Below are 125,452 nucleotides of genomic sequence, written 5' to 3' on the forward strand. Positions count from 1 at the left end.
ACTTTAGAGACTCTAGAGGGACTGCGGCCACTAATTCCCCTGTGCACGTCTATTTTCACCGCTCCCTTAAGATCCCTGTGCACAAATGAACAAACATGAACTTTAAGCTCTCTGGGTGCCCTAGATTAGCAACGTCCTGAGTCATCACCCCATATCAAAGTCCTAAACCCTAGTTTATTCTACTGATTTTCACGTTAACGGGTTTTTTGGTTTGGTTTGGGGTTTGTTTCTGTTTTGTTTTGGAGTTTTTGTCTTTGTTTTTCTATCGTTTTGATAGTCGGTAATGGAGATTCTCTGGCGCGGTGGGGGGGGGGGGGGGGGAGTTCCTCTTTGACCCAGCACAGAGCCCAGTCTCCACCACCTGCCGTCTTTTTCTTTTCCGTTTCTCCTTGCGCTGCACCTGGCGCGGGCAGAGAACGGAATGCATTAGCTCGGGGAGAGGCGGGGTGTTCCGTTCTTGTGCTCACATCTGCGCTGCCTGCCAGTCGCCCCTCTGGCGTCCAGGCGGCTCAAAGTGCTGCCTTGCCCACCCCAGCCCCGGCGCCGGCCTTCACCTGCAATCGGAAACGCTGCACCGCCTTGTCCATGGTCTCCAGGCCCGCTCGCTGCCTCCGCCGCGCCCTGGCCGCCGCGTTCCGGGCCGTCCGGCGCCCGGTCCATCGCAGGACCACCGCCGCCGACACCAAGCAGCAGGCTAGGGCGACTCCGGAGACCCCAGACAGCGCGGTCCACACTTGGCTAGGCACCATGATCTCCCGCACCGACTGCTTTCGCCGAGAGGAATCAGCACGCGCAACCCAACAGCTCCGCTGCAAAACCCGGCCTGGATCGCGGGCGAGTCCTCCAGAGGGAGGGGCAGGCGGCGCCGCGGGTCCGCGGGGAGCGCGCGGTTGCCGGGCAGCGAGGAAAGCTGGCAGCTCCAACGGTCAAGGTCAAGCCTGGCCGCCTGCTGGCCTCGTTCCTGGCATCCCGGCGTTTTGAGGCGGGCAGAGCATCTGAGCTCCGCGTGGGCGCCCTCGGAAGCACCAGGGCGGATCAGACCCTTGGGTGTGTCTCCGCCCCGCGCACCCCACAGCTCCAACTCCCTTCCAGAAAACCAAGCCAGGGCCCCAAGAACAGGCCCACCTGGGCAGACGCGGTGTGGCAGAACTTATTAACCTCTCCAACATTTCAGCAGCATCTTTCCCGGGAAGCCTAGCGTCGTCGGTGCTATGCAGAGCTAGATGTCCATTTCACCTGGGCTCAGGGCTGTCTGTCTGGGTGCAACCTTGAATCTTTACGCTGGGGTCCCTATATATGTCTTGTCTTTTTCCTCATCCACTTTACACAGATGGTCCCCACTAGGTCATGCTCTCCCAGGCCAAGACCCCCTGGGATTTCACACCCAGGAAACAACAGCAACTTCATCTGAACTAGAGTCCTCTCCAGGGACCTCGTGCCCATCAGTGGAGGGGAGGGCATACATTTGGGCCACGCACACCCTGATTCTGGCTAGATTTGCTCTCACAGAATTTTATGTGATTCAGCTCATTTATCCCCCTAAAAGTCCTATGAGAAAGGCATTCCTGTTTTCACTTTATTAGTGAGAGATGACTTGAAAACAAGAGTTGTTCAACGACCTTTTTGAGTCACACTCTTGGCTGAGTGAAGATCAGACTCTAGTCTTATTAACCATTAGGCCGTACTGCCACTGCTGCCTCTGAAAGCGAGACACTGTGAGGTAGAAGAGTATCCCAGAACTCTGAATGGAAACTCTGAGTCCTGGGTGTCTTTACCTCTGAATCTGAGAGGGGTGGTAATTATGGGTTCCACAGGGGACTGTTAGGAGCCTGTGAGGTTTCCTCATTAAAGTCCTATCCTCTGTCACAAGCTAAGCCTCAATCTTTTCCTTGTTTGTTTGTTTAAACGGGGCTAGATACACCTGTCTCTTCCTCTCCCCTGACTGCTGGGATTAAAGTTGTGAGCAACCAGACTGGCCTTTGTTTCTTTTCATTACACAGGGAAACTCAATTACTACATTTTGTGTCTTGTCTGCAGAGTAATTTAGCTGGGTATGCTGCTGCATGTCTGCAATCCTCCCCAGCAATACAGACTGAGAGGCTGGTCATTTCTGAGGCCTAGGGTCCAAGTCTGTTGGCCAAGTTTGTTGCCTTAGGGACTCCATTTACAAAGCATTCCTTTGTCTTTGCTGTAATGATGGCTTCTCTAAGCAGTAAATTCCCTGGGGACTTATTAAATTGGATTTACTTTACAAAAGTGGGGGGGGGGTTGCTATGTAAGAATGGATTTGGAGGCCTAAACAGCAAGCTCTGGGCTGATTAAGTCTCTTGTAAAAGGATCTGGTGGGTGGCCTGTGAGAGATGATCCCCTCCTGATACACTTCGCTTTCTCAGATTCTGTGATTCATTTAGTCTTCCACTGACCCCTGCTACTAAATGACAGTCCACTGCTGTGAGTCAGGAAACTGAAATAAATACCAGACCTGTTAGCGGCCTTGGAAAGCAGGACGCGGCAGCACAGCCTTGTAACCTCAGCACTTAGAAGGCTAAAGGGCTTCAAACTCAAGTTCAGCCTGAGCCTAAATATAGCACAGCGCTGTCTCCAAAAACCCAAAACAAAACAAAACAAAAACCACCCCATTAAAAGAGTCCTGGATTCTGGGGTTTTGGATTGGAAAGCTAAAAATTTGGCATACAGAACTCTAGGGTTAGACTGCCTCGTTATCCTTCCTTGTATGATTTTCTGAGCCTCAAGTTTCTTAATTGTAAAAATGAAGATAGTGCCTCTCAACACTCTAGAACTTATGTAAGAAATTAGGGGGTGTAACAGAGCCAGTATATTCTAGCATGTTAGCCACCATTGACATTGTTGCTATTACTAGAAAAATAGAGTCCAGGGCTACAAAGATGGCTCAATAGTTAAGAGCACTTGGCTGCTCCAGAGGTCCTGAGTTCAATTCCCAGCAACCACACTGTGGTTCACAACCATCTGTAATGGGATCTGATGCCCTCTTCTGGTGTGCATGAAGACACTCATATATATAAAATAACGTGAACAAATCTTTAAAAAAGAAAAACAGAATCCTACAGAGGGATTGTCTGGCTCAAACTTAAAAGCCAGACTGCCAGGACCCAGTTCTACAGCTTTCCATGACTAAACCACAGTAACCTCTTCTGCTTCACTGTGAAGAGATGATAATCACAGAGTTTTACGAACACTGAACAAGTTAGTTCCAGGAAGGAGATTGCAAGAGTATTTTGCTAGTAATAAGGGTCTGATAAATGCTATCTCTTTCTTTTACACTTGACTGTGACGCAATGGAGTGTTTGGGAGAAGGCAATGTGGAGGTTTGCCCCATGCAAGCTGGAACACGAAGCCCGAAACGGAAGAGCAGGTTCATGTGAGGCTTGCTGGGGAGGGGGTTCCAAGGCTCTCTGCCTTGGAAGGGAGCTGCGAGGACAGGCAATAGCACACCATCGTGGGAGCCAGAACAGCATGTCCCTGGGGTCCCTCCATTTCTTCGAGGGACAGGTGACCTTCATAGCACACAGTGGATCCTGGCGGCTTCTCTAAAGACAGGATCAGAGTCCTTCCGTAGTTTGCTAGTGAGCCAAGTCATTGTGTGTCTTAGACCTCAGCTGAGGACACAGGTAACAATACCTTCCTAAACACCCCTGGAGGTGGGGAGAGGCAAGTCTGTCCAGGAATTGAGAGTCCCAGAGAGATGACAAGTGTGCATATTCTGCATGGCTTTGAAATCTCTGTGTTCTGGGAGTTGGGAAGCTTTTTTTTTTCTTTTGTCTTTGTTTTGTTTTCTGGGTTTTTGTTGTTGTTGTTTTTGATAGGGCTTATCTATGTAGCCCTGGCTGTCCTGGAACTCACTCTGTAGACCAGGCTGTCCTGGAACTCAGAGATCCACCTGCCTCTGCCTCCCAAGCTGCCGGGATTAAAGGCGTGTGCCACCGCTGATTGGCACAGTTGTAGAAGCTCTTAATTTCTCTTTTCCCTTTCATTTCCGTGAGCCTTTTCAGGGGCTACAGAGGGAAAACACATACACACATACATACACATACAGAGAGAGAGAGAGAGAGAGAGAGAGAGATGACACAGTAGGTCTTGCTGCAAGGAATAGCTGTGGGTTTGTGTGTGTATATAATTTTTTAACGTATTATATAGAGAAATAAATCATTTCCCTTTTCCCTTTTTTCCCTTCTAACCCTTCCATGTATCCTTTTCTCTTTCAAATTCATGACCTTTTTAATATTTCTAAATACGTAACCTTCTTAGTCTATATAAGGTTACTAACCTGTATGTTTCCAGGGCTAACCATTTGGTATTGGATAACCAATTGGTGTGCTGTTCACTGGGAAAGACTGTTTCTCCTACTGTGCACCATTTTAATTGCCTATAGTTCCTTCTCTAGAATTGAGGCACTCTCCTTAGCATATGTATTGATGTCTTCCTTGTGGCTTAAATGTGTACAACTCCAAAATTGGTATATTAAAAGCCTAATTAACAAGATATTAGATGGTGGAGCTTTTCAGGAAAGTGCTAAAGTCATGAAGACTTTGTCCTCATGAATATTTATTTACACACACACACACACACACACACACACACACACATATATATATATATATATATTTTTTTTTTTTTTTTTTGAGACAGGGTTTCTCTGTGTAGCCTTGGCTGTCCTGGACTTGCTTTGTAGGTCAGGCTGGCCTCGAACTCGAAGCAATCGCCCACCTCTGCCTCCCTGAATGCTGGGACTAAAAGTGTGCGCCACCACGCCCAGCTGAATATATTTTAATTTATTTTAATATATTTTAAAGACTTGTTTTTCTTTATGTGTTTCTGTGTGGGTAAAATGCCCTGTGTGTGTGGAGGGGTGGATGCCGGTAGAGGCCAGCAGAGACTGAAAGATCCCTTGGAGCTGGAGGTCCAGGAGGCTGTGAACCACCCTCTGTGGGTACTGAGAATCAAAGTCAGGTTCCTGTAAGGGCAGTATGCTCTCTTAACTTCTGAGCCATCTTTCCAGCCCCAAATATACTAATAACCTTATCAAAAGAAATGCTAGGCTAAAAAGAACGAGATAATAAAGAGGTGCTAGGGTTAGGATATAACTCTAATAGAGTGCCCACCTCGCACACATAAAGAAAGGAAGCTGCTGTCTTCACTCTTGCACTCTTCAGTTGCTGCTCCTGCCATTCGAGGAGGCAGCAACAAAACGCTGCCTACAGAACAGAACCATTCCCTACTGAGTGCTAAATCTAATGCCATCTTGATCTAGCTTCCCACGTTCTAAGAACTGTAAGACTAAGTTTTTCCTTCTTTGTAAACTGCTCAGCTTTAGGCATTTTGTCAGAGTAGCCCTGGAACTTCTGGCCCCACACGCAGAAGCACTGTCATCATGGGTTGCTCCCAATTCCAACCTTTACACTGTCCGACCTTTACACTCAGTTGTCTGGGGCCTCTTACTACTCTTCTTAGTTTGGAGTTTGATTTTTGTGCTGTAGTGATTGTGAAAATGACCCCAATAAAGCTGGGAGTGGTGGCTGTAATCCCAGCACTTGGGAGGGGAAGGCAGGAGGCTCGGAAGTGCAAAATCATCCTAGCCCAGGCTGGTCTTGAACTAGTGATCCCCTGTCCATGCCTCCTAAGTGGTAAGAGTACACTGGCACTGCCATAGAACAAGCCCAATCTAGTCTCGAACCAGAGAGTGCGAGAGTTCAGCAGAGTCTACAAAGAGCCCAGGTGTACCTGCTCAGGTCCTTACCTGGACAAACCAGCCGATCGGAATGACAGACACATGGGTGAATCTCACCAGGCCTGAATGAGCTAGCAGAACCACCAGCTAACCCACAGACACTGACAATAAGCCAACAATTTTGTCTGCTACAAAAACACTAGCTTAACTGGACAAGGTGATCCACACCTGTACTCCCAACCATGCTGGCGAGGCTGAAACTAGAGGATCATGAATTCAAGGGCACCGTGAGCTACATACCAAGCTTAAGGCCAGCTACACAAAGAGACTCTGTCAAGGAAGGAAGAGGGGGTGGGGAGGCAGGCTACTATATCCCATTGCTACCACCCCATTACTCAGATGAGCCTCTGAGGAGCACAGACAACCAGCGACTTACAGCTGCACACCCTGTGGGAAGCCTCAGTCCTCCTGTCTCCATGTCTGCCACAGGCACACGTGACTTTAAAACTGTTCTTAAAAGCTCCTGGCCATGAGAAGCTAGCAGCCATGCCTCACCTTAATCTGATTTCCTCTTCCTGTTTTTAAGATGCCCTACCTTTGCACGTACAAGAAATGGTTTTTATTTTTTGTTGTTGGGTTTTTTTTTTTTTTGTTTTGTTTTTGTTGTTGTTCTTTGTTTTATTTTTGTTTTTTTGAGAGAGGGTCTCACTCTGAATTAGAACTCTTTTGATGTGTAGCCCAGGTTGGCCTCAGACTTGCAATCCTACTGCCTTTTTGCCTCCCAAGTGGTTGAACTGTGGGTGAGGCACCAAGCCCAGCTAACATAAAATGTTACATCTGAGGCCAGATGGTGACAGACCCCTTTAATCCCAGCACTGGGAAGGCAGAAGCAGGTGGATTAGCTTGGTCTACACCAAGAGTTCCAGGACAGCCAGGGCTACATAGAAAGACCCAGTCTCAAACAAGCGAAGGCAGCATTTTTTCCTTTCTGTAATTTAACTGAGATTGAGAGATCAGTTTCTTGACCCAATTTGATACTGGTTTTCCTCAACTGTAAAAGTGAGCTACTTTGCCATTAGAACTAAATGAGCTAATGTTTAAAGTCCTTATCATTAAATTATACAAAATACTGAGTGAAAAATGAGTCACAGCAATGGCAGTGAACTGGAGAAACAGTTTGATTTTGAAGTGTCATGATTTTTACTGCACTCTAACGACATCAGTGTGTCTCATCAGTGTGTCAGTTCACATGCCTTTCCATCATCTCTTCGAGCCAAGATGGACTGGGAGATATCTTGTGGGTGGCAAACCGGTTTTTGAAACCCAGATATGCAAAAAAGCACGTCTTCATTCTTGAGAAGTCCTGATGAAATATTATCACACATTTTACTCTGTGTATAACAGAACATATTCATGGCAGGTGATACGGAAATCAGTGTTGAATGAGGAACTCATGTGGGAAAAGAGTCTTCACAAATGGGGCCTGGCATAGTTACTTGTGCCTGTAATCCTAGCACTCAGCTGAAACAGGGAAGAGGGTCTAGGAGGAAGGGAGGGACAGAGAGAAAGAATGCAATACACATGCGGTGTCTGAATGAGAATGGCCCCCGCAGGCTCATACATTTAAATGCTTGGTTCCCAAGTAGGGGAAAGTGTTTTGCCAGGTTCACGGGACCCTCAGAGACCACCAGGAGACGACTCCATGCAATTGCAAGAGAGCTTTATTACGAGAGCGATCGAACTCAGGACCCAAGTCTCACTGGTGCAGCAGTAGAGAAGTGGGACCCAGAGCTCTGAGTGAACAGGATTTTTAAAGGGAAAGTCTGTGAGCTGGGGGTTTCCATGGCAGCAAGCAGGGGGGCACAAGCCTTGGCGTTACAGAATTGGGTGAAGTTTAGCAGGGCGGGGTGACCTTTTCTGAGGCACATAATCACAATGGCTAAGGCATATACTCACAATGGCTATTTTTCTAAACCATATCTGAAACATTGGGGAGAATTTTCCCACCCGATTCTCAACCGATTCCCATTGATTATTGCCAGGGAGTTTGTCTCTATTTTCTATGAAGCATTTATTCTGTTATATTTCCTGGAGGCTGTTGCTAGGAGAGTCAACTTTGTTTTCTGCCAGGTGTACATTCTGTGATATTTCCTGGTACCTGAATTCAGTTCCCAGTCAAGATCTTTATTTCAAAATGGAGTTATATTCAGGCTATCTTAAGCTCTTCAAAAGGTTTAGGAAGAGTTAGAGATTTCTGGCCTTGCCGGAGGAGGTGTATCACTGGGAGTAGGCTTTGAGATTTCAAGCCTCTCGTCACTCCCAGTTAGGTCGCTTTGCCTTGTGTTTGTGAATCAAGTGGTGAACTCTCCGCACCTGCTCTAGCCATGCCGTTGTTCCCTGTCATAGGCCCTAACCTGTCAGCCCAATGACACTCTTTGCTTATAAGATAACTTGGTCATGGTGGTTTATTACGGCAATAGAAAAGTAACAATATACCAGCAAAAGAAAATTTAAAAATATTTTCTTTTATTAAAGATACAAAAGCTCAGCCAGGTGTGGTGGCACACACCTGTGATCCCAGCACAGGCATCGTGGGCAGCATGGGCCAGCAGAGGCTGCCGGATCGATGTGCATTCCAGGGCAACCTGGTCTACAAAGCGAGTCCAGGATAGCCAAGCTACACGGAGAAACCACGGCTCAGGAAAAAAAAAAAAATACAGAAAGCCAATTTCTTTGATGTTTGGGGTTTGTTTTGTTTTTACATATATTTGTGTGTGTCAGGGAGTGCCTGCCACATGCATGTGGAGATCAGACAACTCTAGAATTATCTCCTTCCAGAAAAGCCGTGGCAGCAAATATCATTACCTAATGAGCCATCTCACCAGCCCCTTTTGAGAAGTCTTTAAGAAAAACAGACACTGGGAACAATGAATTTCAGTAAAACCTTTTTTTTTTTTTTTTTTTTTTTTTTTAATTGGTTGAGTGGGATTTCAAAGGCAGCCTTGGTTTCCTAAGTATTTGGATTCTCATATCTTTGTTAGCTTTCTCAAGCAGCTAAAGCCCTCATGAGTTCCAGATATTGGGAGATGAAAACATCTTCAATTTAAACCTTGACTTTTTTTTTTTAAAGATTTATTTATTTATTATGTATACACAAGATCTCATTATGAACCAGATCTCCTTATAGGTGGCTGTGAGCTACCATGTGGTTGCTGGGGATCGAACTCAGGACCTTTGGAAGAACAGCCAGTGCTCTTAACCTCTGAGCCATCTCTCCAGCCCATAAATCTTGACTTTTTGATGTATAAATCAATGTATAATTTGGGTTTAAGTTTAAAGAAGCATGCCCTTTCATTTTACTTTGAAAGTAAATTTTTTAAAAAAGGAAGGGAGAACGGGAGGAGGGAGGAAAAGAAGCGAGGAAAGAAAGTGCTCTTCAAGACATCTTCCAAAGGCTGACTAGAGTTTGTCCAGTCACTGAGGCTCTCTCTGAGAGCTCTGGCCCTGCTCTTCACAGGTTCCAGTGCTGGCTGCTACTGAAGTTCAGTGTGATTCAGTGTCCCAAGAAGCTTCTTTCCACTCCAGGAAGCTCTTGCCCTTGGCTTTGTAGCCCTGGGCCCTGCCCCTCCTTTCGGGTTTGGAGGCATATCCCCAGTGAGTCACTGGTTAGTACACCATTGGTCTGCTTGTTCTGCAGCCTTGGGCCTGTCTAGATCTTGCTGCAGTAAGTGCTTGGGATGCCTATCACAACACAGACATCTAAGGTGACTTGCTCCAGAAGATGTCCTCAGATCCAGTCCTAAGAGTTGAATCAGCATCTATCTCTGTGTCTGACGGTTCTAACAGGCCGAGATGAGGCGTGAACCTGAAAATCTTCAGCCTAAGTCCCTCCACTACTCTAGATTCTACTGCCCCCCCTGGCCTCTATTTCACAACACTTCTGATTTCTCCCCCTCTAACCAAAAGCCACAACCTACAATACATACTGCCTGACAAACTCACTCTTTCTTCAAGACCCAAGCGACACCACCAGCCCTGGAGGAGCTGGGGTAGACCAAACTTAACCACTTGGTGAGACCTTTTCTGAAAAGCAAATACAAAAAATAAAGGACACAAAAGCCAAGGTGGAAGGCTCCTGGATCCAGACGGAGACATGTACACTTACTGTACCCATTAAAATGGCAAAAACAATTTTTTGAGAAAAAAGAGTTGTTGGTAAACCAGAAACGTTTAGATAGAAGGCAATATCAAACTGAAATTAAAAAAAAAAAAAAAAACACAGGAAAAGAAAATGAGCATAAGACATCAGAAGGAACCAGGGATGCTGTGGAGAAGCCCTAAGCAAGAAAGAGTCAAACTGGCTTTTCCCTGGGCCTCTGAATTGATCTGCTTGGCCTCAAACTAACTCCAGCAATATTTTCTAATCTTCTGGCTTCTTTTCGTTCTCTGGCTCATTCAGTCTTCACCTGAGTCTTCTCTCTGCATCTCTCTATTACTGTCCCGGTAAAACTGTCTCCTCTCTCTTTGCATTGGCCCTTAAGTAGCTTCCCTTTCCTCTCTCTTCTTGTGAGAGTTGAGTGTATCTTATTCTGTCAAGTCTTTCTCTGATTTGTCACTTTTTCTGCCACTCAATTAAACATCACTTTCAAATATAGGTTCTTCCTTCTGCAAACTAACTTCATCTTCATTGTTTAGGATTAAAGGTGTGTACTACCATGCCTGGACCTAAGCTTTTTTTTTTACTTGAAACTTGCTCTATGCCAGGCTGGCCTCAAATCTGCTTGCATCTGTCTCCTGGATTAAAGGTGTGTTTTTATTCCAACTGGATCACACAGACCTAGAAGGTCTTTGGATGTGATCTCTTACCAGAGCAGCCATTTTTTAATTAAAATTCCTCTACAGCCATCCTTTTCTACATAGTAAGTTCCTGAATAGGGCTACATAGAAGAGACCCTATCACAAAAACAAACAAACAAAATAATCAAATAAATTATTTGAAGTTATAACAATGACCGTCAATAGCAATTAAAATAAAAATTTAAGTGAGAACTGTATCATTATAAATGATTCCTTTATAATGCACTAGGTTTATGTCCAGTCTTGGCTAAAGTTTCTTCTCCTCCTGGAGGATTTCTCATAATTTCCTGGTCTTCATTGGGAGCAGTCCTTTCTCCTTCCAAAGCTCCTGGTACCTACCTGCTGGGCTGCACTGATTATCTAACTCTCCTGGGATCTATGCCTTATGTCATCATATTATCCTTAGCAATATGTACACAGCTGGGCATTGTCCAATGGACTGTGAGAATGAACTGTGCAATTATACTATAGCCTGTACAGTATCAATGACTCCTTAATTCATATCCCAGTGGCTTCTTAAGCTAAGACTTACTCACAGCTAAGACTGGTTCACAGCTTTAGAGATTTCAGACTATGGTTGCCTGGCTTCCTCTAACCAAGCCCACCTGATAGCCCATTTATCCACAAACTCATCAATACATTGATATATTGATGAAGTTGGAACCCACGATCAATAGGGCCACCAGCTGGGGATCAAACCTTTACCACATGAGCCTTTTGGTGTGGGGCATTACCTATCCAAACCTTACCAGAGAGTGTACTAAGTTGGTGGCTTCTGGCCTTTTTTAACGTGTCTCATGATAAACTACCGGTGCTTGCTTGAATCATGTGAGAGACTTAAAAATCAGTGGGTATTGTTTTAAAATCAGTGGGTATTGTTTTAAAATCAGTGGGTATTGTTTTAGCCTTAATGCCCAGAGGGGAAGAACTAGCCTTACTGCATTCTTTCCCACCCACTAATTATACAGTTGCTAAGAAACCAGCCCATATGACCAGGCCAGAACTGTTTGTAGTCTTGGCACCTAAAGTGGACCAATCATTTCAAAAGTCAATTTCCCTTACCCAATCATGTAATGCCAAAGCATGTAAGTCCCTGCTTGCGTTTCCCCCCCCCCAAAAAAAAACCTCTGTATCCCTAGACCTTGGGGATGCATTCCTCTCCTGTTTCCAGAGGACGTTTGCATCTTGTGTTCGAACTCGTATACAAATAAAAAACCTCATGTATGTACATTCTATTTATTCCTGGTCTTTTGGGGTTCGTGAACTGGGCATAACACATGGAATTGGTATTTTCTTTAAAATTAGACTTATATGTATGAAAGTTTTTCTTGCATGTATGTGTATGTGTGTGTATGTGTATATATATATATACATATATATATGTATATATATATATACATGTTACATATATATATATATGTAACATGTATGTGCCTGGTGCCCCAAAAGATGAGAAGAGGGTGTTGGAACTCTTGGAACTGGAGTTAACAGATTGTAAACCACCATGTGAGTGCTGGAAAACACACGTGGGTTCTCAGCAGGAGCAGTTAATGTTCTTAAAAACTGAGCCATCAGTCCCTGATTCTCAATTTTTAATTGTGCTTCCAAATTACAAAAAAAAAAAAAAAAAAAGACTTTAAAATGTGCATATCCAGAGTCAGTGATAGGTTTTAGTCACTGGTTCAAGACTTTAACATTTCACCAAACCTGCAGACCTGTGAGTTCAATCAAACAGTGCTGAGGACCCACACTGGTAAGTTGTCCTCTGAGCTACACAAACTGAGGTTGCTCTCTTAATGAACAGAAACTGTTCTGAAGCCTAGCGCTGTGGCACACAGCTGTAATCCCAACACTCTGGGAGGCAGAGACAGAGGGATGGATCTCTCTGAGTTTGAGGCCAGCCTGGTCTACAAAGCAAGTCCTGGACAGCTAAAGCTACACAGCCAGCCAAACTATTTCTCGGAAAAAAAACAAAAAACAACAAAAAGAAACTGCTCAGTAGTTTTACTTTCTATGTAAGTTTGGGCTCACTTTGTACACAGTTATTTTTATATAACTGGGTTTGTTTGTTATTACTCTGTTCTTAGCCCTCTAAAAACTAATCTGGTTTCCTTCCCGCTTCCATCCTACAGATTCTTGCACTTTCTAGCTTCCCCTAAGAGCCAGCTCCTTCCCCTGGACCTCTTCAGTGGCTTAATCCCTACTTCCTCTTCTAACTCCTCCTCCCCAGGCTGGCAGGAAGTCAAGTTCTATTATCTTCCCTGCTCATCAATGGCTAGCAGTGTTTACACAACAGGAGACAATTGAGTAGCAGTGTTTACACAACAGGAGATTGTCAGAACAAGAATTGCAACCAAATATGGGGGGGGGGGAGGGATGTACAGAAATCAGCATTTAAATTACACAATAACCTTATGCCTACAGCACACACATATACGAACACTTATTAATGTAATAAAAACCTTTTAAACTACCTATGTTTCTAAAGCTGGGCATCATGATGCACACCATTAATCTCAGCACTCAAGAGGCAGAGGCAAGCAGATCTCTTGACTTTGAAGCTAGCCTAGTCTACAGAGTTAGTTCCAGGGCAACCAGGGGTACACAGAGAAACTCTGTTTGGGGGCAGACGGAAGACGAGGGAAGAAAGAAAAAGAAAAAATCGGCATTAATCAATGTGGAGCCAAGGTAGTAATTTTTAAAAATTATAAGTGTAGTTCATTCATAGTTGAAAACAAACTCGTGAGAGAGCACGTGGTCTCGATCAGCTGAAAACAGACAAGTGAGACAACGTGATGTTTTGCTGGAAGCTGTCCCATGAAAGGGGAGTGGCTTTTGCCAGCTGCTAAAAACAGCGTTTTGTGGACGCGGATAAACAAGCCCACGAACAGGGGAGAACCCTTTTGCATTGCAGCTCTTGTAAGGTGCACATCCGTTTGCGGCTCTTCGTTTTTCTACACTTGACTTCTCGGAGAGAAATGCTCCACAGCAGAGAAGTTCTTGTGGCACTCCAGCTGAGTCCGCCCAATAGCGCCAATTCGGACTTTTTGTTGTTTCTGCTGGATCTTGCCACCGCTACTGATTTGGGTTGTTGTTTGGTGTTTGCTATTGGACTAGACTGCCGTTATCCTCTGACAAGGCAGAGCGGAAACCCCACAAGGAACGTCTAAAAAGGTCCACACATCCTTTTCCTAATAACCTTCTTTCAGTGGGTCGGAAGGAAAAATAGAAGCATTTAGAAACCCCAAATAAAATAGGTTTTTTTTTTCTTTTGAAAAATCGAAGCCTACATACCTGTATGGGTGGTTATGGGTGTTTTGCTTTCATGCCTGTTTACATGTGTGCCTGGTGCCTAGGAAAACCAGAAGAGGGTACCAGATCCCCTGGAACTGGAGTTACTCAAGTTGGGAGCCATCATCTGGGTGCTGGGAATGGAATCTTGGTCCTCTGGAAGGATAATCATGGAGTCATCTTCTCTACCCCAGTAGCAGTATTTTTAACAATCACCTGAGGTGATTCTGTTCTCCACAGTTTGAAGAACACTGGGTTCTGTGTCTTCTATCAATATTTCCCCATCAGTTTGTTTTCAGTAAAAAAAAAAAAAAAGTGGCTTAAATTAGCTGAAGTGGAAAAGACCAGTATGAGGGCGAGCTATAGAGTTCAGTCAGGGTACTGGCAGGTTTTCAGCCATCTGCTTGGGTTTGCCTTTCTTCGTCAGCTTCACCTTCAGCCATCTCGACACACCCATAAGGCAGTGCTGCTTCATCTAAGCCAGGTAGAAACACCATTTCCATGGAACTGTGGACCCAGAAATAAACCCAAGCAGCTAAAGTCACTGATTATTTACATATTTTAATTTTGAGACAGGGTCTAGCTGTGTAGTCCTACCTGTCCTGAAGCTTGCTCTGTAGACCAGGCTGGCCTCTCATTCAGAGATCTGCCTTCACCTGCCTCCTGAGTGTTGGGATTAAAGGTTTGCACCACCACTGCCTGGCTAAAAATAAACTTTAAATAAAACATGCATTAGCCATATGATTCTCCAACTCTAATTCTAAATATTACTCAAAAAAAAAAAACAAACAAAAAAAAAAAAACAACCCTTGAACTCTAAAGTCATGGGTATAAATGTTCTCAGCAGTGTAACTGATGATACGCAAAACTGGAAGCAATGGAAACAACCCTCAACCGGTAAATGAACGAAGTGTGGTTTGCCTGTGGGATACAAGTCAGTATCAGAAGGAAAGAAAACATCAATACAGAAAAATAAATCTGAGACACCAGAGTACACAGAAGACAAACACAAATGTTACATGCTGTATGATTCCACTTATGTGTGCAGACATCTCCCAAGGTCAGGTTAAATGACTTAACACCTAAGACTTTAATAACAAGACAGCAAAGGCACAGGCAAACACCCACCACTCGAGAGGCAACCTATCCACAAGTTCCCCACACAGACCACACTCCAAGTGTTTTACTGTTCTCTGATGTTTTGATGCTTTTGGTATTTTTGAGAAAGTCTCAATATATATATATAGGCCTGGCTGGCCTTGAATCGTTCATGATCAAGATCCTGCCTGTCTCCCAAGATTGCAGGCTGCACGCACCACCACCCTGGCTGTCTGTCTGTTTTATTCTGCCCACTGGTGACTAAACCTTATTATACATGCCAGGTAAGTGTTCTACCACCAAGCCACATCCTTAGCCATGTATGTATATAGTATTATGCATATATTTATGTATTACGTATGTATTTATTTATTGGTTTTTCAAGACAGGGTTTCTCTGGAGCCCTGGCTGTGCTAGAACTCTGTAGACCAAGCTGACCTTGGACTGGAGATCTGCCTGCCTCTGCCTCCCAAGTGCTGGGATTAAAGGCATGCTCCACCACCACCTATCTCTAGCCCTGTAATTTTGGTTTGGTTTAAGTTTTTGGTTCTTTGACACAAGGTTTCCCCAGGCAGGACTGAAATTTACTGAGCTGCTAAGGATGACTCTGAACTCCTGATATTCCTGACTCTACCCACAAAGTACTAGGATTACAGGCATGCACCACACATCAACAAGGATTTTTTGCTGCGACTGAATCCTGGCTTTGGGAAAGTTCAAATCGGAAGTTCCCAGGAGGGTTTGATGATACCCTATGTAATTAAGCCAAAAGCAGGTCACCAGTTAGACAAGTTGTAAAGCCACAGTAAAGATCCTGGGGTCACCAGATGATGTTTAGACTTTAAATGCTAATGCCCTTATCTTGTGACATACTAAAAATCCAGTGGTTCCCCAAACCACTGGATAACTTTCATCTACTTATAAATCAACTCCACATTCCAACCAGTGATAGAAGGCAGACCAGCTACTATCTGAGACTTGAAACAAAAGAAGTGATTGAGAGCAGAGACCAGAAGGTAACTTTTTTTTTTGGGGGGGGGGGTTGAGAGGGGAAGCAGGGTTTCTCTGTGTTGTCCTGGACTTGCTTTGTATACCAGGCTGGTCTCAAACTCAGAGATCCGCCTGCCTCTGCCTCCCTGAGTGCTAGGCTTACAGGCGTGCACCACTGTGCCTGGCCAGAAGGTAACTTTTAAGGATAGAATTATTTTCAATATCTCTTTGAAAGATCCCCGGAGGGTATCTTCCGTCTGAGACACCCCCTCCCAAGGAACAACGAGGCCATTCGGATGCAAACAGCAAGAGGCTTTTATTTTGATACATGGGTACCCGGGGCAGCAGAGTCATTTGGAGGACTTTGCGCGCCCCCTGGGTGGAAAGCTGGGGTTTTTATAGGGTTTTAGAGCAGAAGCGCTGGTACAGAAGCAAGAGGCATGGTTACAGGGGGCTGATTGGTACGTTTACATGAGACCACGGTTTGCGTCAAAGTTTGGCAGAGACACCAAGATTTCAGGAACTGGGTGGTCAAAATGGTCATGATGACCCCTTGACGTGGCCCGCCACCTGTTGTTTTTCTTAGGACCCTTATCTTAACTGGAACAGTCTCACAGATATCCATGAGGGTGATTAACACAAACTGTTTTTATAGCTCAACTGGGGCAGCCTGACCGCAGATATCCCAAGTGGGTGACACAGCTGGGTTTCTTAGTAATTTTTCAGTTTTCCATTTAGCCTTCAGAGTTTTACAAAACAGTGGTGTCCCACAAAATGGCGTTAGCTATGTTTAACTTAGGGTGAGGCAGGGGTCTTTCATCTTGATGGCTGTATTATTAAATATAGAATTCACTAAACAGCACATTGATGGATTACAAGGTAATATGAGGAAGATTATATATAATATATTCCATTGTGTGAATATCCAGTTTGTTCATTTTTTTTTGCTCAGTGACAAGTAGACTGTGTCCAGGCTTTGCTTGTGAGCAGGACTGCCATGAACATCCTTCACAGGTACACTGGCATGCCTGTCTGAGTTTCTCTTGAATTAATCCTTAGCACTGTAGTAACTGAGTTAGAGGACAGTGTATGTTCAGTTACAGGAGACAAACTGTTTTCCAAAGTAGTTGTGATAGTTGGTCTGAGGTGTCCATAAGACTGAATTAAGGCCTCAGACTGGTGAAACACATCAGTACATCTATAGGGATGTTTCCAGAGAGGACTGGCACGTGGGAAGGCGACTAGTGAGAAAAAGATCCACCCTGACCTTGAGTGGGCCCTCAAAAAAGCAAACTGCCCAGATGGTGAAGGCATGTGTGGAGAAGGCAACACTCCAGCCAGCAAGTCTCTTCCTGCTCCGAGTGATACTGCCTACCACCATGGCTGCCCACTGACCTCAGACTGCTCAGCTCTTCAACACTGATTCAACAGCAGCAACCTTCCAGGAAGCTTCCAGACTTCAGCGTTGGACTGAAATGCCTCAGGCATCCTTGGGAACCTAGTTCTCTCTCACCTCTTTGTGCAGATGGCCATTCTTTGGTGGGCTACCCAGCCTCTTTCCAATCCAACACATGCCACACATACACGTATGTGTATGTGTGCACACCTTGTGAATAACTTGAATAGTTTTGGCTCTTCCCACTTTCTTTATCCCTCCTTTATTGCCATTCTTTTTGTCTTTCATGCCTTCCCTACTAATCCTTATTTGGGTATTAGAAGTATCCATTGAAGGGCTGGAGAGATGGCTCAGCAGTTACAAACACTTGCTCCTCTTCCAGAGGTCCTGAGTTCAATTCCCAGCAAAACCACATGGTGGTTCACAATCATCTGTAATGGAATCTGATTCCCTCTTCTGGTGTGCATGAAAACAGAGCACTCTCATATACATGAATTAAATAAATATATAAAAAAGAAGTAGACATTGAGAAGGATATTAGCAGAGGTTAGGACATCTCCTTTCTCGAGATTTGTATTATAAGTAAGGGCCCTGGAAGACCTTCCAGATTTTAAATCAAGAGAAGCTAGTAAGATAGAACTCCAGGGAAGATGCTCTGAGAGGGACCCTCACCAGCCTCTATTCATGGCACGTAATCACTGCCTGCTGTTTACTCTATACTTTGTATTGCTAAAGCTGAGAGATCTTTGGTGTCTGGGTTTCGCCGTATAGCCTCTTTCTTGGCTATCCACCTGGTGGATATATGTAACCTGCATGCAGTTACATATATAAGCAATGCTGACACTACAAGATGCCTTCTTTTCACAAACGTTATAAAACAACTAGCATGCAAGTCAGCACATTATATAATGTCACCCCAAAACACTACGTATGAGGTAAAGCTCTGCTACACTGTAAGAATTTTGACAGATTTAGAGCTGGGCCACAGACTAGAAATAAAAACATTTAAAATATCAGGAAATTCCTAAGTGCTTGGAAAGTGAAAGGAGGCAGGCTGCCATTCTGAAGATGAGGAAATCCAATTATTTCCCAGTCCCGACCATATCTCTAACAGCTCCATGGCTGTCACACAGGAATTCACAGAACACCTGCTGTTACGTGAAGAAATAAAGGAAGAAACATACAAAAACACTATGTACCAGAAGCAGCTTTTGCAGTCACACCTGAAGGAAAGCCAGAAGCATTCAGCTTAGAAAAGCTTTCTCAACGTAAGAGGATTACCAACAGTTTTAGTTACGTATTCCTTAAATTAGATCCTGTGCCATATGGAGACACTTGGGAGGCTGGTGGGCCTGTGGGCTCATAAACTGGAACTCCGCAGTGTGGGAGGGCTGGAGGCCTGGGCTGGGCACTCTGGAGAGAGTGCTTGGCAGTGTCAGCTGACACACAGAACCATAATGGAACTCAGACTGGTGTGATGTGTCCAACTACAGGCCCTCCCTCAAAGCACTTCAACAACTTTATTGGCTAAATGTTTCTTCCCAACTTTACAGCTTGGACTATGAGATTATTCACTGATAGTGTCTAAATCTCTAATGAAATAGAAGCCTTGGTAGAGCTACAAGACAGAAGTGAGAGTATGAGTTAGAAACCGGCTGACATACAAAGTGAATAAAGTATAATTAATAAAAATAAAAGAAACCGGCTGACAATCCACAGTTGGGCAGCAGTCCCGTTTATAACCCTCTTTACAAAAACGAGCAGGATGGAGACATGCCTTAGGATGCATCTCTTCTGCTGGTCTCAGTTTCACTTCCTCCGACCGCCACTGTCTTCCTACTTCGGGGACAGGCCAACACTATGGCAGCCTTTGCATTTTGCAGAAGTACATAGGCCCAAAATTGGCCATAAGGTTTGGTATTACCAGCTCCCCAACCAGGCAGGATGGGAAGAAAAAGAATGTGTCCGTGAAAAGCTTTCGGAAGTGAGACAGGTCTTCCACTTGAACATTGATGCTGTACTGATTAGCCAGAAGCTCAATGGCACCTTGCACCACATACTCATTCTGTAAGTGTGACAGTGAGCAAGTGGAATAGACAACATGACCTCCCGGTTTGGTGGCAAGGAGTCCAGCCCTGAAACCAAGAAGAAGAAGAAGCGATGACTAATAAACCTCTCAGAAGTGAGAGAGCAACCTGGGGCTGAAAACACGAGCAGGGCAGTCCACCACCCGACGGAGTAGCAGAAGACAAGCTTTCCTCGAGGGGACCTTGTCTTTTCGGTTCTTGCTTTTCTTTTTACTTTGTGAGACATGACCCTGTTACATAGCACAGAGTAGTCTCCAAGCTGTCATCCTCCTACTTCAGCCTTTCAAGTACTAGGATTGAGGCCATGCCACCACACCCAGCTCTAGAAAGCCTCCTTACAGGAACCCTTTGATGGGCCTGGAGAGACTGCTCAGCAGTTAGGAACATACGCTGCTCTCAGTGGAGAGCCCAAGTTCAGTAGCCAGCACCCATGTCAAAATTTCCTGTAACTCCAAGTCCAGTGGGATTCAAGATCTTTGACACCTACACTCCATATGCACATACCTACACAAAGACATACATGCATACACATAATTAAAAATAATAAAAAATAAACCTTAAAAAAAAATAACAATCCTTTGAAGCCTGATTCTGGTTATGAACTAAACCCCGATGTTGGCTGTCAACTGAATTCTCTCCTCAGTCATAGAGACCCCTGGCGCTTAAGCTCCCTCCCCTTTGTCTCCTCTTTTTTTCCTTCCTTTCTCTTTCTCTTCTACCTTTTTCTATTTATTTCTTACCCCCACCCTCCACCTCCCGAGGTTTCACTGAGTAGCCTTGGCTGACTTGGAACTCATAATCTAGACCACACTGGCCTCAAACTCAGAGATCCTTCTGCATTTGCTTCCCAAGTTCTGGGATTAAAGGCATGTACCATGCCTGGCTTCATTCTATCTAGCTATTCTATCTATTCCTTCTTTCTATTGATCTGTCTATCTATCTGGTCATTTAGTTAATTTCAAGTCAGGATTTCTCTGTGTAGCCTTGGCTGTCCTGAACTTGCTTGCATACCAGGCTGACCTCAAACTCACAGCGACCACTTGCCTCTGCCTCCCTGAGTGCTGGGATTAAAGGTGTGAACCACCATGCCTGGCTTCTCTTTAAAATAAATAAATAAATAAATAAATAAATAAATAAATAAATAAATAAATAAATAAATAAATAAATAGATGTAGCAGTTCCTTTCCTTTAAAAAAAAAAAAAAAAGCTAACTACTTATTTTATGTGTATGTGTGTGCCTGACTATATGGCTATGTACCACATTCGTGTAAGAGCCCATGGAGGTCAGAAGAGGCATCAGATCCCCTGTATGGAGTTACAGATGGTCATGAGCAGCCGTGTAAGTTCTGGGAACCAATCCTGGGTCCTCTGCAAGAGCAAACAGTGCTCTTAACTGCGGAGCCTTCTCTCCAGCCACTTTCTCTCTTTCTCTCAGATAGGGTCTCACTATGCTACCCACGTTAGCACCGAGGAAGACGCGACTCCTAGACTCAAGCTATCCTACCTCAACTTCCCAAAAAGATAGACCATACCTGACAGACTCTGCCTTTCAAAAGTGTGAAAGTCACTGGCATTAAGGGTAAAATGGTGAGGCAGTACAGCTATTATTCTAGAAAGGACCATCTCATGAAGCCTGTCACCTCCACACAAATCTCCAGCCAAGACTCTTCTGCGTGATGGCCTTGGCATGCTTCCAGGGCCCAGGCAAGACCTCAGGTGACTGGACTCTAAAGTCTGAGATCCGTAACCATGCCACTCACGCGAGAAGCTGCACCTGCAGCGTGGGCAACATCTGCCGCTCCTTCTTCCTTGACCGCTGAAAGATGTTGTTCTCTTCCTCATGAAGGGCGTGGCGGTCTGTGGTGCATGGCACGTCCACCAACACCTGCCCAGAGTGTTAAGAGAGAAAGCATTAGAGCTCCTTCTAACTTAAGTCAGTTTAGGCCTCCTCCAAGTTTGAAGGTAACCTAGGCTACAGTTTTCCAGGCCAGCCAGGGGTACAGAGTAAAATCCCGTGTCAAAAATTAAAATTAGGGGTCTGGAGAGATGGCTCAGAGGTTAAGAGCATTGGCTGCCCTTCCAAAGGTCCTGAGTTCAATTCCCAGCAACCACATGGTGGCTCACAATCATCTATAATGAGATCTGGTGCCCTCTTCTGGCTTGCAGGTGTACATACAGGCAGAACACTGTATACATAATAAATAAATCAATCTTTTTAAAAATTTAAAATTAAATTAAATTAAATCTATGCATGGTAGTACACACTTAGCATTCCAGCACTTGAGAGATGGAGGCAGGAGAATCAGGACCCACAGCCAGCCTCAGCTTACACAGTGAGTCTGGGGCTAGCCTAGGTTTCATGAGACCCTGTTTTAAAACAAAAGCCGCATGTAAGTAATTGTAATTACACAGCTAATAGCAACCTAGAAAAAAAAATCTTAGTACTTTAAGGCTCTGTCCTTGGCTATTTACTGAAAACATCCAATTTATATCTGATACTGAGTTCACATCCCATCAGATGGTTCACCTGTAACTTCCAGTTCTAGAAGGATTGTAGTTATGGCCTCTCTCTCTCTCTCTCTCTCTCTCTCTCTCTCTCTCACACACACACACACACACACACACACATACACACACACTGTAGCAAAGGCTGGCCTTGAACTAATTTTCCTGCCTCAGCTTCCCAAGGGATTACAATTATGCACTGTCATACCTGGTTTCCAGTATTTTAAAGTGAGAAACACAAAACCACTCAGTTTATTAGCAGTCTTTTCTATACTAGGCACTTGAGACAGACAACAAATATTTTAAATATCCCTATATGCATGTTTGAAAAAGGTAAAATCATCTTTGGAAAGATATTTTTGGCAAAGTAGAAACATAGAGTTGAAAGGGTTAGACTAACTTTGTAACCTGTATGTCTTCTAAAGCCTATAGTTTTGAGTTTTAGGTTCAGGTTAAGCTAAAGCCTCTTAGTACCCTATCTATGAGGACAGATAGAAAAAAAGGCAAGCAAGCAATGACCTTCACTCAGCAAAAAGAAAAACTCCTGTCTTTGAGGTAGCATTTCTTAGCAACAAACCCAGACTTCTTCTGAGTAGCTTTTGACCTGCAGCCAAAAGTCCGCAGCCCCTAATCTTCAAGGATGAGCTAACCACCCCCACCTTAAATTGCAGCTGCATCCACACTTGACAGGACTGGCCAAGCTTGAGCACCTAAGACTAACCAATTATCTTACTTTATAGCTTCCTCATCCAATCCTAAATTGCCAAGACTGCAACTTCAAATCTCCCACAATTTTTCTTTTAAAAACCTAAAGGCCTTTGTCTCCTGGTGCCACTCTTTGCTGACCGGCAGGGGTGACCCCATTGCGCAATGGTTAATAAACCTCTTGCTTTTGCAAGGAGTCGTGGTCTGGGGGAGTTTCTGGGAAGGGCATGATCTTGAACTCGAGCTGTGAGACCCCAGTGTAAGTAAGTGTAAGGTCAAACACAGGTCAAAGTGTAAGTAACCCCCAAAAACCTTCCGGCTAGCAGGTCACGAAGCCGGCACTCCAGTCCAAGGAGACTGATCCCAAAATGCCAGGTCTCACCCATATGCCATGCAGTCTACAGATTTTCTTTTTTAAAATTTTGGTTTTTCAAGACAAAGTTTCTCTGTGTAGCCCTGGCTGTCCTGGAATTCATTCAGTAGACCAGGCTGGCCTCAAACTCAGAGATCCGCCTCCTTTTGCCTCCTGAGTGCTGGGATTGAAAGCTGTGCATACCACTACTGCCCGGCTATATTCTTTGTCCATTTTATATATTTGTACAATAGATAGTGGTCATAAAGCATGTTAAACAAGTGACTTTATAGTATGTAGTGAGAATCTTGTAATTTTGGTTTCTTTAAAAAACACAGAAATGGGCTGGAGAGATAATTCAGAGGTTAAGAGCACTGGCTGCTCTTCCAGAGGTCCTGAGTTCAAATCCCAGAAACCACATGGTATCTCAAAACCATCTATAATGAAATCTGGTGCACACTTCTGACATGCAGACATACATGTAATCAGAACACTGTATACATAACAAATAAATAAATCTTTTTAAAAAAACACAGAAATATTATGGAAACGTGTTCATTTTGCCAGCTGTAGACAGTTTCTGTGAGTGTGCGACCTTTGGAATTCTGGAAACTTTTCAGAAGATATATAAATGCTAGAGCCCCAATGGGTGGGTTGCTGGCTGGTGGGTGGCTGCTGTTGTTTGTTAAGCAGTCGTGCACAAAGAAATGAGAGTTAGATATTCTAAAGATCAAACTTGCCCCAAGAAACTCAATGTCCCTAATCAGCAGGAAGTATTCTAAGGATAAAGTCAACCCCTTTCTCTTCTATCCTTTCTCTCTGATCCAGTGTTAGGGGGTTGAAAATGGAAGAAAGGATATGGAAAATGTTAGAATTAAAAGGAACCCACAAAGTAGCAAAAATGCATGGTTACAAGAGTATGCTAATTGAAAGAAAATAACTATGGGCTGGTGAGATGGTTCACTGGTTAAGAGTCCTCCTGGCTTTTTTAGAGGACCCAGGCTCAGTTCCCAGAATCCACATACATGTACACAACTGCCCGTAATTCCAGTCCAAAGAATCTGACTCCCTCTCTTCTGACCCCTGAGGGCACCAGGCACGCATGTGGTACACACATATATGAAGGTTAAACAACCATACACATAAAAATTAAATAAATAAATCTAAAAGGTTTTTTTAAAGGAAATAAATAACTTTAAAATATTAAGAGTTTCAGCCAGGCAATAGTGGCGCACACTGTTAATCATAGCGCTCAGGGAGGCAGAGGCAGGTGGATCTTTGTGAGTTTGAAGACAGCCTGGTCTGCAAAGTGAGTCCAGGACAGCTAAAAACCCTGTCTTGAAAACTTAAAAAAAAAAAAAAGGTTTTCTTAAACTCTGTCAAAATCTCAACTGATAGAAACCATTAACCAGAAGTTTTACTTTAAAAGCATAAAACTAAAAAGGAAAGAACCTGAGGATATATTGATTAATTAAAAAGCTATAAAGCTATAGAGGTCAGAATGAATTGAACATACTGCCATTTCTATTAAGAAACTAACAAACTTATATTTTCATATACAAATTACATAAAGGCTATAAAAATCCTAATCTGCAGGAAGAGGAAGTAGATGGCTGTGTACAGGTCTAAAAAGAAAGCTTTACTTTTCACGATACCTGATACTCCTGAATTTTGCACTATGTCTTATATTAATATTCAGAAATAAATAAAACATTCTCATTCATACTCATCTTCGTGAAGACTTCCAAGCAACCCAGTGACTTCAGAAATAAATATGCCTAATAACTTTTTCCGCACTCAGTTAGGTTCAAATTATTTTTGCTGCCAACTATTTCTAATGAAAATAGTAACAAATCATCTAAGCTGAACTGAGAACTCTGCAAATAGCTCTTTCTCCAAATCACTCATGGAGAACTGTCTAGGTCCCAAACAGCCCCCACACATTCAAAAAACAGGGCTGTATCCCACCCCTGGAACCATTGATCAGAGCACAGAGGCAGAAATCACTCACCCTGTCATAGGTGTCCCCCTCCAGTTCTCCCCACTTCCTGCCATCCCATGAGGTGACTCGAACTTGATTCCCTTTCCTGATATCTTGAGGCACATAACTGTGAAGGACCTTCTGTAGTCTGCCTGTTCGGGAAGTGGAGAGATCGTTGGCAGCTAGATTGCCTGTGGAAATAAAGAGACTTCTGAGGCTGTGACTCGACAGTATATCACACCAACAAAAGGTGTTGATAGAAATGAAACCAATTCTCAGGTAGAACTAATAAACACAGACCCCAGAGACAGGGATATTTATTACATATGTGGTTCCAAATCAGTCACTCTGGAGCGGAGGCCACAGGACAAATATCTACCGAAAGGAAAAGTAACTTGACAAAGCAGATCAAGAAAGAGTATTTCTAAAGAAATATGGTCTCTCCCACTAACGGTCCCTTTATTCTGTGACAGGGTCCCTTTATTCTGTAGCCTAGACTGGCCGTGAATCTGTGATCATCCTGCCTCAATGCTAGGTTTACAGGCATACACTAGCCATGCTGATTTATAGCTGTTTGCTTTTGACAGAGGATAATGTTATTGTGCCTATACTGTCCTCAAACTTCTCAAGCAATTCAGTTTCAGCCACCTGAGAAGCTGGAAACACACGTGTGTGTCACTGTGCCTAGCTACCCAATCTCTTTGAAACATCTGCGTCTAAGTTAGGTTTCTGTTGGTGGGATAAATACCATGCAAAGGCAACTTGAGGAGAAAGGGTTTATTTCAGCTTACAGTTTCTGGTCCCTCATGGAGGGAAGTCAGAGCAGGAAGTCAAGGCCGAAAGCTGGAGGCAGAAACTGAAGCAGAGACCATGTAGGCTCTGCTTACCTGCCTGCTCCGTTTGTTTGCTTCAATACCCCTGGACCACCTTGCCCAGGGTGAGGCTGGGCCCTCCCTTATCAACAGTTACTTTAGAACTGCTGAGACACCTCTCCAACCTACAAGCAATTTGGATGGAGACCTTTTCTCAACTGAGGTTCCTTTTCCCAGATAACTCTAGCTTGTTGAAAAACAAACCAAACAGGACAATATGTCTCTCTTGGTCTTCGGTAGATACTATAGGTTATTACCCAGAATTTACTGTTATCTTACTCCTTAATAACAGAACCCCAACTTTATCAACAGAGGACAATGTACACCGAGAGAACACCTCTCCTAGCTTTCTTTTACAACTAAGTATGACTAAGTCACTAGGTTTGGCTAGTGAATTATAGACACAAATATCACGTGGAGTCTCTGGGAAAGCATGTCTAAAAGACTAACAATCATTTCCTTCCACCTCAAATCATAATGGGCTGGCTGAAGTTCTAGCAGCTATCTTATACCATGATATTGATTCTAAGAATGATGCCCAAACTAAAGCAAGGTGCAAAAATAAAAACAGCTTAAGTTCTTGATGACTGTGGAGCCTCCGTACCCATCCCTTGACTTCCTGGATATTGGAGGCTTTTCAGATAAGCATCTCATGTATGAGGGACACATTTCTCCTTTAAGTTACTTAGTTTTCTTGTCTATAAAACCAAACCTAATACTTACCATCTTGCACTCTCTCTTTTATATTTAAGTGTATGTACATTTGTGCAAGTGTATGCCTGCGGAAGCCAGAAGAGGGTATCAGATCCCCAGAGCTGAAGCTACAGGCCATTGTGAACTGCCTGATGTGGGTTCGGGGAATCAAGAGTTCATATCTGCTGAACCACCTCTCTAACCCACACCCTCTCTCTGACAGACATGAATTTAAGAAATACCAGGTTGATGTTAGTTCTACAATATGTAAAATGTTCCTGAAAGATTGCTGTTCAGGCATGGTGGCACATGCCTGTAATGCCATCACCTGGAAGGCTGAGGGAGTACAATCAAGAGCCTGAAGACAGGACTAAAAAATTGGGATCCCATCATTAGATTAAAAAAAAAAAAAAAAAAAAATCAAGTGGGCTGGTGAGATGGCTCAGTGGTTAAAAACATTGGGTGCTCTTCCAGAGGTCCTAAATTCAATTCCCAGCAACTGCATGGTGTCTCACAACCACCTATAAAGGGATCTGATGCCCTCTTCTGGCATGTAGCTGTATTTGCAGACAGAGCACTCCTACATTTAAAAAAAATACATACATACATAACTATGTGTGCCAAGCAGTGATGGTGCATGCCTTTAATGCCTTGGGAGGCAGAGGCCAGCCTGATCTACAGAGCAAGTTCTCTCCTCTCCTCTGATGGATTCTCACAGCTTATCACAGTACCCACGAGTGGCTCTCTTGCTCTTAACTCACTTGTTAAACTTGTGCCAACATCTTTTTTCTTTTCTTTTTGAACTTCCAGAGCCCGGCTAAGCTCAGATATGAAAATCACATTCCCTTGTGGTAACTTCTACTTTAAGGCTTTAAGCAAATAACTCATGGGCCTACCAAGAGGCTAGAGGCTGACTCAAATTACAAGGCAGCTTTGGAGTAACAAGAACAGAAGGTTCACCCCCAAAAGAAAGGCCCAGGCACATGGCTGGAGAAGCCCGGCTAAGCTCACATATGAAAATCACATTCCCTTGTGGTAACTTCTACTTTAAGGCAAGGCTCATTCCTAAAGTGAGCACTTAGGAATGCCAGGGTTACCTATGATTCCGAGACACATGAAGAAGCCTCAGCCTGTTCCCAAGAAATTCATATATATATATATATATATATATATATATATATATATATATATATATTCTTTGAGACAGGGTTTCTCTGTGTAGCCCTGGATGTCCCGGAATTCACTCTGTGGACCAGGCTGGCCTTGAACTCAGAGACCTGCCTACCTCTGCCTCCTGAGTGCTGGGACTAAAGGCGTGTGCCACCACTCAGCACAGGATTCACAATCTTGAGGAAGAAAACACACATCCACTAAAGCTCTGGGGAAAGGTTAATAGCGTCAGGGTGCTGACAGGTGATGCTCAGGACTTAAGAGCACAGGAAGAGGAGTCATCCTGAGCAAGCCAGCAGCAGCGACGGAGAATACTTTCTGGAGGTAGCATGCTTGTGCTAAGGCTTGAAAGCTAAAAGGATTTAGATAACATGTCTGGGGGACTCAAAAGAGAGAATGTAACACGAGCAAAGATAGCAGGTGTGCTGGAAGCATAAAAAACTCAAGAGAGGCATATAAAGCTGAAAATAGGGGTTGTCAGTACAAAGAAATGAGACTTTACCTTAGAGACAAATTAGCAAATGCAAAAGGGTAAGAGGATCATGTGATGAATTTATCAGAGATTTAATCTGCCTGCAGAAGCGTTCATCAGTCATTTTTCTTGACCAACTGACAATAAACTTAGTAGATATTATTATCCTTCTGCCCCTGGGACCAAACTTACCAAGTTCAGTGTGCCCTGACTAGGTGAAGTGGGGACCCCCACCCGCCCAAGATACCATGCCATTGACTTACGGCAACAGCCTGTCTGAAGCAATGCCAGTGTTTTCCCCCCAGGAGCTGCACACAGGTCAAGCACAGTGTCTCCATGCTGCAGACCGAGAGCCAGGACAGGGAGCAAAGAGGCAGCATCCATCAGGTAGTAGTCCATGACACCCAGGCTGCCAAGTCTGGAAGAGAGAAGACCATCACACCTACCAGGAGCCCTTTACGGCCAGTGAGCTCCACTGAGTAAAATGATTTCTCAGACACTCCCTCATTTGCCTATACAGTAACCACAGTGCTCATTCCTTCATCCATCTATATAATATCCACAGTGATCTAAAAACAACTAAGATCAAGGGCTCATGTATCCCAGGCTCAGCTCAAGCTTGGTAGGAGGATGAGAATGACACTGAACTTCAAATCCTCCACCAATAAACTGTTTGTGCCACCACACCTGGCTTATGCAATGTGGATGAAACCCAGGGTTCTGTGCTTCCTTAGTAAGCATTCTACCAATTAAGCTACATCCCCCATCCCTCAGCGGTCCTCTTCCAAGTAAATCAGTTTACTCCATATTAGCCCCACTAGCCACCTTAGCGATTCCTTCACTGAGTCACACAAACACCTCAGGCCTTTCAATTGTGGTGCCTTCTGTTGTAACACTCTTCATTTAACTATCCCTAATGTGCATCCGTACTTCTAGAAGGCATTGCCTCAAGCTGGCCTCTACAAAGCCATTCCCGGAGTAGTCTAAACAATAGCCTTTTCTTTCTATCACTTTGTGCCTCCAGATGCGCTATCTTACCTCTTTATTTCTGGTTTTTCAAGACAAGGTTTCTCTATGTAGCCTCAGCTGTCTTGAAACTCACTTTGTAGACCAGGCTGGCCTCAAACTCACAGAGATCCTCCAGCCACTGCCTCCCAAGGGCTAGAATTAAAGGTATGTACCACCATACCCGGCTCAATAATTTTTTTTAAAGCAATTGTTCCTCTCTTTGTGTGTTTGTGTGTGTGTATGTTTCCTTTATTTTCCCATATTAGAATGTAGCTCTGAAAGCGCAAAGATTCTGCCTACTTTGTTCCCCATACTATTCCTAAAACCTTAAAGAGTACCTAGTACACAGCAGAAACTCAAGTTTATTGGGTTACACATTAATATACAGAGTACTTCATTGATTCAAAAAGAAGGGTCATCAATTGTTCGCATGTTCACATTGGAACTACCTGAATTGGGCCTGATGAAGAAATCAGACGCTTTCATTAGGCAAAAATAAATAAATAAATAAAGAACATTCTAGGCAGAAGAGAAAAGAATGAGTAAGGTACAAAAGCATAAAACTCAAAGCTTCTTTAAGAATTAATGAGAAGGGCTGGAGAGATGTCTCAGCTGCTCTTTCAGAGAATCCAGCTCAACTCCTACCAAACACATGGTGGCTCACAACCTTCTCCAGAGCTCAGAGGTTAAGAGCACTGGTTGTTCTTTCAATGTCCTGAGTTCAATTCCCAGCAACCACTTGGTGGCTCACAACCATCTATAGTGAGATCTGGTATCCTCTTCTGAAATGCAGACACACATACACTATAAAAATAATAAATCTTAAAAAAAATACATATTAACAAGAGGACCAAGAAATGTGAGAAAGGCACAGAACTGCAAACATACAAGCCCACACAGCTCATAAAAGCCTCATGGTGTCTCTTCCCTCTCTCCTCCTTAGGCTGTCTGGTTCACTGTTTTGGGAATCTGCTAAAAGCAAGAGTCCTTAAAAAAAAAAAAATATATATATATATATATATATATATACACAAAACGTCACCGATATTACCAGGCTACTCCTAAATTCATGAAGCTGAGCTGCTTTATGAACTGCTCCCTCAGCTCCTGAGAGCCAGGCCCCAGTTATTCTTTGCACCTCAAATACAAAAGAGGGCAGATACTGTTTCTACCAGGGTGCTGGCAAAGGAGATAGTGCATGCTTGGCACGAAGACAGCACCTTGTCTCTCTATAAACACACCAGAAACACCAACAATCCTGATCCGTATTACAGAGGGCAGGAGCTGGGCTCTTCATGCCCACCTATAGCAGGCACTCAGGATGACCCTCAAGGTTCCAGGTCCTACCTGGCAGGAGGGAAGCGGCTGACATCCCCTCTGGAAAAGGTGAAGCATCGAAGGTTTGGGCTGCAATCCAGGGACCGAGTTGGAGAGAGGCGGCTCTCAGGCTCCAGCTCCTGGTGAGAGATGGCTTCATTCACAAAGTCTTTGGCATTCAGCTCCTTCAGCTTAGCACTCACACTATCCCAAGCAGCAAAATTATTGACCAGTGCACCGTACTTCTGCTCTGAGAGAAGACCGACGCGGATTGATGGCCAAAGATCCCCAAATTGTACACTGTAAGTCATGTCAAAATTTTGCAGAGCAAGACGGCTGGCGGGGAAGTGTGGTTCTGTGGTAGCCTAAAGGAGAAAGAGCAAGCATATTAATCTTCGCAGTCTAGACTCTCTCTCTCATCGTCTGACTTAGAAGCACCACGACCCAGGCAAACTGAGGAGGAAGGGCTTTGTTTCAGCCTACACTTGCAGGTGACTTCCACCACTGAGAGAAGCCGAGGCAGGAATTCAAACAGGGCAGGAACCGTAGGAGCTGACACAGAACCCGTGGATGGGTGCTGCTTACTGTCTTGCAAGGCCTGCTTTTCTATAGAACCCAGGACCAACAGCCCAGATATGACACCACGTACAATGGGCTGGGTCCTCCTCCCATCAATCACTAATTAAGAAAATGCCTTACAGCTGGATCTTATGTGTTGCAGGATATTTGATCTCACTGTGAACCTTGTGAACTGTAAAACCCTGTTTATTGTTTGGTTTGGTTGAGTCCTAATATACACCTCTAATCCAAGAGCTCTCTGTATACTGGATCTAATAAAGCTAACCTAGGTCAAGAGGCAGAGTTAGGAACTAGCTGACAAAAATTAAAGAGTAGGAGGGATTTTGAGTTGAGGGGTATTTAAGACAGCGTGGAGAAGTAGAAAAGGGGCTATTAGCTCAAGCTCTGGCTTTAGTTTAGGCTTCAGCTTTTCAGCTCTTCAGCTCTTCAGCTCCACAGCTCCTCAGCTACCTGGCTTTTTGGGCTTTGAACTAGCAAGGCTTCGGCCTTGGGTTTTTTGGCCTTTTCCTTCTGGGCTGTCAGTTGAGCTAGTGAGCCTGGGTTTTTTCCATTCAGACCTGAGCTGAGAAGGAAGGTCAGCTGGATGCTTTCCCTGCCTCTCTGAGCTAGCTGGTTTTCACCCCAGCACCTGGCTCCTGAATCCATGTTGGTAAAATAGAACAGTTGGGATTTTCTTCACTGTTCCTAAAAACACTTAAAGAGGCATTTTCTCACTCGAGGTTCCCTCCTTTCACATAACTCCAGCTTGTGTGAGGTTGACATATCTACAAACACCTCAGAGCCCCAAGGCAAATTCAAATCCACTCAGTATTCTCTCCTATCTTTGCATCCTGCCTCTGCCTGCCAAAAGAGGAATTGGGAGAGAGTGAAGTGCTAGCCTTCATATCACTGGATTGGGAAGGGACACAGTCAATGCTAGGCACAGTGGTGAACACTTGTAATCCCAGCACTCAGCAGGCCATGGCAGGAGGATCTAGAGTTCAAAGCTAGCCTTGGGTTCAAAAGCAAATCTGAGATGGGTTACACATCAAGAGGCTCCTAGTGAGATGGCTAAATGGGGAAAGGTTTTGACATTAAGCCTGACTACTTGAGTTTGGTCTTTACAGGGTAGAAGAAAAGAACTGATTCCTCTAAGTTGTCTGACCTCGCCAGGTGTACCACAGCACATATGTGCACACATCCATACCCTTAACAATAAATAAATGTCATTTCAAAAAAGTCTCCTATAATCCTACCACCTAGGCGTTAGAAGGGTTATTCTTGGCTACCTAGAGCTCAAGACAAACTGGGATACATGAGACTCTATCTCAAACACACAGCCAAACACAAAACACAAAGAAGAGTCTCAAAAAATAAAAGAGGGAGGTTGAAGGCTTGTGCTGAAATGTACCACACTGTGTGCTCAATGTGTGACAGCGCTTGCCTAGCACAAGCAATGCCCTAGGTTTGATAGCACTGCAAAGGAGGAAGGGGACTTAAAGGATTCCAGGGAGAACTCCTGAAAAAACTGTGAAGGCCCCGGGGAAACTTGAGGCTTTTTTCAAGACAGGGTTTTGTGTTGCCCTGGCTGTGCTGGAACTCGCTTTACAGACCGGGCTGGCCTCTTACTCAGAGATCTGCCCACCTCTGCCTCCCTAGAGCTGGGATTAAAGGTGTGTGCCACCACACCCAGCACTTTTCTTCTTTATAATCCTGCTTTCAAAAACTTGTTAAGAGTGCTCTACAGCAGCAGTGTTCAATAGGATACAAAATATCAACACCACCACCTTTCACATCTGATGGAGCACCTAGAGTCACTTACCTAAGATGATGCTGTGACTAGGCAGCACAATGCACAGAACCACAGAGATTGGAGAAGATTTCCCAGACCCCAGGAAGGCAGAAAGAGACAGTTCACAAAATCACAAGGTAGGAATTAAAGCAGACATAGAATGACTGCTATGGGCTGGCAGTGAAGGACTGAGATTATTAAAGAACTGAAGACTTCAGAAGAGAATTCCACAAGTCAGTCCTGGCTGCAACAACTGAGATACTATTGTGGCAGTCTTGTTACTGCAACTTCTGCCCTAGTCTAGGTTTTTGTTTCGGTCAGAACTTGTGTTCTGGTCATTTTTTCTTCTTCTTGTGGGGACTCTTGCTCCGACCACGACGTTTCTTATGCTGGGGACTCTTGCTCCGGCTCTGATTTTTACCACCTTTAGGACTCTTGCTTTTCTTCCGACCTCTGTTATGGTGACCTTTCTCACTTTGGGCCTCCTTGATGCTCAGGGAGGTATTCTCACTGGGTTCCTGAGTAAGGCTTTGGGGAGGACTACCACTCCGGCTCCGGCTTCGGCTTTTGCTCCGGCTTCGGCTTTTGCTCAGGCTCCTGCTTTGGCTCCTCTGACTCAGGCTCTCACTCCGGCTTCCACTCCGGCTTCTGCTCCGGCTTCCACTCCAGCTCCCGCTCCGGCTCAGGCTCCGGCTCTGACTCCTACTCTGGTGGGTACCCCTCCTTTGGGGACTCTTGCTTTTACTACGAAGCAAACTCTTATTCTGACTTTTTTGTTGGGTACACTGGCTCTCGCTCCTACCACATTCACTAATAATAATGGCTGAACTACAGCTTGCAGTAATGCTACAGGTGGATGTCTTGGATGAGGGCAAAGAAAAGCCATAGGGAATCTGGGGAGGATCTTTGTGTGGGACTGGAGAAGCCACAGCATAGGTATGAAAACCACAGGGAATAGTATTGGGGCAAAGCCGAGCTCGATGGACAACAGGTAAACATCGGGGGTCAAAGGGTGTTCTCAGAGGGATAAAAGAATAGATGTGGGTGGAACAAGGAGGCACCGCAGGCTTGCTGGGGGTTGGTGGTGGACCCCTGGGGACAGAGTAAGTGCCACAGGGAGGCACCACGGGCGGGTTAGGACACTGAGGGAGAGCTGTAGAATGATTTAGGAGACTGGAGAGTGGGAATGAGTGGGTGGTGGGGGGAATCACGGAGTACATATGAGTATTGCAGGGGGACACTGGAGGAGGCCTGCGAGGACTACTCTTGGAATATCTAGTAGGCAAGAGAGAATTGCAAGGCAGGCAGTGGGGATAGCAAGCAGGGGCAACAGCTTTGAGGATCTGCAGGCCCACAGCAGTCTCTTGGGGAAGTTCTTTTGGGCAGGGACTTGAAGCAGTTGTGATGGATGGCTCCACAAGAGGACTAGAGAGGCCAAAGGACTGGGAGATAGGCTGGGGAGAGGTGTTGCTCTTCTGGGACTTAGGATGGTCAAAAGAAGGGTGGTGCAGTGTGTTGCCCAGGGAGCGACACCTGTAGGGAACACGTCGTGATTCTGTAGACTTGGGGGACTTCACTTGAGGCGGGACTGGGGTAGGGACAGGGAGTTCACTATAACCTCTGGGTGATGGAGGTGGAGCTAAAAACTGGCTGCCCAGGGGAGGTGGGAAATAGAGGGAAGGGTAAGGACACTGAGCAAGAGGTGGTTCTGTGGGGCAGGGAGGACCAGAAATTACAGCACCTGGGGTTACCAAGAGGTAAGAGCTGCTCTCAGCCTCCCACGACAGAAAGGACTTGTGGAGACTCTGAGGCTGGGGTGAGCCAAGAGAACCAGTACTCTCAGGCGGGAGGTTGATAACACAGTATGGACCCCTAGAAGCAGCTATCTGGGACTCTGGGCAAAGATGAGAATAATGAAAAGTACCCTGTTGGGGTGCGATCGGGGAGCTAGATATGCCTGCCTGAGAAGAAAGTGGAGGGCCACAACCATTTTCCCCACCAGATACACCAAGCTGTGGTTTAGGTTCACAAGAGTCTGGAGGCTTAGGGTGGCCATGATAAGGGTTGCCAGTGGGTTGGGAAAGAAGAGGATCATTGTAACTTCTCTCCGAGGACCAGTGGGAGATCATGGGACCAGTTCTGTGAGAAATGGATGTAGAGGTTGGCAATCTAGATTCCACAGGTCGGTAAGCAAGGGGAGGTGAAATTTTAAGGCCAGTTATCAGGGGCTTGTGGGTAAGAAGAGGTGAAATTACGGCGTAATTTCCCTGGGACACTGGCATAAGGGAACTGGCAAGCACAGGACAAGTCTTCAAGGATATATGAGTGAGTTGAGGGGAGGTTACTGGGCTGTTTCTGAGGGGCTGATGAATGAGAGGTGGGGAAGTCGCTGGACTACTATAACAAGGGTACGGAGTTGGAGTACATGGCCGCTGAGGTCTTGGGGAACCGATCAAGTTGCAATAATGGTCCCGCTGATGAGAAGCGGGTGACCCCTGAAGGCTGAATTGGTCAAAACTAGGGGATGAACTAACCGGCTCTTGGCTGTACAGCCTTCCTAGGAGTGGAGAAAAGGGTTCAAAAGAACATCTCCCCTGTGGAGATGGGGGGGAGGACAGTATGGGCTGAGGTGGTGGGGAGGGAATCCGTCGGGGTAAGCAAGGAGAGGGAACGGTGAGGCAAGAGAAAGGCTCTCTAGAGTAAGGAGGGTTGGTAAACCTTTTGCCTGCATTTGGAGAAAGGCCAGCAGTACAGGAAAGGTGGTCGTTCAACTCTTTCCTGGGTGCCAAAGGAACCTCGTGAGCGAAAACAGGGCTAGATTCTTTCCGGCAGGACGACGGAGACCCAGAAGGGAAGGGGCAGTTGTTAGGACCTTTTGCTAGGGGTGAGGGTGCAGGGGCTGAAAGCTCAAGGAAGAAAGGAGGGGAAGAGGTCATGGGACGGGAGGGGTGAGGGAAAGAGGGAGGAAAGAAAAGGAGAAAGAAGGGGTGGGAAGGGCAAGATAAAGTTAAGCAAGAACAAGGAACACGAGGCGACATGTGACAACACCGAATGAAGGGGCAAGTGATGACTTAACAAAGAGGGGCGGAGTCAGGAGGCTGCTTACGTAACAGGAAGAGGAGGCAGAGGTGTGACAACAGCTGGGAGAAGGTTACGGTCCCTGGAGTGGGCGTCCCGAATGCAGCTGTGAATGGCAGAGAACACAAGGGCTGGACTGTCTTCCTCGAATGCCTCCCGCCAGACCTTACCCATTTCTTCTTATACCGGTGTCGCCGCGGGACCGGCGTGAAGTCCGCGAGTTTCAGCAGCTTCCGAACACCCCTTAATACGGGCGCAGCCATGTCAGCGGGCAACGCCAAGTAGCTCCGGCCGGAACCGCAGCTGCGCTCGCGCGAGTTCCGGGTCGGACTGCGCGCTGCTTAGAGTAACAGCGGCAAAAGGGGAGGAGCTAGGCTTGCGGCTCTCCACGGTCCCCGGGCTCATAGCCCCGGCCCCTCCGGGAGAACCCGAAGCGGGGGCTGTGAATCGTAAGAGGCTCCCAGGACAGGCAGGAAAAGCCTTCTGGGCTCAGACTGCGTGGAGTAGAGCAGTCTAATTTCGCCAAGGTAGAGCGAAATTAGACTGTGTACAGAAGCAGAATTTCAGGGGAGCCGTGGAAGCTTCCGTTTCAAGATCTGTTCTTTATATGTTCCTTTTCAAAACTATGTACTTATTTTTTTTTTTTTTTTTTCCCCTTGAGGCTCCAAGTTTGACTCCACCATTGAGGATTCCAGGGAGAGAAAGGAGTGGTCAGTATTTTTAACAATGATCGTCTGGCCGGGCATAGTGGCATATGAAAATAAAGTACTGAACATAAAGTAAGTCTTACTTAAATGAGCATTTGAGTTTCAGAAATTTTAGCTAACCAAATGAGGCCACGATGGGTCATGTCTTTAATCCAGCACTCCTGAGTCTGAGGCGCGTGTATGTCTTTGAGTTAGTTGGTCTATGGTCTACGGAGAACCGTAGAGTTCAAGGCCATCCAGGACTATCTAGTGAGATCCCTCATACCGATAACACAACAACAACAACAACAACAAAAAACAACCTATAATGTTTAGAATGGTCTTTGCTATTATAGGAACATCAATTCCAACTTTACTGGGCAGAAGTCATTAACACCACCATAGATAAATATAATGATATTGCCGTCAGCTTGGTACAAGCTCATTTCATTCCTACGGATGCATAAACTATGGGCTGGAGAGATGATCTAGTGCCTAAGAGCACTTACTGCTCTAGCAAAGGTTCAGTTCTCAGGCTCACCACCATCTGTAATTTCAGTTCTAGGAAATGTGATGCCTCCTGACATCTGCAGGGACCAGATACTCACATGGCATACATACATACTACATACATGCAAGCGAAACACTCAGACACGTAAATCTTTTGAAAGAAAAAAACAAAAAGATGCAAAATAGCCTAGTCAATATAAAATAAACCAGAGGTGTATGCTGCCTCTACAATGAACAAATTGTTAATCTTCATTTGCTTATTTTTCCAAACATGTCTTACCTCAATAGACTGTTAGGAGTTATCATGTACTTCTTTTATAACAGGGTTTATTTATGTAACTCAGGCTGGCCTAAAACTTAATATGTAGTCAGGCTGGCTTCAACTCCCAACAATCCTCCTGCCTCAGCCTCCTGAATGCTCAAAGAGGGGGGATGTGGGCCTTGTAAAATGGCCCAGTGTGTAAAAAGCACCTCCAGGAACCACATGATAGAAGGAGAGAAGTAACTCCCCAAATTGTCCTCTGACCTCCACAGGAAAGCCATGGCATGCCCTCCCCCCACACCACCAATTTTTTTAAATTTAAAAACTAAATGGGAAAGCAAAAGAGGAAGGTTAAACTGAGTCAGCCATTCTCATGGTTTCAGCATCTTTTGGTTATAGTTTTACAGTGCTAGTGATATAATCTAAGACCTTGTAGTTTATTGCTGAGCTAGAGTCATTCCCTTCAGACTCTGAATTATTGAAAGCCCTCCAAAGTCTTGTCTACTAACGTGTGATGGGCTAGAGGCTGGGAAAATTTTGTCATTGTATTATTTGTTTATTCATTCACTCACTTGTTCATTTGGTTTTTTTACAAGACAGGGTTTCTCTGTGTAGCCCTGGCCATCCTGGAACTTACTTTGTAGACCAGGCTGACCTCAAATTCAGAGATTTGCCTGCCCTCTACCTCCTGAGGGCTGGGACTAAAGATGTGTGCCACCACTGCCCAGCTTTTGTTTTACTTTTCGTTTTGTTTTATGGAGACCCAGTAAAATGGCAGATGGCTCAGTAAACTGCTTACTATGCAATCATGACACCTGGGTTCAGATCCCAGCACCTCATCAAAAGTAGGTGGTTTGCAGTCCCAGGGCTGTGGAAGAGAGTCCTTGGGACTTGCTGGCAAGCCAGTCTAGCTAATATGCATGCTTTAGATTCAGTGGAAGATTTTATCTGGAAAAAAATAAGATAGAGAATAATTAAGACCTCTACTATGAACCTTTAGCCTCATGCACACCTATACACATACAGGAACACACACACAAAATAATTAATCCATAATACATTAAGTATCTATGAAAAAAATCAAAATTTCCAAAAGAAATATAAAGAGTAGTTTTTTGGTTTTGTTTTTGTTTTTTTACAAGTCTTTTGCTAATAGGGATGGAGAAGTACCTCATCAGTTAGGAGAGCTTACTGTTCCTGCAGAGGATCTGATTTCAGCCCCCAACACCCACATAGGGTGGTTGTAAGCTTTACTCTAGTTCCAGGTGAAGAGACATGCTCACCTGGCCTTGCCAGGCACTACACTCACATGCCCTAATACACACTTAAAAATAAAATAAACAAATTTATGCTAAATTACTTTGTGAGGACAGAGTATCACATTTGCTTCTTCATTCTGTTAAGGATTATCAATAACTAAATATTCTTTGATATTACACCCAAACTTGACAAATAACAGTTCCCTGAAAGATTAGCGACAGAGTTAGAAGATTCTGAATTCTAGAATACCCAGTTACATTCAAACTCACTGATTTAACCATCTCTTGTCTATACTGTGGGCTTCTCTGTCCTGGAGCTCACTTTATAGATCCTCCTGCCTCTGCCTTCCAAGCACTGGGATTAAAGCCATGTGACAACACCTTCCTTTATTTACTATGTATACAATATCCACATGTGTGCCCTCACAGCAGAAGGATGCACCAGATCTCATTATAGATGGTTGTGAGCCACCATGTGGTTGCTGGGAATTGAACTCAGGACTTCTGGGAGAGCAGCCAGTGCCCTTAACCTCTGAGCCGTCCCTCCAGCCCCAAGCAGTCGTTCTTAATCAAGTGATTTTGTCTATCCCTCTGGACATTTGGTAAAATCTGAAGACATTATGGATTGCTACAACTTCATGTGTTTCCAGTATCTAGGATACTGCTAGGAATTATCCAACTCAAAATATCAATGATACTGAGGTTGAGAAATAATATGGGTAGGCTGTAGAGATGTCTCAGCAATTAAGAATGCAAACTGAGGGGCTCAGAACTTAAGAGCACTGTCTGTTCTCCTGAAGGTCCTGAGTTTAATTCCCAGCAACCACATGGTGGCTCAAAACCACCTATAATGAGGCCTGGTGCCCTCTTCTGGCATGTATGCATACACACAGGCATTATTCTGTATACATAATAAATCTTAGAAAAAGAAAAAAAAAAAAAAAAAAAAAAGACTGCAAACTGAGCCAGACATGGTGGCTCAGGCCTTTAATCCCAGTACCCAGGGAGTCAGAGGCAGGCCAGAGTTCAAGGCCAGCCTGGTCTATAAAGGGAGTCCAGGACAGACAAGGATACACAGAGAAACCTGTGTCAAAAAAAACAAAACAAGAATTCAGACTGCTCTTTACAGAGGACTTTCGCTCACTCCCAGAACCCACATCAAACAGATCAAAAACCTCCTGTAAACCCCCGCTCTAGAGACTCTGATCAGTCCTTTGTGTGTGGTTTATATTCACACCTCTGCAGGCACCTGGATTGTGTACAGACCAAAGTACAAACTAACTGAAAATAATTGACAAAGAAATCATGTCCGCCATGGTGGTGCACACTTTTAATTCCAGCATGGTAGAGACAAAGGCAGAAGCAGGTGATCTCTGTGAGTTTGAGGCTAGCCTGGTCGACAGTTTTTTATGTGAATGCAAGCGCACACATGCCACATGTGTAGCAGACAGAAGGAAACTCTTCAGAGTGGGTTTCACCATGCCTGTGGGATCTGGGGACTGAGCTTGGGTCGTCAGGCCTCTACCCACTGAGCCGCGTTGCAAGCCCTACCTTTTGGTTTTATAAGGCAGGGTCTCATGTAGTTCATTCAGGCTGAACTTACGATCCTCCTTCACCTAACACGTGCTGGGGTTACAGACATGAGCTGTCTGGCTTTTTGAATCAGCGTTGAGTTCTTTGAAGAACTGGTGAGAACTGCCAGGTAGAGGTTACAGCACAGCAGAGACATCTGTGGGTTTCAGATGTGCTGTGATGACCTTTTCAGCTTCTGGATTGGTGGAAGCTAGTGGTCTATGAAGACCTCCCAAAAGGTTTTACATGTAGTCCCAAGAATGTTAGGTCAGGTACAGAAGTAGGCACTAAAGGTAGACCAAGGTCATCTGTCTCTAGATGGGCAACATTACAGCTCTTCACAATCACAATCCTAATCAGTCTATTAGCCTTGTAGAATCTTTAACATGGCCATGGTTTTGGTTTGATTTCTTGGAACTTTGAGTCACACCATAAAGTTCATCAAGAGCTCACAAGACTTGGTTACAACTCAAAATGTTTCCAGTCCTGTTAAGTGTAGGAACTGTTCGTTTGCAGCTATCCAGTAGTTTTTGCCTAGCTTCAGCATTTTCATTTGCAGTTTAGAATTTCACAAGACTCAAGCATCCTCTAAGTAAAACTCTGGATAGTTCCCTCTTTCATATAACACAATTATAATAGTTTAATAATACTAAAATCTAAGTGATAATATAGGGAAGTACACTATAAAGTTTCAGCTTTGCTGAACATTTGAAATTTTATTAAGATGTTGAAAAAGGATTTTTGAGACAGTGTCTCACTCTGTAGTCCTAGCTGGCCTGGAGCTTGCTAGGTAGACCAGGCTGTCCTCAAACTCACTGCATCTGCTTTCCAAGTGTTGGGGTTAAAGGCGTGCGCCTAGCAAAGGTCTGCCATAATGTTCATCTGTGCTTTCCACAGTCTCTCTAGTTTATCAGTCTCCTAATTTAAGTACAAGGCACTAATTTTCATTTACTTTCTTTCTAGGTTATTTTTCTTTCGTTGTGTGTGGTTGTTTTGTTTTAAGATAGTTTTTTCTATGAAGCCCTGGTTGTCCTGAAAACTAGCTCTGTGGACAAGGCTGACCTCAAACTTGCCTGCTTCTGCCTCCCAAATTCTGGGATTAAGGGTATGTGCCACCGCACCCGTTTCCTTTCTCTTTAATTTTCTTTTAAGCCGGGCCTGGTGACACACATCTGTAATCCCAGCACTCAGGGAGGCAGAAGTAGGTGGATCTCTGTGAGTTTGAGGCCAGCCTGGTCTACAAAGCAAGTCCATGATAGCTAAGGTTACAGAGAAACCCTTTCTCGTAAAAACAAAATTTTCTTTTAGGTAAGTTTATGTTGCCCAACTATTAAACTTCTTGGTTCAAGCTGGGCACAGTGGCTCACACCTATAATCTACCACTCAGGGAGTCAGAGGCAGGTGGATCTCTGTGAGTTTGAGGCCAGCCTGGTCTACAAAGTGAGTCCAGAACAGCCAAGGCTACACAGAGAAACCCTGTCTTGGAAACAAAAAATAAACAAAAAATCTCCTTGGTTCAAATGATCCTCATCCCTTAGTCTCCTAAATAGCTGAGATAACCCTAGTTAAGGAAGGAAGGCAGAATTACTAGTTGGAAGGTGAGTAAGGAATATGCCACCATACCCAATTTCACTCCTTCTTTTAAAAAATGTGTGAAAAAAAATGTGTTTGCGTGTCAGCAGGCAGGGGAGGGATTGGGGAGTAGGGGACTACATGCATATGCCACAGAAATGTAAAGGGGTCAGAGGACTACTTTTGGGAGTCAGTTTTCTTCTACCATGTGGGTTCCAGGACTCAGACTCCAGTTGTCAGGAACAGAGGCAAATCCTGTAACCTCCAATGCTCTCCTGCTGGCTTCCTTTTTAAAATGTTTTGTGTGAGCACTCATCTGCTCATGCAAGCGGTGGCTAGAAAGCCATGTCAAGTGTCCTCAGGCTTCTGAGGGTACCAGGTACACATGCAGCCTGCTTTATATACATTCACACAAAACACCCAGACACATAGATCTTTAGGCTGGGCATAGAGGAATATGCCTTTAATCCCAGCTCTTGAGAGGCAGAGACAGGTGGATCTCTGTGAGTTCGAGGCCAGCCTCATCTACACAGTGAGTTTGACAGCCAAAGCTATATGAGACCCTGCTTCAAAAATACAAAAACAAAACAAAAACTAAAAAATACATCTTTAAGCCAGAAGCATGACTTTGATCCTAGCACTCAGGAGGCCCTGAAAATCAGATCTCTTGTGAATTTGAACCTAGTGCAGTCTAGTCTACAAAGCAAGTTCCATACTAGCCAGAACTAGTTTCAAAGCATACAAGTAAAATTATTTTTTAATTGATTTTATGTGCCTTGGTGTTTTGTCTATATTGATGTGCATGTGGGCGTCTCAGATCCCTTGGAACTAGTTATCATTACAGACAGTTGTGAGCTGCCATGTGGATGCTGCAAATTAAACCATGGAAAAACAGCCAGTGATTTTTTTTTAATATATTTATTGATTTCATAAACGAGTGCACCAACATACAAGAAGAGGGCATCAGATCACATCATAGATGGTTCTGAGCTGCCATGTGGTTGCTGGGAATTGAACTCAGGACCTCTGGTAGAGCAGAGAGTACTTTTAACCACTGAGCCCTCTTTCCAACCCCAGCCAGTGATCTTAACCACTGAGCAATCTCTGCAGCCCCAAATAAAATAATTTTTATAAAAAAAAAAGTTGGCACACTAAAACAAACAAAAAAGACAAAAGATACTTTTGAGATGAGAAACTAGGTCTTAAGCAACTACTTTTACCTTTATGTATGATAATTTTATATATACAAAATATATAGACACATCCCATCACTAGGGATTATTTACTTGCTAGGTAAATAGGTGACAGGAGTTGGTTACATCCTATCATTTATATGTTTAAAAAAATTTTTTTTTTCTGGGAGTCCCTTACAGCCTAGGTTGGCTTTGAACTCCTGCTCCAGGGTCCCTATTGCTGAGATAACAGGTGTGCATAACCCATATCCCATACCCATAAAAAAGTTTCAAATTTAACATTCTGAGCTGGGCATGGTGGCAAATGCATATGATCCCAGGACTCTGGGAGGCAGAGGCAGGCTGATCTGTGAGTTCAAGGCCAACTTGGTCTACAGAGCAAGTCCAGGATAGCCAAAGCTACAAAGAGAAACCATGTCTCAAAAAACCATAAAAAACTAAAAAAAAACACTCCAAAGAAGGAACTAAGGAAACAGCACAGTGGTAGAGTTTATGCGTAGCATGCATGAGACCCTGGGTTCAATTCCTAGCACAACAAAAAAGGGGCAGGGGATCCCAAAAACTGAGTTTATATCCCCTGCTTGTAATCAGATACTCAGGAGGCTGAGGCAGGAAGATTAAAAAATAGAGAGCCAGCAAGTACAATTCAGCAAAATAAAAGGGTGAAATGTAGCCCAGGAGTAAGGCATAAGAGTGTGGGTTCAATTTTACTGGGGGAAAAAAAAGCATTTAAAGATACTTAAGTAACGAAATAATAAAGTAAGGGGTGGCAGAATAAGGACAGACAGCAAGTCTGAAGATCAGTTTATTAAGATGGAATCACTGCTAATTACATAGAAGAGAAGCACTTGCCAAAATCTCAAGAACGTACTATACACATTAGAAACAAATGGTTCAAAACCACAGGAACTGTTCCTGATTCCCAGTGACAAGGCTGAGGCGAATGAATCTGCACATTTACTTCAAGCTTTTGAAGAGTTTGTGGGCCACCTAGACAAGAAGAGAAAATTACATCATTACTTGGTTTTAAGGTCCTGGCTCACAGGTCCTTCATGGCCTGGAACAGTACTGTTCCTTTCTTGACACCCTCATTCTTAAGCACCCTTATCCATACTCGGGCCATAGTAACTCTCCTCAGGTATGTGACCCTGTCCTGTCTACAACTCTGAATTTTTTCATCATCTTTTGGAAGTTGCATATTATCTGCAAGCTTCCACTTTATCACCACACAAATCTGTTTTCAGAATTAGCTTGGCAGGAATATGCTAGCACCCTACTAGAAATCGAAAACTTTCGTATTTCTCCTGGATGTATATGTAGGAATGGAATTGCTGCTGTTAACTGTGGCCATATGCTAGATCCCTGCTTAACTCTATCCTCAAGAGAAAGGACCTCCCTGTTTAGACCAGGCTGGCTCCAGTGACCCTCTACCTCAGACTCATGAGTAGCTAGGACTACAGATGTGTACCACCACAGCTGGCTCTTTGCTTGCCCTTCTGAGGAACTGCCAAACTAGATAACACACTGGCTGTGTGCCACTTTTTAGTTCTATCAGCAGTGTGAAATTTCCACTTTTTCCCACATTTCTCTAACACATAACACTATCCTTCAGATACCCCCTCGTCATCACCACCACCCCACCTCAACCCCTGCTGGTGATCAAACCCAGGCCTCACTAGGCATGTACTCTACTATCTACATACAGAATATATTCTCAGTGAACTGACTACCGAATCAACTGTCCGTGTTTGTTTTTTGTTTTTGTTTTTGAGGCAGAATCTCATTCTATAGCCTAGACTGGACTAAAACTCGATATGTAGCTCAGGCTGGCCTCAAACTTGCAATAATCCTCATGCCTCAGCACTCTAAACTGTAAGTTCTAAGATTATTAAGTATGAGCCACCACACCTGGTTTACCTAATCTGGGTTTCTGTCTGTTTTGTTTTTCAAGACAGGGTTTCCCTGTGTAGGCTTGGCTGTCCTAGAACTCCCTCTGTAGTCCAGGCTGGCCTTGAGCTGAGAGATCCACCTGCCTCTGCCTCCCTAATACTGTGACTGCAGGCATTCCCCATCACTGGTCAGCCCTAACCAATTTTAATAGAATCAATCTTATCAAATTCTGCATGTGTGTAATATGTATAAGATAGTTATATGAAAGAGTGAAACAGACTTGTTTAAACAGAAAAAACTATACAAACAACTCATGTAAGACCTATTGAACACACACACACACACACACACACACACACACACACACACAAAACAGATCATTCAGAGTATAAAATCTGGGACTGGAGTGATGATAGGTCTGTAGGTAAGAGCACTAGCTGGTCTTGCAAAGGACCTGGGCTCAATTTCCAGTATACAAATGGCAAGTCAGAACCATCCACAAATCCAGTTACAGGGGATCTGATGCCCTCTTCTGACTTTCTTGGGAGCTAGGGACATATGTGGTACATATATATACAGGCAAACACCCATACACATAAAATTAATTTGAAAATATTTAAAAAAAATTTTTTTTTTTTTAAATACAAAATCCAGGGCTGGGGTATATCTCAGTAGATAGAGCATTTCCTAGCATGCAAGGCCTGTATTTTATCTCCAGTACTAAAAGAAAACAGAATGTATAAAATCCAGCTTCCCTACTATTTAACAGTACATATTAGGATGTCTTATTTTTCCATGTCAGTCTGTTCCAATTTGTACAGTGGAGACAGTGATAACTACTTTCAACATATGTGGTAAGGATTAAGAAAACCTATGTATATAAAATGCTTCTTTCAAAAACTGACATATAGGACCTATAGTCCTATGGTGGGGCTACTTGGAGCCCACAGACTGTTGGCCACTGTTTGGCTTTGCCCTTCCTGTCTTCAGGCCGACTCACACAGTGGTCCCGTGCGTGCAAGAAGTCAAAGAGCTCCTCTGTACAGTCCTCTTCTGTCTCTGACCGGGAAGACACGCGCTTATCGCAGAGCTCTAGCCGCTCCCGGGCCTTGACGCACTTCTCCAACTGCTCACACTGCTCTCTCATGGTTGTTAGGGGATCCTGACAAAGAAACATAAAAAGAATAAATCGAAGCTTCAGGAGACACCTACCAAATATATATGCTTTGGTCAGTATAATCACCAAATCAAGGAGGAGCTTCTGAGTTACCATGCAGGCCAGCAGGCAGAGCCAAACTCTAGCCATGGCAAAATAGGGGCATCTATTTAATTCTTTGAAGCTTAAGTAGTAGGGAAGTTTCAAATTTCTGCCTTCCAAGGTTGCAAGCATGCACTGAGAGCCTCAGCCCTGAAGAACAAGGTAGTAAACAGGAAGTAGATCTACCAGAGACATCACATTAACACAGCATTTAGGATTCAATTTCCCTTGCATAAGATTCAGTCCTTGCCCCCTACTTGCAAAGTCAGAAAAATGCAAACATGGAGAACTATCTAAGAAAAATTTCCTTCTAGAGTTCTTTATTAAACCACAAACAGCAGATGAGTGCCTTTAAGATATTGTCAGTTTCCTGGTATGACCAAAGAAGCTGCACATCTAGAAAAGACAAAGCTTTCTAAGGCTCACACTCCCAAACACTCCACCCAACAGGAGTTATTAAAGGTTTACCCCATCATTTTCCCCAAGTAGTCACAGATTCCTTAAACTGCCCTAGTTTCCTGAAGCTCAAGCTTCCGACTTCTAGTAAGGTACTTCTAAACTGGAGGCCCGCTCTTACCACTAATTCTTCCTCCTCTTCTTCCTACAAAAGGAAAAGAAAATTAATGTCAGCAGCAATTTCGCAACGTGCATTTCCCTAATCACACTTATACCATAATCACGGAGAAAAGACTGTATTAATCAAATTATTTTACGATGTTTTGTCATCCTAGCTTTGTTGTTAATCCTGCCTTCCCAGAACCAGCTAATTTTTAGAGATAAAATGCAGTTTGCCCAGGAACACACCTTTCATATACCAGCTGACTGAAAACCCACTATATGCCACTATGCCTAGCCTATAAATTCTTTCAAAGGTAGTTGTCTCCATGTACCTTACCATATCGTATTAAAACAAAACCCAGGAATATTTCAAGACAGACACCACCTCACTTTCATCAGTAAGATCTAAGTATATAGGACAGTCTACAGTTTATGAAGTACTTATAGCCTTTAGGATGTGATTAGTCAGCTCTTCAGGAAGTAATCCCAATTTAGAAGCAATAAGTAATTATTAAACATTTCCTGATAATAGACTCAAGCCATCCGATACTCAAATGAAACCTATAGAATTAAAAGTACTTTGACAGTTTAAGGACGTAGCTCAATGATAGAGTGCTTGTTTCCCCAATATCGCACAAGGCACTGGGTCCAATTCCCACACTGAAAGGGAAAACAAAATATGCACACCCATGCACACACACAACACACCAACCTTACAAAACAAAAATAACCTGCCTTGGCTTAACCAGGTGTGGGGGAATTCTCCTGTAATCCAGCACTTAAAAGGCAGTGGACCAGGAGCCCAAAATGAGTCCAGACTGGACTATATAAGACCCTGTCACAAAACAATAGCAATTAAAGTATCTGGTAAACACTGCTAAAAATAGCTAAACTTTGTCTTTACATCCCAAACAAAGTTTAGAAGAAAATCATATATATATTTAAAAAATATATATTTTTTTAAACTACATATTTTCACTATTTTTTTTTAACTACAGGTATGTATGTAGGTATAGAAGTGTGAATGCAGGTGCCTGTGGAGTTCAGAGACATCAGATCCCTTGGAACCAAAGTTACAGGCAACTAGCCAGGCATGGTGGCACATGTTTTTAATCCCAATACTCAAAAGGCAGAGGCAGCAGATCTCTGTGAGTTCAAGGCTAGTCTGGTCTACAAAGTGAGTCTAAGACAGCCAAGGCTACACAGATAAACCCTATCTCAAGAAGAAGAAGAAAATTGAAGACGAATGTTACAGGCAATTGTGAGACACCTGATTTAAGTACTGGGAACTAAACTCATATGCTCCACAAGAGCAGGACTGGATCTTAATCGCTGCACCATCTCTACACCACTTTTTTCTAGACTCTTAACTTGAATTTGGAATATGAAAATGGCCAAACCTAAATTCTTCTTTAGCCAATTCAGGGTTATAATCACTGCCCTTTGACTTGCAGATCAGTAGAACAAAAGTCTATACAAGTTCACCTAAGACCTCAAAAACACCAGCCCCCCATTATCTATTTCTGATTCCAGTGTGTAACAAAATTAGTCTCCTTTCTTTCCCCAATTGTAAAAATTACCTACAGGAGCATCAGCACAGGTCCTAAATCTGGTGGACTGGTACAGTGATCTGCCTGCCACATTTGGGGGAAGAGAGAGTAAAGACACACAGGGAAATAAAAATAGGAGGCCAACTATCATGTTTCCTGAATCCCAACACGAGACATACCCTAGAAGTGGAGGACGAGAGGTTCAACTGTAATCGCAGCTCTTCACTCGTGAAGATGTTACTTAGGATATAAATTCTAGTTTTTCATTAAGCAAAGTTTCTTAAAAGCCTTTAAAGAATTTATTAGAGGGCTGGAGAGATGGCTCACTGGCTAAGAGAACTTGCTGTTCTTGCAAAAGAACCAGGTTTGATTCCCAACACTTACATGTCATTTCAGAACCATTCCTAATTCCAATCCCAGGGGATGCAACCCCCTCTTCCGTCCTCCCTGAGCACCAGGCACTCAAACGGTAAACAGACATACATACAGGCAAAACAAAAGAAGCAAGGTACAGTGGCGCCCCTGTAATCCCAGCACTCAGGGAGGCGGAGGCAAGCAGGTCAGTAAGGACTACAAAGCAAGTCAAGAACAGCAAAGGATACACAGAGAAACCATGTCTTGGGAAAAAAAATCTTTCAAACCCCCCCCACCACACACACAAAAAGCTTTTGACATTAGAGCTCCATGGTAAAGAGCATGCTTGGAACACTTGAGGCCCTGGGTCCAAGGTCCAGCCTAAATTAAAAATAAAAAAAGCCCTAAAGCCATTAGGTAAAACTGCTTGCTGCCAATCTTGATAACCTCAGTTTGATCCCAGGAGCCCATGTAAAAGGATCTATAGACAGATAAATTCACGCACCACACCTATACAAGCACACAAAAGATGGCTCAGCAGGTAAGAGCACTTATCACTCCTCCAAAGAGCCCAGGTTCTTCTAGTACCTATATGGTTGTTCACAAACATTTACAACTCCAGTTCCAGAGGATTCAATGTCCACTTAAGGCCTCAGAGGGCACCAGGCATACAAGTGGTACACAGATATGCATTCAAACAAACAAACAAATATACGCTTAAAGTAAAAATAAAATTGAAAAACAAAAACACCTGAAATTAGCATTCTAAAAGCAAGATGATGGTATCATTCCCCAATTAGCAACGCTACAAACATTAATGTGTTAAAAATACTGTGTCAAACAAACTAAAATTGTGGTCTAATTGTGGAATGTTTCCACCAATGAGAAAAACCAAAGTCACATTGAATAAAAGATTTAATCTCCAATAATTACGGATCTTTCATAAAATTAATTCAAAATAATTTCTTTATTTTATTATGTAGTGACTGGTTTGTTGATTGTTTTTTTGAGACAGGATTTCTCTCTATAGTCCTGGCTGTCCTGGAGCTTGATATGAAGACCAAGATAGCCTTGAACTCACAGAGATCCTTCTGCCTCTGCCTCCAGAGTGTTGGGATTAAAGGCATGTGACTACCTCACCCAACATTCTTAATTTTAAAATTTATGTGCTGCTGTGGTGGTTTGTGCTACACTGCTGAACTTTCTAAGTCTGGCTCCAGCTCTTTCTGAAAATTGTTAAGACTAGAAAAAATTAAGGGATAAACAAATTTTCAAATAATTCCAAATCCATAAAGCCCCAGTGTCTTGTCATGAAGAAGATGAAGGACAAATGTATAGAAATGGAAGCAAAATGAGTCGCTGGTTAGAGTTCTGGCTTTAAAGACATGACTGAATTCCCAGCTGCATTGTCTTGCTAGTTGTGTGCCCTCAGACAAAATAATAAACCTCCTAGCTTGCTGCCTCGTCTATAAAAATGACCAAAATAATGTACCTCAAATTTACCTCATGGGAAAATCCTGCAAGTTACATGACTTACTGCATCTAAAGCACTAAGATCAGTAAGCAGCCAGCATTTGTTAGCACACTGGTACTCAACCTGGGAAAGAGCTCCCTCTTTCACCACAGAATTACACTACACATTCTTACACGGTCCCCAAAGACAGCCCAAAAGATAAAGAACCACTTTTGTTGGCGGTGCTGGGGAACGAACCCAGGTCTGGATGCTAGGCAAGCGTTTCATTCTAAAACTACACCTCAACTCCTGAAACCACTTTTTCACACAAAGCGGTATAGGGCTAGGGTCCCCAGAACCTAACCAGTGATTCCTGACCTAAGCGAAGTTAAAAACTAACGTTGGTCTTTTTGCTTCATACACTTGTCAAATCGGAACCTCAAGACATCCGACTGAAAACTGGCTTTTTGTTTCTTTACAGAAGTTTAATCGGTACAGCATTGTAATTCCAGTTACACCTTTACATTCGTGGGATGGGTAAAGCGGCCCTGCGAAAGAGTAGCCATTAATCTGTCCAAGGTCACGCATCGAATTCTGAAGAGGGGTAGCGGTAACCACCTCTCTCAACCCGGCAAACCCCAGTTGATAAACCCTGACTAGACAGAGCCCCGGAAGGTGCTCTGAGGAGCTTGTTCCCGGGCCTCAGGGCACCGAGAAGGGTAAGAACCAACCTCCTGGCCTTACCTCTTTGGGGTCTCCGGAGCCGGTAAGCATCTTTCGCTCGTCCTCTAGTCCCATGTCAGACGCTGTTCGGGATTCGGCACGAAGAGCAACAACGGTACCTACTCCACTTGAGGACCAAGAAGGACTTGTAAGGGTCACTCGGCGGATATCCGGCGACCTGGCCGGAAGTGCGGCATACTCATCGTAGTCCCGAACACATGCACAAATTGGCCCGTACCACTCGCTAGCTGCAGAAGGTAGGGGAAGCTGGAGTATATGCCTGAGGAGGATTTGCTAAGAAACGTCCTTTTGGCCACTCCCGGCCCAAATGCATTGACGTGCTGTGACTCTACAGAGATTCCTTCCTAAGATACCTGGAACGCCTGCGAGTTCCTTTGACATTCTTCTAGCGCGGTTCCTGTTCGTACCCATATTAGCTATGGAGCGCTCCTAAGAGCTGACCTCTTCAAGATGGCGGCCCGCGCGTGTCATTCTCGGGCTCGCGCACCTCCCCAAGATGGCGGCGCCCGAGGCCTGGCGCGCCCGGAGTTGCTGGTTCTGTGAGGTAGCGGCGGCAACGACCATGGAGGCCACGTCCCGGGAGGCGGCGCCAGCGAAGAGCTCGGCCTCGGGCCCCAGCGCTCCCCCCGCCCTGTTCGAGCTGTGCGGGCGGGCAGTGAGTGCCCATATGGGGGTTCTGGAGAGCGGGGTGTGGGGTAAGTGGCGGAGTGAGGGGCGACCTCCGGCAGCGAGCGGGGGCGGCCCAGCGGCTAGGGGGCGCGGGGGGCGAGGCCGAGAGGCCCGGGGCAAGGCCCAGCCCGGGGCACTGGAAGGCAGATTATTGAGTCGGAGCATGAAATCCGTGACTGACAGGGCTGGGCAGAGTGAAGACTGAGACCAGACGAGCCAGCGGACCCCAACCGCGGCTTGCCCGGGGGGCGCGGGGGTCGAGGCCAGAAGGCCCGCTGTGGGGCGAAGCTGCCCGGGCCCTAGCGACAGGGGCTGGAGTGGCAGGCCGGAGCGCAGGCTCGGAACTGACACCGGGCTGGGGCCGCCCTGGACTGGGGACTCTCGGATGTGGAGCCGACCGACGGTCAGGGATGGCCGGGCCGCCTCCGGGCCGGGGCCGCGATTGGCAGGCCCGACCTGAGGCAGGGAGGCCAGGCCCGGGGCCTCCGCTGTCTGCGGCGTACACCGCGGATAGCAAGACTCCCGAAGCCCAGCGGATGGGCGGGGTGGGACGGCCGAGCCGAGAGCGAGGGAATGGGGCTGGGGGAGAGGCCGAGAGGCTGGGGGCGCCGTGGCCTGTTTGACGGCCCAGGGGCTGAAGGGAGCGCACCGACGCCTCGCTGCTGATCCGCCCGCAGAGCAGGTAGCACCGGAGGCCCCTTGGATAGGCCAGGGCGGTGGACATGGGTGGAAAGTGAGTGGACCGGGCCGGCAGAGGTTCAGCAAGCAAGGACAGGCTCGAAAGACCCGCCGGCGGGGAGGGCCGAGGAGGCCTCAGGCGGGGCAAGGGCCAAGGCATCTCGGACCGAGGAGCCCGAATGGGATTAAGACGCGTCCTGGTGAAGAGGCCTTGGTCCATATGGGAGGGAACCGAGGCCTCAGGCCTGAGAGCGGTCGGTACCAAAGGGCTGGACCTGTCGAGGTCCGAACTGAGCTAAGGCCAGCGGCCTGGAGCGCCCCGACCAGATGGTCTCAGGGAGGCCCTGCTGTGGGAGGATACTGCGCGCTAGAGGCCTGGCAACTTATGAGGGGAAAGAATCCACGATGTGAAAAGTGGTAGAGAGTTAAAGAAAAAGTTAGGGCCCTCCGAGGCAGGCCTGGCTTCAACAGAGACAAGGGAGGCCATGGCCTGACAGAATGGTGGTGGTGGAATAGTCAGGCAGAAGTTGGATGAAATCACAGGTCAGGCCAAATGGAAGATGCAGGAGGAGAGGGTAACATTAGAGGAGGCTTCTGGCCTTGGAGTATACAATGGATGTTACACCAGAAGGTGCCATGATGGTGGTGACATTTTTGCCAAGAAGGAAGGCCCTGGTCAGTTAACATTTGAGGTTAACGGTTTTGCTAAACCATGAGGAGGTGGGTTTGAAGGGTTGCCACTCCAAAATAAGTTCCAAGGCTCTACAGAGTGGCCATTTAGGCCCTTTTGTGGTTGGAGTGGGCCACCACTGCTGAGAAGGCCCAATTGCCTTCCTATATGTGGGGGTAGGGGAGAAGAGAGAGTTAAGAAGTCCTTAGGCCCTGTGTGAGCAAAGGAGGTTCTGGAGGCCCAGTGCCAAGCTGAGAGGAAAAGGTCAGGCTGACCCCATCGTGAATGGGAGAAAGGCCTCAGTGGGGCTGAGTAGGGCCTCAGAGAAGTCCTGGGAGTGTGGAAGCCTGCATCAGCCTGGAGATTCCTAGATGCTTATCTTGGCTAGAAGGAGTTCAGTGGTATGGAGGCCCCACCTTGCAAAAAGGAAGCATCTTTAAAAAAAAAAAAAAAAAAGTATAAGCTAGAAGGAAGCAAAGAAAAATACATTAAAGTTTGTGGATAGAAGAGATATTCCTGTGAGTGTGAGAGGGGATGACTTAACAGAGAGCAGACTGGAAAGGGAAAAAGGGGAAGCTCTGAAGGCAAGGCTTTTCTGTCTCCTTATCACTACTTCATTGTTGTTGGTGGAGCCCAGCCTGGCTGAGAGGAGGTAGGGGAGCCTCTAGTGGGCTAGATGAAGTAAATAGCCATCCAGCAAGAACTTTTAGAGGGGCCACGGAAGAGGCCTGTCAAGCAGTGCTATTTTGAAGGGAAGTTCACAGAGTGAGCTAGAAAACAGTCAAGAAAGGCTGCTTGGAGGACTAGCATTGCTGAGAGGAGAGGGTAAGAGATGCAACACAACAGTGAGGAAAAAGCCAAACAAAACAAAAGGCCAGTGAGGTGGTTCAGCAGTTAGGATACTTGCTGTCAAGCCTGAGGACCTAAGGTCAATTTCTAGGACCCACATAAAAGAAATGGCGCCTGCAGGTTGTCCTCTGACCTCATATACCTGTTGTAGGACATTCTCAAAGTACAGTGAGAAAAGCTCAGTAGAATAAGCTGTGTAACCTTAAATACCAGGATGGGAGGTTTGAACTTTATCTTGAATGGAGAGCTTTTGAAAGATTTTGAGCAAAGCAGTGTCATCAGGAAGAACAAGATTCAGAGAGAATAAGAGACAAAGGTCAGAGAAAACAGTTCGTTCAGATGAGAGGCCTATGTTAGTATAATATAGCACGAGGAATTAATGCTCTCATTCAACAGGTACAGTGAATATCATTGAGTATTCACTGATAGATACAGAATGGCACACTAGATTCTCGGATCTCAAGATTCAGTTATTCCTCAAGTACAGAAAAAATACACTGAGGAAGAGCTATGTGTGCTGACTCACACCTGTAATCCCAGTGCTCAGGGGGCTAAGACAGAAGGACTGCCTGAAGTTACAAGGCAGCCAGGGCCGAGACCCTGTTTTTTATTTAAAGAAAATAGAGGTGCTGGAGAGAGAGAGTACTCCTTTACCCGGGACAGTTCGGCTCCTAACACGCATGTCAGATCAAAACTGCCTGGAACTCCAGTTCCAGTGGATCTAATACCTTAAATACATAATTTTTAAAAAAATCTTTTTATGTATCCAAAATGTGTTTATTGGGATGGCTCCCACTCATCTTGAATCAGGTGCATTCAGTACTGCTTCTTCCTGAAGGAACATTCCTTCTGTTAGCCTTGCTTTTCCGTAGGCTGACAAAGAACAGTGGAGCAGCCAACACACAATACCACCATTTGTGCATGGCTGAAAACCATGGTGATTTTATAGCATCCTGGGCATTTCACATCCATAAAGTATGAATTGGGGCTCTGCACCAGGTGCTTTTTCTTGTGTTTCCTCTTCTCTTCTAGAGAGGGATGAAGGAAATCTTTTGCGAGAGGCATGTTCTCTTAGGGAGGTTGTCACCACCGGAAAGCAATAAAATATTTTTTTAAGTAGATCAAGGAATGGAAGTTTTGTATACTAGAAGGTCTTAAGCTTAATAGAATAGACAGAATGAACATAATATAATCAATATTTGCTGATCTTATTATGGACAGGTATTGTGTTAAATAAACAAATTACAAGCATGATCTTTAATGTTATGAGGCAGTCATTTCTATATTCCCTCCTCACACAACCCCAATCCAGACACCCAATTCTTTTTTTTTAATTGAGTCAAGGTTTTGCTATGTGATCCTGGCTGTCCTGGTACTCATTATGTAGCTCAGGCTAGCTTGAACTTGAAACAATACTCCTGACTCAGCCTCCCAAATGCTGGAATAAGATTTTGACTCAAACAGAACAAATACCAGTTCTTCCTAACTTCTCTAGTTCTAACAGGGAGTATAATAAGTTCTAGGACTTTGTATCTAGAGTTGAACAGTTAATTGTATATTGGACAAGTTACTCAACTTTTTTTTTTTTTTTTTTTTTGAGACTAGTGCTGCTTTCTGTAATAAGGCCAAGAGGGAAGAATAAGTAAAAACAACCTAAAAGAATGAGGGAAGTTTCATAGTCAGGGCTAGCCTTGAATTCCTGATCATCTTGCCTCTTGGAATACAGGTTAAATTGGTTTTGTTTTTAAGGTATAATGCATTTTAGAGAACAGTTATCTTTAGTTTTCATAGGAAGATACTAGCTCAGAGTATACTCAGAGCTCAATGCTTCTTAGGCAGAAGTATACTGACCTCAATGAGCAGGTCAGTTTGTTTAATTCATCCTTTCTCCTGAATTTTCAGCTGCTTTGAGATAGATAATGTTTAGAACCCAGGAGGAGAGAAAATAAACTTTGTGTTTTGGTTTTTGTAGCCCTCCCAGGCCCAATACTTCAAAGCATCTTACCTCTGCTCAATATATATTACTTGGAGAGGATTGAGGAAACTGCCCTCAAAAAAGGTAAGTGTCAAGGGGTTGAAGAGATGGCTCAGAGGTTAAGAGCACTGGCTGTTCTTCCAAAGGTCCTGAGTTTAATTCCCAGCAACTACATGGTGGCTCACAAAAATCTATAATGAGATCTGGTGCCCCCTTCTGGCAAGCAGGCAGAACAGTGTACACATCAATAAAAATGTGGGGGGTTTTGTCCGTTTGTTTTTTAAAGGAAAAAGTGTCTTTTCTCCTCTTTCTCATTCATGATTGTGAACAAGATACCATGGTATGTTCTTCAGGTAACTGATACCCAAGTAGAACTTCGTGCTTTTCAAAACCCACCTCAGCTAGGTGTGGTGGTGCACACCTTTAATCCCTTTAACTCCCTCTGGGAGTCAGAGGCCAGCTGATCTGTATGAGTTTGAGGCCAGCCTGCTCTACAGAGTGAGTTCTAGGCCAGCCAAAGCTACATAGTAAGACCCTGTGTCAAAAAACAAAAAAGCACCTACATAGGGTTGGAGAGATGACTCAGTGGTTTCAGAGCACTTGTTGCTCTTGGAAAGAATCTGGGTTTAGGTCCCAACACACATATATCAGTTCACAACTATCTATAACTCCAGTTCCAGTGATCTAACATCCTCTTTTGGCCTCTGTGGGCCTCAGACATGTGGTGTACAGTATACATGTAGGCAAAACACACCACATGAAAAAGAAATAGATCTTTTATAAAAAGTACCTTCACATCTATTTTCTTATATTATTTCCTACAGTGTACTATAATACATATATACCAGCCCTTTTCCTCTGATAAGATACAAACAAGCTAGAACTAGAACTCTTGGATATTAGTGTTTTTATTTTACCAAGCTGTTTCTCATTGGCAAAATTAACACGTAATATTTGTGCAACCTTAATGGGACAAGCAGTTCTAGGTACTTAACCCAGAGAACTTCATTTACTCACTTAATCCTTTTCAACAGTCCTATGAAATAGCTATGACATTTTACAGATGAGGAAACAATTAAGTAGCTTGCCCATGATTATATAGCTTTAGAATAGTTCATTAATAGTCAAACCCAGATCATCTGTCCTTAGAGTCTGTGCTCTTAACTGCTTAGCTAGCTATATTACCCCTCTGAAGCCAGAGGACAATATGAAAGGCTAATATACTTTATTCATGGTGGGCAGCAAGCAGCCAAACAGTATTTCTTCTTACAGGTCTCTCCACTCAGGCCATCTGGCGCCGACTCTGGGATGAGCTGATGAAAACAAGGCCTTCCAGTTTGGAGGTAAGTTAAGGTGTCAGGAAGAACTCTAGCTTAACCTTGCATAATAAAACCAAGTATAACAAACCGACACAAACTAGGAACTACTGAGGAGCAGAGAGTGGATTTGGAAGCTGAGCTCAAGTGATACGTCACAAGGTTTTGGCTCATTTGGTATTTAGTATTGACTTGTTCACCATGATTACAGGGTACATAAAACAGGAAAGGGTATGATCACAGTGGAATGTAGACCCACAATTCCTTGAGTTTTTGCACCAGAGTTGGTACAAAAAAAAAAAAATAAAATAACAGAGCAAGCCAACTCACCTTTGCTAAGTACAAAAGTTTAGTTCGCAAGGCCTTGGTACATTCATCTGGCTTAGAAGAAGCTATATAAAAAGAATAAGTGAGTAGGGTCTGGAGAAAGATGGTTCATCACTAAAGAGAATTGGCTGCTTTTGCAGAGAACCTAGGTTCAGTTCCCAGCACCTACATGGCACCTCACAACTATCAGTAACTCTGGTTCAAAGAAATACAATACCCTCCTCTGGCCTCCTGGAGCACTAGACACATATGTGATGCATACATGTAGACAAAACACTCATACACATAAAATAAAAAGAATTAAGGACTAGTAAACAGTGGTTGAAGCTTCTCATTGTGTACCCTGATCTGTGTGAGCATGGATGAGTGTGCGTGTATAGGACAAGGAAGAGGATTATCCTAAGTGTTTCTGCAGTAGTCAGGCTATCTTTCCCTAGAAGATAGGGAAAAAAAGCTCAAAACCACAATATTTGAATCACATTTGAAATATGAGATGTTATTTCTGAAAAAGACAAACATAGGCTGCAAATTAATAGACTTGAATCTTAAAGAAAATACATTTTTGCTAACCTAAAAGTGGAACTTTAAGATTAATAATAAAGCAAGCTAATTTCAGGAGTAATAAGCATCTTGTTACTAAGTATTCAAACAGACTGGATAACACCTTGACATAAGAACATTTGGGCATACAGAGAATTCAGAATCATGAGAGGGGTTGGACAGGGTCTCTAGTAGGATTCCTTTTGCCCCAAAATTCTATTTACTAATTCAGATCAAAAACCACTGGAGCTCTTAAACAGAAGTAATAATGGCCTTCTGTCAACTTTAGAGAAGCATACTTTCAATATTTCACTTATAGTATGGCTGACCAGCACGTGATGCCATTTTTCTTTATGCAACATTATCTCAAACTTCTAGAAAGTTATTTAGTTTGTTTTCTTGGCTAAAACCATTTCAGAAGATAGGGAGGTTCAGGCTGGGCAAGAACCTCCCTAAGTTATTTAGGCAGAAGTTCTGATTTGGTACATACCTGTTCCAGATGTCTTTTTCTGATTCCTACTTTAGCACAAAAACAGTCTTCATCTTACCTATAATTTAAAAATATCTGTTGAGGATTTTGAAGTATAGCTCAGTGATTCGAGTGTTTGCCTAGTATGTATAACACAACAAATTTAATATCCAGCACTGCCAAAACAAAAAGGCAAAACAAACAAAAAACCAGTAACAACCAAGCCACTTTTTGATCCTGCTTAGTTCTAGGCACTAAGCTAGATTCAAAGAACATCAGTGCAAATAAAATAAAATTATTCTGTTTCCAGCACTCACATCTGTTGTTTGCCTGTAACTTCAGCTCCATAGGAGCTGATGCCGCCTTCTGGCCTTCACGGGCACACACACAAATAAAAAATTTTAAATATAGACAATAGGAAAATCATAATAGAATAAAATGAACAAAGAGTTAAACACATTACAGAAAGTACCAGTAGAGAATGAGGATATAGTTTAGTTGCTAGAGTACTTGCCTGGCATATTCAAAGTTCTGGGTTCAGTATCCAGCACTGTATAAAACCATGTACAGTGGTACATATAAATGTAATTCCAGCACTTGGACTATGGAGGTAGGAGGGTCAGAAGTTCAAGATTATCCTTAGTTATATATCAAGGCCAGCCGTTACTATGTAAAACTGAGACCCTGACTTCAAAAAACTCCAGTGATAGTGGGGCAGGGTGGCACACACCTGTAATCCCAGCACTCTGGGAGGCAGAGGCAGGTAGATGGATCACTGTGCATTCAAGGTTAGGCTGGTCTAAAAAGGGAGTCCAGGACAGTCAAGGCTACACAGAGAAACCCTGTCTGAAACAAACAAAAAACTGCAATGAAATAAAAAACATTCAGTGTCATAATATGTGTGGAAGAAAATTTTTACCTCATGTAAAACTTTTTTTTTTTCCCGGGGTGGGGTACAAAATGTCATTCTTAGGATCAACCAGATACCTGAAACTTGTGCCTTAGTGTTTTGTTTGTTGGTTAAAACAAACTGTCACATTCATTCATTCATCCATCCATCCATTTATTTATTTAAAGGTAAACAGGTTGTTTACCTTTGCACTAATAAAGTTGGGAAAATGGTACGTGCCCATGTTACTGCAGGGGGTTCATGCTATGAGAACACCCTTAAAAGAGCTTCCAAAATAAAAATATGTCAACAGGACCAGCCTATGGTAGTTCCCAGGCATGCTAAATATATTCAGATGTGCTTTCTTTATTGAGCAAAAAAAAAAAAAAAAAATCACTGTAAAAGTCACATGCAAAATCAGAAAGCCAAATTAAAATGGGGCTTTTGAGGGGTGGAGGGATGCCTCAGTGGTTCAAAGTACTAGCCACTCTTCCAGAAGTGCCAGGTTTAGTTTCCAGCGTGTACATGGTGTCTGTAATTTTAGTCCCAGGGATCTGATAACCTCTTACTTCCTCAGACACTGTGCAGAGAATACAGACCTATTTTTTAGGTAAAGATGGAGGGAAAGTAAAGGTGTTAGTGGAAACATACCTGTAATCACAATAATACTTATAGAGGTAGAGGTGGGAAGAATAAAGAATTCAAAGTCAGTTATAGCAAGTTAACCTGAGGCCAGCCCTGGCAACAAAACTACAAACCCTTCCTCACCAACCACAAAACATAAAGTTTCACTCAAAAGAAAAATGGACAGTATCTGTGAACATGTATTGATGCTAACAAGGAAGTGTTTAGCCCTCCCTCATCTGAACATATTTCCACCTTTTTCAGCATCTGAGCTGCCAGCTTATAGAGGACAGGCCAAGGTGGGCAACTGTCTTCTCATTGGCAGTTTGTCATTTCCACCACCCCATGCAAGAGTGTTGATTTCAGTGTGTATTATTGTGCTGGAGTCCACAAAATGAGCTGCTTAGGCTAGATTTCTCGGCTTTTTTTTTTTTTTTTTTTTTTACATATTCTAAAGGTAGCACTGGAAAAATTACTTCTACCAGCGTGAATTCTTCAAAAGCCACTGGGATAACCATTATAACTTTATATACTTAACCTTCACAATCATTGTGTTGGTTTAGTAGTTACAGATGAAGAAATTGACAGAATGAGGTCTTCCCAAAGGTTATATAGTTAATACATGATATACCTAGCTTGAAGCATTGTGGCTCTGGAAGTACTTGCTTCTATTAATTGTGCCATGTTGCTTGTGCAGTTACCACACTTGAGGTATTACACCTTTATTAACAGGTCTAAAAAGTCCAGCCTTTAGTTTCACCTACATGTCCATTATCCTTCTTATGCAGAAACAACCACAATAGCTTAGGTCACAATCTTGTCTAGATTTTTTCATAGCCATATAACTTACCTATAAAATTGAAGGCTTACTCAACTTAGATGGAACTCAGATTTGCCAGAATTAAAGCCATACTACTCCATGTTCAGCTTTGCGAATAATTTCCAGGACTGTGTATGTTAAGCTATTTGCATGCCTATAATTTTAAAATTGCTGTCTAACATTGCACAAGGCCTTTGGGTTCAGTACTCAACATTCATAATTGGGGGAAGAGAAGTTTGGTTGCCAGCTAAGTTTTCCCACTTCCTTGGTGTCATGCTGGTAAGCAAGACATGTAGGTTGACTCAACCACGAAATTACACCTAAATACTACCATAGCAGGCAGAGCATAGGACAAAAAGGCTACACTTTGCCTAAGGATACTAGGGCCTAACTCCTGATTTGAATTGAGAGCATTGCTGATAGGGAAGATTAAGATGGGTAGGTTAAGGTTCAAAGTGAAGTGCTTGGTTATAGTGTCCATTCTGGTTAAGTGTCTTACTTTTAGTCTTTTTTGTCTTAATTTGTTTTTCTGAGACAGGGTTTCTGTGTAGCCCTGCCCATACTGGACTGTCTTTGTAGACCAGGTTAGCCTTGAACTCACAGAGATCTGCCTGCCTCTGCTTCCCAAGTGCTGGGATTAACCGCGTGCACTGCCCGCCATCTTTACTTTTAGTCTTGATCCATGTAACAATCTTCATCATAAAGCAGGTGATAATACTTAACATCTTAGAGAAGGAAAAGAGGTCAAGAGTTGTAATGAGAATTAGGGCCTGTACTGAGCCAGCAGACGACTACATGAAGGATGGAGACTAGATGCTTTAAACTAGACATGTTAGGGCTGTGAACTGGGTGTGGTGGTACACACCTATAGTTTCATCACTTGACAGAGGCAGCAAAATTAATACAGGTCATGAGACCATATCTATAAAACCAAAACCTAGCATTTGCAGGAATAAAAAGAGTAAAGTCACTTGTCTGACATGCCTGGCAACCTGACTTAGAGCTTCAGAACCTACATAGTTAAAACTGACTTCACAAAAGTTTCCTCTGAGCTACACACACACAGCAGCACATGAACATCCACAACTATAAAATTTAATTAAGCAAACAAAAACTCCCGGGCTTAGTGAGTTAGATAGCTCTTCCTAACCTCTGGCGAACATCAGACTCACTGGGAAGTTTTAAAAATAAAGATGTTCAGATGTTACATGTAGAATCACCAAGCCTGGGAAGCTGATATGCATTTTGGGGTGGTAGGTGAAGGGAAAAGCTGTACAAGAAATTCTGATGTGCATCAAATATTCCCTGTGTAGCAGAATCCCAGCACTCTGGAGGCAGAGTAATTTCAAAGGCAGGCTGTCTACAGGGCTTGTTCAAGGACAGCAAAGGCTACACATAAACCCTGTCAGAGAGGGAGAGGAGACAGAAGAGAAAGAAAAAAAATTGTTCCCTCCAGAGTTTGTTTTTCCAAGACAGGATAAGTGTTGGGTTGGGCATGGCACTTGCCTGCAATCCCAACCCAGAAACAGGGTTCCCAAATTAAGATTGCTAAACCAGTCAGATCACCTCTGGGTTCAAGGGAGACCCTACCTTTAAAAGGAAAGTGTCAAAGGCACCCACTATTGACTTTCAGCAGCCACAGGGACACATGGATATGTACACAAACTGTCCTTAGTTTGGGTCCAAGTCTTGATTCCCAGCTTACCTGGTAGGGATGACCAGTGGCATTCATCACCACATCCAGCTACTTTGGTGCACTTCGTTTGTTTTTACTCAAAACAAATTTTCTGTGTAGCCCTGGCTGTCCTGGAACTTCCTTTGTGTACCAGGCTGGTCCTGAACTCATAGAAAGGTTGGTGCACACTTTTAATCCCAATGAGGGGAGGAACATATTCCTTGAGCTTGATGGCCTGAGAGCCTAAAGTATTTAGCAAGCCTCAACCCAGTGAGAACAGCTTACCAAAAAAAAAAAAAAAAAAAGGGGGCTAGCACCTATGGAGCAATGCTAGCGGACCACCAGTCATTAATATACCTGTATATACAGGCTGTCACTTGTCAGACAAGGAACACTATACATTTGCTCTACAGAAATAACTAAAATGTCTATCTCCCTTATTTTTCAAATGGGGCTACCAGTACTGTATGCCTCAAAAGTGTAAACACTGCATGATTCTGTGTAATTTACATAGACTGATGTCTCAGAGTGTACTCAGCAATGTTTGATACTAGAAGGAAACTTAAGAGGACACTCGACAAATGTCTGGCATTTTTTGCTTTTTAGAGTGTGACTTGCTGGAGAGCCAAGTTTATGGAGGCCTTTTTTTCCCATGTTCTACGTGGAACCATTGACGTGTCTTCTGATAAGCGTCTTTGTGATCAACGCTTCTCACCTCTTCTGCACAGCTCCCGTCATGTCCGACAGCTCACCATCTGTAATATGCTGCAGGGAGCAACTGAGCTAGTGGCAGAACCCAACCGCAGGGTTCTAGAGACCCTGGCCAGTTCTCTGCATACCCTTAAATTCCGCCACCTGCTGTTCTCCGATGTGGCTGCTCAGCAGTCACTTCGACAGCTCTTGCATCAGCTCATTCACCATGGGGCCGTTAGCCAAGTGTCGCTGTACTCCTGGCCTGTGCCTGAGTCAGCCCTTTTCATCCTTATCCTCACCATGAGTGCTGGGTTTTGGCAGCCAGGCCCTGGTAGCTTGCCTTGTCGTCTCTGTGGTGAAGCCTCGCGTGGCCGGGCCCCATCCCGAGATGAAGGGTCCTTATTGCTAGGTTCACGACGGCCTCGGCGGGATGCAGCAGAGAGATGCGCAGCAGCGCTAATGGCCACCCGGCGGAAGAGCGAAGTGAAGCAGATGCCCAGGGCTGTACCTACCACTCGTGTAACACGCCGCAGCACACAAGAGAACCTGACGATAGGCGGGACAGACTCAAAGAGGGAGCTGTGCTCTCCAGCCACCTCTTATGAGGCTTCTGGCACAAGGCAGCCATCTTCTGCTCCAGCTGCCTCTGCCTCTGCCTCCTCTTCCACGTCATCCAAACGGGCTCCAGCTAGCTCAGCCTCACAGCCTAAGCCCTTAAAGCGTTTCAAACGAGCTGCAGGGAAGAAGGGTGCCCGAACCCGTCAGGGGTCTGGTGCAGAGTCTGAAGACCTTTATGACTTTGTTTTTATCGTGGCTGGTGAGAAGGAAGATGGTGAAGAAATGGAGATTGGTGAAGTAGCTTGTGGAGCCCTGGATGGATCAGATCCCAGCTGTTTGGGGCTCCCAGCGCTGGAGGCATCCCAGCGATTCCGCAGCATTTCCACTTTGGAGCTGTTCACAGTTCCTCTCTCCACAGAGGCAGCTCTGACACTGTGCCACCTGCTGAGTTCCTGGGTATCACTGGAGAGCCTTACACTTTCCTACAATGGTGAGCACTGAAGGAACAGGGCTGGGGTTGGATCTTTGAGAAGCACTGTGCCTAATCCAGAATAGGGGGTAGGATCAGGCAGATGTGATCTTTTGTGTCTCATGGAGGCAACAGATAAACACAAAAAAACATTGGTACACTGTTAATGTTAGGAGAGGAAAATAAGGTCTATAGTCAGTAGTCTGGGTTTACTATTGGAAGAAAGGCTTCTGGAGCAGCTGAAAAGTCAGCTAGAGGTAGTCCATACCCAGCCAAGGCTAAACTACCTAGACTGCTAAGTACTACTACAAAAACCACAGTGTCATTCATTGCCACCAACCTCCTAATAGCCCAGTATATCTGCAACATCAAATCCCAATCTGCCAGTTCCAAACTCTCCATAGATGACCTTACAAAGAAAATGTGAGTCATACACAAATTTTCTTCAAGCCAGTTTCTGAGTCACCCTTTTCTTCACCACAATGAAAGCTATCTTATCTGAAGCTAATTAAGTCCCCATACTCTGTATCTATACTTCCTCCTTTTCTAGGGAGGCTTGCTTCTTAAATGCTTTTAGTAATTTTAATATCCTTGGGCTATATTGAACAGTAAATATTCTCAAAATATTAACTAATTTTTAACATCAACCTTACGATAGTGAATGGCCTGGGGATAGCCCTGCTTAGTGAACTGTAGAGCCAATCAATATACAAGGCCTGATAACTTGTCTTTAAATTTCATTATTTTAAATCACTAGACTTCTTTCTACTTCCACTAGGTGAACACTGAATCAGGTCTCCACCAGCATTCAGTTTTGTCTCTACTCTCTTCACTCAGGCTTCACTTACACTTTCACCGGTGCACAAAGAGTGGTGTAGGTCATAAAGCTACTAGATTTCACATGCTTTTCCAATCATCCTCTTACATCTACCATTTCTTCCTGAGGCATGTGTGGTCACACATTTATTACAAATCTGCGAGGCTGAGGTAGACAGATCTCTGCGAATTTTAGGCCAGTTGATCTACAAAGTGAGTTCCAGGACAGCCAAGGCAACACAGACAAACCCTGTTTAAGAAGAACCGCAACAACCAAAATAACCTCGAAAACTATTTTTTCCTGAAATACTTCTATTTACCTCAGCGTTTCTCCTCCTAATCATCAGTTTCTCAGAACTCTCCCACCTTATCTCCTTTTCTAGATAACTGCATCCATTCCTGTAGCTTCAATGCCTCAGCCTAAGACATTAGCCCTAACTTTTTCCTCAACATCCAGATCCATTAACTCAGCTAACTACTAGGTATCACCCTTCGAACTCATTTCCAACCTAGATCACACTATCAATATACTGATCCTCCTCTGCTTGAGGACATCGCAACTGACTGAATTGCCCAAAAAAACCAAGATCTGTCTTTTCCAGTATGTTCAGTCACTACGTCCTACATTTACATTCTCCAAATCCACTTCTATCTATATCCTTAGTTCATGTTATCATTAGTCCTCACCTGATGTAATTATTTCAGCAGTCCTCCCTTCATGCAACCCCTTGTCTGCACTGCCCAAGTATTCCTTTAAACAGTTTTGTTCTTTCACAGCTATTGACAGGCTGAGTACACTAGTACTTCAGAAGTGGAGGCAGGAAGATGGGGAGTTAAGGCCAGTGATGGCAACGCATTTACTTTGGAAAAACATGAGACACACACTGGTCTTCCTATATAATCTAGGCTTCCCTTAACTTCAAATTCCTGCCTCTGCCTCCCACATGGGATTACAGGCATTGCCATCATACCTAATCGTTTGTTCAATCCTGCTGGCCCCCTTATGCTTTACACACCATGTATTCCAGTTGAGAACCTGTTGCTCAGTCTTCAGGCCTCTGAATGTCAAGTATTTTCTGCCAAAAATTTCTTCTCCATTGTAGTTTATCTCCTTTATATTCTTTAAAACTGAATTGGGAAGCTTTATGATAACGGCTAAATTATTCAGTCTGTATCTTTTACATATATATATTGTACTCTTCAATTCCTATTATGTTTTATCAAACTATATGGACAAAGAGCACTATATGTTTCTTGTGTCTAGGGGAGGGGAAAAAATTCCGGTTAAATTTACATCAACAGCAGCTTATACTTTCCAAGGAAAGAGGAACTGGGTTCCAAGGAGTTACTTAAGATTATTGAGCAAGCTACTGTACCTTTTAAAAGATTCTTTGTATTTATTATGTGAAAAATGTTTTTTTGTTTTTTTTTTTTTCCTTTCTGTTATATCAAACCCACGACTCATGCAAGGTAGGTATTTCCTCTACTACTGAACTGACCTGGATACACATAATACCCAGTCTACAAAAAAAAAGTTATTATCTTTTTTTTTTTTTTTTTTTTTTTTTTTTGCCATTCCTACATACAGTTTTACTGGGTTGGACCATCATTACCTTTCAGCTTTGAAGTCCACTTCATGACCTATGAGATCATGCTCTCTACTTCTTAGCTTTCAAAACTTTCCACAGTGTCGGACCCTGACTCTGTAGAGCTGTGTCCTCTTGTGACTTGCTGTCTTCTAGATAGGACCTGACTATCCAAAATTGCATCTTTTGGACTCTACTTAGCATCTGTACCTAGATACCTGTGCAGCTCTCTGGGTCTACAGCAGAACTACTAGCATGAGCACATCCTATCTTATTTTGGGATTCCTGTGATAACTCGAGTATAGCACAGCAGACAGCATTTTGCCAGTTACCCAAGGAAAGATGAAAATAAGAGGCAAATACTTAAATATATATATATATATTATATATATATAATATATATATATAATATATATTATATATATATAATATATATATATATATATACACACACACACATATGCATATATGTGTATATATGTTTAAGTATTTGTCTCTTAATACACACACACACACACACACACACACACATATATATAATATGGCCCATATCTAGGCGTGGTGATGCATACCTGTGGCCCCAGCCCTGGAGAAACAAAAGCAGAAAGTGTTAAAGTCTGAAGCTTTGTCTCAAACCTAAACTATTACGTCTGATCCAAAGCTCAAGACTTGGTAGTAATCAATAGAAATATATTTAGAGTTTTCACTGAATATTACTTCTACCTAAATTTCCCACATTTAAACCTTTATCTTTTCTTGTAGGCCTGGGCTCTAATATCTTCCGACTACTGGACAGCCTGCGGGCCCTGTCAGGCCAGGCTGGATGCCGCCTCCGTGCCCTGCATCTCAGTGACCTGTTCTCACCATTGCCCATCCTGGAATTGACTCGTGCCATTGTGCGAGCCTTGCCCTTGCTCCGGGTCCTGTCTATTCGTGTTGACCACCCAAGCCAGAGGGACAACCCTGCTGTACCAGAGAATGCTGGGGCTCCTGGCCACATAATTGGGGATGAGGAAATACCAGGTGAAGCAGTGTATATGCACATACACATATTTCCAATTATATGTACAGCAGTTTTGGGGTGGCTAGAGGGAACCAGCAGTAGATTCAGTTCCAGTCAACCTTGCTGTCATATTATGTTTCCCCTTACAAGCTGCCATGTTTTAAAATAACCTTGTTAGATGGATCCCTAGACTGCTGTGAGTGTGACAAGGACAGCTATCTCCAGTAGGGGATCTAAACTGATAACTATTATAGGTAGTCCTGCTTTATGTTCTATTTCCTGTTATGCCTCCTCTTGCAGCACTGGGCATTGTTCTATGTGTGTTCACGTGTCAATACATATGTGGAGGACACAGGTTGTCTTCCTCTATCTCTTCCTCTTCTCTTAAGAATTCTGTTATTGTGTATGCACACGTGTGTATCACTGTGCAAATGAGGGGACAACTTTTGGGCGTCAGTTCTGTCCTCCCCTGTGAATGCAGAGAGTAAACCTAGATTTGTATAGCACACTTTCACTTTCTGAGTCATCACAGAGACACGAGGGGTGTTTGTTTGTAGTTCCAGGAATTAAACTTAGGTCTTCACACATGAGGCAAACACCCTACCACTAGCTAAATTCCCATCTCTCCATCTTCATTTATTGGGGGTGGGGAGATTTGTCTTACTAAAACTGAAGCTCACCATTTTGGCTAAACTAACTCACCAATTAAACCCTGAGATCAACCTAACTCCACCTCTCCAGTGCTGGAGTTTCAGATGTGGCCCACTGTAGGCATGCCATTTATATAGGTTCTAGGGATCCAAAGTCAAGTTTTCACACTTACAAAGCAAACAACCCCTGAGCCATCTACCCCAGAATATACTTACTTGCTTGTGTCTTATTCCTGAATGCAAAGACAAGATTTTATATTTAATGATCCATTTCTAGAACTTAGCACGATGCCCAACACATAGCAGGTAGAGGCTAAGTAGATAGTGAGTCTACTGTAAGTAGAAATAGAGGGCCAGTGAAGGCACTAAGTACCAGGCCTGAGATTATCAAGGCAGAATTGACTGTTGAAAGTTTTCTCTGACCCCTACTTGAGCACTGTGGTACTCACATATAAAATACATAGCTTGTTTTCGTTTTTCAAGACAGGGTTTCTCCATGTAGCCTTGGCTGTCCTGGACTTATGTTGTAGACCAGGCTGGCTTTGAACTCAGAAATCTGCCTACCTCTGCCTCCTAAGTGCTGGAACTAAAGGCATGCACTACTATGCTCTAAACATGTATTTTTTAAGTGAATTACAGATGGCTAATTGGAATTTCCTCTTCCTATCATATACAGAAAACTGCCTAGAGCAGTTGGAAATGGGATTTCCACGAGGAGCTCAGCCAGCCCCACTGCTTTGCTCTGTTCTGAAGGCCTCAGGTTCTCTACAGCAGCTGTCACTGGACAGTGCCACCTTTGCCTCTCCCCAGGATTTTGGGCTTGTGTTGCAAACACTCAAAGGTAGGAATGGTAAAGGAAAGTAGGTAGAGACCTAGCATTGTTCCCTGGGAAAACTAAGCCCCACTGTCCATGGCTTGTCTCCTATCCAGAATATAACCCGTCCCTGAAAAGGCTGAGCTTCCATGATATGAATCTTGCAGACTGTCAGAGTGAGGTGCTCTTTTTGCTACAGAATCTGACCCTTCAAGGTAAGATCCTAATCCAGAACCTGAACATTCCTGTGTCCTCATTGTAGTTTTGCCACTATCTCAGTGTACAATCACTGTTCCTTCCCTGGTCTTACATCTTCCTTGACTTGACTATAAAGGATGTAGAACTTGTATGACCTTCCTTCTAATCTCCCAAATTCAACTTCTGCTACAAACATGAGCATTTACCCAATTTTTAGTACCTCACCATTTTGTTTTTTGTTTTTAAGGGGCTAGTAGATGGTAGTAGCACACTGGGTGGGTTCAACTGAAAAATAAGATAGTGGGTAGAAATGAACAATGCTGTTGTGGCACCTTCCTTTCAGATGCTCACGGTGACTAAAGAGAGGAAGAGGTGGAGAAAAGTGTCCCTGCAGAGATGCTTCTCCTGGCAAACACTTAGGCTCAATATCTTATTTGAATTAAATTCCAACATTGCTTGGGACATTACAGATTATTCTTCTTTTCGGGTCTCTATAAAATGTTCACATACCTTGCTAGGACCACCTGAGGCAGAAAGAACAGCACCAGCCCTACTTCAGTCATCCATATATTCTACTTTCTCTTGACAGAGATTACCTTCTCCTTCTGCCGTCTGTTTGAGAAGCGCCCAGCCCAATTTCTTCCTGAGATGGTTGCTGCTATGAAAGGAAACTCGACACTGAAGGGCCTTCGACTACCAGGGAACCGCCTGGGTAGGGACCATACCCTGGAGAGGAAGGAAGGAACCTTTGACCTAGAAACTTTTGGGGTAAAGGTATTGCCCACTCCACTGAAAAGACAGTGGTTGCAATATAGATATTTCAGTATTAGGTTTTTAGAACTGCTAGGTCTAGGGCTCTCCCAAGCTAGAGCTGGGGTAGGATACACTTGTTTCGCTGTACTTGGGTAGAGGTAATGAGTACCCCCCTCCCTCTCTCCAGGGAATGCTGGCCTGTTGGCCCTAGCAGATGTTTTCTCAGAGGACTCTTCCTCTTCTCTCTGTCAGTTGGATATCAGGTAAGCTAGGGGTTGGGAGACGAGGGATATAGACCAAAGCCTAGTTGCTTCCTGCATACCTAACCCATCTCTTCCCTACCAGTTCCAACTGCATCAAGCCAGATGGGCTTCTGGAGTTTGCCAAGCGACTAGAACGCTGGGGTCGTGGAGCCTTTGGTCACCTACGCCTCTTCCAGAACTGGCTAGACCAGGATGCAGTCACAGCAAGGGAAGCAATCCGGCGGCTCCGGGCTACCTGCCATGTGGTCAGCGACTCGTGGGACTCATCCCAGGCCTTTGCAGATTATGTCAGCACCATGTGATGGGGTCTGTACCTCACAGACCCATTCTCAGTACCATCAGCTTGCAGGGGCTGAGGTATGGGCTGCCCAGAATCCCCAGCCACCAATTCTGTCATTCTCCTTCTTCCACTTTGTCTATTTTTGTTTTGTTTTCATCTTCCCTTGCACTGAGGTCCTGGAGGCCTTGATGAGGCCCAGCAAAGGCATTCCCATAACTGAGTTCAGAGGCTTTACGCCACTTACTCAGTACTCTGGGAACCCCAGGTCAGGAGGTTATAGGTCATTATCTTTACTGAGAAAAGCTCCCTACCCCTGCTCTGGGGTTACCTGCTTTACTCCTCAAGCAGGCACCCAGGCTTTAGAGACATATAGAAATGCCCACCACCAGGCCTCTTCCCTCCTGGGCTTACCAATCTGTTCCCAGGCCTCAGTTCCTTTCATGCCTTTATTCCTTTCTTTTTTTTTTTTAAACCAAAAAAAGTTTTTCTTACAAAATAAATTTTGGGCAAACATCATGCAGCCCTTCTTGATGATTTTCTCTCAGAGAACAAAACTGAACAGAGCCTCATGAGAGAGACAGAGAATCCCTTTTCCCTGTATCCTTCCCCTAAACACTACATCCAGACCAGCTGGTTATCAGTGGAGGCCCCGCTGCTCCTCATGAGAACGCTGGTGGAAGACGAAGGTGATGGCTGTAGGTGAAGCATCCCAGGCAGCCTGGAGTACCTCATCCTGGAGCCCCCGTTTATCTGTGCTATGATTCCACTGAGCCAGGTCTGAAGTGCAGTCAGAGCCATCTGGGGGCGGCCAGACCTGGCGGCTGTTTACACAACGGCGGCAATGCAGCCTGAGGTCGGAGGACAAAGTTGTGGTCATTACAGATCTTATTTCTGTGCTGTTCAGGTAGCTCAGATTATGACAAGGGCATTCCACGTACCTGTCATGTGTGTCGCTGAGGCTGGCTTCATCCAGGACAAACAGCTCTTTCAGCTCACCAAGAGAGAAGTGCCGTTCTACATCCTGCTCTTCATCCACCACACAGCTGCTCAGTGCCTTCTTATGGCTCTGTCGCTGAAAGATCTTCTCCTCGATTGTTCCTGCCTAGGAGTAGGATGAAATGTAGGGCTCAGCCATCCCTGAGGGAGCAGGAAAACCCAGGGGTTGAAGACATCTTGAAAAAGGGCAATGAATGAAAAGGACAGATCCTATGTTAATATCTGTCTCATAGTTAATATCCATTTTTATAGTTCTAAGATCAAAATAACCAGGTTATTTGCTACACCAGTGGAGGATATCGGGGCTTGGCTAAATCCATTTAGGGTAAACAGGTTGTATCAAGCCCAACTTTCATTTAGTATCATCTGAGTATTTTATGTCAGGTGAAATATCCCTATGTCCTTGAGGCCATAGAACACTTCGATATAAAAAATATAAAGACTATAAACAGACTCACAATGGCAAAAATCTGTATACCGTACCCAAGGTCCCATAAAAGGAGTTGAGAAGTTCAGAAAATGCAAAAAATAGGAGCCGACTTAAAAAAAAAAAAATGGATTACAAGTCAAGAGCAAAGTCAATAAACTGGGCAAGTGAGTAGTATAGTATAGCCTTAAGAGTACGTAGATGAGAGCTGGAGAGATGGTGGCTCAGTGGTTAAGAGCACTGTCTGCACTTCCAAAGGTCCTGAGTTCCAATTCCTAGCAATCAAATGGTGGCTCATAACCACAATACCGGAATCTGATGCCTGCTTCTATCATGCAGATAGCGCACTCACATTAAATAAATAAAATCTTTAAAAAAGAATTTTTTTTAAATACACAGATGAGGGAACCAAAATCAATAGAGATGAAGTCAAGCATGAAAACTGCATGGTACTCAGCATAGCCATATATTAGGGAAAATGTCCAAAATCAATGAGCCAGAGCCACAACAGTATACATGATCTGTAGTGGATAATTGAAAACATTATTATTATTGCTTCTTAGACCAACTGGACAAGGACTGTGAGAAGATTTTAAAGCAAATGACAGCATGAAAGAAAATAGTGGCCCATAAAAAGTATATGCTGAACAAGCATTCATAGAGCACAGCAAGAAACATCTGGAGGTTAGGTGGAGGGAAAAAAGAAGGGATGAGGGAGAACAGGAGAGTAAAGAACAGTGTAGCCAGATAAAGACAGAAGGAAAAGGAGACGATGAGAAACAAGATGGTCGTGTCTCCTGACCCACCCCCAACCCGACCACCATCAGCATCCTTACAGATAGCAGTCGGTAAATATAGCAGGTCTTCTTTTGACCATCACGCCAGACTCGGGCCATAGCTTGTTCATCATTGGCTGGGTTCCAGTCAGGATCAAACATGACCAGCCGGTTGGCACCAATGAGATTAAGACCACAGCCCCCAGCTTTGCTGCTCAGCATGAAGACAAAATCAGGGCTCTGGGAAGAAAACAAGGAGGGAGTGGGGTACACACACTGGAAACATAAACTAGGAATGTCTCTTAACTCTTCTAGACTCATCCTGAGGACCACAAGTGGCTCTGCCTACCATTCAATTTCCCAACCCACAAAGTCAGTTAAGCCAGTCATCACTGATCAGCTTCATCTAATCACACCCACCAGAACACAACAAAACAATGAAACTGTCCCCTTATAGCTTCTCTGCCAACGCTTAATTCTTATGCTACTGCATTGGTGTACTTACTGATGGACTATTAAAGCGCTCCACAACCTTGGCTCGCTTCTTAATGGACATCGTGCCATCCAGGCGAACATACAAATACCTGGAGGGACATTCAAAGATCAAGACCCAAGAAGGATGGATCCCTTGGAGCTTTGGCTATGAAGAAGACTGGATTAACTTTTTCTGAGGCTGCTCATGCATAGTCTAAGGCCTCCCAAAGAGAAGGATAGAGAAGTAAGGGCAGGAATTCTGATCTGTGGGAGTACTTGAAAGACTAGGATATCAGCCTGTTCAGTGATGGAGCTACTGCCATCACAGCCACTAGGGAAGGGAAGTTCTCAGGACAGTCCTTCATATAGCCACATTTTGATAAACATCCAATAATCACAAACCCCTAGTCTTCCCAGAGTGCCAGTAAGGAAGACATCCCTTTGTTACCCTGGCTAGACTCTTCCTACCTTCGAGCCCGACACAGCTTTTCAAAGAGATCCAATGTCTGAGTATAATTAGACACCAGCACGACTTTGTCACTGCTCCGGCTTCGAGTCATGGCCAGAATGTAATCAAGGACCAGCATCTTACCTAGGAAAAGTGACTACTGTCAGTCCTCACAATTGGTCATCCAGGGATTGTTACACTTGGTATCCTGCTTTCAGACAGGATAGCTTCAGCACAGAGGTAATTTTCTATTGTTCTCCTAGAGTTCCTTATCCAGGGAGAACATCTGAGAGGGAGGACTCACCTGACAGCTGTGGCTCTACAGCTTTAGCAGTATAACCAGGTGGGAAGACATCCAAAGTACCCTCAAAGCCATCTTCCTCTGCCACACACTTCTCATAGATTAGAGCCGGATCTGGGGAAAAAAAAAAATTAATCAACCAAACAAAACCATACCTAAATGCTAGCAACTTTGCTTTGCTGAACCTTCTGCTTCAATGCTCACTTTTCTGGATATCTGGCACGGATTTATGGACTCACAACTAGACTCACTTGGTCCACTTTTCCAAGTTCCCACAGGGTGTAACCACTATCATCTGGAAACCTAGATAGACTGCATCACTCACTACTATGTTCTGTCTCATGTTGTACCAGAGGATATGTACATACAAGGACTCAAATACACAGCACATTTCAAACATCAAGGATGGACTGCGCGGAAGACAAGTAAAGTTTGCCAAGTAAAGGTTCACAGAGTAGAGTCCACATGTGGCCTCCATGAGGTCTCTAGAGAAGTTCTGGGTCACCAGGCTATTCACAGGGACTTCCTCTCCCTTGCTCACTCACATAGAAGATACTGGGCATGGGCACACTCACGGTTACATAGCTTCTTCAGCGAGGTGATAGAAGACAGGGAAGACACACTGATCTTGCCTTCACGCAATACTTCCTCAGGCTTAGCCTGTCTCAGAAATCTCTTGTATAGCTCAGTTTGAAGGGGTGTCAGCCTGAAAATAAAAGAGCAGGCAACTCAATAAAAAAAGCTGGAGTACACACGACTACCCTGGAAACATCTTGAGATTCAGCCACACTTCAGAAGCTAAGCTTGTACCCACTCACGGCACACCTTTCAGCTGAGTTCAGTACCTACAACAAACCACCTGCTCAATCTTCACTGGCAAATACTTAGAGAGGATATCCGATGTTCTCCGTATCAGGCACCTAGGGGAAATGAGAAAAGGTAAAAGGCTGATGACACCAATGTGCTATGCACTAGAACCAAAGCTTCTACCTAGGGAACCAAGACTCACTCTATTTTATAGGGTGTCAGACCTACTATTTCTATGAGCTACATTATAGACTCATCATTTCACATGAGATTTATTTACTTGTTTCAGAGTCTCAATTTGGAACAAAGACCTTTAAAATTGTCTGCTTTAAACTGACAACTCCTCTTGTTCCTTTTGGCTTGCTGGCTGGTCTTTAAAAGAAAGCTAAGGTCTTGCATTCACCCTGCAGTATGGCAAAAAGTGGGTCACAAGCTTTAAGCCTTTCTTTTTGTTAAGTGTTATGTACATGAGTGTTCTCCTTGCATGTATTTCTATCACCATGTTCATACCTAGTGCCCTCAAATGAGGGAAGAGGGCACCAGATTTCCTGGAACTGGAGTTATGGGTGCTACTATTTGGACATTGGGAACCCCCACAAAAACAACCTGTGTTCTCCAGTTAACTAAACCAATACTCCAGTCCCTAAACTGTAGGTCTTTACTGGGAGGCATCTATTTGCATCTGCACAGGTATCCGCTGTCACAGGACCTCAGAGTCATTAAGCCCTTATCTTCTGGACAGACCAGAAAAAGAGGGGTCTTCTGAGTACCTGCCTAGTCAGGCACGATAGCACATGCCTGTAATCCAAACATCTGGGAGAAAGCCTGGGATACATGAGGTACTAGCTCAAAAGAAGAGAAAGAAGGGGGCTATAGCTGTAGCTTCATGAGACGCAATAATTCTACCATGTATAATTGGTAAGAAGAGGTAGCCATTAAGTGGGGAGGACAGGGCATTCAATTCATCAAGGGTACATGCCAATAACAGGAGTCCAGAATGTACTTGCCCTTGGTTCATTTAAAAGCCCTGAAAAATAAATCAACACCCTTGGCCTGCTAGCCACACAAAGATTCTTCAGCTCTCCAACCCACCACAGAACTAGTCTACACAGAAACCTGATGCTTTAGGTTAAAAACAACTGTCAAGAAGCTTCTGAAGTGCTGACAAGGATATGTCTTGTTCAGGAAGGCTGATAGAACAAAACAGACCACAGGGCTACCCAGAAGTGGAACTTAGCCTGTAAGACTTTGTTATTTATTCAGTGACAATTCATGACACAGATCCCATTCCTTCCCTCAAACACCAGCCCTTTAGAGGCTCCAGACAGACCAAGCCCACAGTTTAGGCAGTTTTCAGATGTCTTGGAAGGCCATTTGGATGAACAAAGTTGAGGCTATTACCTATTCACAATACTGATGAGCTCCCGCAAACGTTCCTCCCCAAGGTGCCTATCTGCCTCACTGGCAGCTGCATCTCGACTCTTCAAAATTGGCAGCTCAAAATGCTTCTTGAACTCATGGGCAGTTCCTAAACACAGGAAAAATTGAATATTAAAGCACGGAAGGGTAGAATGATTTTTCTCACTGCTAATAATGACAGATCACCATGTTACCAATCCTCCTCCCTCCCTCCCACCCCCATTTTTTTCCTGGACTCACTTTGTAGACCAGGCTGGCCTCTAATTCACAAAGATTCACCTGCCTCTGCCTCCCTGAGTGCTGGGATTACAGGCATGTGGCACTGAATCCATCTCTCCCTCTCACACACAACAAAGTTTAAAAAAAACAACTGGGTGGTGGTGGTGCCAACTTTAATCCCAGCACTCAGGAGGCAGAGGCAGTTAGATCTCTGTGAGTTTGAGGCCAACGTGGTCTACAAAGGGAGTTCCAGGATAGACAGGGCTATACAGAGAAATCCTGTTTCAAAAAACTAAAGAGAGTGGGGAAAAAAAAGACATCAGGCATGATGGTACACGACTTTAATCCCAGCAGAGGCAAGTAGTTCAAAGCTTCCTGGTCAACATAGGAGACTCCTGGCCAACTAGGGCTACATAGTGAGGTCTGTCTCAAACAATAAATAAGTAAAAGATCTGGCTGTATGGAGTACAAAGACATGGTTCAGTAGGTAAGAACACTGGCTACTCTTCCACAGGAACCCAGGATCAAATCTCAGCTCTCACAGGGTGACCCAGAACTATCTGTAACTCTAACTCCAAGGGATCTCATGCCCTCTTTCTGGCTCTGTGGGCAACAGGCACACACATGATACACTGACAAAGCACATAAACACAAAGTAAATATATTAAAAAAAAAAAAAAAAAAAAAACCCAACATACTAGCCATGTTACATATCTGTCAATCTAGAAATCAGGAAACTGAGGCAGAAGTTTGAGGCAAACATAGACTACACAGCAAGACCCTGCCTCAAAACAAACAAACAACAAGACAGAAAAGATTATCTGGTGAGATGGTTCGGCGTGGCTTGCTGCTCAGCCTGAGTTTGATCCCTAGAACCTATGGATGGAAGGAGGAAGCCATCTTCCTACAAGCTGTTCTCTGGCATCCTAACAGTAAGTTTAAAATGAAAAACAAATAAGCAAGTTTTAAAAAACATTTTTCTAACTTAAAGAAAAGGTTAAACAGTCAGGCACACAGCAGCAATCCCAGTATTGTAATCCCAGTACTCAGGAGTCTGAGGCAAGATCTCACAATTCAGGTTACCCTGAGCTACCTAGCAAAAACCCATAGGCTAGACTTTGTCATTTTTGAGACAGGATTTGTTGATCTGGCTCTTGCAAAATAGCCACCTGCCTCAGCACTTATAGTAACTGGGCTTAAATCTCTCACTTAACATATAGCACACATAAGTTTTGAAGAACAACTGTAATTGTCCCAATGACTTTAAGGAAAAGAGAAAAACTTTTCTGCTGTTTTGCTGGAGTCAAATGCTTAAGAAAAGGTAAAAAGGAGCTGGAGAGATGGCTCAGTGGTTAAGAGCACCTGTTGCTCTTACAGAGGACCCAGGTTCAGTCCACAGCATCCACATAGCAGCTCCAGCTCTAGGGAATCTGATGTCCTCTTCTGGCCTCCATAGGTACTGCATGCATATAGTGCACAAGCACACACAAAGACAAAACACCCACACACACGCCTTTAATCCACGTCCTCAGGAAGAAGAGGCAAGCAGATATCTGTGAGTTTGAGGCCAGTCTACAGAAGGAATTCCAGGACAGCCAGGGCTACACAAAAAGAAACCCTGTCTCAAAAAACAAAAACTAACACAAAATACAAATGTGGAAAGAAAAGACAAAGTCCTGAAGCTTTCAAAGCAGATGAATTAAAACTTAGAATATATTCCTATTACTTACTGCTGTACATTGTGTGAATGAATAAAGCAGCTTTTTAATTCAAAAGTATAAAATAGTATTGATTCAGGGATGCAGAGAACATCAAGACAATGGATGGGAATTTAGGAAAACTTATCAGGACATATTATTAAGCTGAATATGCTAGTACATACATGCCTACATTTCCACTCAGTTCAGTCTGCCAAGTGTGATTGTGATTACAGGTGTGAGATTAAGTCACCATGCCTGGCCTTATTCTTTTCTTTCTCATTTTATTTGTTTGTTTGTTTATGGGTGAAGTTTCCTTATGTAGTCCTGCTACCTCCTGAGTGTTGGGATTACAAACATGTGCCCACATACTTGGCCTCAAGAACAGTCTTGTCTGGAAGGATATGGTGGCACACGCCTTTAATCCCAGCACGTAGGAGGCAGAGGCAGGTTTCCTAGTTTAAAGCCAGTGCGATCTACAGAATGAGTTCCAGGACAGCCAGGGCTGTTATACAGAGAAACCTTGTCAAAAAAAAAAAAAAAAAAAAGGAAAGAAAAGGAAGTGAAAATGAAAATGAAGAACAACTGAGAAAGATAACTGAAATCCACTTCTAGAAATCACACATGAACATACAAACGAGATTTTTTTACACACACACACACACCATTAATCTATGATGCCTGGGAAAAAGGTAGTAATTACAATGGGGTAGGAGGCCAGATGTGGCAGTAACTGAACTACTGATAGTTTCACAGATGTTTTGTTGCAATAATCTTCTTGGCCAGTATGTTCTATCTAAAAAGAATTTTCTGAGTACTAGAACAATGGGAAAGCTAGAGGTCGCTGGCCAGTCGGTGGTTCAGTGAAAGACTGTCTCAAAAAAAATAAGGTGACAAGCAAGTGGGATGGCTCAGCTAGTAAGGGACTTGTCACAAAGCCTGTCAACCTGAGTTCAGTTCCTAGGACCCACATGGATGGGAACTCTTACAACACACACATACTCACCCCATCCCATACACAAAAAAGTTTTAAACTAAGGTAGAGAGCTACAGAGATAGCTCAGAGTTTAAAAGCATATATAGATTCTTGCAGGACCCAAATTCAGTTCCTACTACCCTTGAAGGGCAGCTCACAACTGACTGTAACTCTAGCTCCAGAGGATTTAAATCTAACACTCTCCTCTGAAGTCAATAGGCAGATGTACCAATGTACACAAGACAGACACTAAAGGCCTGAAAAGACACCTCAGCAGTTAAGAGCGCTTGCTCCTCTTGCAAAGGACCTGGTTCAGTTCCCAGAACCCACACAGTGACTAACAACCATCTGGACACCTCTAATTTCAGGAGATCTGATGCCAAGGGCACCAGGCACAGACATGATGGCGTACATATATGTATGTAGGCAAAACAGTCACACATAAAAATTTTGAAAAATAAATTTAAAGATTATTTTAAATAAATTTTTAAAAATTTTAAAACTAATGTAGAGAGCAACTAAAGAAAAGGCCTATACACAGGCACCTACATGGCTATCCCCACATTAACATATATCACACATAATTTTAACTATCGTCTACACAGGTAACACTGCCTCGACAGAAGACAAATGGACCAAGTGGGTCTTCCTGAGTTGCTCTACAGTCAAAGCCACTCAAAAGCTTTGCCTCCCCACCCCCTTTTTCTTTTTTGAGGAAAGCTCTAACGTAGCCCAGATTAACCTCAAACTCCCTATGTAGCTGGAAATGTGTTGAACCTGGTCTTCCTGCCTCCATCTCCCAGGTGCTGCCATTACAGGTATCAGCTGGGCTATGGCTGGGCTACCCCCTGACAAGAGAACCCTTCTATAAGAGTGTCTGGTGACCCGCATCTAAATGGTCATGTCTCCCTGCTCTCCTTCGCTAGAGTTACACTCTAAGGACAAAACAGGCAGGGTTCCTTACCCAAAATGCCTGAATTAACAAAGTGCACCAAGCTGAAATATTCAAGCAAGTCATTTTGGATGGGTGTCCCGGAGATGAGCACCCGCCGGCTGGTATTCAAGCTGTCCAGAGCCTGGTAAGTCTGATTCTCAGAGTTCTTAAGCCTGTGGCCCTGCAAGATAATTAATTCTCACTTAGAAGAGTTCATAGTCTTAAATGATAAAACTAAATGATAACAAAGTATAGCGTCACAAACATCACAATTCCTAAAGTTGCAGGAACTAGGCAGGCAGCTTAAGTTTCTTTACCTCCTGGCTTGGAGGAAGTACTAGGCTCACAAGGTAGACCAATGTGACATCAAAAAGCAAGGATCCCCTCTGTCCCCTCCCATTCCCTCATGTCCAAACCACTACTAACCAATCTTTCACACTCCATGTGGCCATGTTACAGACCTATGCTTTCAGGGAGTCCTACTCCTCCCTAGCAGTCCAACCAACCCAGAGCTTTCAGAGCCAAGTGCCTTGATGTCTTATTCGAGCTAAAAGAACTCAGCTGTACTCCACCTTCAGGGAGAGGCCATACAGCTAATGTATCCAAAGAGCTGCCCCTCATAGTTCAGCTCTTCTCTAACCTGTCTTCCTGTAGGCATCTCTGTAACTTCTCTTTAAGCCATTTATTCTCAAGAAAATAGAAAAGGAGTCTTCCTAAGAACCAAGTAGCCAAGATCAGGCCAACAGTCTTTCTGTTCCATGCTGAGAAAGACACACACACACAAATTACACTTGTCCTATTCAGCCTTCCTTTGACGATGTTATTAAACAAAGACTCTTCTCTGACTCCCTCATAACCCATACAGCAAATGGAAATTATATTCATTTTAGAAATGAAGAAACTAACGCTTAGAGAGGTAAACAGTCACCCAAAAATCACACTGTACAAGTTTAACGGAGCTATAACTGGAACTCCAATGTCTGTTAACTGTGTGCCCTGTCTCTTGCCCACTGTCAACAAGACACAGACTTCTTAAGCACATTTTTGCTATGTACAATACTTTCAGTGCACTGAATAGTCATGTACAAAGTACTGCTCACTGGGTGTTAGTTAAATGTCAAATAAATTCAGGTTCATCTAAGAAAAAATTTAAACAAAATTTTAACTTTTAATGGGCATTGATATAGTGAGAATTGTATAATTTTGGTTTCTGTAAAAAACACAGAAATGTTATGGGAATGTTTTTGTTTTTATCTGAGATGTGGGGATATGAGGCTGCTTCACAGCAGCGGACTATGATTTGCCTTGTGCTTCAACGGAGGCATGATTTTTGCTAGCTGCAGATAGTTTCTGTGTGTGACGTTTGGAATTCTGGGGACTTTTCAGAGGACATATAAATACTAGAGCACCGAAGGTGGGTGGCTGGTTGGTGATTGGATGCTGTTGGTTGCAGCTTATCCAAAGAAACGAGGAAAAAAAAATTAGATAACCTGATGGGGAAGATCAAACTTGCCCCCAAAAACTCAACACCCCTAATCAGCAGGAAGTAGTCTAACATTAATGACATCCCCCCCATTCCCCTCTATCCTTTTTTCTCTATTAGTGTTAGGGAGTTGAAAGGAAAGAAGTATAGGAGTGGAGAGGGTGAAAGAGAGAAAGGAACCCACAATGTAGTAAACACTGGCTACACATGAACAATTGGGGTTCCTTTAAACCCTGAAAAACTCCCTGAAAAAAAAAAAAAAAAGGCATCCCAGAATTCCAAGGGCTTGGCCCCTAATAGGCACTTGGCTGGAACAGTCTGAGTCTGTGGACAGGACAGCCAACTCTAGCTCCTACTGAACCAATCACTGAGCTCCAGTCAGGGCCTATCACTACCATCACATTGGGGGAGGGGAGAGACCAGCTTCTGAGCTAGGAATGGTAGCCCACACCTGTAACCCCAGATTCAGAAGCCTGAGATAAGAGGACTGCCAAATATGAATCCAGCTTGGGCTTACATAGGTCTATGCCAACCTGGACTAGAGGAGACCCTATCTATGGAAAAATAAGTAAATCTAGATGTTCCCAGGGAAAAAGAGCTTCAGCTTGCTTTCTCTAATATAGTCCCTTGACCTAGACCAGGCTGCTATCAGTCACCCTACATGGTGATAAAAAAAAAAACAGATACCAAGCCCTGAGCACAAGACTGTCGCTATACTCTATGTATTCTATACTGCTATGTATTAGGAGGAATTGCTCATCATTGTATCAGGAAACTCAACAGACAATAACAGACTCTTCATAAAGATAAAAGGCCAATTGGAAAATAGTTCAGAACCAGCAATCAGGGTCTCCAAAAGTAAACTTTTGACCTGTCTTCTCCCTAAACACATACACTCTCTTCTTCCTCTCTCTTTGCCTATAGCAAGAAATATTCCCAGGTAACCTCCCACCAAGTACTAATCAGGCACACTGCTCCTGAAATTAGGCCAGATCAGGTACAATCAGGCAATAAGGGCAAAGACCTCCCTGAGCTAGCTGCCAATTACTTGACAGACAGAACCGCCTCTCAACTATTCTCCACCATAACCCCAAGTATGCCAAGTAATCTTAGGCTTCCCAAGAAATGAAAATATGGTAGAGCAGTCTCGTGGTGGCCACAAAATCCTTTCACAGTGAGAAACCCACCAGCCTCATTGCTTTCTAGCATCTCTACCACCATGCATACATACTAGTCAGAAATGCACGGCTAGCCTATAAAATCTATAGATAGATAGATAGATAGATAGATAGATAGATAGATAGATAGATAGATAGATAGATAGACAGATAAATGGACGAGTGTATGAATGAATAGATATACAGACAGACAGACACTTGACCTGGAGAGATACCTCGGGTTAAGAGTGCTCATTACTCTTGCAGAGGACCCAGGCGATATACCCAGCACTCAGAGAGCTGACAATAGCCCTTAACTCCAGTTTAAGGAAATCTAACTTCTTCTGACCTCCAGAGGCTCCTGCACGCATGGCACACATACATGAACCCAGGCATACACACATACACATAAACTTAGGAACAAAACCTTACAAAAAATGTCCACACTAGGACTTTGCTTTTGTTGTGTTTGGGTTTTTTTTTTGTTGTTGTTTTTTGTAGCCTAAGCTGGCATGAACTTTTTCTACATAAAATTTTTTTCATTAATGTGTATGTGTGTCTGCATGAGTTTATCTGTACATGTGTGCATGTGCCTGCAGAAGCCAGAAAGTGTTAGATACTGTGGAACTGGAGTTACATGTGTGGTTATGAAATAGCCGGGCATAGTGGCACACATCTGTAATCCCAGCACTCGGGATGCAGAGGCAGGCGGATCTCTGTGAGTTAGGAGACCAACCTTAACTACAGAGTGAGTCCAAGACAGCCAAGGCTACACAGAGAAACCCTGTCTCAAAAACAAAACAAAAACAACAAACGTGTGGTTATGAGCCACCTCATGTGTGCTGAGAATCAAACCCAGGACATCTTTAAGATCAGTGTTTTTGTCAATGTTCCATTGGTGTGAAAAGAAACCACAAGCAAATTAATTCTTATAAAAGAAAAGTACTTAATTGGGAGTTTGCTTAGTTTCAGAAGATTACTCCATTATCATGCACAGGTAGGTAAAGAGCAGTAGCTGAGAGCTACATTCTGATCAGAGAGAAAAACTGGATCTGGCATGGGCTTTTGAAACCTCAAACATTTCCTTCAACAAAGTCACACTTCCTAATCCTTCTTCCTTTCAAGCAGTTCCACTCCCTAGTGACTAAGCAGTGAAATACATGAGCCTATGGGGGCCTCTCTTACTGAGAGAGTAAGTATGCTCAATAAGAGCATTGAGCTACCCAGCCAACTCTCCAGCCCCTGGCACCAACGCTTGATCATCTCAGCTTTCGAGTTTCTAGAATTATAGGCTTGTGCCATCATACGATGTAACACAACAGACTTTCTTATCTAACCATCCAAACATTACTAACCGAGAATAAAAAGCAGCTTTAACAAGACTTAGCTTAGGAGAAACCAGGTACTGGGATAAGAGCTTCCCCAATCAATTTACTGAATCCTCACAATAATCCTACCAGGCAGGTAGAGTCACTCTATTTTCCTGATGCAGAAACAGCAGCTCACACAGTTAAGTAACTTAAGTATAAGGCCACACTACTAAGTGACAGAGCCTGGATCTTAATAAAGGTGTCTAATAATTCTAAAACTCGTTCCCTTAAGCACTGTGTGGTGTCTCACTACATCTAAATCTCTCCCAATCTTCCCAAAGTCTTTCTCTGGTCTAGGATTACTATTTGGAAGGGGGGTACCAATTGGACCACAGTAGCTAAACTCTCCTCGGAGTTTTCTTTGTTTGACACAGGGTCTCATGGAGCGTGTTTACTAGCCTAGAACTCACTATAGCAGACCAAGCCACAAAGTCACAGACCCACTTGTCTCTGCCTCCTGAGCGCTGAAATTAGAGTGTGTGTCACCCTGCCCAGCTCCTCAGTTTTATGCACTGTCCCATCCCTCCTTTGGCAAACTGGTGTCATAGGATCTCCCACTCACTTGTCCCCTCCAGTGTGGCATTCTCTGTTCCTAGCATTCCCCAGTGACTAGTGGAGTCCTGGGACAGGAATGATTAATAAAAACTGACATCCTGATCTTCTATCACCCAGACCACAAAGTGTTAAGTACCTCGTCACATATGACCAGTCCAACATTTCCTTTTTTAAGGGCTCCAACATGAAGGCGGAAAGTCTCGTAGGAAATGATAAGAATGGGAGAAGGCACTCTAGCTCCACGCTGGTTCATGAATCCTTCTACAACAGAGAAGTGTCAGCACAAATTAGATCATCTTAGAGAAAAACAGACTGATCGCTGTTTAACATCGCCTAGAAAGAACTGTTTGCAGTTCAGCTGTTTTTCAATGGCAATTTCCCCACTTGTGCCCACACTGCCATCAATGCTGGCCACAAGTGAACACAAAGTAAAAAGCTAACATTTCATACCCAGTTTTCGGTCTATCTCGTCCTTAGAGCCTCCATCGATGGCCAGAGGTTGGATCCTCCCTCCAAGCCATTTCCCAACCTCATTGTACCAGTTCTTCACCAGGCTGGAAGGTGACACTACCACTGCTTTCTCAATTTCTGGCTTGCACTCTGGGCTCTGGCGTAAAAGTGTCCACATCAGTGTGATGCACTGTAGTGTCTTTCCCAGGCCCATCTCATCAGCCATGATGCAGCCATGGCTGCCAGGGATTCGACGACTGGTGACACACTCCCACAGGAACTTCACTCCCTGATGAATAACACCATTTAGTCCACCTTGGCTCCTACTTAGACCCTGGTGCCACCCACCCTCCCTCTGACCCTCCTTTACCTCTCTCTGGTGAGGCCGCAACACCTTACTGAGAATAGGATCAACAACCACGTGGACAGGGAGTGTGTTCCTGAGAAAATACAGCAGAAAACAGTCCGTGGTCAACAGGCAAGGGCAACCTCAGGAAGTCAACCTCTGATGACCCAGAGCCCCAGACAGCACCTTCTCCATCAGGTGACAAACCAAGGTGCAGTCCTGCTCTAGGAGGACTCCTGTCCCCACCTCATCACTTGTTCCTCCCAATAAGCATGGCAGAAGGTAGAGAGGAACCCCCACAACCCGAATACAACCACTCTCTCTAACAATCTCCTTCCCAACCATTTGCTCTTGTTGTCAAGACAGCTGACAGCCTATAACCCCAAGCAAGGAGGGAATCACAAAAAACACCCTCCATCCTCGTAGGCATATACACTTACAGTGGGCCAGAACTACTCAAAAAATACCAGTGTGCATACTTGTCAAGCTTCAGCTGGTCATGGACGCTCAGTGGGGGAGGCTCATACAAAACCAAGGCACCTTCTTCCAGAGGGTCATGGAGGGCACGACGAACACCAGCCCTTTTCAGGCCCAATGCACGAGAGCCCAGAGGACCTAGATATCAGCAACCAAGCTGTGAGCTAATCCTCTATATTCAGGCACTCCAGCTATATATTCAGCAGCCCCAACTCAAATGCCCATCCTTAATGTAACTTTCCTGAATACCCACCTCCTTTCCCAGAACTCCTTCAAACCATCTCTACATCTCTGTCTGACCATTATCTCCTCAACCCTCAAGCGTTTTTCCTATTTTATTTCTCCTATTCAACTACAAAGTTCTGAGGGCTTTATGGCGTTCATCTCGAGTCAACTGTAGCAAAGTCTGAAACTCAACAGAGGCCTTTCATATATGAGAACTTGAGAGCTGGTCACTTCCGTCCTCAGTCCAATTCAGGCACAATGCAATGTCCTAAACAAGACAAAGGAAAACTGTGGGAATCAGACCTCCCACAGTCAACCTTACAAAGGAACTAACACTGAACATGCTTGAACTGAATGAAGGCCAGGACCATTAGCCACCAGGCTCACCAAGAGCTTTCGGAGCACTGACATGCCCCACTAAGATGATGGGCAATTAGTCTTGGCAATTCTCGCCAAATGTAGTATAGCCTTCACACAGGCCTCAGGAGGATTGCATGGAATACATTCACCAATGGACTGACATGGACTGACTTATTGTAAGCATTGCATATAAATCTTTAATCTGTTCAGGCACATTGACACAAAGGACTCAAAAAACAGGAAAAGATATGCCAGGCATGGTGGTGCGCACTTGAAATACCATCACTTAGAATACAGAGGCAGGAGAATTGCTGTGATTAAGGGCACTCTGGGTCATATAACAAAAGCCTACGTCAAAACAAACAGATCAGAGATGTTTTAGCAGTTACAGCGTGTGCTGGGTGTGATTCCCAAGTCGGGCAAGTCACAACTGCCTGTAAGTCCAGCTTCAGGGATCCAATGCCTCTGACCTCCTTGATAAGACAGACAAACAGATGAATGGAAAAACAGATGGACAGAGGAGCATGCAACACAACACATACACATTATTAAAAACATCATAAACTGCCAGACATAGCACTTAGGAGACAGAGGCAGGCAGATCTCTGTAAAACCTGTCAGTCAAGTCTACAAAGTCCATTCATGGTTACACATTGAGACCCTGTCTCAACCAAAACATACAACGAACTTTAAAAACAAAACACAAAAACAACTATCCAACAAAAATGAAAACTAAAAACAAAAATCCAACTAACCAAATAAGAAAACCCATAAAGCAAACTATGCAGGAAACAAAAAGTAAAAAAACAAAAGAAAACAAAACCCCACAAAGTCTCCATTTTACCTTGATAATTTGGAATGGGGACCTTGAAAGGCTTTGACAAAATGCTTCGAATAAATGCTTCCTAAAAAGAAAAAGGAATACAGGAATTAAAGACTGTTGAAGATGTTATATTACAGACCAATAGTCTTATATGTTCCATTTCAGGGTTTCTTAGATTAATTTTACTTTATGTGTATTGGTGATTTATGACTCTAAGACCAAGGTAACTACCAGCCCAAATAAATTTGTTGCTGTATCATTTCTGCCAGCTGTTTGATTTTCATAAATCTGTATGAGCCTTCCTGAAAATTAAACAGCCAGCCAAAGATTAGAACATAAGCACCACCATCGGTAAAATACTAACAGAGGAAAGGAGCAATGACACATAACTGCACCCATAAATGACCCAGCTAAAAAGAGCAGAATCTCTTATATTGTGTCACAGCTCGGGAGGCAGCGTAAGACTGTCTTAACTACAGACTCTAGCCGGGCTGGCTTCGAACTTTCAATCCTCCTGCCTCAGCTTCCTGAGATAATAGCATGTACTACATCTAGTTTCCTATGACTTAATCCTCCCTAAGACCCCTATGAGGTCCAGGAAAGCACAGTGATACAAACCTACAATCCTAGTGCAAAGGAGACTAGCCAAGGAGAATACTGAGCCTGAAACCAGCTTGGGTAAAATCTTGTCATTCCCCCCCCCCAAAAAAAAAAAGATTAAGCCAGTGCGGTAGCTTATACCTGTTTACCCAGAATTTGAGGAGTAGAGGCAGGAGGATCAAGAGCTCAAGATCTATACAGTAGTTTTGAAGTCAGCCTGGGCTACAGGAGACCCTGCTTCAAAAAGTGGGGAAGGTGCCTGGAGAAAGAGCTCAACGGTTGAGAGGGCTCCCTGCTTTTCCAGGACTCGAGTTCAGTTTGGGAAGATTTGGAACTACTCAGAAATCCAGCTCCAGGAGATCAACGCCTTCATCTGGCCTCTGATGGCACCCACACACAAATGGTATACACTCGCATACATATTCACACTCACACACACACACACACACACACACACACACACGGTGCCTGCTACACACTCAACTGAGTTAGCACCCAAGATCCACAGTGAGAAGACAAATTCCAACAAGTTGTCCTGGCTTTCACAGGTGCCCCGCACATGCACACCTGCACTCACACACGTCCACGCGCAGACAATACCCAGCCGAGACAGATGGGAGCTTTCCTGAGTCTATGGCCTTTGCTTTTGACCTCTTACCTAACCTTTTATTTATGGCCATGCATATCAGCCCAAAGCCAGTGACTGCTTCCTGCCATGGGAAGGTCCAAGACAAGGAAACATGTTAAAAAGGTATAAAGAGGGTAAGATCATCAATAACAACAACAAAAAAGCCAACTAACCTGTGGGCTAACCTGAAAACAAGACTACTCAATGGGCTATGAGGCAAAGCTGAAGGAAGAAAGGTTGGGGGGAGGGAAGTGTTGGGATCCATAAGCAGGCATCTCTACGGACAGTCCCCAAGAGACCTGACAAACGGGACATGAGGCATCTGTCAGGCCACCTACGACCATTTGCGAACCACCTGCACATACTCTGGGTCACCTTATATGAGAACTCATACCACCTCCTTTCTCTCTCCCTTACCCTGCCCAGAGACTGTCTCTGTGACCCCCTCCCCCTTCCCTTAATAAAACCTCCCACAGGGACCCAGTCATGTGGCATGATTTATAACCTGCCATATAACTCCGCTGCACAATCCTAACAGGGAGGAAGAGGAGACAGGAGAATTAAAGATGAATTAAGTGACAACTCTCAAAAAAAACTTTGATCTTTGTCCGTATACACCTGGATTATTCAGGGAGTTACAATAGCTTGTAAACCTTGGCAATACCAAAGCTAGTACCCGGGAGTGCAAGGAGATGTAGTGTGTGCTATGGAGGATGATGCACAGAAGTGGGGTCTTTCCTTCCACCACATGGGTCCTGGTGATCAAACTCAGGTCCATCAAGCTTTGTGTCAGATCCTATAGCCACTGAACCATTGTAACAGCCCTGGTTTTATTCAGTTTCTTAAGAAAGGGTCTCACTCGGTAGCCCAGGCTGGCCTGAAATTCACAACAGTCTTCCTGCACTCAGCCTGGGCTATACAATGCGAGTCTCGCTTAGTCAATCAATGGAATTACATTCTAAAGGGTATTTGTTAGAGGGACTGCTAAAAGGCAAAATACCTACACCTATACTATCAGCAGGAAAACACCCAGGAGGTAGAGGGAGCTCACTATGCAGGCCAGGACAGCCTTGAATTTGCCTCTGAATACCTGGGATTAAACAGCCATTTTGAAAACAACCATTTGTATGTTATCCTTGTCAAATGTGTAACAATTATACCATGAGACATCTAGTAGCACAGAGTTCAAGTCCAGCCTGGGCAACTTAGTAAGATCCCATCTCCAAGCACAAAGTGGGGGAAAAAAAGGCTGGAGATACAGCTCAGTATAGAATAGTATTTCTCAACCTCCCTAACACTGCAACCCTTTAATGCAATTCCTCATGTTGCGGTGACCCCAACCATAAAATTATTTTAGTTGCTACTTCCTAACTGTAGTTTTGCTACTGTTATGAATTGTAAACCCTTTTGGAGATAGGTTTGCCAAAGAGATTGCAACCCACAGGTTGAAAACCGCTGATATAAGACATGTTAAAGCACCTATACCGAGGTGGGCATGGCGGTACACAGATCCCAACAGGGGTGGTCGGACCTCTGAGTTTGAGGCCAGCTTGTTCCACAAAGTGAGTTCCAAGACAGCCAGCACTACAACAGAGAAAGCCAGAAGCAATAACAAAAGGACTAGGAGGAGGGGGACCAGTAAAGCAAGGGGAAGGTGGGGGAGGGGATGAAGACCAAACAAAGAACACAGTATGGTGCAAAATACTCATTCTAAAAAGAATCAAACCAGGGTGAATTTCCTAATCCAGGCTGGCCAGATTCTGCCTGCCCCTGCCTCCCAGGCTGCAAAATTACTTCTAGATCTTTACTAATATACAAATGACTAAATTCAGTTATATTTCCCATTTCTCAAAAGTTTGATAAGAAAAACTTGGGCTGGTCAGCACTGGCCACTAAACTTAGCAACCTATATTTAATCCCTGGAATCCTGAAAACCATAAAGTAAAATGAAAGAAATAAGCTATGAAGTTACCCTCTAACCTCCACACAGCATGGATGCATGCCCGTGTGTGCAAACATAAACACACAAGATAAAAAGGTATGTGCAACAACAACAAAAGAAAGTCAGGTGTAGTAGAGCACACTTTTAATCCCACCACTCAGGAGCCAGAAGCAGGTGAATCTCTTTCAATGCCAGCCTGGTCCACATAGTATGACCAGCCAGGACTACCAGGAGACCTTGACTTTAAATAAACAAACAAACAAACAAACAGACCAGCCAGGACTACTAGGAGACCTTGACTTTAAATAAATAAATAAATGAATAAATGAATAAAAAGTAAGTAAATAAAAGTGTTCAAAATAATTTAAGACCCTGACATGATAAATTGAACACTAGAGGAAACAAAAGCATTTTCTAAGGCATAAAAAATTGAGCCAGTTGGCACACACTTGTAATTCAGCATCCAGGAAATAAAGGAGGGGTGATTAAAGGTTCATGGCACTACTGGCTGTTCTTCCAGAGAACCTGGGTTCCATTCCCAGCACCCACAAGTTGGGCAGATCACAAATACCTGTAACTCCAATTCCAGGGGACCTGACACCCTCTTTTGACCTGTGCAAGCACCAGGCATACATATGATGCACAGACATACATGCAGGCAAAATACCCACACATATATAAGTAAATAAATAAAAGTTCTGCATAATTCCAAGGCCATCCTGGGCCTACATGAAACAACTACCTCAGAAAAAAGGAGACAAACAAAACAATGCTACACCCTTCCTCCTTGACTTTCATTTCCTTAGGAATCTGAGCCACCTTAGACCCGGTACCCTGCTGTGGTGGTGCATACCTTTAATCCCAGCACTAGGAGGCAGAGGTAATCCAAAGCAAATCCGGGACAGCCAGGGCTACACAGAGAAACCCTGTCTCCAAAAAAAAAAAAAAAAAAAAAAAGTAGATCTGGTACCCACACAGTTATATACAAGGGAAGACTCCAAATAAGCCTCACTCTGCAGGGAAAGAATCTACTGTGGCAAAATAATTGGGTACACACACACACACACACACACACACACACACACACACACACACAACCAGGCTGCTTATGACTTACATGTTGACTGCTATCCAGACAGGGTGGTCGGTTGAGTAACTGAGTCAAAGGCTTCCGAAAGGGAGACAGGAAACACTGCTGGGGCTGGGTTTCTTCACTGGCCTTGCGTTTCTTGGGAGTCTAGGAGAAGCCGGAAAGCTATATTGCAACACCGGGACAACCCCAGGGTCCACCCTAATGGCGACCAGCAATGTAAGTACTTAGTAGAGTAAAGCGGTGCTGAGCACCAGTAGTACCAGGCAGCTGAGACGCTGAGGCAAGCTAGCAATCTCGCTCAGTTGTTGAGTTTGTTTGTCTAGCAAATAGAAAAGCCTGTACCAGGGGGCGTGCGTGACAGAAAAAAAAATGCCAGCAAGATATAGCGGCACACAGCTGTAAGCCCAGCGGTTGGGCAACGGAGGCAGGAGGAGGAGAAATTCAAGCCCATGCGTGGCCACAGAGCAAATTTGAGGCCAACCTGGATTACAAAAACAAATGTACTTTTTATCAGGTACCACATGCAACTCTTGACATGTATTACCATATATGACTATCACTGCAATTCTAAGATAAAAAAAAAAAAAAAAAACAACCAGCATTCTTATAAGCACCATACAAATGCAACTCCATTCATGACTCACCTGCAGAGATTTTTGTAAATGGTAAGAGGCAGCCATTGTCCCTCCCTCACAGGTAAAAACTCCCTGCAAAGCGCAATGCTAATGGGCCCCACCCTCGGGCAAGCACTGAGGTTTACTCTGGAGGGGGAAGGAGGAAGCTCAACTTACTGAGGACTGCCTGGGTGAGGGGGATCCACTTGTCTCCAAGCCTAAATGACCTTGATTCCCAAACCCACATAGTACAAGGAGATAACTGACTCTCCTAAGTGACATGGTATATACATACTCTCCCCAAAATAAATTTAAGAAAAGTGAACCCCAAGCCATCAGGCAAGAGCACACTTAGACCAGCGTCAAGCTACCCTAATCAATGTGATACTATAAGGCACACCTGAACCATTCACCAGGGGCCCTCCTCCTCAAGTGCCTTTACTCATATACAGACACTAACAAATAGAAGTGCCTTAAAGGACAGACCATTAATCCCAGAACTCAGTAGGCATAGGCAGGGGGATCTGTCTGCTCTACATAGTGGACTCCAAGTCAGCCAGAGAGCTACATAACAGAAAATTCCCGTCTCAAAAGACAAACCAATAAATAAATTAAATAATTTACAAAAAGACGCGACAGGCCGGCATGGTTGTGAATGCCTTTAATCCCTGCACTTGGGAGGCAGGTGGATATCTAAATTCTGAGGCTGGCCTGAACTACAGAACAAGTTTGGGAGCAGCCAGGGCTACCAGAGAAACCCTAAAGCGCCCACGTTCCAGAACTACTTTTTTTCTCTTTGATGCAGTTTCGTGTAGCCCTGGCTGGCCTGCGTACACTGTGTTGTCTAGGGAAGTGCCCAGACAGCGGGTGTGCACGACCACAGCCACTTTTTGCAGCACGGGGAACACTCCTCCCACCAAGAAAACAGAGGCTGTATTAGTTTCTAGTGAACCTCCCTGAAGGACAATTTTATTAATCTCATTCAATGCCTGGTACATTGTAAGTTTTCATTAAAAATTTACTTAAGCCTAGCTGTGGTGGTGAACACATTTAATCCCAGCACTCTGGAGGCAGAGGCAGGTGGATCTCTGTGAGTTTAAAGCCAGCCTAGTCTACAGAGCAAGTTACAGGTCAGCGAGGAGGGCCACACAGAGAAACCCTGTTTCAAAAAAAAAAAAAAAAAAAAAACAATTCTGAATGTATGAAAGATACTTTCTGAAGATGACTATGAACCTCGGGCGCCAACCCCACACTCCTTTCCTGTCCAAACTTCCCTGTTTCCCCCCATCCTCCCTATTCCCCTGAACACTCACTACTGTGCCAGGATGCCAGTCTTCATCATCAGATGATCTGCTTTCTGGTTTCCTCCTGGCCACCTGGCTAGGAGCTAAGCTCCTCCTCTGTAAGGGAGAACAGAACGTGAGTACCTGCAGAGATCAGGCAGCAAGGCCCCTGAGGTCTGCTTAAGGTCACACTTACCATCCTGGGCGCAGAAGCATCAGATGTCAAGCACCCATCGGCCAAGTTAAAAACACTCAAAAACAGAAGGCAAGACCAAGGGATGTTACAGAGGCGAGCTGCTAGATCATTGAAAAGATTTTCTAAAAGGTCGGCATGAGTGGGAGGGACGCAACCAGAAGAGGCTAGGGTCCAAAATAGGAATGTCGCCAGTGACCCAAGTCTCAAGAAATCCAAAGCGCAAGTCCAGGCGGAGTCGGCTATAATCTAAGTTAACGGGGAGAGGAAGCAGATGAGGTTGCAGATGAGCAAGGTGGAGTCGGAATAATGTCCCTCGCTAGGCTGCTTCCCTGAAGGTATCACTAGTCACCAGAAAATCAGAGGCTTAAGTACGAAGGCGAGGTGCCTGGATCCTCCGGAGGGGAACGGGAATTTACCACAGCTGGACTGATGCCGAACCTCAGCCGAGGAAGGTCAAGGTCAGGAAAGAGCTGAGGGAAGTTAAACAGGAGCCTGGGAAGGACCAGTAAGAGATCTAGGCTGTGAGGAGGAGAATCTTAGCAGAGGCAAAGAGCGACTCCGGTATCTCTCCCCGAATCTTCCTCCTTCCAGAGCACGCGTTAACAGCCCGCAGGCAGTGGTCAACAGAGCCTCCCGCCACTCTGCCGCCGCATCCCGCCATTGGCTGCGCTCGTCGACTTGGCGCTCCGCGCTCCCGCCTGAAGGAAGAGGCGGGCCTACGGCCGAAGCTGCTGAGGGTTGGATTTCCGCCGAGCGGTGCAACAGACCGCTGGGAGGCGTGGCTGCGCCGGTGAGCGCCGCTGCGGGGCGGCGGGACGCGTCCCCGCTCCTGCGTTTGGCCCAAGCAGGTGAACCAAACAGATGGTTTGCGCCAAAGTGACGTGCGGAGGAGTCGCTACCTGCGCTAGATTAGGAAAGGCGCCACATATCTGGGAATTTGGTTCGGGCTCTTAGGGCCCTGTTTTTCCTGTGCCTGAGCCGGAGGGCAGGCAAAGCCAATGTCCAGTCGAACGGTGAGCAGAGGCATTGGTGCTGCACTGCCCGTTGGTCTGAGATGCCTTGAAATAAGCCGCCTTTTCCTGGGGCGGAGTTGTGATCTTTCGAATCAGGCATAATCACCCCCATTCTCTCAAAACCAGTTTCCCTTTATCTAAGTGATAGTATAGTACCTCACCTAAAGGGTTATTCTTAGTCGAAAATTAAAGTGAGCAAAGTAGTGGCGAAGGACACGCCTTTAATCCTAGCACCCACTACGCAAAGACAAGCGGATCTCTGTAGGGCTAGGCTGGTCCTCATGGTGAATTCCAGGACACCGAGAGCTCTGTAGAGACCCTGTCTCAAACAAAAGTGTTCAAAGCACTTAACATAGTCCCCGTGCGTCACCTAAGGGCTCAGTAACCACGACAGCATACCCATGACATTTACCATTATCTGCTTAAAATATTCTTAGCTATTACAATTCATTTAATGTCCTCAGCGTTATAAGATAGACTCACTGTCCCCATTTTGTTTTTAGGTGGGGCCTAGGAATATACACAGTGGTAGAGCATTCAGTTTATGAGGTCATACGAGTAATCCCTATCACTGCTAAGGTTTGTTTTTGTGTGGGACAAGGTCTTGCTGTGTAACCATTTAAACATACGATCCCTCTGTCCGCAACCTGCCTGACAGGAATGAGAATATACTAAAGAGACATTATGTCCTTTCCTTAGCTTTTAGACTGTGGGAACAATGAACCCAAGAAATGTGAATTTCCCTAGGAATCACTTGCTGGAAGAAGGCTGTGAGCAGCTAAAAGAAGAACAAAGACACGTACACAAAAAGGAAAGTTAACTTCATTGCCATGATTATGAGGCCAGCCTGGGCTACATAATCAGAACCTGTGTAGTGAGAATTTTAGAATTTTTGGTTTCTTTAAAAAGCACAGAAATAAGAACGTTTTCATTTTAATCCCAGGGCTGCTTCAGACTATCCACAGCAGCTGACTATAATTTGCCTTATGCTCTAGCGGAAGTGTAATGTTGCCAGCTGAAGGTAGTTTAAGAAGAAATAAATTAGATTCAAGGATCTCTCTCTCTCTTTCTCCCTCTCAATCCCCCTTTTCCCTCTCCTTTCTGTCCTATCTAGTGATAGGGGATGTAGGGGGAATAAAGGGTGGGAAAAAGAAGCCACAAAGTAGCAAAGACCAGCTATGAGCAAAGAAGAAATTAGATTCAAGAATCTCTATCTCTCTCCCCTCTCTCTATCTTTCTTTCTCTCCTATCTAGTGATAGGGGTGAAATGGGGGTGGGGGTGGGAATAAAGAGTGGAAAAAAGAAGAACCCACAAGCTACAAGCTACAAACCAAGAAGAAATTAGATTCAGAGATCTCCCCCTCTATCCTATTTCTCCTATCTTGTCAGGGAGGGAAAGGGAAAATAAGGAAAAAAGAACCCATAAAGTAGCAAAGACCAGCTACAAACCTGTCTCAGAATGGGGGAGGGGGAACTGTGTAGATGTGGATAGAAGAACTTGTCACATAGCCAGGTAAGTGTGGTGGTGCATGCCTTTAATTCCAGCACTGGGAGGCAGAGGCAGGCAGATCCCTGTGAGTTCAAGGCCAGCCTGGTCTATAAAGCGAGTTCAGGACAGCCAAGGCCACACAGAGAAACCCTGTTCACAAAACAAAACTTAAAAAAAAAAAAAAAACACTTGTCACACAAGCCTAATGACCTGAGTGCAGTCCCCACAACCTGAACAAAGGTGGAAGGAGGAAACTGAATTCCACAAAATTGTCTTCTGATCCTCCTGCTTCCACCTCCCAGTGCTAGGATTATAGCCCTTTGTCACCAGACTTACCTTCCCTAATCTTTAACACTGTATCTATGACTTCCACTCCTAAAGGGTAAAGAAGTTGATTAGCAAGCTAGAAGCTGGTTTGTTTGTTTTTGTTTGTGTTTTTTTTTTTTTTTTTTTTTTCATTCTTTGGCCATTGAATTAACTTCTGCTATTCGTATTCAACCTGTTAAGTCTTTTACTTCAAGAAGGATAACCCTGGATGGAGTCACTCTCAGGAAAGGGTTCCACAAGGTGTGTGGATAACAATGGCAACATCTTTTTCACAGGGACTTTTTGGATATTTGGGATTTGTTTTGTGTTATTGCTGTTTTAGCTTAGGTTGGGTTTTGTTTTTTGTTATTTGTTGAGATATATGCAAACATCTCACTGTGTGGCCTAGTCTGGTCTAGAACTCATTGAGATCCTCCTGTCTCAGCCTCCTGAATGCTAAGATTTCAGGCCTTCCATATCATGCCCAGCGGTGGACGAGACAAAGTAAAAAGACAGGAAAGTAATGGAAACACGAGAAAGGAAAGGAGCTCCTCCTCAATCTGGCATTTAGTTGAAGCGTCTCACCAGCTGACAATCAAATATTCCAGCTAGGCACATGCCTTTAATCCCAGCACTCTGAAGGCAGAGGCAGGCCTTTCTGAGTTGGAGGCCAGCCACCCTGATCTGCAGAGTGATTCCCAGGACAGCCAGAACTACACAGAAAAACCCTGTCTCAGGGAAAGGAAAAAAAAAAAATCCATATAGGAGGCTGGAAAAATGGCTCAGAGATAAGAGAACTAGCTGCTTCTCCAGAGGACCAAGTTCAATTCTCAGCCCTACATGGTAGCTCACAAACATTTGTAACTCTAGTTCCAGGAGACCCAATACCTTCTTTTGGCCTCCATAAGCACTCAGGACATATATGGTTCACAGACCTACATGCAGGCAGAATATAAATTTAAAATAAATTTTTAAGATGTTTTTTTTTAATTCCAGCTAGCTCAGTCAGTTGGGTTTGCCACACAGGAATGAGGACCTGAGGTTGGAAAGAGAGCTCACTAAAGTGGTTTGGTGCAGCATCGTTTTAAAGAAAGAAAATCTCAGTCGTTCAGTTTTACCGATAAAGACTCAGGAGCCAGATGAATGGCACTAGCTCAGAGATGATGTCTTAAATACCCTTCCACTCAGTGTCCCTTCTTTCTACTTCTTGTGTCTATCCATCCTACAGTCTTCCTCTCACTCTCTTTGGTTTCTATTCTCCATGTTCACTTTCAGATAGCTGGTTGCTTGCTCCGCCTCTTGACCTACAGTTAACTTTATTCAATCATGTTTACAGAAAGCTCTTCCATTGAAGGTGTGTGCTAGGGCTGAGCCTCACCACACCCACCTGTTTACAACAAACAGAAAATTCTTAGACTAAAGGGGTGTGCTAGCCAGGTGTGGTCATATAACCTGCAACAGTGCACTTCTTGCTATTCCGGGGGACCTGGGTTCAATTCTCACTATGTACCTCTGGCTCTCCTGGAACTCAGAGAACTGCCTGCCTCTGCCTCTAGAGTGGCTGGGATTAAAGGCAGGCACTACTATGCTCTGATAACTACATTCCTTTTAAGTTTAATACATTGTTTAGTTTACTTCTCACATTTCATACTGTTTTTAAGTAACAGTAAAACCACCCAAGGTTCTCAATTTGTATACTTATTATTTTAGTAACAGTTTTATACATTGACAATTTTGAGTCTCAAATATTTCTGGGAACACTCCCTATGTTCAAATATTCATTATCTTTTCTTTCTCTCTTAACTTTTTTCTTTTCTTTCTTTCTTTTTTTTTTTTTTTTTTGTACCCAGGGTCCACAGAGATCTGCCTGCCTCTGACTCCCATGCTGGAATTAAAGGGGTGCAACACTAGAGATAAGAAAGGCTTTTATCGCCAGCAAGGTGGCATACACCTGTAATCCCAGCGCTCAGGGAGGCAGAGGCAGGCAGATCTCTGTGAGTTCGAGGCCAACCAGGTCTACAAATAGAGTCCAGGACAGCCAAGGCTAAACAGAAAAACCCTGTCTTGAAAAAACAAAAAAGAAAGAAAGAAACAACGAATGAATGAATGAATGAATGAATGAATGAATGAATGAATGAATGAATGAATAATTAGGTGTGGGAGAATACACACAAACAAAAGACACACAGAAAAAGAAGGGAGGACTATATGAAGGAGCTTTGTCTTTCCTTGAGGGCTGGAGGTTTTAAGGGTCTTTGAAGGTGGTCTTCCCCCCTTTCACGTCGGTGGATAGGGCCACAGCTTTGAGGTAAACACATTCTGGTCTGGCCTTGAATTTGTTGGACCCATCCACAAGCAGGAGGTGTTAGTATTTATTTTAAAATGATGCCATGCGCACAACAGATATATGAAAGAGATTTGTTGGATAGAGGTGGAGAGAGAGAGAGGAAAAGGAAAAAGAGAGACATGGTGGGAGCCCCCCAGGAAAGGAGGTGAGGTGGAGAGAATGAGAGAGGAGAGTAGGAGAGGAAGGTAAGAGAGACACAAAGTAGCAGGTTGGTCCTTGTCTAGCTTGTGCATGCTGAACCCCGCCTGCCACACACCTGGTGTGTGACATCATAGGTTACTAGGCAACCCAGAAGCAGGCTGCCTATATGCTAACATTTCTCCCTTTTTCTATAAATAAAAAAGGACGTTGAACTCCTTCTTATGTAAGGTAAGTTAAAGTATGTAAATGTAGGTTCATTGGAAGCAGTTCTTGGTTGCCATGCAAGCGGTTAATAGAGAGAGAGAGAAAAAAAGTAATAGCAACAAAATGTCCAGATTACATGGTGAAGAGGAGGGGAAGCCCCTGCCCTGGAAAGTTCAGGGTAGAGGGTGGAGTTTGCCAGCCATGCCCAGCAGCAGATAGGGACTGAGGAATGCTGGGAGAACCTGGAGCTGTTGGTCCTGGGCCTGAAGCACACCGTTTTAGCCTTTTGTTGATAATAAGTGGATCTTGGGTGAAGAAATCAATCATCTTTAGCTGATTTCCTGCTGACACTAGGGCAGGGATAAGGAGGTCAAAAGGCTGAAATGCTGGCCAAGCCCAAGAAGAGTAGTCTGTTTTGATGTTGTCCAGGGTCTGTGAGAATACCGGTGACAGGGAGGGAAAGTACAGGTCCAGCCTCATGCAGTCTGTGAGGTCAGAGTAGAACACCTGTGGTAGCTGCTTTGGCGCTGTCATAGATGTAGAAAACACCTGGATCTGGCAGGATACTGGAACATATATATAGGCAGAAGACAAAGTCAAGTAGGTTATGGAGAAAATTTCTTTAGGTGTACATTTAGAACTTTTGGGAGAGCAAACGAGGTGGAAGGTTTGGATCAAAGAAGAGACTTGAAGGTGGGGACCTCCATTTACCTGAGGGAACCTCCATTTACCCAATCTCTGGCAGTAATTTAAAAGGTTTTATTTTGGATCTGTCATCTAAGGGAACTTGGGGCCAAGTTTGATTGCAGAGATCTATAAGCTTAGAGGCCCTTAAAGCAGGCATTAGGTGTAGAAATCTGAAATTTCCAGAAGACATCCCAGAGGAGAATCTGGACGAATGGACTATTCCCGTTGGGCAGGTAGGAGTCAGTGACCTGTCAAAGCGTCCCAAGAGCAAGGTTTGACTCAGTAGAGTAGTATGGTACAATCTATTCCAACAGCTCGTCAGCGTTGGCTGGAGACCAAGGGCACAGTTGCCCGTAGCAGACACAGTTTACCTAGCTAGGATTTCGTGGATGAGTGCAAGGGGAAGGAAGAGAAACCGTGCCGGCAGAGGGAAAATCTTACCTAGGGGGAGAAGACGGTCCTAGATGAAGGGTTTGGATATAGGTTGGCAAGAGCAGTAAGAAGCATTTGCCCCAACCAGAAGTGAAGCCTCACCAATCTGCTGTTAGGTGTAGGAATGTAGGGATTGGTACCCAGGAATTGATGCCAACCAGAAGTGAAAACTTACCGATCAGCCGGTGTTGGTGTTTCTTAGACCCTCAAACATTTATAACTTGGCGTTTACCAACCTTAAAACACTCTCTTAGACTCTCAAACATTTAGACTCTTCTAATTTGCATGAAACATTTTCTTAAGACTCTCAAACATTCATAACTTGCATTTAACAACCTTAAAACATTTTCTTAGTCCCTCAAACAACATTTTCTTAGAAGCTTCATAACTTAAACCTGTGTAGTTAGACCTTTGTATCTGGTTATTTGCCATGAGACTACTACGAACATTTATTGTTCTTTAGCTAAAGAGAGGGTAAAAAGTTACATCTGAGACCTGTTTCTTGAGTCTGGCAACAAAGCAGACTGTGTCTAGACCTGACAGTAGCAGCTCTAGGAGTGAGGCGTAACCCTCATATGAAGACTTATGGCTGCATCTGAAGACTGAGAAGGCACCTGAAGTTTCTCAAGACATAAGTTGGTAATATGTCTATGGGACCCAAGTGTGAGGTTAAAACAGACCTGCAATGTTACCCGGGGTTGCGCGAAGGCAGTGGAGGTCGCCGAATCTAGGAGCCATTTTTGAGCTCAAAGGCTGGAAGTGTCTGTGGCTCTTGTGCTGGTTGAGCCTCCATGGCTGGGCACAGAGGACAAGCCTGCGTGGGAGCATTCTGACTTCCGGAGGCCAGTCTGCCAGTAGGCAGTCATGGCTTGTTGAGGCAGCTGCGGGACCAGATCCCAGCTGCATTTGAAACAGTCACCTGGTGGAGCTGACTTTTGGTTATACACCAGCGGGATGGGGCATTGCAGACCTCTTGTTTTCTCTGTGGAAATGCTGACAGCCTCAAAGCAGCAAGGTCTGGAGCATAGTTTTGTGCTGTAGATGACCTATCAGGAAGACTCCTCCCTTATTATTTTTACCAACTCCTGCATGGTGACTCAGGGAATATCCTCAGCTGTTTAATTAAACAGTTTAATTAAGCTGTTTAATTAAGCAGTGAGACCATGTTTGCATCTGTAGGACTATAAATATATTTTAGGACATGTTAGAGAACTTGATCATCTATGATCATCTGTGAGATGACTGACTATTAACTTGCATTTATTAACCATTAAATATTAGGACTTTAGGATTTATATAAAAAGTCCATTTAAGATACTATAGATTAATAATATTACCATATTTAGAAAATAAGACCAAGCACATTTTAACCTTTTGATAGTAAAGATAATAGCACAAACACCAAGTTTTAACATAAACAAATAAATGCCTTTAAAATTAATAGATCTCAATTTAGAGTATCTTTGGAATTATACATATAGTTTAAGGGTATCTAGGCAAAATTTTTTATTTAGTAATCCCTGAGTTATAAGTTTTAAAACTAACAATAGAGTAAAACAGTATAAAGCAATTTCAAAATTACATTTGAATTTATTATACCAAACCTATCAACCAGAAAGCCTAGTGGTGAATCAGGATCACAGCCAGCTCATGGTGGGAGACACAGCATTTATTCACTAATTTAGAAATTGATAAAGACATAGGCAATTAGATGTACACTTTAAATTATTTAATTTGATTAGAACTTTATAACCTTGAAATTTCAGCATCATATAAAAATTATTTTGAACCAGGGTTGAATCATATATATATATATCATGTTGTAAAAATATAATTTTGAATTTAAAAAATCCATACCCATTTAAGATGAGACTGAGAGACCAAAAGACTAAAAATCAGCAACTATTAATATTTAAGGCCTAAACTAGGTGGGTGGAGAAGTCCAGTAATGCCCTGAGGAGAAGGACCACCTTACTGCATTCTTTTCTCACCCACTAGAGATACAGTTGCTAGGAAACTGGCCCATCCCCCTAGGGAGGGACACCAGGTCACTAATGGTTTGGGGATCTTCCTATAGCCAATCAATTCAAAATGTAGCATTTTGACCAATAGATGCTTGCCAGGCAGGAATTGCCCCTGCCTTGGGCATGGGAGGGACCAGAATCTTTAAATCACCCAACTAACCTGAACACGGCTCTCAGCTCTCACCGCTTCGGTGGTGGGGGGTGTGGGCCCAAGGTGCAGCTTGTAATGATTTATAATAGAAAGAACCTCATGTATTTACAGCGGAGTCTTGTTTATTCCTGGTCTTTTGGGGTTCGTGAACTGGGCAGAACAAGACTTGTTGCTGTCTTAGTCTAAAGGGAGACAAAATAAACAGATGATTAAAATTGTTCCTACCATGTAGTCACCTTAAAGTTTACAGTTTAATCATTTTTTTTAAAGATTTATTTTATGTGCAGGAGCATTGTTTTCGTGCACAGCAAAAGAGGGAATCAAATTCCATCACAGATGGTTGTGAGCCACCATGTGGTTGCTGGGAATTGAACACAGGTCCTCTGGAAGAACAGCCAGTGCTCTTAACCACTGAGCCATCTCTCCAGCGCCTTACAGTTTAATCTTAAAAAAAAATTTTGAGAGTATACAAAGAAACCAGAGAGTATTTTCATTTAGTGCGATAGCAGGCAGAGAGAGACAGGACTTTGAGAGAAAAGAGAAATAGAGAATCGTTTTTTATTGCCCTGATCGTTCTTAGTGTTACTCGATGTTACTGGCTATTGGACATTTGAGTAGGGAAAATATAGGCAGGCCAGAGGTTTTCCAAAGGGAAGCTATTCCTGTGAATGAGAAAGGGGAAATGGAAATGGACCGTGCAGCTAGTGGTTTGTCAACCAAATAGCACAGCAGGTGGGGAACCTCGGTGCCTGGTACCAGGGCTTTATCAGCAGTAAGGCTGAGTTCTCATAGAGGGAATCTCATCCGTGGGAAAGGATACAGGCGGATAGGCAGCTTTAGAGTGGAGGCAGGAAGGGCACAGTGGCCTTTTAGAGCCTATAAGAGACTACAGTTCTGCAGCTTCAAAAACAGTGGGACAGAAACAAGGTAGTGAAAGCAGCTGGCAGCAGGAAAACCACGTTTCTAATAACCAAGATGGCTGCTAATCATGTGACTGCCTTTGACTGCCCTTAGTTAAGATGGCGGTGAAGCCACATGCTTGCCCTTAGTGGAGATGCCAGTGAAGCCATGACTCTACCCTCTTTATCCCAAAATCCACATGGCGGCTAGCCATGAGTTGTGTTCCGCCACATGGCAGAAGGGGATTACAGGACCTGGGGCTTTGCTTATGGCATGTTAGTCCCTGCCCAGCAGCAGTTCTAAACTGTCCGTGAGTGGCACAGAAAAACCCTGCTCCACACATAAGCACGCAAGCGAGGCAGACATTTTAAAACACAAAGGTGGTAAAATTTAGAGCCATTTGAGGGCAGTTTTAAAACCCTCCATGCTGTGCGGGCAGGTCTAATAGTGAAGTCCAGTGCAAGCGAGCAATCATGAAAGACCAGAGCAGGTGAGGGTGAGAAAAAGATCTGTTGTATGTACATCTGAGCAGCCTTCAGAAACAGGACAGACGTGTGTGCTGGCAACGGCAGGCATAGACAAGCTAAGCCATCATGAAAGGAACAGAGATGAGGGTGCAAGGGAAAGATTTGTTGTGGGCGGGCATGTGAAGAGGGGTTCTAGCCTGTCTAAATATTGCTAGAAAAGCCCTGTCCATACGGGCCACCAAACGTTAGTATGTATTTTAAAATTATGCCACGCACACAATAGATATTATATGAAAGAGATTAATTGGATGGAGGTGGCGAGATAAAGAGGAAAGGAAAGAGAGGGGGGGACATGGTGCCCCCCCCCAAAAAAAGAAAGCCAGGTGGAAAGAGCAAGAGAGGAAGGTAAGAGAGGAGAGAGTAAGAGAGAGACTAAGTGTCCAGTCGCTCCTTTCATAGCTTGTGAATGTGAAGCTGAACCATGTCTGCCACATACCTGGTAGGTGACACGTGATGACATCTTAGGTTACTAGGCAACCCAGAAGCAGGCCGTCTATCCGCTAACAGGAGGCCCTTCAGTCAGAGAAAATGCCTGCCAGACCTTTGTTTTCAGCTGCCGGGCTTTTTGTCTTAGGTGAGGAGGATGAAGAGGAAACCAGCCATCTTGAAAACTCAAACCAGCCATCATTGAAAACTCAATGAGAGCTGGTACAGGCAGAATATGTATAAATAGTAAATACATAAATAAATCTTTTTCTTTTCTTTTTTTTTTTTTTTTTAAAGAGGCTCCTTTCTCTGCCATGTTGCTCTGATTCTGTTCAGAGATCTTACCATGCCTCTGGTGCTGAGGCCTGCATATTCCTACACCATGCTATTGTCCCTCTGTCTGTGATGTTAATTCCAGAAAAACAAACAAACAAACAAACAACCAATTCTAGTCATCACGGCCAGATCAATTAAAGCAAACGTTTTCTTGTATACAAAGACTGCCTCTTCCTAATAGCCAGGTTCAAGAGATCAACCTGTGGATGTAAGGAAGACAAGGCTTTTATTGCTGAGGAGTAGGGGGTTTTCAAGTGGAGGATTTGGCAGGCAAAATAGGAGGAGTTATAGCAGCAGAACATAAATATAACAAGTTAGTCAGAACAGCCTCCTGAAACAAAGACATGACTGCAAGGTGGTCATAACAACCCTTTAACAAAAGTAGGTGTTGGAGGTTGGTCTGATACATGTTACTGGCCCTCAAGATGTGGTTGCACCAATCCTTATTTTTTATACCTGCCTAAGACATACCTTATTGGTTGATTAAATGGCCTATACCTGGGCAGGGCAGAATAGGGTAGGCATGGCTAAGGTTCCTGGGCTAGGAGAGGACAGGAGAATCACAAGACAGATAGACAGGAAGAGAGAAGGAAGGAGGACACCACGATGGGTTAGGATGGGTTAGGTGGAGAAGGAACCACTTGGACCAAGAGGAAGGATTCCAATAATGGCATGAAAAGGCCCAAATGAAGAATACAAGCAAGTACCATGGAAATATGTAGGAAAGGTAGGCCAGATAGGGAAGATTAAGGTGAATGGCATTGGATGGGGGCTGGGAGATGGATGGTGAGGATATTGGGACAGTATAGGTGAAATATCTGTCTAGCCCAGGGTAATAAGGCAATTATAAAATCTAACGGGTGTCTGTGTTTTATTATTTGTGAGAGGGCGTTGAATAATACCACTGTGATCATCATAGGGCAAATAATAAACATTATAAAGCCCAACACTCACATTTTTTTATATTTACAACAACAGGTAGGGTTGCAAGATGGTTATAATAAGTTTTTGAAATAGTGACATGGTTGCTATTTCCTGGAACAGGGAGTAGAACCATTGTAGTTAAAGTTACAGGTGGGGCATAGCCCAATCCTTGAGAAATAGAGATTTAATCACAAGAATGAGCCTAGTTTGTCTATACTACAAAATGGCTTGTAAGCCTAAGATAGAGGCAGACTGATTCATCAGTGATAATAACTCTTTTAATAAGTTCCTGAGGGGCTGGAGAGACGGCTCAGCACTTAAGGGCATTTGCTGCTCTTCCAGAGAACCTTGGCTTGCTTCCTGGCACCCACAAGGCAACTGGCAATTGCCTGTAATTGCAATTTCAAGGAATCTAACTCTTCTGGTTTTACTGGGGACCAGGCATGCACATAGTACATAGACATACATACATGCAGGCAACACACACATTGTTGGTATAATGTTCTTGTGTAGTGTATACAATTTACCCTTGTTCATTCACATGCTGACTCCTCTACCCCACTATATAGTTTCAATCCTGACATTGCACTGTGATGCTTTGTGTAAACATGCCACCATTTGTTCTCTGTGTTGCCAATAAAACAACCAGCCAATGCTGAGCAATGGAGAGAACAGGGTGGGACATCCTGGTCCAGAGGGGAGGAGAAAGAAGTGAGTGGGAGGAGGGGTGGAGAGGAGAGATCTGAGAGAGGAGAGACTCCAGAAGCACCAGGAGAGATGAACCAACCGAACCTAAGATATGACTAAAAAGCAAGTATAATGTGGGAAATCTGAATGGGAGGAAGCTATGCAGGCTTGGAGGTTTTAGGATGGAGTAATTATTGCCTAGCATTGTGCTCTAGGTTAATTAAATAAATCTTAGTCTCTGTGTGATGATTGGGTATACAGGTAGTTTAGGAATAACAGCTATTTAATTAAAAGAAAAATCAATAATAAATATTAATAATCAGCAACAACACATAAAATAATTTTTAAAAATAATAGACTTGTTAGTCTCTGGTAATCTATCTGGTGTCTCTTTGAGTCCCATCCACCATTTCCCCAATTCCCCACCACATTCAGAACCCCTTTTCACCAAGTCAGTCCTGGGGAATCAAATTTGCACTTAACGTCAAATCCCTTTACCTGCCTGTTATTTTGTCATCTTGTTTGTCTGAGGTAGGGTGTCTCTGTGTAGCCCTGGCTGTCCTGGAACCCACTCTGTAGATCAGGCTGGTCTCAAACTCAGATCAGTCTGTCTCTGCCTCCTGAGTGCTGGGATCAAAGGCGAGTGCCACCACTGCTCGCTCTTGTTTCTTTTTCAGTGTTGAGTTTTGAATGTTCTTGTGTGTGTTCAGGTGCACATATGTGTAGGTGTGTAGGCTTATGTGTGTACATGTGTCTGGAAGGTAGAGGACAATGTGGGCATTATCCATGCACTGCTCCCCTCGTGTTTTGAGATAGTGTTTCTCATTGGCATGGAGTTCAGCAGGTATGCTGGTCAGACTGGCCCATGAGCCTCAGACGCTTGCCTGTCTCATCCTCCATCACTGTTAGCAACCACATCTCACTTTTTATGTGGATTCTGAGGACTAAGCTCAGGTCCTCCTGGGCATGAGATGGTTCAGTGGTTAAAGGCTCATACTGTTAGTCCTGACTAGCTGAGTTCCATCCCCAGGACCCCACGGTGGAAGGAAAGTACCAACTCCGGCACATGCACTTGTCCTCTGACCTATTCCCGTGCACCATGGCAAGAGGACCCCTACCCCTGATAAGTAATAAACTAAGGTCTTCAGAAAAAAAACAGAAAACAAAACAAAAAAACAATGGAAGTTGATTGGTAGGTGTATAAGTATTCATTTCTCTATTCCCTCTACTTTTTCTTGGTTATTTTATTTCTTGAGATAGTCCCATGTATCCCAGGCTGTCCTTAAACCTCTGATCTTCCTGTGTCTCCTAAGTGCCATGATTGCATGCTACACCATCATTGTACACATGATTAACTTTACTGTTCCGGGAGACTTAGCCTAGGTCCTCATGCATGCTAGAAACGCACTCTACCCTACACCTGAGTCCTGTGTTTGATTTTTTTTTTTTTTTTTTTTTTTTTTAGGGCTGCTTAGTGGTTAAGAGCACTTACTGCTTTTACAGAGGACAAGGGATCAGTTCCCAGCATCTACATAGGACAGCTCACAACCACCTATGATTCCAGTTCCAGGAGATCTGATACCCTCTTTTAACCACCATGGCCACCTGCATACACTTGTTGCCTGTACAGTCACATATGTACATACATGTATACACATAAAACAATTTTGAAATTTTTATTATTTTTAACAATGTGTAGGTCTGTACGCTTGTATGTGGGTATGTGCATGTAAGTGCATGTGACAGCAGGCATCTGATATCCTGGAGATGGAGTTACAAATGAGTATAAGCTTCTGGATGTGCTAAGAACCAAACTTGGGTCCTCTGGAAGAGCATCAAGTGCTCTCAACCACTGAGCCATCTCTTCAGCTCCCCTGTGTTTTATATATTTAAAACAAACAACAAAAACTGCGAATGTTTGAAAGGCATTACGTTTACAACAACTACAGATCCAGACCAGTAAGTTTACAGAAGAATAAACCAAAACAAAGCCATGGAACAGCATTACTACTCCAAAAACTACAGAAAACGAGGCCGGGTAGCAGCCACATGGAGTCCTAGTCTCAGGAGTCAGAGGCCGGAGGACCCTTGAAGGCCGGGCTAACTTGGACTACAAAGTAACATTATGTTTGGGTTTTGTTTGTTTCTGTAAGGCCAGGTAGAGTGGGGTAGACCTATAATCCCAGTCCTTGGAAGATGGAAGCAAGATCAGGACTGGAAGGTCCACCTCAGCTACATAGTGAGTTGAAAGCCGGTCTGGGCTGTATGAGACTCTGGCTCAATTAAAAAAAAAAGGGGGGGGGGAATAGAAGACACTTAAGCATATGTCTTATCATTTTGATATGAACTTTATTTCAGAATAATAAATGATCCTCTGAGGTGTGAAGTTTTCCATACAGAATTAGACTAATGAAAATGTACTAATAGTGTCAGGAAATCACGGTTTTGTAATCCCAAGTCAAAGGATCATCAGTGGATGGAAAAACAACTTGGTGGAAAGTTTATGGCTATCACCATCTGAAACTGGAAGGAGCCTGGGGCCTGACATGTGCAGGGGAGAACTATCCAGTCAGGGATATCTATCCTCTGTGGAACAGGCGAAAAATAAGTCACACATTGTGTTGTTACTGAAATATGAGAGCAATTCATTATAGAAGTTAGTTTACTATCAAAGTATACCATTTATACACATCAAAACACGTAAAAGCACAGAATCATATATATATATATACACATTCACGCACACACACAGATAAACACATATACAAATATATTTAAAGATACCTTTCCTAACATACATTGACAAGTTTGAGTGTATATGTATGTCCGAGAGAAGATAGAGACTAGGGATCAGGAAATAAAAAAGAGGGTCTAGTATCGACGATAATTAACCACTAAGGAATAAAATCTATTTAAGGAGGAGACATGTGTGTGCTTCCCAGGGAGAACCAAGGTTAGTCTTCTGGGAGTGTAATTACCTCTGCCTGGAGGAGCAGGCACACACAGTGGCACTGGAGAGGAGAAACTGTCAAGGGCCCTGCCTGCAGAAACATTCCACCCTGGTCACAAGTGCTACAGGCTTTAAAAAGCCTAGGATTTTCTCTCAAGTCTCATTCCTTTTCTGAGGCTGGCCTCAAACTTACAGCCTGCCTTCCCCAACCCCATGAGAGCTAGGATTGCCAGCATGTGCCAACATGTGCCAGCATGCCCAGCCTAACTGGGCTTTAAGCCACTGAGTTTATGGTAATTCATTATGTCAGCAGCAGCAAATCAATATTACTACCTGATCTCCTAGGAGAATAAAAACAGAGTAGCTGAGGGAGTGAAGTGGGGAGCCATAGATTTCCTGGAAGGCCTTACAGTCACATTGACCATCATTCTACATTGGTTTACTTGTTACCTGTCTGAAGTTAGCAAATTTCTAAGCAACAATATGTTGGTAACAGTGAGTTGTTTCTAGGATTAAGAATTAAACAATGTTTTTAAATGCTAATGTATAAACCAGCTTAATTTTCTTTCTATGCATTATATTGGCTTGTAGGCTTATACACATTCATTATTCTTTGAACGTGTAAAACTGAATATTCAGCAAGTACCTAGCACCATGCCCACAATGAACTTGTGTTTGCTGTAACCCTAAATATTGCTAACTGAAACTGCCACCAGCTTCCATTCACCCAAATGTTTACCCTCACCACCAACTCCCTGCTCCCACCAAGTACACACCCTAACACCTGATCTCTCCCATTGCCTCATGTTGCCGGACAGATGGAATCAGACTGGCCAGACCCGTCTTTGCCCTCCCGGGCTACCATCTTTGAATTATGAGTTCTGAGGACAGCCCCAGAACATTCGGACAGCAGTGTGCTTCCTCTGTCCAAACTTTCACCCTGTTCTATCCCATTCTTGTCTCTCTGCATCTCTCCCCTCTCCCATTTCACAGAGTTCCCAAACAGCGCCTACCTATAGTTCCTAAAAGTCCATGCTAACAGAACAGCCAGGCATCAACCAGGCAACCTGGAAGCAGGTAGGAAGGACTGGGGATATATTTATTTTGGCTCATAAACTCCTCAGATGTTGGAGTCTGAAGGTAGTAAAACAGAATGCCCAAGCTGGGCAGTGGTGGCACATGTCTTTAATCCCAGCACCCGGGAGGTAGAGGCAGGCAGATCTCTGTGAGTTTGAGCTTGGCCTGGTCTACAAAGTGAGTCCAGGATAGCCAGGGCTACACAGAGAAACCCTGTCTTGAAAAACTAAAAAAAAAAAAAAACAAAAAACAAAAAACCAAACAACAAACAGAAACAACAGGATACCCAAAGCCAAGTGTGGTAGCTTACACTTGTTATTCCAGTACTCAGAAGCTGAGGCAGGAGGATTTCTCACCTGTTCCAGGGCCATCCTGGGCTACATAGTGAGTCCCAGGTCAACACTGGCTATAAAATACGATGCTTTCTAAAAATCAATCGTTAAAAACAATAACAACTCTGAACACAGTGATACACACCTTTAATCCCAGTACTTGGTAGGCAGAAGCAGGCTGATCTTTGTGAGTTTGAAGCTAGCCTTGTATTACAATGTGAGTTCCAGAACAACCAGGGTTGTGTTTAGAGACCCCGTCTCAAAAATAAAGCGAAAAGTCTGGAGTCTCAAAATCATCCCAACCATATCTCCAGCCCAACACTTTCTCTTTTGTTTTTAAGAGTTATTTATGTATATAAGTGCTCTATCTGCATGTACACCTGCATTCCAAAAGAGGGCAGCAGATCCTAATAGAGATGGTTGTGAGCCACCATGGGGTTGCTGGGAAGTGAACTCAGGACCAATGGAAGAACACACAGTGCTCTTAACCACTGAGCCATCTCTCCAGACCCAACCCAACACTTTCAAATCATTCCTAAACCTGTGGTACACCTTCACTTCTGCAAGGTCAGCTGCTTGGTTTTCCTAATTTCACCCCATCCTGCTTCTAATCTCCAGCTCTAGCTCCACAGTGCTAACCTCCAACCCATGCCTTTTTCCTTTCCACAGGGGCGGGGGGTGGGGGGAAGGTTCGCCCTGGGCTTTCCTATTTGATGTCTAGATCAGCAAGCCCTTCACCTAGTCCGGTTGAATCCCTGTAAAGACTCAATTGCTTCTTTAGGGGTAGGGTGGGTGGATGATTGTTATGAGTGAATGTGTGTGTGGGGAAGGGGCGCCTCATGTGGTCAGCTGGCCTTGAACTTGCTATGTAGCTGAAGATGACTTTGAACTCCTGCTCTGTATGCAGCTGTCAAGTTCTGGGATTGCAGGCCAAAGTGTGGGCCACCATACCCAGGTAGGTCTCAAATCTTACGAGAAAACGTTTTCAGTTCCTTTGGGCTTTGGGGTGTTAACTGGTCAGTATGTCTAAAGATGGAGCTGTGGGTTTCAGGCACTCTAACATGGCCTTTGCCACAATTTCACAACAGGTAGAACTGGGCAAATCTATGCCATCTCTAGGCCTAATCCTCTGTGCACTAAGAGGGATGGTCTCCTGAAAGGCTGGACTGAATTACATTTAAACTTGGAGATTTCACCCAGCAACTCCGGGCAATACTGCATTATGGCCACAAGGAGGCAGGCAGCCTTTTCAGCTCAGACGTTTATACTGGGAAGAAATGAGCCTCAAAAAAAAAAAAAAAAAAAAAGGAATACAGTAGCTTCAAAGACAAAAGGTACTGGTTGTGCAAGGGAGCACTGTGGATTGGCTCAGACTGAGACAGGGTATTTGAAATTCCAAATCCCAGAGCTATGGAGAGCCTGAGCTCCAGGGCAACGAACAGATTAAGGAGACCCAGCCACCTGAAGTCATTGTAGGAATAGTGATGACCACTACCACTTTAAGGCAGGGGACAAGAGGGTCTTTAGAAGAGCCAGAGGCTGGGGATTTGGTGGTTGCAAAACAACTGTTGCGGCATTGGGGCCGGGAGACAGGAAAGTAGACGTAACTTGACTGCCTTCCCTTTCCCCAACATGGAATTTCTGAAAAACAGAAAATGGCTGTTATTCTGGGATTTGGGCAAGACTCCAACTCAGGAGGGCCCACTAAACAAAGATAACACTTTCCCCCTCCAGGAATCCAATTTCAGGGCTCTGGAAAGACAGGGCAGTTACCTGGGACCCAAAGGGCTAATCTATTTCTAGTTTTTTGTTTGTTTGTTTGTTTATTTATTTATCGAGACAGAGTTTCTCTGTGTAGCCTTGGCTGTCCCGGACTCACTCTGTAGACCCGACTAGCCTCAAATTCAGAGAGATCCACCTGCCTCTTCCTCCCAGAGTGCTAGGATTACAGGCGTGCCTCACCATGCCCAGCTTTCATTCTGGTTTCTTTGTTTTTTTAAGACTGGGTCTCACTATGTATATAGCCTTGGTTGGCCTAGAACTCACAGAGATCCACCTGTCTCTGCTTCCTGAGTGTTGGGACTAAATGTATGTACCAGGTATGGTGGTGCATACATTTGTCCAGGTATTAATCACAGCCTTTGCCCTCTGCCTCTTCCTTGAGCCTCAGAATGGCAGTTTCCTAGATTTTCTTCCTTGGTATAATTAGCTAGGACCTTGGGATACAACCTTAGAGCAAGTCCTGATTATCCCTCAAGTCCAGGAGTCAGTTAGGGGCTTGCCTAAAGAAGGACTTTTCATAGCCTCTTCGCCCTAATGAGGTCCAGGAACCAAAGGGCCTCAGTGTTTTCCTGTCACACTCCCTCCATTGTAGCTCAGACAAAGGGATTCCTTGTGTCTCAACTTCAGGCAAGCATCCTTATGACCAAATAGTGGAAGAATGGCCAGGATGAAGGAAGGGTAAGTAAACACAGGGACAGAAAGGACTAAGATCATCCCCCTATCCCAGAGTGTGTCCAGAGCCCGAAACCTTTACTCTCCTTACTCCTAAACGACAGAGGCACATATTTTAAAAATGCAGAGGCCTAGCTGGACGTGGTCACGCCCGGCCCAGGCCCAGGGCCAGATAGGGGTCTGTAGTAAAGTAAGCCAAGCAGATCTGAGAGCCTGGTGGAGGCCTCTGAGTTTCTTACTTGGTAAGAAACAGGGATTTAGTCACAGGTGAAGCCTTGAAAACACCATGTTTGGAAAGTAAGAACTTGATAAAAACAGCACAGACATATGTGTTCCCTCTCACATTAAGTGAAACCTGTATACAGACCTATCAAACACCAACCAGGACTGGTACAGAGGAAGCACTTTTCCTGAATTATGACAAGAAATGACATCACTAAGAAGGCAGAAAATGGTTGCTCTCTCAACTCCAAAAGGGCCAATCCATGCAGGTTTGGCCCTGACTGTCCTTTCTCAATTCTCCATTTTTTTTTTTTTAAGAAGCATCCCAGACTCCTAGGCATTGGATGAGACAATTATTCCCTCTTCTATAGTGATATCTTAGAGGTCCTAAATTCCATAAAACTCACCTCACTGGGGAGGGGCATGGAGATACCCTTCCCTCAGGAGCCACAGGTGAGGCCTCTAGAGCCAACATCTCTATGGAAATAGCTCTAGGGACCCAATAATTGAGGGGTGAATGCAGAGGCTCCCCAGGGACCAAAGAGATAGGCCAGACTTTCACGTTAACTGATTACAGTACAGCCTCTGTCTAGTGTGAGTTGAGGGAAAACTGACGGAGACTTGGGCCAAAAGTTGAAAGAGCCACAAAGTACAAATGGGTAGGAAAGTCTTTACAAGAAGGTCACATCATCCTGGCACTGTTCCCAGTACCAATGAGCCTCAAAGCCCTGCTTCGAATTGTCATCCTCTGGTGGCTCAGGTGGTCCAACTCGGAGTTCGTCCCCTGGGAGCTTCCATGTAGCTGTTAAGCTCCCTAGCTTGCTGGATGTCATGTCCACATCAGTCCTGGCCCTGTCTTCACTGGGTATAACCTTTGCCCAGCCAATCTCAGGACAGGAAGGCCCAGGGAGCCCTTGTTCATCCAGCTCTCTGGGGGCCACAGTGTCCAAGAAGCTGCCAATAGAAACGCTATCCAGGCGGTCAGTTAAACTGGTATCTGGCAGGCTGTCCCAACTGCCCCGCCTTGAGCGGCCTGGGCTTCCACCTGTCAGACTATACTGGCTGCTATTGAGGCTGCTGCAATGGCTGGTCAGTGTTCCCCGTTCTTCCAACAGCCAGCGAACTGCCTCGATACCTTCATTCAATGCCACCAGCTGCTGCAGGATCTTCACGTCGATAGCTCGAAGGTAAGCCTGAAGAAGTGCAGAAAGAAGTTAGCTCCAGGTTCTACGCTATGCGTTTCCCAGGTGTCTCCCTAACCTTGTGGTCCAGCCAGCTACGCTTCACTTTCACATGGAAAAAGAAATTTAAAAAAAGGTCTGAAAGATGGGCTTTAGAGCAGAGACTCCAGTTTAAATTCTCAGATGGGGCTTGAGTAGGCTGGAGATACAGCTCAATGAAGAATAAACTTGCCTCTTAGCATGTGTGAAATCCTGGGTTCCATCCCTAGCACCAAACAAAAACCAACTTTCCAGCCAGGTGGTGGTGGTGCATGCCTTTAATGCCATCATTCAGGAGGCAGAGGCAGGAGAATTTTTGTGAATTCAGCCTAGAACTTTCAAAAAAAGTTCCAGAACAACCAGAGAAACCCTGTCTTGAAAAATAACCCCCCCTCAAAAAACAAAAAACAAAAACAAAAACAAAAAACCAACTTTCTTACTGATTAACTATGTGATGATAAGTAGGTGTTTGTTTTTCTTTGACTGAAAAACAAGACTGAATCGTTCACTTCACAGCATGGAGAAGGATTTTGAAATGGCGTTGGGTATACACTTTCTACAGTGGGGCGTCAGTAGATGTTAAATATGAAACTATGCCGCTAAGGGGCTGTGGATGTGGCTTGGTGGGGAGAACACTTGCCTAGCATCCCCTAAGCCCTGAGTCCGAAGCTAGCACCAGCCAGATGAACTAGATGCGGTGATGCACACTCAGGAGGTGGAAGCAAGAGGATCAGAAGTTCAAGGTCATACTGAACTACATTGGCAGTTCAAGACCAGCCTGGGCTTCATGAGACCCTGTTTCAAAATTAATGAAATAATAAAACAAGGTTGAGTGTGCTGGTTCATGCATGTAGCTCTAGCACTTAATTAAGAGGCAAAGGAAACCCTTGGGGGGCAGTAGAATTTCTGTGAGTTCAAGGCCAGCCTGGTTACAAAGTGAGTTCCAAGTCACCCAAGACTACACAGTGAAACCCTGTCTCCTATGCTCAAGCTACATCCTGTGTGTCTCATTCTCCTTCTGCTGCCTGTGGACCGAGATACAGAATTCTCAGCTACTTCTCTAGCGCCATGTCTGCCTATGTGCCACCATGTTTCCTGCTGTGATGTAATGGACCAAACTTCTGAACTATAAGCCAGCCCCAATTAAATGTTTTCCTTTCTAAGAGTTGACATGATCACGGTGTCTCTTCACAACAATAGAAACCCTAACTAAGACGCTGGGCTTCAAACTTCCTATTCAAGGTAAACTATTAGACCCATCCAGATTCACTAGTATGACTTAGAAGGCAAAGGACAGCTATACAGTGTTAGCTGGGGAACAGTCTGGGCCAAAAGGAGATGGGAGCTGAGGAATCAAGTGGGCACTAACTTGGTTCCCTGCTCCCTGAAGACTGGGTGACAAGGCTTGAGGGAAGAAGGGCGGGGCAGAGCTCAGGGCCAGAATCCCACTGGCTTGGGGTTTGGGGCTATTACTCCCGGAAGTAAGAGTGAACTACAGTGTAACCTCCAGGGTCCCTCCCAGCTCAAGTGTACTAGGTTAGCCTTTCCCAAGCCCAAGTCTGAACCTGACTCAGTGGTTTGTAGTGCTCTGACAGAATGAAATCTGAACACATCAGCAGTTTGTCATAACCCTTGTCTGTCTCTCCAGCTTCAAGTCCAATATACTTCTTTGTGAATCAAGATCCTGCCACAACATTTATTGCTGTTTTGAGACACTTCTCACGATGTACCCCTGGCTGGCCTGGAACTCACTATGTATGCAGGCTGGCCTCAAACTCACAGATCTGTTTGCCCTTGCCTTGTCCTGGAAGTAAAGAAGTGTGTCAACACCACCGGGCACAGTGGCACACCTGTAATCCCAGCACTCAGGGAGGCAGGGGCAGGCGGGTCTCTGAGTTCGAGGCCAGGCTGGTCTACAAAGACAGTCCAAGACGGCCAAGGCCACACAGAGAAACCCTGTCTCGAAAAAACCAAAAAAAAAAAAAAAAAAAAGAAAGAAAGAAAAAAGAAAAAGAAAAAAAGTGTGTCATCCACACACTGGTACAGTATTGCTTTTAAGTTTAGGTTTATTTATTTTAACTTTTAACCAAATTAACAAATTCGTATAGAAATGGGTGTGGTAGCACGAGGATTTTTGTTTTTGAGACAGGGTTTCTCTTGTGTAGCCTTGGCTGTCCTGACTTTATCTGTAGACCAGAGTGGCTTTTTTTTTTTTTTTATAGAGATCTGCCTGTCCCTGCCTCTCAGAGTACTGGGATTACAGGCATGTGCCACTGTGCCCATCCCAAAAGGTATTTTTTAAAAAGGACTTAGAGGGCCAGCAAGGTGGCTTAGCAGGTAAGAGTACCTGCCTCTGCCTCTGCTAGGATTAAAGGTGTGTGCTACAATGCCTGGCTTCACTTGCTGCTCTTGAAGAAGACCTGGGTTCAGTTCCCAGCACCAACATGGTGTCATCACAATCGTTAACTCCAGGGGATATGAAGTCCTCTGATGACGTCTGCAGGCACCCGTCATGCATGTGCTCCACACACACACTAACAGCAAAACACTCAAACATAGAAAAAAATGTTTATAATTTTTTTAAAATTCCATATGACAAATGGTAGAGAAAACAACTGCTACAGAAAATTGTACATACCTGGAGGGCCATAACCCAAACCCAGATGAAAGACGTGAGCTAAGACGGGTTAGGCTGGGCTTGAGCAGACAGTGGACAGAAGCATTCCAGCCAGAGAATGCACTTTCCTCCAATTCAAAACATCGAACACCTGACACCACACCCCCCAGGTCAGCTCTTCTGGGAGGCAGGCCCTCATTCCAACATTTTTCCCTTGAACTTCTGATCCTGCTGCCTTACCTCCAGTGGACTGGGGTTACAGGCATGTCCTGCCACACCCAGTTTTGTGTTATTGCTCAAGATTTAACTCAGGGCTTTCTGCATGCAAGGCAAGCCAAGCACATTCCTAGCCCCCAACAAAATTTCTCCTCCTGTACAAGCCTGTACTGTCTCCTCTTTCCCCACCCCAGGTCATCAGCTCCCTAAGAGCAGTTCCTTTTGTTCAATTTTGTGATTCTCTTGCCTTCATTATCTGATCTCTCTGGTGGTCCTCAAGACTCAAGAGGCTTAGTTGTACTGTGTTGCTTAGGAAACCAACCTGAGCACCGGATTCTTTAATCCTGCAACAGTGGGATCCCCTAACTGTGACGACACCATCTCCCAGAATAGAAGCAGAAGGCTTTCTCGACAGAAAAAGAAACACTCATTTCACGCCATCTCTTTGGAAACAGAGCAGAAGATAAACAGAAGCGGCCCAATGCTTTTCCCTGGAGGCTCCCTACTCTTCCACACATGTAGATCAGACTCTGCCCAGCCCAAGTGCCCTGAGTAGGACACTCTTGGCTCAACCCAAATCAAACCTCAGGTTAAAAGCTTGAAGACCAAGTTCTAGATCGCTGGTAACTGACTGTTGGGATTAACTATTATCACTAAAAATAAAAGCTCTTAACAGGCGTCTCGTTCCACAATTACCCCCTCACTTCCTCCACCAAAGGGTAAAAAGGCCTAAGGACAGGACCCTAAGATCAAAAAACACATCAGAAGCAAATACCAGATTTGAACCCATGCCTTCCCTCCATTCCTTGCCTAACACTTTTCTGAAGTCTGCTGTGCGGAGGTGGCTTCTCATAGCAACAGCTATGGGTGGCCCGGGAGGTCATCATTGTCTGCGTTCCCACACATCTCAGAGTCTGGCTCTTTACTCAGCTTCTGAGGAGGGAAACAAAGCAAGAGTGGGAAGCCAAAAGCAGGGCTGACCTTGGCCTGAAGGGCAGGCCTCTGCTGCTATGTGAGGACAGCAGGGAGAGGGACAACTGAAGGACAGTCCTCAGAGGGCTTTGGTCAGTCCTGCCTTCCTGGCCTCAAATCTGCCCCACCCTTCAGTAAAACCAATGGGTAGAACAGAATCTGAGAAGAAATCAATGCTGTCCTGGCCTTTGGGGGTAGAAAGAAGCCTGACAGGAATCTTCTTCCCCTTCTGGTACACTGTTCATGGGAAGCCTCAAACCCCAGGCCTGAAGGGCCAAAAGTTAAAAAAGATGAAACCAGAAGTTAAATGTACTCCCTTAAGGTTTATAAAGAACTAAAGTCAGAGGTCAGGCCTGCCTCCAGACTCCCTGTATGAGAAGGAAGCCCATGGGCGTTTGGAACTTTCCTCATGAAATGTGCTTAACGGCCCTGGTATAAAGCGGGTCTTCATGATGAATGTGGTCAGATGATTTGGGCTCAAATCTTGACTTTACTTTTTTGAGAGACCTTGGGCAACTGCTTAACTTCTCTCTGCCTCAATTCTTTCATCTATGAAATACCACTAATCTAGCTGAGCGTGAAGGGGGCATCGTAGGACGTGGTGGCACAGCTCTGTTACAGGGCACTCCCCTAGCACGGGCAAGCCCTAGGTTCAATCTCAGCACCTCCACAGGGGGATAAGTTTAGAGAGGTGGCTCAGCAGGCAAGAGCACATGGTTCTTTTGGTTTGGTTTTTATTGGTTTTTCTTTTCTTTTTAAGATCCAGAGAGGCTCAGACGGTTGTGAGCCACCGTGTGGTTGCTGGGAACTGAACTGAGACCCTCTGGAAGAGCAGACAGTGCTGCTCTTAACCTCTGAGAGCCATCTCTCCGGCTCTGTTGTTTGCTGTTTTAAGCTAGTGTTTCTCTGTGTAGCCCTGGCTGTCCTGGAACTCACTCTGTAGACCAGGCTGGCCTTGAACTCAGTGGTCCCCCTGCCTCTGCTAAGGCTGGGATTAAATTAAAGACATGTGACACCACCAGCAAGAGCACTTGTTCTCACACAGAACCCATACTAGGTTCCCAGCACCCCCACAGTGGCTCACAACCATTTATAACTCCAGTTCCAAGGGATTTAAGGCTCTCTCTGACCTCTATGCGCAACAGCATGCATGTGGTACACATACATACACACTGGCAAAATATTCCTACACAAAAAGTTTCTTAAAATTCTTAAAAAGGAAAAATATCATATACCACATATATCAGGCTGGGTGGTAGCATGTGGCTTATATTCTGAGTATTATTTAATTTCCACGTAGGTATGGTAGCATGTGCCCATAATCTCAGCACTCAAGAGGAATATGAGTTTGAGGCCAGCCTGAGCTACATAGTGAGCCTATGTCTCAAAAAAAAAAAATTAAAAATTAAAAATAATAAAACAACTTAGCTTTTAAGGACAAACTAGTAAGCTCTCTCTATGCCTGGGGAAGTCTGTACAACGAGGCAAACCAGGCTTCTTTCAGAGGTAAGTGTAGCTACAGCCCTGCTCTGAGAATGTGGCACTCAGCGACAACCTTCAAGGCCAAGTACACACCTGGCCTTCCTATCCTGACTGCAGGGATCCTCTCCAACCACTCACCACAGGAGGCTTTCCTAGCCTCTCACCACAAAATGAAAGCCCTGGTCTGGCTTTCAGAGGTTCCCTGCTCTTCCATCCACCCTCCCAGATCTTCTTGACACCGGTTGTTCACACAGTGGGGCCTCAGGAAGACTTAACTCACTGTCACTGTGGGCTTCTGGTCCTGAGCCAACGACTAGCTGGCAAATCCTTAGTTCTCCAGAACTGGCTGGGAAGTGGTGGCAGGTGGAATTCATCTCTTTCACCGGAACCAGGGCCCCGGGGGAGCCCGCTGGGGCCCGGCTGCCCTTTTGGCTCAAAATCTAGACCAACAAACAGTTCCAGGGAAGGGCGGGGTGTGCCTCTGTTTCCTCCCCTTCTCTCCAAGAAGGTAAAGGTGAGACCCTGGGAGTCTGAAAGAAGACTTGAGTACCAGGTGAAGGACCAACTAAAACAGTGTTGCTACTGTTTCTATAAAGGTCTCAGAACGTTTAATACCGTGATGGTGCGATGCTCACGAAAGGGACGTGGTTTTAGTGTGCCCCAGTGTAGGCAGTTTCTAGCATGAATTACCTCACACACACACACACACACCCCCGAATCCTGACCTGAACACCTTGGGGCCTTAGGAACCAAACCTTTCCCCTGTTTTCCAGAGGAAGGGGAAGGAAAGAAAACGGTTGCATTATAGGGCTCTGAGGAAATTGGGGACCCCATGGGAAGAATTTGCACTGTATGTACTAAGTTTGTGTGTGTGTGTGTGTGGTGTGTGTGTGCCGCTTAACCCTCCTCCCGATTATTGGGCAGGGAAAACTTCCAAAAGCTATGCCTCCTCCTCCCAGTTCTCAGGACCTATCAAGCTTTCACTCACCCTTGAGAGCCAAATACTGTAACTCCGCTTTCAACCCAGGACTGATCTAGGAAGGACCCTCCTCTCCAGCCTAACTCCGGGAACCTGAGCCGGTCCCTACAAACGGCCCTACACAGAGAACCCGCACCCCGTCCCCGTGGCCTGTAGCACCCACACTCACCAGTTCCATCCTCAGCGCCATGATCTTGTCCCCAAGGCCGTGGCCCGTGCTGGGCGCCCCCGGGAGCAGCACGTCCCCGGAGCTTCCCAGCTCCCACTCGCCTCGAAGCCCGCGGAGCAGCCCTTCGGGGGTCTTCCTGCCCACCTTGCCCTCCACGTCTCGCAAGTCAGGAGTCTGGGACTCCACGGTCCCCTCCATGTGGCCCCAAGCCAGAACAGGACTGGGCGACCGGACGCCGGTGTCCGGTTTTCTAAGGTCCTCGGTTCTCTGCGGCGAACGCGGAGCTAAACCGGTGGGTCCCCGCCCGCGCCGCGCAGGGGGCAGGAGGAGGGTGCCGTAACGCTCAGAAAAGCCGCGCAGTTGTGTGGGGTGGGGGAAGAGCGATACCGGCCGGTGCGCACACAACTTCTAGCCCTGGATGGCGAGCGACTGGGCTAGATTTGGAACTGAAGATCTTAAAAAAAAAGAGAGAGAGAGATCAGTTCCTTCTCCCTCCGTTGGCACTAGCTAGGCACATAGCAGGAAGCTAATAAATGCTTGAGGAATGAAAAGTAGAATGCCCCAGTCAGAGCTAAGACGGCGGCAGAAGGGTTGGAAGGCTTTCTGCTGAAGAGCTGTGTCTGTTATAGGGGCTGGAATATAGCCATGCACCTTATGGATACCTTCCAGCACCTAGAAATCAGACTGAAGAAGTAACAGGTCATTGCCCCTGACAAGTAAGAAGCAACCATTATTAAAATGGAAGGGATCCACGTGCCTTGATCTTGATTTTAAACGGGCTTACAAAAGAGACGCTTCCTAAGCCTAAGTATGGGTCATCTGAAAACCTTGGGAAGTTAGGGCCTGACGTCCTGCATTGCTTCCCCCTGACCCCCAAGACAAGGGTTCTCTGTGTTTCTCTGGAACCCACCTACTCTGTAGACCAGGCTGGCTAAGAGATCCTCCTGCCTCTGCCTCCCCAGGACTGCTTAAAGTCATGTGCCGCCATTGCCTGGCACTCTCTTGTGTGTGTGTACAGAGAAGGTTCTGGAGTTTGCTTGCTATGTAGAGTAGACTGGCTTTGAGGTCACTGAGATCCACCTGCCACTGCCTTACCGGTATAGGAATTAATGTCCTTTTGAAGGATTTCCTTTCTAGTTTAGTTACATGTATGTGTGTATACATTCGTGCAGGATATGGGCACATGAGTACAGGTGTCTTTGAGGCCACAGGAAGGCGTCAGGTCCCTGGAAGCTGGATTTAGAGTTGTGAGCTGTGCAACCTGGGTGCTGAGACCGGAACTCAGGTCCTCTCTAAGAGCACCTGCTGAGCTAGGGTCTCCAGGCTGAGTTTGCATTTCTGAGAAGCTAAAAGAGATGGCCACACCACGCTCCGAGGACCACACTGAGTAACACCGGTATGTTTCTAAGCCAGTTGGGCTTAATTCTACAGGTAAGGAAAAACTGTTTAGTCCCGTTTGGGATTTTAATCCAAGTGTTTACAGCCCACTATTACAGAAAGATTTAAAATGAAAAGGTGCCGGCAGTGGTAGCACACGCCTTTAATCCCTGCACTTGGGAGGCAGAAGGAGGCAGGTTCTCTGTAAATTCAAGGCCAGCCTGGTCTACGGAGTGAGTTCCAGGACAGCAAGGGCTACACAGAGAAACCCTGTCTCAAAAAAAGAAAGGAAAAAAGAAAAAGAGCCACTTCCCTCTACTCTTCCATACCTCTGAGCCTACTTCTCAAAGGCAACCCACTTTCAATTTGTTGTTGATTTGTAGAGCTTTGTTGTTGGTTTTTTTTTGCTTGTGTGTGCTTAACTACTCATAGTTCTAGATTTGCATTTATTAATTTACTACCTGTATATTTCCTCTGTGTGGAAATATACCTCTAAGTACAGCTCCCCCCAGAATTGGAGTTCCTGGCAGTTGTGAGCCACTTGATACAACTGTCGGGAACTGAGAGTACTGTATAAGAGTAATATGTGCTCTTAATTGCCAAGTCGTCTTTCCAGCCCAACCATCCATAATTTTAAACAGTCTTCTACCATTCCTTCTAAATTTAAATGTTATATTCTGATTTTCTATGAATATATGGCTGACTTTTTTTTTTTTTTTTTTGAGGCTGGGTCTCTTGATGGCCTCGACTCAGAGATCCACCTGTCTCTGCCTCCCTAGTGCTGGGATTAAAGGCTTATGCCACCAACCCAGGCTGAAATATTTGGACTTTGTTGTTGTTGTTTCAAGACAAAGTTTCTCTGTGTAACAAGCCCTGGCTGTCCTGGACTCGCTTTGTAGACCAGGCTGGCCTCGAACTCACAGAGATCTGCCTGCCTCTGCCTCCCCAAGTGCTAGGATTACAGGTGTGTACCACAGAGCCCAGCTGGACTTCTTTTTCCTTTCTCATATAGCCCAGGTTAGCCTCAGTGGTTTAGCCAAGGATGACCATACCTCCCAAGAGTTGGGATCACTGGTGTGCACCTTAGCTCTCCTTAGCATTTCTTGCTCCATGGTTGTTGTGCTAGTTTAAATGAGAATGTGTATTAGTATACAGGCTTGTATATTTGAATGCTTGGTTCTCAGTGGAACTGTTTGGGAAGGATTAAGAAGTGTGGCCTTGCTGGGGGAGGTGTGTCTTTGGGGTTGGGCCTTGGGGTTTCAAAATACCATTCCCAGTTAGTTCTGCTTTGTGCTTGTGGATGGAGATGAGATTTGAGCTCTCAGCTACTGGTTCAGCACAATGCCTGCCTACCTGACTTCATGCCCCCACCACATGGATTCTAACCCCCTGAAACTGTGGCCCTCAATAGTAAATGCTTTCTCTTACAAGTTGCCTCGGTCATGGTGTTTTACCACAGCAACTGCAAAGGAACTAAGTTTTTAACCAGAGATTGTTAAAATATTTGTCTTTTTAAAGAAATTACTCTGGACTTTTCTCTTTTGAGACAGGGTTTCTCTGTGTAGCCCCGGTTGTCCTGGAACTTGCTCTGTAGACCAGGCTGGCCTCAAAGATCTGGCTGCCTCTGCCTTCCAAATGCTGGAAATAAAGGCGTGTATCACCACCATCTAGCCTTACTCTGGACTTTTCAAGGAGCAAGGAAGATTGGAGAAGCAAAACTCGAGTCAAGGAGACTATCTAGAAACCAAAAAAAACCTGAAGTAGCTGAACTGGCTGGCTGGCTGGAGAGGCTTTGATTATAACAGGTACAAGTGAAAGAACTGGGCAACTAATTCATTCATTTCAAATGGTATTCAATATTGTTCAAAAAAAAGAAATTATTTCAACTATCACGACAGTTGATTTCAGCTAACATCATGGAAAAAAGACAAAGGGGTCCCAGCTATATGGCCTGATAACAATTTACCAAGGAAAGGACTATGAGAAGATCTCTGAGCAGGCGGAGATGATGCCAGTAGCTCTGAGACTGTGGGTCCTGTGAAGAGATGCAGCAGTCAGCTAGACATAGGAGATCGCCTGATGCTCAAGAGACCAGAGTTTGAAAATCTGGACAATGGTAGAGAACAAGAGTAGATAAGATCTTCATAGATCTTCATGGAGAAGAGGGCCAGAGACTGATGTGAAAACTTCTTGTTTAAGAAAAACTTCATTATAAAGAACTTGCAAACAACAAAACAAAACAAAAACTTGTTTTGTTTCTGAGGGCAGGTTTCACTTTATAATCTTGGCTGTCCTGGAACTCATGTTGCCCTGAATCTATGGCAATCCTCCTCTGCCGGCCTCCTGAGCGCTAGGAATGCAGCAGTGAGCTACCGAGGTGAGCTCTTAGCATCTTGCTATGAAAATGGACTTGCCTCAAAGAGACGATCTTCTTCCCTCGCCTCTGTAGTTGTGCAACACCGAGCCCAACCTGACAAGCACTGTCACCATGTTGAAAGATACCAACACTCCACGCAAGAGGCAGGTGAAAGTTGGAAAGCTCAAAAAAATAAATAGATAAAATCAAGCGCTGCTGGGCATGGTGGTACACTCCCTTTAATCCTAGCACTTGGGAGGCAGAGGAGGGTATATCTCTGTGAGTTCAAGTCCAGCGTGGTCTACATAGGGAGTTCCAGGACAGCCAGGAGTATATGGAGAGACCCTGTCTCAACCTCCTGCCCCTCAAAAAAGGATTAGTCAGGGGCTGGAGATGGCTCAAGGCTTAAGCACACCTGCTGCACTTTTTTTCCGCAGGAGCTTCATAGCACTATGCCCACTCAAGCTCATAACTTGCTTTAACTCCTGCTCCAGCGGTGTCAGATCCAAGCTCTGGTCTCCTCAAGAAGCACGCGCTCTACCTGCACATGCACACACTTAAAAAAATAATTTTTGGTTTTCTTTAAAGAACGGGGTAATTACAGCGCCTCTCAATCATGGTTTATGGAATGGAGTTAACTAACATAAGGGCTCAAAACAGTCGTGGAGCAGGTTCCTAATTCTCTCCTCCTCGGCCCGGAAGCAGCCTTGCAGGGCTGGGCCAGGCCTCGCGCGGCCGCACTCTGGTCCTGGAATGCCCGGGGAGCTGGCCGGAAAACCGGCTGCTCCCGACTCCGCGCTGCGAGGATGTGCTCTCGCTCAAGGCCCAGTCGTGCCGGCTGCGACCCCGCAGGCGAGGCCGTGCACTGCCGCTCTGCTCACGCCGCAGACGCCCCGCCGCGGCCGCCGCCCTAAGCACCGCCCGCCGCCCTCTCACCCCGCGGCGGCGGCGGCGGCGGCGGCGGAAGCGGCGGGGCGGGCCGGCC

At 44.5% G+C, this 125,452-nt stretch overlaps 7 protein-coding genes across 10 annotated transcripts in view; 1 reads left to right on the forward strand and 6 right to left on the reverse strand.

The window, feature by feature from the left end:
• The window catches only part of Faah (fatty acid amide hydrolase), a 19,988-nt gene extending 19,081 nt beyond the window's left edge, over positions 1-907 (reverse strand). Inside the window, exon 1 of the mRNA XM_055618430.1 lies at positions 555-907. Within this exon, the coding sequence (XP_055474405.1) occupies positions 555-749 (195 nt within the window). The 5' untranslated portion in view covers positions 750-907. The remainder of the gene's footprint in view (positions 1-554) is intronic.
• Positions 908-16,241: 15,334 nt separating this feature from the next.
• On the reverse strand, positions 16,242-36,224 carry Nsun4 (NOP2/Sun RNA methyltransferase 4). Of its 3 annotated transcripts, none has more exons than XM_055618564.1 (6): positions 36,100-36,224; positions 30,532-30,866; positions 28,440-28,594; positions 25,000-25,121; positions 21,187-21,311; positions 16,242-19,474 (listed from the first exon to the last, which is right to left on the reverse strand). In XM_055618564.1, the coding sequence occupies exons 1-6, from the start codon at positions 36,190-36,192 to the stop codon at positions 19,198-19,200; spliced, it is 1,107 nt and encodes a 368-aa protein (XP_055474539.1). In that variant the 5' UTR covers positions 36,193-36,224; the 3' UTR covers positions 16,242-19,197. The 3 variants fall into 3 exon arrangements, with proteins under 3 accessions (XP_055474539.1, XP_055474538.1, XP_055474540.1); XM_055618563.1 differs by having other exon boundaries at positions 25,000-25,160; XM_055618565.1 differs by lacking the exon at positions 36,100-36,224 and adding an exon at positions 35,958-36,010 and having other exon boundaries at positions 25,000-25,160.
• Positions 36,225-43,775: 7,551 nt separating this feature from the next.
• LOC129685129 (cytochrome b-c1 complex subunit 6, mitochondrial) lies at positions 43,776-50,955 on the reverse strand. Its single transcript, XM_055618528.1, has 4 exons — positions 50,791-50,955; positions 46,709-46,732; positions 45,874-46,035; positions 43,776-43,973 (listed from the first exon to the last, which is right to left on the reverse strand). Exons 1-4 carry the CDS (start codon positions 50,842-50,844, stop codon positions 43,941-43,943), a joined length of 273 nt encoding a protein of 90 aa, XP_055474503.1. The 5' UTR covers positions 50,845-50,955; the 3' UTR covers positions 43,776-43,940.
• A 316-nt stretch (positions 50,956-51,271) lies between these two features.
• Lrrc41 (leucine rich repeat containing 41) lies at positions 51,272-70,890 on the forward strand. The gene is made up of 10 exons (XM_055618444.1): positions 51,272-51,485; positions 55,629-55,715; positions 56,904-56,974; positions 62,898-64,032; positions 67,176-67,436; positions 68,743-68,907; positions 68,997-69,095; positions 69,668-69,790; positions 70,019-70,094; positions 70,177-70,890. The coding sequence occupies exons 1-10, from the start codon at positions 51,287-51,289 to the stop codon at positions 70,394-70,396; spliced, it is 2,436 nt and encodes an 811-aa protein (XP_055474419.1). The 5' UTR covers positions 51,272-51,286; the 3' UTR covers positions 70,397-70,890.
• Positions 54,489-54,721, reverse strand: LOC129685081 (40S ribosomal protein S27-like). Its single transcript, XM_055618447.1, has one exon. It carries the CDS (start codon positions 54,719-54,721, stop codon positions 54,509-54,511), a length of 213 nt encoding a protein of 70 aa, XP_055474422.1. The 3' UTR covers positions 54,489-54,508.
• Positions 70,872-94,090, reverse strand: Rad54l (RAD54 like). Of its 2 annotated transcripts, XM_055618446.1 has the most exons (18): positions 93,451-94,090; positions 93,285-93,371; positions 91,382-91,501; positions 87,116-87,176; positions 85,689-85,824; positions 85,234-85,303; positions 84,864-85,152; positions 84,550-84,674; positions 79,879-80,029; positions 76,005-76,131; positions 74,642-74,716; positions 74,372-74,502; positions 73,800-73,910; positions 73,516-73,639; positions 73,079-73,157; positions 72,634-72,813; positions 71,313-71,476; positions 70,872-71,222 (listed from the first exon to the last, which is right to left on the reverse strand). In XM_055618446.1, exons 1-18 carry the CDS (start codon positions 93,451-93,453, stop codon positions 71,012-71,014), a joined length of 2,244 nt encoding a protein of 747 aa, XP_055474421.1. In that variant the 5' UTR covers positions 93,454-94,090; the 3' UTR covers positions 70,872-71,011. The 2 variants fall into 2 exon arrangements, with proteins under 2 accessions (XP_055474421.1, XP_055474420.1); XM_055618445.1 differs by having other exon boundaries at positions 70,872-71,476.
• A 17,665-nt stretch (positions 94,091-111,755) lies between these two features.
• Lurap1 (leucine rich adaptor protein 1) lies at positions 111,756-120,987 on the reverse strand. The gene is made up of 2 exons (XM_055618512.1): positions 120,735-120,987; positions 111,756-114,272 (listed from the first exon to the last, which is right to left on the reverse strand). Exons 1-2 carry the CDS (start codon positions 120,930-120,932, stop codon positions 113,751-113,753), a joined length of 720 nt encoding a protein of 239 aa, XP_055474487.1. The 5' UTR covers positions 120,933-120,987; the 3' UTR covers positions 111,756-113,750.
• Between the last annotated feature and the right edge of the window lie 4,465 nt (positions 120,988-125,452).

The sequence above is a fragment of the Psammomys obesus genome, unplaced genomic scaffold, assembly GCF_907164565.1.
Source record: "Psammomys obesus unplaced genomic scaffold, mPsaObe1.curated_primary_1811, whole genome shotgun sequence".
NCBI classification, from domain to species: Eukaryota; Metazoa; Chordata; class Mammalia; order Rodentia; family Muridae; genus Psammomys; species Psammomys obesus.

Coding starts and splice junctions, on each gene's coding strand:
- Lrrc41 (XM_055618444.1), top strand. CDS start 51,287: ATGGCGGCGCCCGAGGCCTGGCGCGCCCGGAGTTGCTGGTTCTGTGAG. Junction 68,908..68,996: donor TGTGTTGCAAACACTCAAAG/GTAGGAATGGTA, acceptor TCTCCTATCCAG/AATATAACCCGTCCCTGAAA. Junction 69,096..69,667: donor ACAGAATCTGACCCTTCAAG/GTAAGATCCTAA, acceptor TTCTCTTGACAG/AGATTACCTTCTCCTTCTGC.
- Rad54l (XM_055618445.1), bottom strand. Junction 91,502..93,284: donor ACTGGCATCCTGGCACAGTA/GTGAGTGTTCAG, acceptor GGCTTCTCCTAG/ACTCCCAAGAAACGCAAGGC. Junction 87,177..91,381: donor GTCTGGATAGCAGTCAACAT/GTAAGTCATAAG, acceptor TTTTCTTTTTAG/GAAGCATTTATTCGAAGCAT.
- LOC129685129 (XM_055618528.1), bottom strand. CDS start 50,844: ATGGGACTAGAGGACGAGCGAAAGATGCTTACCGGCTCCGGAGACCCC. Junction 46,036..46,708: donor AAGAGGAGGAAGAATTAGTG/GTAAGAGCGGGC, acceptor TTTCTTTGTCAG/GATCCCCTAACAACCATGAG. Junction 43,974..45,873: donor TGCACGCACGGGACCACTGT/GTGAGTCGGCCT, acceptor CTTCTTGTCTAG/GTGGCCCACAAACTCTTCAA.
- Lurap1 (XM_055618512.1), bottom strand. CDS start 120,932: ATGGAGGGGACCGTGGAGTCCCAGACTCCTGACTTGCGAGACGTGGAG. Junction 114,273..120,734: donor TGGCGCTGAGGATGGAACTG/GTGAGTGTGGGT, acceptor GCACTTCTTCAG/GCTTACCTTCGAGCTATCGA.
- Nsun4 (XM_055618563.1), bottom strand. CDS start 36,192: ATGGCTGCGCCCGTATTAAGGGGTGTTCGGAAGCTGCTGAAACTCGCG. Junction 30,867..36,099: donor ACCGGTATAAGAAGAAATGG/GTAAGGTCTGGC, acceptor TTTCTCCTTTAG/GCTACCACAGAACCACACTT. Junction 28,595..30,531: donor AGCCGCTTCCCTCCTGCCAG/GTAGGACCTGGA, acceptor TCTCTCTTCCAG/ACTTGGCAGCCTGGGTGTCA.
- LOC129685081 (XM_055618447.1), bottom strand. CDS start 54,721: ATGCCTCTCGCAAAAGATTTCCTTCATCCCTCTCTAGAAGAGAAGAGG.